Genomic DNA, 144,179 nt, shown 5'->3' on the forward strand with positions numbered 1-144,179 from the left:
AGCATTGAAGTAAGGAGCCCTAGTGGCATAATAGTTAAGCGCTTGGCTGCGAACCCACAGGTTCGGGATTAAAAACCACCCAGTTACTCCGTAGAAGAAATACGTGGCTATTTGCTTCCATGAAGTTTAGAGCCTGAAAAATCCTATGGGGCTGTTCTACTCTGTCATATTGCGCTGCTATGAGTGAGAATCAACTCATCAGCGCCCAATAACATATGATTCTAGGTCAGGAGGTGGAAGGAATGGTGGTGGCATTCTCTGTTCCCAGTAAGCAGTGATTCTTTGTAGTAGTCCATCTGTATTTCCAGCTTCTGGGTCAGCAGTTTGCTTTGTGACTTCAGATCTCTGATAGAGCTAAGAAGAGTTGTTGCTTTTCAGGTTTTTCTTGTTCTGAGCATAGAAGGGACATCCAAGCTCCATTTATACTAGAATGGAAACTGGAAATTCCCATCTGGTGTTTTTACAGTGATTTTGAAATGAGAGGAGCTAAAAATACATAGAAAAAAGAAACAAACAAAATAAATCAAAACAAAACCCACAAATACCTCTCCCAGCCTGTGTAGATTGGCTGTGTGCTGGGTCACTCCTGAAACACTGAAAGAGTGGGAAAACAGTGTAGGTCTTTCTCAGGTAGGTTCTGAAGATAAATTTTGCTCTAGGTATGTGTAGTCTGGTAACTTTCCCCAAACAGGCTGTTGGTTTTTAATGTCCTTGTTTTCCAAGGAAGTACTTCCCAGTTTTGGCTCCCAGGCCGTAGGCAATCTATTGTATGTTTTTGAGAATAATGTTTAGCCTCAACCCTCTATGAGCTGTTAGTTGCTCTTGCAATCTTTCCTTATAAGTGCCTGGCACCCTACTGGCCTGGGTCATAAGTTAGGTAAAAGAGACAAGCTCCTTGCATTAGTCCTTCAGGCATCCCCCAAAGAGATTAGAACAGACACACACAATGATTTCCTGTACTCTAACTGGAGCCAGGAACAGGGTCCCACCCTGGGATTAGAAGCAAGTGCTGCTGCTCTAAGATGACCACTGAGTCGGGGAGGAGATGGGGCAAGGGCAAGCAAAGAGACCACAAAGATTCTTTACCTTTTTGAAGTCATCTTTTCCTTGATTCAGCATTTGCTGTGTTGATGTCAACTGCTGACTGTTTTCAAGATATTCACAGGGTAGCAATACTTTCTAGGTTTTTCTTCCCCCCTTTGGAGGGATAAGAGCGTCATATACCTATCTCACCGTCTTTCTGAACTTTCCCACTTGATTCATTTTAACTTTGCCCTTTGATAGGGCTCTGAATGAGAGACTGGAACTCAGCAGATCAGAATCCAAACATTCCCACCTTCACAGCCAGGATCACTGAGAAGACCCAGCAGAGCTCATCCAACCTCCACAGACTAACCCCCAAGATAAAAGTGACTTTTGTCACTTTTTCATTTTCTTTTTTTGTATTTATTTTTTTCTAGTTAGTATATGTTTTTTCTCATCTTTTTCTCCTTTAATTCCGTTTTTATTTGCATGTTACTAGTTGCTGTTGAGTAGATAACAACTTGCAGCAACCCCAAACGGGTTTTCAATGTTGTGACCTTTCAGAAGCACTTACGAGGACTTACTTTGGAGATGCCACTAGGTACGTTTGAACTACTAACATTTTGGCTAATCTTTCATGGCTTAACAATTTGTGTCACCCAGGGGCCTAGTTTTTTTTTTAATCATCAGTTTTTACCACTTTGAACCCTGTGTTTGGACCCATTGGCCCTAAGCTACGTAAGACTTGACCCAAGTCCAAGATGGTGCAGGGACCTCTTGGCCATTTCTTCTGAGGACCGGACCCATGTGTGAGACTACGAAATGCCTGAATACCTCTGCAAAGGTACCTTCACCAAGGTGAAGTTGGCCAAACCTATCCTCACTGGGAATAAGGTAAGATCATTAGGGAGACCCTGCAACCTCCTCCAGCATTCATGGACTGTCCTGAGAGGTAAAAATTATGAAGGCTTTCAATTATACCTTTTCTTTATTCTGCCCTAGAACTCTTCCAGGGAGAAGAGTATGATGGACTTCCCAGTGGATGTGTGGAGCCTAGGAGTCATCTTGTATTTGTTGGTGAGTGGATCCCTGCCTTTTGGTGGAAATACTTTCATGGAGCTGTGGGAGTGTTTTCTGTGAAATTGCTTGAAGTCATCAAGAATGAGAACACACTCAACATAGTGATGGAATAAGTGAGTGGAGGGGAGGTGTTTCATCATGCAAGGGCTCATGGCAGGATGAGGGCAAAAGGGGCTGAAGCCACCAAATTCTGCCAGATAGTGTCAGCGGTGTAGGACTGTCATAACAAGCGTATGGTTCAGAGGGACCTGAAAACAGGAAACCTGGTATTGGATAAGAAAATGAGCAGCAAACTTTCAGGTCTTGATCTTGGAAATGAATTCAGCCTGGGCAAAAAGCTGTATACCTTCTGTGGCAGTCTCCCTTCCTTTATTCTGCCCTTGAACTCTTCAGGGAGAAAAGCATGACAGACCCCGCACTGGATGTGTTGAGCCTGGGAGTCATCTTGTATTTGTTGGTAGGTGGATCTTTGCCTTTTGTTGGAAATACCTTCATGATGCAATGGCAGGAGGTAGTGAAGGGACTTTCCCTTCCATATGTCTATGCTGTATGAACACCTGTTGAGCAAAATTTTCATTCATGACCCCAATGAGAGAGGTACTTCAGAGGCAATTCTGACACATCCGTGGGTGATGGTGGGTCATGAAGAACAAAAGCTTTATGTGGAGCCACTCCCAGATTTCAGTGACCCCCAGTGGGTTGAGGTGATGTGTGACACATGGCGAGAGATTCAGTGCTTATTGATGACGCCAAAGTATAGTGTTGTGATAGTCACCTCTCTGCTCCTGGGTCATAAAACACCTGAGACAGAGGGCCATAGCAGCCTGCAGTGGATCTTCATCCCATGGTGTACAGTGTACCCTCTTGTGCTAACCCAAGCAGAGGAGGTAGAGCGAGCCTGCCATTCCAACTCTCTTAGTCATCTAGCGCTGCTGTTATAGAAATACCACAAGTGGATGGCTTTAACAAAGAGAAATTAATTTCTTCACAATATAGTAGGCTGAAAGTCCAAATTCAGGGTGTCAGCTCCAGGGGAAGGCTTTCTTTCTCTGTCGGTCTTCTCATCAATTTTCCCCTGATAGAGGAGCATCTCAGGTGCAGGATCACCGGGTCCAAAGGATGCACTTTGCTCCTGTTGCTGCTTTATTGATGGTGTGAGGTCCCCAACTCTCTGCTTGCTTCCCTTTCCTTTTTATCTCTTGACACATAAGAGGTGGTACAGAGCACACCCCAGGGTAACTGCTTTTACACTGGATCAGGGATGTGACCTGGGTATGGGTGGCGTTACCATCCCATCCTAATCCTCTTTACCAGAATATTACAATCCCAGAATGGAGGACGATCACAGGATACAGGAAATCATAACCCAGCTAAAGTGATACACACATTTTGGGGGGGATTTTTTTTTTTATATAATTTAGTCCATGAGGCCTACCTAAGATTCCTCATGCTATTATGCCAAAAAATAAGTGGCCTGAGTAGGACCAGGAGTCAGGGCAGAAGAGGAGCGGCACAACAACACACCTGTCAGCTCTGTATCCATCCTGGAGAGAAAGAAGACCACTCCTGTACCCTGTGTGAACAGGAACGTCTTCACCAGCAAGCAGGAAAGTGGCAATTCCACACCTTCAGTGAAGAACAGGAAATCATAACCCAGCTAAAGTGATAACACACATTTTAGGGGGGATTTTTTTTTTTTTTATAATTTAGTCCATGAGGCCTACCTAAGATTCCTCATGCTATTGTGCCAAAAAATAAGTGGCCTGAGTAGGACCAGGAGTCAGGGCAGAAGAGGAGTAGCACAACAACACACCTGTCAGCTCTGTATCCATCCTGGAGAGAAAGAAGACCACTCCTGTGCCCTGTGTGAACAGGAACGTCTTCACCAGCAAGCAGGAAAGTGGCAATTCCACACCTTCAGTGAAGACCAGCCTTGGCCAGGGCAACATCCACAATGCTTTGGATAGTCTCTCTGATTCAGGATCAGGGGCCTCCATGGCATCTGCTTGTACCTCAGTCTCCCTAGCCCAGTCCTACCTGCAACAGGAATCCAGGACAGACTCGGTGCAACCCAACCAGGACTGTGGAGTGTGCTCCAGGGTGAGCAACAGTGATGTGCTGCAGTTTAGAACATCTTCCCAGTGTGTCTGTGAGGCTTCCTCTTCATCCCACACCATCAGCAGCAGCAGTGGAGCCCAGAGGGAACTGGTTTCCTCCAGGGAGTGTCAAAACTAAGCTCCTTGCATGTAGAGAAGCTGCAAGAGATTGCTGACCAGCCGAGTTTGCCTCAGATTGTGAGCCCAGCCTCTCCCTCTGTCAGCAGCCAGGGATGGCAGGGGGCCACTGAGATTTATTCAGTTTTAATTGCAGAAATATATGTCCTGGTTTGCCAGCTCAGCCTCACATTTTCTACATGAGTATAAGTGGCTAGAAGGAAAAGGAGGAGGTATTGGGAATGATGTAGAAATTGATAATGGGAGTCCATTGATTCAGCTGGAGAATAAATTGGGAAAATGACTCTGGACAGCCTTAAGTGATTGGAACTCAATATTTGAAACGCCCCCGCATCACTTTGGCAAGCTCTTGCTCTTTCTTAAGCTGCACTATATATTTTTCACAATGTAAATCTTGTCAACAATGTCTGCCCTTAGAAGTACTGGCCTATTTTCCTACTAATTATAATGCTCTCTCTCCCTGACCAGTACAAGCCCTTTTACTGAGGCAAAAATGAATCCCACTAACTGAGTGATCAAGGGCAGTGTTCACTAATCAGTGTATGCAAGGAAGACAATGTATGTGGTATAAATTAGGTGGACCAAAGCATCTCTGAAAAAATCAGGAACTACAACTAGCTTGAAAGCTCTTCCCTAATCTAATCTTCTCATACTGTCAAAACGCAAGGTTTTTTTTTTTTTTTTGATAACAGTCAATATTTGTATGTAATTCTGGCCGTGCCCACAGTAGTCAGTCATGGCTGCTGGGGGGTTATAGCAAAGAAATTTCTTATGGAAAATGGATTTAATCCCATGGAGCTATCTAAGCACTCTTCATATGGGAGATTGTAACCAAATTGACAACTGCCTGCATCCAGTGTGTGCTAGGCCTACGAAATCCATTAATACAGAAATATTTGTTGGAAATGTGATGCCTGATGTTACTCTCCTGGGGAATTCTTAAAAAATATAGATACCCCACTGTAGAGGAGACAGAGCTAACCATGAGAATCTGAGAAGCAGAGTCAACTTGGGCAAAATTTATTGGCATGCTACCTCCAAGGCTACTAAAGTTATATAAATGGGTGTGCTAGAAAAATCTCTCCTAGGGTGGAGATGACAGGGCAGGTGGTCTTCCACTGAAAACAATAAACAGGTACAGAAAAGGATCCAATGTATAATAGAATTGATGCCTATTCTTGAAATAGTTAGGCCCGCTTGAAAGTATTCCATGTTGAGTTTCACATGGTCCGGGATCTAATTTCATGGCTAAACTACAGATTTTTTCACAAGGAAGAATATATGGTTGCTACAAAAAAAAAAAAAAAAAATTTTTTTTTTTTTTTTTTTAATCAGCCCAAGTTTGCCTATGACGTTAGCCAGAGCACTGCATAAGATGATCAGTCTAACTCTATTTAGCTTGCTGTGGTAACCTAATTTTAGTACAGAGTCCATAACTGCCCTCTCCTGGCTGGCCTTTTCCTGAAACTCACATGTGACTTTAGTTCCTTAACCACTGACATCTATTAGCAATATCCAGAAGCTAGTCTCACATTAATATGTGCACAATGATGGGCTGAACCCATGACCTATCTGTTGACCCAGGTACTGAAAACAAGGCAGAGAATTCCCAGCTTTTTTGGCGATAAGCCTAATGGGCTCCTGTGCTCCTACTAGGACCCCTGGAATTGTGGTAAGTTACAGAAAGTCACCTGTAGAGGGAGATAGAAAACACAGGCAGTAGAAAGAGCCTAGAGAAAAACCAGTTGCCATCCAGGGTATTCAGACCATGGCAACCCTACGTGTGTCGGAGGGTTTTCAATGGCTGATTCTCAGGGAGATTCTTAGATGTGACACCAAAATGTGAGCAACAAAAGAAAATATAGGTCCGTTGGAATTCAACAAAATGAAAACCGTTTGTGCATCAAAGAGTATTATCAAGAAAGTGAAAACCTACAGAATGGAAGAAAATTTTGGAAACTATCTGGGAAATAAGGGTACAATATCCAAAATATGTATAATATCTATACAGCTCATGACAGTCACCAACAAAAAGGACAAACAACCCAATTTAAAAATGGGCAGAGCTCTTGTTCCCAGATCCTCCCATTTCAATTCCCTTGCCTCCTCCCAGAGGCACCTAAGGTGCTGTGACCCTGGCCCCAGGAGTCACTGCTCTTCTCCTTGCCCACCCTTCGGCCCCGCCCACTGTGCCCCGCCCCACCCCATCCCCTTCGGCCTCCGTGGCCCCTCCCTCCGGGACACACTTAGGCAGCTTCTCAGGAGGAGGTGAGTGTGCCCCGGGACTTGCTCTGGAAGCGGAGCTGCCACTGCCTAGCCGCTCTGCTCCAGGAATGGTGCCTGAGGGCTCCCCGCGATTCAGGTCCGGTAACTCCTGTCCGCTTCTGAATGGTCTCTTCCTTCCCCTGCCCCTCAGTTCCTGTCTAAGGTTGCCTTTTATGCTCAGGGCTCGGAGCTTGTCACAAATATACTGGTTTCACTTGTTTTTCAGGTCTTTGTTGTAAAGAGGGCTGGATAGAAGCATCTTCCTATTCTGCCATCTTGGCTCCACCTCCTAAGGTTTCTTTTTAATTTCTTGATAATGTCTGTTTTTGCCTTAGAACGTGTTTACTTCTTAAAGATTATTTTTACCTGTTTTATTGTTGTGAAATTATACAAACCATTTGCAATTCAGCATCTTCACGTACACAGTTCAGTGACACCAATTACATCAATCATGTTGTGCAACTGTCACCAATATCCATTGCCAAATTTTCTGTCCTATAAACACAAACTCAATGCTTCCTAAACAGTGATGGACAAAATTTGTAACTTGCACATAATCCAATTTTTATCTTGTTGTTTATGCTTTTTCTGTCATATGTCAATACCCATTGCCAAATCCCTGTAATCTCTTCTATTTAAGAACGTTATGACTTTAGTTGTTATCTTTAGTTAGTTCAGTGATCATTTTGAGTTATTTGTATGATGTGAGGTAGAAGTTGAGCTTCCTTCTCTTGCATGTGGAATTCCAGTTTTCTTTGTGCCATTTGTTGAAGAGTGTCTTCTTTTCCCGTTGAATGTTTTTGGCGTCCTTGTTGAAAATGAATTGACCAGATATGATTGGGTTTATTTGTAGAGTTTGAATTCCATTCTGTTGGTCTGTATGTCTATTCACATGCCGATAGCACACAGATTGGATTACTGCAGCTTTACAATTGTTTTGAAGTTGAGAAGTGTGAGTCATGTGACTTTGATCCGTGTGTTTGAAGATTATTTTGGCTATTCAGGGCCTCTAGCAATTCAAGGTGAACTTGAGGTTTGGCTTTTCCGTTAATGTAAAAAAATGCTTTTAGAATTTTCATCGGGCTTACACTGAATCTGTAGATGGATTTGGTAGAATTGCCATTTTGACAATATTAAGTCCTCCATTGCATGAAAACGGTATTCCTTTCCATTTATTTAGGTCTTCTTGAATTTCTTTCAGCAGTATTTTGTAGTTTTCAGTGTATAAGCTTTTGCCTGCTAAGTTCAATTTATTCCTAAGTATTTTCTTTTTTAGATGCTATTGGAAAAAGAGTGATGTTCTAGATTTCCGTTTTAATACGATTGTTTTGTTTTTTTGAGTGTATTTTCCTTGAAATTTGTTCCTTAGTTTTGTAGATTCACATCTATCATCAAATGCTGAAACTTTTCAGTTATCATTTCTTCAGGTATGATTTTTGTCACTTTCTCCCCCTCTTCTCCTTTGCGGGTAGCAGTGCTGGTCATGTGGATTGTGTCTAGCAGATCTCATAGGCTTTGTTTACTTGTTTTTAGTTTTTTTTGCTCTTGAGACTCAGTAATTTCAATACCCCTTTTTTCAAATTTGTTGATAGTTTCTTCTTCTTTCTGAAATGTTTGCATTGTCTAGTAAATTTTTATTTCAGTGGTTGCACTATTGAGCTGCTGAATTTTTGTTGGTTTCTTTGTATACTTTCTATCTCTTTATTAATAGCCTCGTTTTCTTTTATAGTTTTCCTGATTTCCTTTAGATATTTCTCCATGTTTGGTTTTGGCTCTTTAGGCATATTTAAGACAGTCGTTTTGAAGTCTTTGTCTAGTAAGTCTGATGTGTGGACTGGAACGTTTTCTGTCAGTTTATTTTGTTCCTTTGAATGGAACAAATTTTCTTTTTCTTGTATGCGTTGTGATATTTTTTTTAAAGTGGACATTTTAATATTATAAAGTGGTAACCTGGAAATCAGATTATGCACCTTTCCCTTTTAATGTTTTTAAATTAAATTCTTGAAGGTTATTTTACTGTATTTGCTTAGTGACTTTTTGGAATGAATGTATTCTTGTTTATAGGTGGTCACTGAAACATCTGTTGTTTAGCTTGTGTTCAGCTAGAGTTTTCTTTTCACACTTTACGTTTATCACTGCACACTCTTCTTGCTTGCGTGGTTTCTGGGGAGGTCTGATGAATTCTAATCCTTGTTCCTTTATAGGTATACTGTTTTTGTTTCCTCTTGTTTATGTAAGTTTTTCCTCTTTGTGCAATTATCTGCACTTTCAATATCCTATTCCCAGATTTAGATGTTTTAGTATTTATCCTGCTTGGTGTTCTATGGGCTCCTCGATCTGTGATTTGGTGTCTGGCAACAATTTTAGATAATACTGTGCCATTAAAACTTCAAATATTTCCTGTGTTCCTTTTTCTCTTCTGCTTCTGGTATTCTCTCTATGCATATGTTAGACTTTTTGGGATTGTCCCCCATTTCTTATTCTCTTTCACTCTTTTTTCTTTTCAATTTGACAAGTTTCCACTGACAAATCTTCAACCTTACTGATTCTTTGCTTAAACATGTGCAACCTACTGATAAGCCAATCAGTGCCGTTTTTCATTTGTGTTACTGTGTTTTTCATTTCTGATATTTTTTTGAGTATTTCTTTGAGTTTCAGTCTGTTCATTTTCATTACCCTTTTATTGTTGCATGTTGTCCACTTTTTACCCAGAGCCCTTATCATATTATCATAGCTATTTTAATTTCCTGGTCTAATATTTCTAATAAAGGTGCCATATCTGAGCCTTGTCCTGTTGTTTACGCAGTCTGTTCAGTCTGTGTGTGTTTCCACGTTTTTGTCAAGGCTATGCTTGATGAGGACTTCCTGGTGGTGTAGTGGTTAAGTGCTACGGGTGCTAACTAATTGGTTGGGTATTCGAATCCGCTAAGTGCTCCTTGAAATCGCTATTGGGCAGATCTACTCTGTCCCATAGGGTACTATGTGTCGGAATCGACTTGACGGCACTGGGTTTTGTTTTTTTTTTTTGGTATGTTTGATGAGGACTGAAGTTAGGCAGTTTTCCCCCTATGTGGCATGTTAGATGGTGTTTGGTATTTCCCCTTCCTCAAGTCTATTAGGCTCTAAAAATTGGAAGTTGGTTAGGTTGGTTGAAAGGGTGGTAGAACCGTTTCCCTTAAGGGTAGACCGTTGTCAAGAACAAAGTAGTGTTTGCAGTTGGTTACTTTTTTTTTCCAACTGGAATTATGAGAGACTTTTTCTTACAGTTTGACAGTGAAAACCTAGTGAGTCTCCTTTATGAGAAATTCACCGAAGTGTGAAGGAACCATAAGGGTAGGCCCTGTGAAATTTCTCTCTCTCAGTTTCCAGGGATTAGTCAATTAGCATTGAAGTAAGGAGCCCTAGTGGCGTAATAGTTAAGCACATGGCTACTAACCAACAGGGTGTTGATTAAAACCAGCCAGCAACTCCATAGAAGAAAATACTTGGCTGTTTGCTTACATAACGTTTCCAGCCTAGAGAATCCTATGGCGGTGTTCTACTCCGTCACATTGTGCTGCTATGAGTTGGAATCAACTCATCGGCACCTAATAACATATGATTCTAGGTCAGGAGGTGGAAGTAACGGTGGTGGCATTCTCTGTTCCCAGTAAGCAGGGATTCTTTGTAGTAGTGCATGTGTATCTCCAGCTTCTGGGATAGCAGATTGCTCTGTGAGTTCAGATCTGTGACAGACCTAAGAAGAGTTGTTTCTTTTCAGGTTTTTCTTATTGTGAGCATGCAAGGGACATCCAAGTTCCTTTTATAGTGAAATGGAAATTCCCATCTAGTGTTTTTAGAGTGATTTTGAAATGAGAGGAGCTAAAAATACATAGAAAAAAGAAAGAAACAAAAAATCAAAACAAAACCCACAAATACTTCTCCTAGTCTGTGCAGATTGGCTCTGTGCTGGGGCGCTCCTGAAACACTTACAGAGTGAGAAAAAGTGTAGGTCTTTCTCAGGTAGTTTCTGAACAGAAATTTTGCTCTAGGTATTTGTAGCCTGCTAAATTTCCCTAAACACACAGTTGCTTTTGAATATCCTGATTTTCCAAAGAAGTACTTCCCAGTTTTGGCTTTTAGGCCTTAGGCTATCTATCATATGTTTTGAGCATACTGTTTAGCCTCAGCCCTCTATGGGCTGTTAGTTCCCCTTGCAATCTTTCCTTATAAATGCCTGCCACCTTAGCAGCCTGGGTCGTAAGTTAGGTCAAAGAGACAAGGTCCTTGCATTAGTCCTTCAGGCATCCCCCAGAAAGATTAGAAGAGACACACAGAATGATTTTCTGTACTCTAACTGGAGCCAGGAACAGGGTCCCACCCTGGGATCAGAAGCAAGTGCTGCTGCTATAAGATGACCACTGAGTTGGGGAGGAGATGGGGCAAGGGCAAGAAAAGAGACCACAAAGTTGCCTTACCTTTTTAAAGCCATCTTTTCCTTGATTCAGTATTTGCTGTGTTGATGTCAACTGTTGACTCTTTTCAGGATACTCACAGGGTAGCAACACGTCCTAGGTTTCTTTTCCCCGTTTGGTGGGGTGAGAGCTTCATATAACCTATCTCAGCGTCTTGCTGAACTTACCCACTTGATTGATTTTAACATTGCCCTTTGGTAGGGCTCTGAATGAGAGACTGGAACTCAGTAGGCCAGAATCCAAACGTGGCCACTTTCAGAGCCAGGATCACTGACAAGATCCAGCAGAGCTCTTCCAACCTCCACAGACTAACCCCCAAAATAAAACTGATTTTTGTCACTTTTTCATTTTCTTATTTTGTATTTTTTTTCTAGTTTTTATATGCTTTTTCTCATCTTTTTCTCCTTTCATTAAGTTTTTATTTGCATGTTACTAGTTGCTGTTGAGTAGATAACAGTTCGCAGCAACACCAAACGTGCAAAGTAGAACTGTTTCACAGGGTTTTGAAGGTTGTGACCTTTCAGAGTCAGTTACGAGGCCTTACTTTGGAGATGCCACTGGGTGGGTTTGAACTACTAACCTTTTGGCTTGTCATCCAGGGCTTAACAATTTGTGCCACCCAGGGGCCTAGTTTTTATTTAGTTGTCAGTTTTTACCACTTTGAATCCTGTGTTGGGACCCATTGGCCCTAAGCTAAGTAAGACTTGACCCAAGTCCGAGATGATGCAGAGGCCTCTCGGCCATTTCTTCTGAGGAGGAGACCCATGTGTAAGACTACCAAATGCTCGAAAACCTCTGCAAAGGTACCTTCACCAAGGTGAAGTTGGCTAAAGCTCTTCTCACTGGGAATAAGGTGAGATCGTTAGGGAGACCCAGCAACCTCCTGCAGCATCCACAGACTATCCTGAGAGGTTAAAATTATGAAGGCTTTCATTCATAACTTTTCTTTATTCTGCCCTAGAACTCTTCCAGGGAGAAGAGTACGACGGACTTCCCAGTGGATGTGTGGAGCCTGGGAGTCATTTTGTATTTGTTGGTAGGTGGATCCCTGCCTTTTGTTGGAAATACCTTCATGATACTATGGCAGGAGGTAGTGAAGGGACTTTCTCTTCCATATGACTATGCAGTATGAATACCTGCTGAGCAAAATTGTCATTCATGACCCTAGTGAGAGAGGTATTTCAGAGGCAATTCTGACACATCTGTGAATGATGGTGGGTCATGAAGAACAAAAGGTGTATGTGGAGCCACACCCAGATTACAGTGACCATCAGTGGATTGAGGTGATGTGTTACACATGGTGAGAGATTCAGTGCTTATTGATGATGCCAAAGTACAGTGTTGTGATAGTCATCTATTTGCTCCTGGTCGTAAAACACCTGAGACAGAGGGCCATAGCAGCCTGCAGTGGATCTTCATCCCATGGTGTACAGTGTACCCTCTTGTGCTAACCCAAGCAGAGGAGGTAGAGCGAGCCTGCCATTCCAGCTCTCTTAGTCTTCTAGCGCTGCTGTAATAGAAATACCACAAGTGGATGGCTTTAACAAAGAGAAATTAATTTCTTCACAATATAGTAGGCTGAAAGTCCAAATTCAGGGTGTCAGCTCCAGGGGAAGGCTTTCTTTCTCTGTCGGTCTTCTCATCAATTTTCCCCTGATAGAGGAGCATCTCAGGTGCAGGGACACTAGGTCCAAAGCATGAGCTTCGCTCCTGTTGCTGCTTTATTAGGGGTATGAGGTCCCCAACTCTCTGCTTGCTTCCCTTTCCTTTTTATCTCTTGAGACATAAGGGGTGGTACAGACCACACCCCAGGGTAACTGCTTTTACATTGGATGAGGGGTGTGACCTGGGTAAGTATGGCGTTACCATCCCATCCTAATCCTCTTTAACATAAAATTACAATCTCAGAATGGAGGACAGTCACAAGATACAGGGAATCATAACCCAGCTAAAGTGATGCACACTTTTTGGGGGGGACATAATTTAGTCCATGAGGCGTACCTAAAATTCCTCTTGCAATTATGCCAAAAAATATGCGGCCTGAGGAGGACCAGGGGTCAGGGCAGAAGAGCAGAAGCATAAGAACAACCCACCCTGGAGAGAAAGAAGGCCAGTCCTGTGCCCTCTGTGAACAGCAACGTTTTCACAAACAAACACGGAATTGACCATTCCACAAATTAAGTGAAGACCACCTTGGCCAGGGCAACATCCACAATGCTTTGGATAGTCTATCTGATTCAGGATCAGGGGCCTCCATGGCATCTACCTGTACCTCAGTCTCTCCACCCCAGTCCTACATATACCACGAATCCAGGACAGACTCGGTGCAGCCCAACCAGGACTCTGGAGTGTGCTCCAGGGTGAGCAACAGTGACGTGCTGCAGTTTAGAACATCTTCCCAGTGTGTCTGTGAGGCTTCCTCCTCATCCCACACCATGAGCAGCAGTGGTGGAGCTCAGAAGGAACTGGTTTCCTCCAGGGAGAGTGAAAACTAAGCTCTTTGCATGCTGAGAAGCTGCAAGAGATTCCTGACCAGCCGAGTTTGCCTCAGATTGTGAGCCCAGCCTCTCCCTCTGTCAGCAGCCAGGGATGGCAGGGGGCCACTGAGATTTATTCAGTGTTATTTGCAGGATTACATGTCTTGGTTTGCCAGCTCAGCCCCACATATTTCTAACTCACTACAAGTAGTAAGAAGGAAAAGGAGGAGATATTCGGAATGATGAAGAATTTGGTAATGGGGGTCCATCCATTTAGCAGGACAATAAATTGAGAAATGACTCTGGACAGGCTTAAGTGATTGGAACTCAGTATTTGGAACGCCCCCGCATCACTTTGGCAAGCTCTTGCTCTTTCTTAAGCTGCACTACATATTTTTCACAATGTAAATCCTGTCAACCATAGGCCCTTAGAAGTACTGACCTATTTTCCTACTAATTATAATGCTCTCTCTCCCCCACCAGTACAAGCCCTTTTCCTGAGGCAGAAATGAATCCCACTAACTAAGTGATCAAGGGCAGTGGTCACTAATCAGTACATGCAAGGAAGATAAAGTATATGGTATAAATTAGGTGGACCAAAGCATGTCTCAAAAAATCAGGAACTACAACTAGCTTGGAAGTTCTTCCCTAATGTAACCTTCTCACACTGTCAAAACACAAGTTTCTTTTTTTTTTTTTTTTAAATAACACTCAGTATTTTGTATGTCCTATAGGAATTGTAATTGTGGCTGTGCCCCCAGTAATCAGGCATGGCTGCTGGGGGGTTATAGCAAAGCAATTTCTTATGGAAGATGGATTTAATCCCATGGAGCTATCTAAGCACTCTTCACGTGGGAGAGTCTAACCAAATTGACAACTACCTGCTTCCAGTGTGTGCTAGGCCTACCAAAACCATTAATACGGAAATATTTGTTGGAAACTGATACCCAGTGTTAAAAAATATAGACATGTCACTGTACAGGAGACAGAGCCAACCATGAAAAGCTGAGAAGCAAGGTCAATTTGGGCAAAATTTATTGGCATGCCACCTCCAAGGCTACTAAAGTTCTATAAATGGGTGTGCTAGAAAAATTTCTCCTAGGGTGGAGACGATAGGGCAGGTGGTCTCCCTCTGAAAACAATAAACAGGTTCAGAAAAGGATCCAATGTATAATAGAATTGATGCCTATTCTTGAAATACTTAGGCCCACTTGAAAGTCTTCCATGTTGAGTTTCGCATGGCCCAGGATCTAATTTGATGGCTAAACTCCAGATTTTTTCACAAGGAAGAACATATGATGTCATTCCACAACTCGCCTGGTCTTCGGTCATTAGTGTTCAGTCAGTGAATGTATTCTTGAGATGGTCTCTAAATTCAGGTGGGACAAGCTCAAGGTCATACTTTGGCTCTTGTGGACTTGGTCTGATTTTCTTCAGCTTCAAGATGTTTCAGAAATAGACTGGAGGCCTTTCTTTCAAGTCATCTGTGTGTGGAGTTAAACCGACAACTTTCTGGTTTGCTGTTCAGTGCATCCCAAGGGACTCCAGAGAGATCTCGATGGCCGTGTTAGTGAATCAAGTGGCTTTCCCTATTACAAGCTTTCCTTTGTCTGTCTGAACGGATGAATTTGGGAGTGTTTGTTTTGTTTTCATGAATTCTTTGCTTCATGTTTGCTGCAGCGGATCTGTAGGAATCTGAGAGCAAAGACGAGGTGGAAGTGCTTAAACCTGGAGAGGCCAAGCTGTTGTCGCTGAAGTTTACGTGGAGGAACCAGCTCCATGGAGCCCAACGAGATGATGTGGAAGATCTGCCAAGTGTGCGATGCCAACAGCTGCGAGTGGGATGTCTCCCGGGCATATGTGTTGCTGTGCACACGTGACGTGCAGGCCAAGAGGACTTTGTGCAGTGGAGGATGAAGGTATGCACACTGCCTTGATGATTGCTCAACAGGGTTAAGTGAAGTGAATTTCGGGCACCTTTTTTAGGTGGGTTTTCCGAACATTGCCTTCAAAATTACAAAGGAGCTTAAACCTTGGAACTCCTGTTTTCTCTCAGGCAGCTCTGCTGCCCCCATTTTAAAGTGCAAGGTCCCTGGTGATTTTTGAGACAATGCTATTGAAGGCCTCAGAGGTCCCTGAAATTCTCTTCACTTTTACCCCATTGAGCGTCCTCCGAGGCAGGGTGCACACCTCCATCCTCCACTGAGTGAAGTCCTGTTGTCCTGGTGTGCCATTCATACACAGCAGTGTGTATTTGTGGGTGAGATCCCAGTCACAGCCATTGGCATCCAACACTTGACAGATCTCCTGCAGCATCTCGTCGGGCTCCAAGGAACTGGTGATCTTCATCCTCCAGGTAAATTTGAGAGAGCGTGGTTTGGCCTGTTGAGGTTTGATCATTTGTGCAGCCTTGCTGTCCGATGCTTTGTGGTCCTTTTTGTCATATGTAAAACAAAGGCATCTTCTCATGAGCTTAAAGAACCTCCCAGTGGCCCGCTTCCAGCCCTGGCTGCTGACAGAGGAAGAGGCTGGACTCACAGTCTGGGGCAAACTCGGCTGGTCAGGTAACTCATGCACTTCCTCCTCAGAGGAAGAGGCTAGACTCACAGTCTGGGGCAAACTCGGCTGGTCAGGTAACTCATGCACCTGCTCCTCAGTTACGGAGCTTAGTTTTGACATTCCCTGGGTAAAACTGGTTTTCTCCGGGGCCCCGGCACTCTCGTTGATGGTGTAGGCTGAGGAGGAAGGCACAGAAACACACTGGGGTGGTGTGATGGGCTGTGGCACCTCACTGTTTCTCACCTTGGCATACAGATCAGAGTCCTGGTTGGGCTGTGCCCAGGCTGTGGTAGATTGCTGCCGCAGGTGGGCCAGGGCCAGGGAGAATGATGGAGAAGTAGACACCATGGAGGTCCCCATCCCTCCCTCAGATAGAGTGTTCAAAGCATCGCAGATGTAGTAACCATAGGTGGGAATGGTGGGCTCGGTGTAACTACGCTGTTTGGGTTTAGGACAGACGGTAGGGGGCACTTCATGGGATGAAGAAGGAGTGTGGCTATCGGTGCAATGGGCTTCAGCCTGGGGTACCAGGGTGCTGGTGTGGCTGTCAATCTCATATGTGTCGTGACGCAGGATCAGATAGGTGGCGTTCGCATCATTGTAATTGTGGTTCAACAGTGAGTCATGAATGTCTTCCTGCATGTAACCCGTGTTCACCGTCACCTCAGTGTGCCAGTGGTTATCGTAGTCTGGGAGTGGCTGCACATAGAGCTTTTGTTTTTCTTCATGGTTCATCTTCATCCATAGATGTGCTAGGATGTCCTCTAATGTGGCTCTCTTTCTTGGGTCACGAATGAAAATTTTACTGAGCAGGTGTTGACACTGGCTAGACATGTGGAAGGGAACGTGATATTGTCCCTGCAGCACCTGCTCTCGCAGCTTCGTCAAGGTCTTCCCACGAAAAGGCAGAGATCCAGTTACCATGAAGTATAGGATGACTCCCAGGCTCCACACATCCACTGGGGGTCCGTCATACTTTTCTCCCTGAAGGAGTTCTGGGGCAGAATAAGGGGGAGTGCCACAGAAGGTATCCAGCTTGCTCCCTGTGATGAATTCAGTTCCTAAACCAAAGTCTGCAAGTTTGATGTTCATTCGCTTGTCCAATAGTAAGTTTTCTGTTTTCAGATCCCTATGAACAATACCCTTGTCGTGGCAGTACTTCACCGCTGACACTATTTGTTGGAATTTCGTTTGGGCCTCTTTTTCGCTCATGAAGCCATGATTCACTAGGTGGTAAAAGAGGTCCCTTCCACTTGCATACTCCATCACTATATAGAGGGCGTGCTCATTCTCTATGACTTCAAACAGCTTTACAATATTTGGATGATGGAGATCCTTCATAATTTCTATCTCTCTGTATAGTCTGTGGAGGTCGGAGGACATGTGCTGGATCTTGTCAATTATTTTAATGGCTACCTCTTGGCCGGTGATGATGTGCTGGGCCAGCTTGACCTTGGCAGATGCCCCCTTGCCGATGGTTCTGAGGAGGTGGTAGCGTCCCACATGAGTTTCCTCCACAGCAGAGAAGGCTAAGTGGCTCTGCAGCATGTTGGCTATGGTGCGAAGGCGTAGCGGGCTTTGGGATAAGAGGTGCCCTGGTGGTAGGATTAAAAACTTAAAAACCCAAAACCCTGAAAAGTGGTGACTAAAAACTTAATGAAATATGGAAAAAATGAGAAAAAGTTAAAATATAATCCAAAAGGTAAAATGAGAAAAGAGGAAGTAAAATGTTAAAAACTGATAAAAATAAGATAAATTGTATATATAAACAAAACAAGAAATCAATGAGAAAGATTCAAAAAAGGAATAAATAACATGAGGATAAGAAAAAATACAAAATAAAACAATAATAGTAAGACGATAAAAAAATTAACAAGTACATAGAAAAAAAGAAAAATTGAGGATGTAAAGGAAGAATAAAATGAAAAACGAATGAATGCAAATGAGGAAAAACAAAGAGAAAATAAGAATAGCTGGCGAGGAAATAGAAAAACCACAATTTAAAGAGAAAACAAGCCAAGTTTGGTCACGATGTCTCAGGTCACTGAAGGAGCTTCCTGAGCCAGAAAGACCACAAACCTAGGTTTCCAGGGACTTATATAGGGGCTTGGAGTTCCAAAGAATTGGCTCCTTATGAGGTCACCACAAGAAATGGTGGGGTAATTGACTGTGCTTTTTGCTCTCAGGGATTCTTTACTCATTTTTTTTAGAAGAAAAATGTGTGTGTGTGTGTGTGTGTGTGTGTGTGTGTGTGTAGAGCGAGAATTCCACAGAGCTTTTCTTTCCTTTTTATTGATCTTCATGTTATTTTTTTTATTGTGTTCCAAATATACATAATAAAACACGCCATTTCAACAATTTCTACATGTGCATTTGTTACATTGCTTATATTCAAGCTGTGCAAGCATTTCACGGTTTATGTTCCAAATCATTCCACTACCTTTCACATAAACTCAATGATCCTAATCAAAAACTCTTCCTTCCCCCTCCCTGTCACCCCTGGTAACCACTAATATGCTTTGTTTTGTGTATATTTGTCCTATAAGTGAGATCAGAATGCATCTCTCCTTTTCTGACTGACTGACTTTTCTCAGCTTGGTGTTTTCAGGCTTCATCCATGTTGTCGTATGCATCAAGACTTCATTTTCGGGAGTGTGTGTAATATTCCATTGGAAGTCCCTGGCTTGCACCAACAGTTAATTGCTCATCTACTAGTTTGGGGGTTCAAACCCACCCAGAGACTTCTCAGAAGACAGGCCCGGAGATCTGCTTCTGAAAGGTCACAGCCTTGAAAACCTTGTGGAGCAGTTCTACTCCATTGTGTGTACGTACCAAAGTTTGTGTATCCATTCACCTGCTGATGGACATTTTGGCTGTGTTCATCTTTTGCTTCTTGTGAAAAGTGCTGCAGTGAACAGTTGTATATAGATTTCCGCTTGCGTTCCTGCCTTGCATAGTGGCTGTTGTTGTTATTAGATGCTGTCGAGTTGATTCTGACTCATAGCGACCCTAGGTACAACACAACAAAACACTTCTGGGTCCTGCCCCATCATCAGAATTGTTGCTGTGTTTGAGCCCATTGTTGCAGCCACTGTGTCAGTCTGTCTTGTCAAGGTCTTCCTCTTTCTCCCTAACCCTCTACTTCACTAAGTGTCTTAGTTACCTAGTGCTGCTATAACAGCAATACCACAAGTGGATGGCTTTAACAAAGAGAAATTTATTCTCTCCCAGTCTACAAGGCTACAAGTCCAAACTCAGGGTGCCAACTCCCAGGGAATTCTTTCTATCTTTGTTGTTTCTGGGAGAAGGTCCTTGTCATCAATCATTTTCTCCTGGCCTAGGAGCTTCTCAGCACAGTGACCGTAGGTCCAAAGAATGTGCTCTGCTCCTGGCACATCTTTCTTGGTGGCATGAGGTACTTATATCTCTCTGATTACATTTCTCTCCTTTCATCTCTTGGAAAATAAAAGGTGATAGAGGTCACACCCCAGGGAACCTCCCCTTCCATCGGATCTGGGCTGTGACTTTCGTAAACGCGTTTCATCCCTTTCTATTCAATCCATGACATTCCACCTTGTTGTTGTTGTTGCTAGGTGCCATCGAGTCGGTTCTGACTGATAGTGACCCTGTGCACAACAGAGCGAAACACTGCCCGGTCTTGCGCAATCCTTACAATCGTAGTTATGCTGGAGCTTATTGTTGCAGCCACTGTGTCAATCCACGTAATTGAGGGTCTTCCTCTTTTCCGGTGACCCTGTACTCTGCCAAGCATGATGTCCTTCTGCAGGGACTGATTGCTCCTGACAACGTGTCCAAAGTATGTAAGATGCAGTCTCACCATCCTTGCCTCTAAGGAGCATTCTGCTGCACTTCTTCCAAGACAGATTTGTTCGTTCTTTTGGAGGTCCATGGTATATTCAGTATTCTTCGCCAACACCACAATTCAAAGGTGTCAGTTCTACTTTGGTCTCCTTATTCATTGTCCAGCTTTCACATGCGTATGATGTGATTGAAAATACCATGGCTTGGGTCAGGCACATCTTAGTCTTCAGGGTGACATCTTTGTTCTTCAACACTTTGAAGAGGTCCTTTGCAGCAGATTTGCCCAATGCAACGCGTGTTATGATTTCTTGACTGCTGCTTCCATGGGTGTTGATTGTGGATCCAAGTAAAATGAAATCCTTGACAACTTCACTCTTTTCTTCGTTTATCATGGTGGTGCTCACCAGTCCAGTTGTGAGAATTTTTGTTTTCTTTATGTTGAGGTGTAATCCATACTGAAGGCTGTGGTCTTTGATCTTCATCTGTAAGTGCTTCAAGTCCTCTTCACTTTCAGCAAGCAAGGTTGTGTCATCTGCATAATGCTAGTTGTTAATGAGTCTTTCTCCAATCCTGATGCCCCATTCTTCTTCATATAGTCCAGCTTCTCGTATTATTTGCTCAGCATGCAGATTCAATAGGTATGGTGAAAGAATACAACCCTGATGCACACCTTTCTTTACTTTAAACCAATTAGTATCCCCTTGTTCTGTCCAAAGAACTGCCTGTTGATCTATGTAAAGGTTCCTCAAGAGCACAATTAAGCGTTCTGGAATTCCGATTCTTTGCAGTGTTATCCATAGTTTGTTATGATCCACACAGTCGAATGCCTTTGCATAGTCAATAAAACACAGGTACACATCCTTCAGGTATTCTCTGCTTTCAGCCAGGATCCCTCTGACAGCAGCAATAATATCCCTGATTCCACATCCTCTTCTGAAACCTGCCTGAATTTCTGGCAGTTCCCTGTCGACATACTGCTGTAGCCGTTTTTGAACGATCTTCAGCAAAATTTTCCTTGTATGTGATATTAACGATATTCTATAACTTCCACATTCGGTTGGATCACCTTTCTTGGGAATAGGCATAAATATGGATGTCTTCCAGTCAGTTGGCCAGGAAGCTGTCTTCCATATTTCTTGGCATAGACGAGTGAGCACGTCCAGCGCTACATCTGTTTGTTGAAACATCTCAATTGATATTCCATCAATTCCTGGAGCCTCGTTTTTCGCCAGTGCTTTCAGAGCGGCTTGGACTTCTTCCTTCAGTACCATCGGTTCCTGATCATATGCCACCTCTTGAAATGGTTGAATATCAACTAACTCTTTTTGGTATAATGACTCTGTGTATTCCTTCCATCTTCTTTTGATGCTTCCTGCATCGTTTAATATTTTCCCCATGGAATCCTTCACTATTGCAACTCGAGGTTTGAATTTTTTCTTCAATCCTTTCAGCTTGAGAAATGCCGAGCGTGTTCTTCCCTTTTGGTTTTCCATCTGCAGCTCCTTGTACATGTCATTATAATACTTTGTCTTCTCAGCTGCCCTTTGAAATCTTCTGTTCAGTTCTTTTACTTCATCAATTCTTCCTTTTGCTTTAGCTGTTCGACGCTCAAGAGCAAGGTTCAGAGTCTCCTCTGACATCCATCTTGGTCTTTTCTTTCTTTCCTGTCTTTTCAATGACGTCTTGCTTTCTTCATGGATGATGTCCTTGATGTCATTCCACAACTCATCTGGTCTGCGGTCACTAGTGTTCAATGCATCAAACCTATTCTTGAGATGGTCTCTAAATTCAGGTGGGGTATATTCAAAGTCATATTTTGGGTCTTGTGGACTTGCTCTGATTTTCTTCAGTTTCAGCTTGAACTTGCATATGAGCAATGGATGGTCTGTTCCCCAGTCGGCCCCTGGCCTTGTTCTGGCTGATGATATTGAGCTTTTCCATCATCTCTTTCCACAGATGTAGTCAGTTTGATTTCTGTGTGTTCCATCTGGTGAGGTCCATGTGTGTAGTCACTGTATATGTTGGTGAAAGAAGGTATTTGTAATGAAGAAGTCATTGGTCTTGCAAAATTCTGTCATTTGATCTCCAGCACTGTTTCTATCACCAAGGCCATATTTTCCAACTACTGATCCTTCTTCTTTGTTTCCAGCTTTCGCATTCCAACCGGCAGTAATTTTCAATGCATCTTCATTGCATGTTAGATCAATTTCAGACTGTAGCAGCTGATAAAAATCTTCTCTTTCTTCATCTTTGGCCCTAGTGTTTGGTGCGTAAATTTGAATAATAGTCATATTAACTGGTCTTCCTTGTAGGCGTATGGATATTATCCTATCACTGACAGCGTTGTGCTTCAGGATAAATCTTGAAATATTCTTTTTGTTGATGAATGCAACACCATTTCTCTTCGTGTTGTCATTCCCAACATAGTAGACTATATGATTGTCCGATTCAAAATGGCCAATACCAGTGCATTTCAGCTCACTAATGCCTAGGATATCGATGTTTATGCGTTCCATTTCATTTTTGCCAATTTCCAATTTTCCTAGATTCATACTTCATACATTCCAGGTTCCAATTATTAATGGATGTTTGCAGGTGTTTCTTCTCATTTTGAGTCGTGCCACATCAGCAGATGAAGGTCCCAAAAGCTTTATTCCATCCACGTCATTAAGGTCGACTCTACTTTGAGGAGGCAGCTCTTCCCCAGTGATCTTTTGAGTGCCTTCCAACCTGAGGGGCTCATTTTCAGGCAGTATATGAGACAGTGTTCCAGTGCTATTCCTAAGGTTTTCACTGGCTAATGCTTTTCAGAAGTAGACTGCCGGGTCCTTGTTCCTAGTCTGTCTTAGTCTGGAAGCTCAGCTGAAACCTGTCCTCCATGGGCAACCCTGCTGGTATCTGAATACCAGTGGCATAGCTTCCAGCATCACAACAACACAAAAGCCCCTACAGTATGACAAACTGCCAGACACGTGGGGGTTCCAGCTGTAGACCCCCAAAATTCATGTCCTTGCCACATGTAAAACACTTTCACCCCCTTATATCATCCCAAAAGCCTTAACTCCAAGTCCAAATTCTTTCCTGTCGCATAATTTCTCTTCATCTGTGAAATCTAGAAGTTTTTTTGCTTTCAAAGTAGAATAATGGAACAGGCACAGGGTAAACCTTTCTATTAGAAATGGTAGAAATTGGAGGGAACGAGGAGATGGGGTCATCAGCAACAATTTACATTACCTCTCAAGGGTCGAAAATAACCCTCTGTTCTGAGAGACCATCTGGGTAATGGCCCTGCCCTCCAGATACGAAGTGTTGGCTACAATCTCTGAATTCTGGCTGGAGTCCCCTAGGGCTTGAACTTCAGCTCTACCTCCCAGGCCCACGGGAACGGCAACTCTGTTCCATCAGCTTTGGGCAGCCCCATTCTCCTAGTCCATCTGAGTGGCGACTCTATCCACTCGGCCTTAGCAGACCCCATTCTTCTGCCCTTTGAGCATGGCAGCCCTGCCCCCTCAGCTTTGGTCAGTGAATCTGGCCCAATCCTTTAGCAAAATATTACTTTCTTGTGATGTTAGTGACACTGTTGGATAAATTCCACATTCTGTTGGATCACCATTCTTTAGAATGGGCACATATATCTCTTCCAGTTTGTTGGCCAGTTAGCCAACATCCAAATTTCTTGCCATAGATGCGTGAGTACCTCCATTGCTGCATGCATTTGTTGAAACATCTCAACTGGTGCTTAATTCCTAGAGCCGTGTTTTTCACCAGTGTCTTCAGTGTAGCCTATGTTTGAGGCCATTGTTGATGCCACTGTGTCAATCCATCTTGTTGAGGCTCTTCCTCTGTTTTGCTGACCTTGTCCTTTACCAAACATAATATCCAGGAGGATTGGTCCCTCTTGGTAACCCGTCCAAAGTAAGTGAGGCGAAATTTTCCCATCCACCGTCTAAGGAGCATTCTGGCCATACTTCTTGTAAGATCTATTTGTTTATTTCAGCAGTCGATGGTATATTATTCAATATTCTTTGCCAACACTATCATTTAGGTGTCTGTAAAGACTCTAACGATCCCTGGTGGTGCAGTAGTTAAGCACTCAGCTGCTAAGGAAAAAGTCAGTGGTTTGAACCCACCAGCCCCTCCGTGGAATAAAGACGTGGCAGTGTGTTTCCATAAAGATGAAAGCCTCAGAAACCCTGTGGGGCAGTTTTCTGTCTGTAATGTCACTATGAGTTGGAATTGATAGCTATGGGTAAAGACTTTTACTCTGTGAGATTAAGGTGAGAGTAAGAGATGAAGCAAGCTCAGATTTTGGCCAGTCCAAATGGAAGTCCAAAGCCAAGCCACCCCTGCCAAAGCAATGTGTGGGAAAGGAACCCAAGACTGTGTCGAGTTTGGATTTGGGTGAGGATCTGGAGTCTGACCTGAAATTAGATTCTGCAGGCATGGAGGCACAACTACTAGAGTGAGGGCATGTGGAGTTCAATTTATTAATGGAGTATTAGCTCATGCCTGTCTCACAGTGCGTGTAGTGGGTCCCCGAACCCATACTGTAGTGATTTCCCCAGATCCAGAATGCGTAATTGGAATAGTCATGCTCAGCAACTGGCAGAAGCCACATGCTGGCTCCCTGACATGTGGAGCGAGGGATATTATGGTAGGAAAGTCTAAGTAGAAGCCATTAGAACTGCCCCTACCTAGGAATATAGGAAACCAAAAGCAATGCTGCATTCCTGGAGGGATTGGAGAGATTACTGCCACCATCAAGGATTTGAAGAATGCAGGGGTATTGATTCCCACCACATCCGTATTGAACTGGCCTGTTTGTCTCGTGAAAAAACAAATGGATCTTAGAGAATGACAGTGGATTATTGAAAACTTAACCAGGTGGAGACTGCAATTGCAGCTGCTGTTCCAGATGTGGTTTCATTGCCTTAGCAAATTAATATATCTCCTGGTACCTCGTATGGACCTGTTGATGTGTGTAATGCCTTTTTCTCCATACCTGTTTCGAAGGACCTCCAGAAGCCATAAGCCTTCAGCTGGCAAGGCCAGCAGTACACCTTTACTCTTCTGCCTCGGTGGTGTATCAACTCTCCAGTCTCATGTCATTTCAGCCTGAAGGGATCTCATTACCATCAAGCAAGAAGAGAGAGAAGAGGACTGCCTACTTTGGACACAGGGTCCCTGCACTGAGAATCTCCTGGACCCAGGGTAAGATTGATGACAAGGACTTTCCTGGAGAGCCTTCCCTTGGAGCTTGTGCCTGAATTTAGCCTTCTAGCCTCCTAAACTGTGAGAGAATAAATTTCTTTTTGTTAAAGACATTTTCTTGTGGCATTTTTGTTGTAGCAGTGCTAGATATCTATGGCAGAATTCAAAGCCAACCTTCTTTGAGTAGAATATTTACACAGCTACAGGTCTCCTGTTGCTGTATTTATCATCTATCCTTGTTAAAAAGTTGCGGTGCTATTAAATTTTTTTTGCTAAATTTTTAAACACAAATAGAAATGTTAATCTTGGAAATTTGCTGTAATTCCATTGGCATGTATATTTTATTACCACAGCAATTCTGAGACTCAAAATATTTTTTATCGTACTAGCTTTATGTGTAGTATTTGGGGGAAGAATTAAGAGAACAGAGAATTTAGAAATGGGTAATCCAAAGCATGAGATCGCAAACACTGTCATGAACTGGGGTTTGAGTCATAAGACAGAAAAAGAAACAGTGAATGAATATTCACGTTCTCTTCTCCTCCTGCAGGAAGTCTGACATTGGCCTGCATCTTGCCACATCCATCTTGACCTCTCTGTGTGTTCAGTTCTTCACACTCTAACCAGAATATCCTTGCAAAAATAAATCAAATGACTCCCGTGTTTCCAATCCTTTCATGAATTCTCGTTAGTTTTAGGAGAAGTTCCAAATTCTGAATGCAGCCTATTCAGTCTTCCATTATCTGGCGCCTAAAACTTCAGTTATTACTTTCCCTGTTTCACTCTCTGGACTGCAATCATAAGGAAACTGCAAATACCCTGTCATCTCTACTGTTCCATTCATCCTAAATTCTCCCTCTCCAGCCCCGACTGCTAACTAGATTTTACCAATCTTTCAGGTCTCTGATCAAATGTAACTTCTTCAGAAAGTATACTTCGGGGCCATTACTGTTCTTCCTCACGGCATCTGGGATTCTCTTTATACTCCTTCTCACATGTCAATTATTTGTGCAACGATATAGAGGTTTTCAGTGGTATATAGGGCTAACGTGTCTACAGATGCATTGTCATAGGCCCGTTTGTGATCTACACAGCTTGTTGCCTCAGCATTCATTAATCCCTCCTAGCTACCTGCCCACCCAAGTTCTCACATGGCCATTCTTATCTTGTCACATGGTCTCTCGACAGTTGTAGCCTCCACCCTCCCTGAGGACTCCAAATGCATATCTCTAGACAGGATCACTCCAGATTGTTAGATTCTCCACATGGAAGTTTAATAGATACATCAAGTTTGACATGTTCAAAATCCTAATCCTTGTTTTTATTGTTAGATCTCATTGAGTCAATTGTGACTCATAGCGATCCTGTGTACAACAGAGTGAAACACTGCCTGGTCCTGCACCATCCTCACAATCATTGTTATGCCGGAGCCCATTGTTGCAGCCACTGCGTCAATCCATCTCGTTGGGGGTCTTCCACTTTTTCGATGACCCTCTTGTTGACCAAGGTTGATATCTTTCTCCAGGGACTGATCCCTCATGATAACATGTCAAAAGAAAGTGAGACCAAACCTGGACATTATTTCTTGGAATGAGCATTCTGGCTGTACTTGTTCCAAGACAGATTTGTTTGTTCCACCAGTAATCATGGCATATTCAATATTCTTTGCTGATACCGTAATTCAAAGTTATCAATTGTTTGGTCTTCCGTAGGCATTGTCCAGCTCTCTCATGCATGTGAGGTACTTGAAAACAGCATGGCTTGGTAAGATGCACCTTAGTTGTTAAAGTGATAGCTTTGCCTTTTAACACTTTAAAGAGGTCTTTTGCAGTAGGTTTGCCCGATGCAATACGTCATCTGATTTTTTTTTAATTTTTTTTTGTGCTTTAAGTGAAAGTTTAGAAATCAAGTCAGTGTCTCATACAAAAATTTATACATACTTTGCTGTATACTCCTAATTGCTCTCCTACTAAAACAACACACTCCTTTCCTCCATTCTCTCTTTTCGTGTCCATTCAGCCAGCTTCTGACCCCCTCTGCCCTCCCATCTCCCCTGCATACAGGAGATGCCAACATAGTCTCATGTGTCCTCTTGATCCGAGAAGCTTCTTCACCAGTATCATTTTCCATCCCATATTCCAGTCTAATCCCTGTCTGAAGAGTTGGCTTTGAGAATGGTTCCTGTTTTGGGCTAATAGAAGGTCTGGGGACTGTAGCCTCTGGGGTCCTTCTAGTCCCATTCTGACAATTAAGTCTGGTCTTTTTATGAGAATTAGGGGTCTGCATCCCACTGCTCTCCTGATCTCTCAGGGCTTCTTTGTTGTGTTCCCTGTCAGAGGAGTCATCGGTTGTGGGCAGGCACCATCTAGTTCTTCTGGTCTCAGGCTGGTGTAGTCTCTGGTTTGTGTGGTCTTTTCTGTCTCTTAGGCTCATAGTTACCTTGTGTCTTTGGTGTTCTTCATTCTTCCTTGCTCCAGGTGGATTGAGACCAGTTGATGCATGTTAGATGGCTACTTGCCAGCGTTTAAGACCCCAGAGGCCACTCTCCAAAGTGGGATGCAGAATGCTTTCTTAATAGGTTTATTATGGCAATTGACTTCGATGTCTCCTGAAACCATTGTGTCCAAACCCCTGCCCGTGCTACACTGGCCTTTGAAGCATTCAGTTTAATCAGGGAACTAATTTGCTTTTGGATTAGTGCAGTTGTGTTGACCTTTCCTGTATTGTGTGTTGTCTTTCCCTTCACCAAAAAAAAAAAAAAAACTTATCTACTATCTAATTAGTGAAAACCCCTTTCCCTCCCGCCCTCCATCCACCCTCTTATAACCATCAAAGAATATTTTCTCCTCTGTTTAAACTATTTCTCCAGCTCTTATACTAGTGGTCTTACACAATATATGTACTTTTGCATCTAATTTCACTCAGCATAATGTCTTTCAGATTTTTCCATGTTATAAAAAGTTTCATGGATTCATCATTGTTCTTTATTGATGTGTTGTGTTCCATTGCGCAAATATACCATAATTTATTTATCCATTTACCCTTTGATGGCCACCTTGGTTGCGTCCAACTTTTTGCTGTTGTAAACAGAGCTGCAGTGAACATGGGTGTGCATATATATGTCGTGTAAAGGCTCTTATTTCTCAAGGATGTATTCCAAGGAGTGGGATTGCTGGATCGTATGGTAGTTCGATTTCTAGTTTTTTAAGGAAGCACGAAATCAATTTCCAAAGTGGTTGTACCATTTTACATTCCCACCAGCAGTGTATAGGTGTTCCATTCATTCCACAACCTCTCCAATATTTATTCCTATGTGTTTTTTGGATTAAAGCCTGCCTTGCTGGAGTGAGATGGAATCGCGTTGTAGTTTTGATTTGCATTTCTCTAATGGCTAATGATCATGAGTATTTCCTCATGTGTCTGTTAGCTACCTGAATGCCTTCTTTAGTGAAGTGCCTGTTCATATCCTTTGCCCATTTTTAATTGGATTATTTGTCTTTTTGTAGTTGAGTTTTTGTAGTATCATGTAGATTTTACAGATGAGGTGCTGATCGGAAATGCCATAGGTAAAAACTTTTTCCCAGTCTGTAGGTAATCTTTTTACTCTTTGGTGAAGTCTTTGGATGAGCATAGGTTTTTGTTTTTTAAGAGCTTCCACCAATCTAGTTTTTCTCCTGCATTGTTAGTAATGTTTAGTATACTGTTTATGCTATGTATTAGGGCTCCTAATGTTGTCCCTGTTTTTTCTTCCATGATCTTTATCGTTTTAGATTTTATATTTAGTTCTTTGGTCCATTTTGAGCTTGTTTTTATGCATGGTGTGAGGCATGGGCCTTGTTTCATTGCTTTGCAGATGGATATCCAGTTATGCCAGCACCGTGTGTTAAAAAGATTGTCTTTTCCCATTGAACTGACTTTGGGCCTTCGTCAAATATCAGGTGCTCATATGTGGATGGATTTATGTCTAGATTCTCAATTCTGTTCTGCTTGTCTATGTATGTGTTTTTGTACCAGTACCAGGCTGTTTTGACTACTGTGGCGGTATAATAGGTTCTAAAATCAGGTAGAGTGAGGTCTCCCACTTTGTTCTTGTTTTTCAGTAATGCCTTACTTATCCGGGGTCTCTTTCCCTTCCTTATGAAGTTGGTGAGTTGTTTCTCCATCTCATTAAAAAATATCATTGGAATTTGGATCGGAATTGCATTGTATCTATAGATGACTTTTGGTAGAATAGACATTTTCACAATGTTAAGTCTTCCTATCTGTGAGCAAGGTATGTTTTTCCACTTATGTAGGTGTCTTTTGGTTTCTTGCAGTAGTGTCTTGTAGTTTTCTTTGTATAGGTTTTTGCATTCTGGTAAGATTTATTCCTAAGTTATTTTATCTTCATGGGGGCTGATGTAAATGGTATTGATTTGGTGATTTCATCTTCAGTGTTCTTTTTTTTTTTGGTGTAGAGGATTCCAACTGATTTTTGTATCTTTATCTTGTGTCTTGATACTCTGCTGAACTCTTCTATTAGTTTCAGTAGTTTTTTTGAGGATTCTTTAGCTTTTTCTGTATATAAGGTCATGTCATCTGCAAATAGAGGTACTTTTACTTCTTTACCAACCTGGATGCACTTTATTTTTTTATCTAGCCTAACTGCTCTGGCTAGGATCTCCAGCACAATGTTGAATAGGAGTGGTGATAAGGGGCATCCTTGTCTGGTTCCCTTTCTCAAGGGGAATGGTTTCAGAATCTCTCTGTTTAGGATGATGTTGGCTATTGGCTTTGTATAAGTGCCCTTTATTGTTTTGAGGAATTTTCCTTCTATTCCTATTTTGCTGAGTGATTTTATTATGAATGAGTGTTGAACTTTGTCAAATGCCTTTTCTGCATCAATTGATAAAATCATGTAGTTCATTTATTTTGTTTTATTTATATGAGGAATTATATTAATTGTTTTTCTAATGTTGAACCATCCCTGCATAAGTGTTATGAATCCCACTTGGTCATGGTGAATTATTTTTTTGATATGTGTTGTTGAATTCTGTTGGCGAGAATTTTGTTGAGGATTTTTGCATCTAAGTTCATGAGGGATATAAGTCTGTAATTTTCTTTTCTTGTGGTGTCTTTACCTGGTTTTGGTGTCAGGGATATGTTGGCTTCATAGACTGAGTTTGGGAGTATTCTTTCTTTTTCTATGCTCTGAAATACCTTCAGTAGTAGTGGTGTTACTCCTTCTCTGAAAATCTGGTAGAACTCTGTAGTGAAGCCGTCAAGGTCAGGGTTTTTTTTTTTGTTGGGATTTTGATTTCCTTTTCAGTATCTTCTTTTGTTATGAGTCTATTTAGTTGTTCTAGTTCTGTTTGTGGTAGTTTAGGTAGGTAGTGTGTTTCTAGGAATTCCCAGATTTCCTCTAGGTTTTCAAATTTGTTAGAGTACAATTTTTCATAGTAATCTGATATGATTCCTTTAATTTCACTTGGGTCTGTTATGATATCGCCCATCTCATTTCTTACTTGGTTTATTTGTTTCCTTTCGTCAGTCTGGCCAATGATTTATCAATTTTTTAATTTTTTTTCAGAGAACCAGCTTTTGGTCTTGTTAGCTCTTTCAATTGTTTTTCTGTTCTCTAATTCATTTAATTTTGCTCTAATTTTTATTATTTGCTTTCTTCTGGTGCCTGAGGGTTTGCTTCTTTCTATTTGTTCAAGTTGTAGGAATAATTCTTTGATTTTGGCCGTTTCTTCTGTTTGGATACATGCATTTCTTGATATAAATTGACCTCTGAGTACTGGTTGCCCTGTGTCCCAACAGTTCTGATAGGAAGTATTTTCACTGTGATTGGATTCTATGAATTTCTTTATTGCCTCCTTAATGTCTCCTATAACCCAGTCTTTTTTGAGCCTGGTATTGTTCAGTTTCCAAGTATTTGATTTTTTTTATCCTGGTTTTTCTGTTACTGATTTCTACTTTTTTGGTCTTATGGTTACAGAAGATGTTTTGTAATATTTTGATGTTTTGGATTCTGCAAAGGCTTGCTTTATGACCTAATATGTGGTCTCTTCTAGAAAATGTTCCATGTGCACTAGGAAAAAAAGTATACTTGGTTGCTCGTGGGTAGAGTGTTCTGTATATGTCTATGAGGTTGAGTTGGTTGTTTGTGGCATTTATTGTCTTTATTGAGCTTCTTACTGGATGTCCTGTCCATCACCGAAAATGGTGTGTTGAAGTCTTGTACTACAATTGTGGAGCTGTCTATCTCACTTTTCAATACTGTTAGGGCTTTTTTTATGTATCTTGCAGCCCTGTCATTGGGTGCATAAATATTTAATATGTTTATATCTTCCTGGTATATTGTCCCTTTAATCATTATGTAGTGTCTTTCTTTATCCTTTGTGGTGAATTTAACTTTAAAGTCTATTTTGTCAGAAATTAGTATTGCCACTCCTTCTCATTTTTGCTTGTTTTTCACTTGATATATTTTTTTCCATCCTTTGAGCTTGAGCTTGTGTCTCGAAGTCTAAGGTGTGTCTCTTGTAGGCAGCACATAGCTGCATTATGTTTTTTTGAATCAAATTTGCAACTCTTTGTGTCTTTATTGGTGCATTTAGTCCATTTACATTCAGTGTAATTATAGATAGGTGTGAGTTTAGTGTTGTCATTTTGATGCCTTTTTTTGTGTGTTGTTAACAGTTTCATATATCCACTTTCTTTTTTGTGCTGAGAAGTTTTTCTTTGTAAATTGTGTGTTCTGTTTTTCAGTGTACTTGATTTTGTTTTTGCTGAGTCTTTATGTTTATCTTGGTTTTTATTTTGAAATATGGGATTGTTAGTCTTCTTTGTGCTTACCTTAATATTTACCCCTGTTTTTCTAAGTATAAACCTAACTCATATCTCCCTGTATTGCCTTGATTTCCTTTCCATTTAGGAGATCTGTGCCTACTTTATTTAGTCTCTCTTTATTGATTATTGTCATCTTTCATGTAATGACATCAGCGATTCCTTGTTTTGAGCTTTTTTTTAATCTTATTTTTGTGATTTCCCTATCTGAGTTGATATTGGGATTCTCTGTTCTGTGTCCTAGTGTTGTGTTGATTTCTGATATTATTGATTTTCTAAGCAGAGAATTCCCTTTAATATTTCTTGTAGTTTTGGTTTGGTTTTTGCAAATTCCCTAAGCTTGTGTTTATCTGTAAATGACTTAATTTTGCCTTCCTATTTCAGAGTCAGTTTTGCTGGATATGTGATTCTTAACTGGCAGTTTATCTCCTTCAATGCTCAATATATGTCATCCCATTGCCTTCTTGCCTTCATGGTTTCTGCCAAGTAATCTGAACTTATTGATTCTCCTTTGTAGGTGACTTTTTGCATATCCCTGGCTGCTCTTAAAATTTTCTCTTTATCTTTGGTTTGGCAAGTTTGAGGATAATATGTCTTGGTGACTTTCTTTTGAGGTCTACATTGTATGGGGTTTGATGAATATCTTGAATAGATATCCTTTCTCCTTTCATGATGTCAGCGACATTTTCTACCAACAAATCTTCAGCTATTCTATCTGTATATTCAGTTATCCATCTCTGTTCTGGTATTCCAATCACTAGCAAGTTATTCTTCTTGATAGAGTCCCACATGATTCTTAGGGTTTCTTCATTTTTTTTAATTCTTTTATCTGATTTTTCTTCAAATATCTTGGTGCCCAGTGACTTATCATCCATCTCCACAATTCTGCCTTCCAGTTCCTCAATTCTGCTGGTCTGACTTCCTACTGAGTTGTCTAATTCTGTAATTTTATTGTTAATCTTTTGGATTTCTGAATGGTGTCTCTCTGTGGATTCTTGCAGCTTATTAGATTTTTCATTATGTTCTTGAAGAATCTTTTTAATTTCTTCAACTGCCTTATCTGTGTGTTTCTTTGCTTTTTCTGTACATTGCCTGATTTCATTCCAGATGTCATTCCTGATGTCTTGAAGTGTTCAGTTTATTAATCTTTTGTATTCTATATCTTGCAATTCCAGAAATACATCTTCTTCTAGGAGAGACCTTTATTGTGTGTTTTGGGAGCTGTAGAAGTAATCATGGTCTGCTTCTTTATGTGATCTGATATCAACTGCTGTCACAAGCCATCTATAAGTTACTGTAATAATTGATATTATGTTTGCTCACTGTGTCCTATCTTTTTTTTGTTTTGTTTTAATATACCCAGGTAGGCTACTAGAGTGTGCCAACTTGATTATTGGAGCCTTTAAAGCACTAATGTCCTGTTACCAGATGGTTAGAGCTGTTACCAGGTATAAGAGCCTATGAATCCATTCGCTATTCTTGGACAGAATCAGTTCAGGTGTCCTGATAGTCGGTCACCTACTGTGTGGTATAGGCTCTCACCTACTGTCTTAGAGGAGTAGTGGTGATGGTTGTATGCACTGGCTTCTGGTAGCGGCAGGGGGTCACACTCTGAGGTGGGCAGGGTGGTGACAGCCTTCCCCCAAGTGTCATTGAACAAGGAGCCTCTCTGTTCTCTAGAGTGCTGTGGTGCATGGGCTCTGCAGGTGTACCTTAGGCACCCAGTGCTTATACCTGTAAAGACTCGTAGGCACCACTATCCTCAGAGCCCTTTCACGGGTGGCTAGGTGGCGTGGGTAGAACCTTAGCCCTCAGGTTCCTGCCGTGGGTAGGTTAGGGCTCTGTGTAATAGGTAGAGTGGTGTCAGACCTCCAAAACCTGCCTCTCCACTGTGTTGCTGAAACAATTACAGTGAGACCTCCAACAGATTGGCCTTTGCATTATAATAGCCACCTGGTTCCATGCAGGGGTGAAAGCCAAAGTCTATGGATCGCTTATGCCTGGACTGGAGCCACTTCTGCTCTGGGCTTCCAGTTTAGGGGAGTCAGGTAAGTATTTTTCCCCTGTTTGTGAATTTGCTCCTTCTCCCAGGCCAGAAGAATGGGTCAGAGAGAGTGTGCTGCAAGTTCTGTCTCAGGCCCAGGGAATTCAAATGTTATTGAAGCTGGCTGGGGCAGGGGGATGAGGGAACAGATAGATAGGATAGAGAACTTTCAGAAGAAGGAGCTATTAGATCCATGTGGTAAATTAAACAAAATCACATATCTAGTGTTAGAGCTCTGTTTTATCTCAGATTCCAGAGGCGTGTGGAGCCTGTGTGCATTGGCTGGGTCTCTGCCGAGATTACCCTGGGGGTTAGGGCTGCGTCCTGTGTTTGCCTTCTTTCTGTGAAGCAGCTTTGTCCCAAACCCCACCACCAGATCTGTGGCCGTCACACAAGGGGCTTGGGGTGCTGGCCCTTTGCCTTTTTTTCCACTGAAGTAGCCACTTCCTAAACTCCACAGGTAGGTCCGCTGAAGGCACACCACAGGGTCAGGAATGCGCCTCTTTTGTTTGCCTTCGTTTGGTGATTTTGCCACGTCTCAGGAAGCTACCATCAGCCCCACTGCCTTCGCACCAAAGAATAGCACCAAGGAATCGGAGCTGAGGTGCTGAGCGGGCTCAGCAACTTGTCGCTGCTTCTGCATGGCCTCTAGCTCCACTGTGACTCAGGTCGATTCCTTAGTTCCGTGTTTGATGCTCAGGGTTTGTAGATTGTCACATATGTAATGGATTCACCTGTTTTTTCAGGTCTTTGTTGCAAGAGGGTTCAGTGGAAACTTCTGACTAGTTAGCCATCTTCGCCCTTTCCTTTTCATTTTTTACCATTTCCAGTTTTCCTGGATTCATACGTGGTACATTTCACATTCTGGTTATTAATGGATATTTGCAGCCCCATGTGTCTGTCAGTTTGTTGTATTGTGGGGGCTTGTGTGTTGCTGTGATTCTGGAAGCTATGCCACTGGTATTTGGATGTGAGCAGTGTCACCCATGGTGGATAGGTTTCAGCTGATCTTCCAGGCTAAGACAGACTAGGAAGAAGGACCAGGCGGTCTACTTCTGAAAAGACCTCCCCAGTGAAAACCTTATGAATAGCAGTGAAACCTTGTCTGATACAGTGCTGGAAGATGAGCCCCCCAAGTTTGAAGGCAGTCAAAAGTCATTCCAGGGGTTCGGTAGTATATTTGAGAGGGCAGAAGAAAGAATCAACAAACTTAAAGAAAGGTCAATTGAGATTATCCAGTCAGAGAAGCAGAAGATGAAAAGAATGGGGGGAAAAAATCAAAGAACAAAACCAAAAAAAAAAAAAAAAAAAAAAAAAAACAGCCTAAAAGACCTGTGGGATAACATCAAGTGTACCAATATACACATAATGGGAGTACCAGAGGGAAAGGAGAGAAAGGGGCCAGAAGAATATTTGAAGGAATAATGGTTGAAAAGTTTCCAGATTGGATGTTGTTGTTGTTAGGTGCCGTCAAGTCTGTTCCGACTCATAGCGACCCTATGCGCTGCCTGGTCCTTTGCCATCCTTACAATCGTTGTTGTGCTTGAGCCCATTGTTGCAGCCAGTGTGTCAATCCACCTCGTTGAGGGTCTTCCTCTTTTCCGCTGACCCTGTACTTTGCCAAGCATGACATCCTTCCCCAGAGACTGATCCCTCTTGACAACATGTCCAAAGTATGTAAGACGCAGTCTCACCATCCTTGCTTCCAAGGAGCATTCTGGCTGTACTTTGTCCAAGACAGACTTTTTCGTTCTTGTGGCAGTCCATGGTATATTCAATATTCTTCGCCAACACCACAATTCAAAGGCATCAGTTCTTCTTTGAAGAAGAATTGCATGTGAAAGCTGAAAAATGATTTAATGAAAGACATAAATCTACATCCAAGAAGCTCAATGAACTGTAAGCAGGATAAACTCAAAGAGATCCACGTAGAGACATGTTACAGACAAATCTGTTGAAAGAAAAAGACAAACGGAATTTTGAAAACAACAAGAGAGGAGGGTGTCATCACATAGATGGGCTTCTCAATCAGATAACAGTCACTTTCTCATTAGAAACTGTGGAGGCCAAAAGTCAGTGGGATAGAGTCCATAAAGTATTGACAGTAAAAAAAAAAAGAAGTGAGATAAGAAAAACTATTTCTTTAAAAATGAAGAAGTTAAGAAATTTTCAGATTAATGGAAACTGAGGGAGTTAATCACCAGTACAACTAACCTACAAGAAATGCTAAAGGGGGTCTCCCAAGATAAACTGAAAAGACATTAGACAGTAACTAGAAGCCATTTGAAGAAATAAAGAAAAATGTTAAAGTAGCTACATAGGTAAATATTAAAGGTATTATTGCATATTTGATTTTAAGTACTCTTTTTTCTTAGATTTTTTTTCCATATATAATATAAAGAACAAATGCATAAGTCAATAATTGTAAAGGTAAGTTCATAGGCACACAATGTAAAAAGACCTAGTTTGTGACTATAACAGCATAATGGGGGGCAGTATGGCACTGAAAAGGAGTAGAGTTTTTTTTCGCTATTGAAATTAAGTCAGTATTAATTCAAACTTGATTTCTATAAAGTTAATATGTTAATTGAAATTCCTAGGTTAATGACTAAGGGAGAACTAAGATATATACAGAATAAGAAATGAGATGGGAATCAAATTGGTACACTGGGGAAAAAATGATGAAACAGAACTGAAAGCAGTACTGGAGGAACTGAGGAACAAAAAAGATTTAAGACGTAGAAAATAGATAGTAAGATGACTGATAAGTCCTTTCTTATCAGTAAATTATTTTAAATATAATTTGAATAAACTCTATAACAAAAACACATATTACTGAATCTTTAAAAACATCTTGATCCAGCTGGATGCTCTTTACAAGAAACTCACATTAGAGGGGGTGTTGCATGGTTTAAAATTAGTTAAGGTGTGCGTCAGGGTTGTATCCTTTCACTACACTTACTTAATCTGTATAAAACATTTGTCTTCTGGTTTTATAAGTATTCTTTTAGCAATGAACATAAATGCTAAGTGTCTTAGGCTGGGTTCTCTAGAGAAGCAAAACCAGTGGCGTGTCTAAATATATATAGCTAGAGAGAGAGAGAGGTTTATATGAAGGAAATGGCTCACGCGTTGTAGAGGCTGGAAACTCCCAAGTAAGGCTGAAGGCTTCTTCTGACTCACAGAGTTGGCAAATCCAAGATCCAGACCACAGAGACTGATGAACTCAAGGTCAGCAAGTGTCATGGATTGAATTGTATCCCTCCAAAATATCTGTCAACTTGGCTAGGTCATGATTCCCAGTATTGTACGATTTTCCACCATTTGGTCATCTGATGTGATATCCCTATGTGTTGGCAATCCTATCTCTCTGATGCTGATGAGATGGAATTAACAGCCTTTATGTAAACTCAATGTAGAAGATGAGATTGTGTCTTAAGCCAATCTATTTTGAGACATAAAAAAGAAAAGCCAGCAGAGAGACAAGGGGACCTCACACTACCAAGAAAGCAGTGCCGAGAGCAGAGCCTATCCTTTGGACCTGAGGTTCCTGTACAGAGAAACTCCTAGACCAAGGGAAGATTAATGACAAGGACCTCCCTCCAGAGCTGACTGACAGAGAAAGCCTTTCCCTGGAGCTGACGCCCTAAATTTGGACTTGTAGCCTACTAAACTGTGAGAGAATAAATTTCCTTAAAGCCATGCACTTGTGATATTTTTGTTAGAGCAGTACTGAATAACTAAGATAGCAGGCAAGCTGCTAGCTCAAGTCCCAAGAAAGAACTGGAGGTCAGATGAACAGAAGCCAGCTGCAATATCCAGAGCAAGCAAACTAGTGAGCCTTACTAGAAAGCCCACCTATACTGGATGCAGGCACAACCCCAAGGAAATTTCCTTTCAGCTGATTGGCTACTCATAGCAGATCCCATCATGGAGGTGATCACATTATAGCAGGTCTCATCATGAAGATGATTTCATCATTATACAACTGCCAAATTACATCATAACTGATAATCCACTGAGAATCATGGCCCAGCCAAGTTGACACACAGTCTTAATAATCACACTAAGTGACCCACTTTGTCATGAATGCTAGGGTGGTCATTACCAGAAAATAATTGATTTCAGAGGCTTTGACAAATATGATGTGCCGTAAATATATAGCATTATTTATTTTGACACGTATTTATATACTGCTTCTTTCTCCAAAAGTCTGTGAACTGGTTTTTGAAAAAAAGCAATTGTTTGTCTTTTCTGTGGCTTATTGGCATTGGTCGTTGAGCACTGGGGCTAGCATTTTGAGAAAGATGTCATTAATATGAATGTGAGAGAAAACCACAGACAATTAAAATAATTTTTATGTTGCCGTTGGTCTCATAGCCTTCCTGTGAATCAATCACATGTGACTTAAGACTGTGTTTGAACCAACTTCTCACTTTGTGCATTGTAAAGAACACTCATCACAAAATTCAGATAAAAGGTAAAAAGGAATTATGTGGTAGTACAAGAATCTCAGTGCTATTTTTACAGCAAACATTATATGTACTTACCATGAGCCAAGTGTCAATACCTTGTAGCTGAAGACCGTCAGGAACACACCTGTAGCTAAATCATAGAAGACAGAGCCCATTAGGAGTGGCAGGGGTGGTGGAGTGAAAGTGAGAGAGGGTAAGCAAAAGTTACAAAGCAAAGACTATGTCTTGTACATTTAGCAGGGTGGGAAAGGCAAGGAGCAGAGCATTTGTATAGGCTTGATGTTTTGTAATGGCGCTGGTTGTGGGAAGAAAGCAATATGCAATAGGTTGGGGGCAGATTATGTAAGGTCTTGAATGTGAAGCTAAGGCATTAATCTTGTAGGAAGAGACATCGAACATTACTGAAGGGAGTTAGAAAAAATTGCAAGAACTAGTAACAGAATCGCATCTAATTCTGACTTGCCTAACAGGGCATGAAGTGCACAAAGCTAAGGTTTAGTACGGTGCCTTTCATATCATTTTGGTCAGAAGCCACAGTAAGAATACATCCTATGCCGAAACCCAGTATACAGTACTGATGCACACATACACACACAACTGAAACTTAAGATAAACAAGACTTTGCCTTATCATGTGTGCAACATTATTTTCTACTCCACTCCACTCCACCTGCTTCTGCTTTACTTCACTTGATTGTACTTCATGCTTGTGTATCCTCATTATTTTTTTCTATCTACAAAGGAATCGCCAAAAGTTTGAAAAATAGTGTTTTACAAAGATAAATTAGTGAGGAAAGTGAACCGCAGGGTACAAAATAGGGGTAGGATGGTACTTATTAGGTGATAGCATTGTTCATTTACTAATAAACTCCTTAATTCTTTCCTTCAACCAAATTTGATGAAGTATGTATTACGTACCAGGCATGGAGATACAAAGATTCCCAAGATTTAGTGATGCCCTCGGAAGGCTTGTGGCTAGTGGTAGAGACAGGTAGCCAATTCAGTGTGGCAAGTGCTTTAATAGAGATTTGAGAAAAAGTTCCCAGTACAGATCTCGCAACCTCAGGAAAATGTTGTTGTTAGGCGCCATCCAGTCAGGTCCTACTTATAGCAACGCTATGTACAACTGTATGAAACACTGCCTGGTCCTGCCTTGTCCTCACAAATGTTGTGTTTGAGACCGTTGTTGCTGCCACAGTGTCAATCCGCTTCATCGAGTGTCTTCCTCTTTTTCACTGACCCTCTATTTTACCAGGTTCAAGTAATCAAAAGTTTCATTTTACTTTGATCCACAATTAACACCAATGGAAACAGTAGTCTGGAAAACAAATGATGCATTGCCCTGGGCAAGCTTGCTGCAGGAGACCTCTTTAAAGTGTTAAAAAGCAAAGATGTCACCTTGAAGACTAAGGTAGAGGGTCAGTGAAAAAGAGGAAGACTCTCAACAACATGGATTGACACATTGGCTGCAACAACGGGCTTGAGCATAACAATGATTATGAGAATGGCGAGGGACAGGGCAGTATCTCATGCTGTTGTACATAGAGTCCGTATGACTCAGTGGCACCTAACAACAACAACAACAACTCTACCAAGCATGATATCCTTTTCCAGAATCTGATCCCTCCAAAGTATGTGAGATGAAATTTTGCCATCCCAGCATCCTAGGAGCTTTCTGATTGTATTTCTTCCAAGACAGACTTGTTCATTCTTCTGGAAGGCCATGGTATATAGTCAGCGCTCTTCACCAACACCGTAATTCAAAGGCATCAATTCTTCTTTGATCTTCTTTATTCCTTGTCCAGCTTTCACAGGCAGGTGCGTCTATTGAAAATACCATGGCTTAGGTCAGACGCACTTCAGTTTTCAAAGTGACATCTTTACTTTTTAACAGTTTCAAGAATACTTTTGCAGCAGATTTACCCAATGCAATATGTTCTTTGATTTCCTAACTGCTGCTTCCATGGTTGTTTATTGAGGATCCAAATAAAATGAAATCCTTGCCAACTTCAATATTTTCTCCATTTGTGATGATATTGCATATTGGTCCAGTTGTGAGGAGTTCCATTTTTTTCATGTTGAAGTGCAATCCATACCGAAGGCTGTGGTCTTTGATCTTCATCAGTAAGTGCTTCAAGTCCTCTTCACTTTCGGCAAGCAAGGCTGTGTCATCTGTGTAATGCAGGTTGTTCAGGAGTCTTCCTCCGATGCTGATACCATATTTTTCTTCATATAGTTCAGCTTCTCGGGTTATATAGATTGATTGAGTATGATGAAAGGCTACAACGCAGATTCGCACAATAATGAAACACTGCCCTGTCCTGCATCACCCTCAGAATCCTTGCATGCTTGAGCCCACGTTTGCAGACACTGTATCGGTCCATCTCATTGAGGATCTTCCTCTCTTTGTTTCTTATGTCTCATTAATTCTCAGGTCAATTAATCTGACGTTGACTGTGAGACAAAGTAGAAGTCAACCTCTGAGTAGAATATTTACATTTGTAAGCCCCCTGCAAGTCTATTTATCATTTTTTTTGCATGTTAAAATTTTTTTGATGGTATTGCTTTTTAGTATTAAGGGTTCTAAGTACTGGTAAAAAAATGATGTTTGAAGTTTTGTATAATTCCATTGTCACATGTATTTTATTGCTACAGTAACTCTAGAGTGCAGACTTATTTTTTATTGTAGTAGCATTGTGTGTAGAAATGGAGGGAATGTACTGAACGAAATGAGAATTCAGAAACGAATAATCCATAGAAGTGATATCAAACTTTGCCATGAAGCTGGGGTTTCAATAAGTTATGTAACAGAAAAAGTAAAAAAGGAATGTATATCCACACTCCCTTTCCCTCGTGCAATCATTCTCACAGTGGCTGCATTTCTTCCCAGCCAAATCCTATACTTCTGTGCTTTTTTGTACAGATGGTGGAGATGCTGAGCAATCAGCAGGGAAGCCTATGTTATATGGAAAATGGGAAGAATGATTAAGAGAGAGTATAAAAGAGTCAGAGAAGAGAGAGAGAATGAATCTGGGTTTGGAAGAGACTATTTGGAGTTGGAAGTCAAGATAAGATGGAAGCTTCTGGTAGCAGCTTTGGTACATGAGGATTTCGAGAAGGCTAAAGGTAAGAAAAAATATTTTAAGAAGTTCTGCTCTTCATATGGAATGTTCTTCCACTTTGGGCATTAATCTATAGTTTCTTCTAGAAATCTTATGCTATTTGAAATATTTCTTCCAACTTTATCACTTTAAGACAGAAATTTTTTTTTTTTTTTGCTTCCAGCAATTAACTTAGTAAGTCTCATTTATATCCAAATCTTTTCTTTTCTCACTGATTTTGATGCTGCTTTTACAATATAATTATTATTGTTGTTGTTAGGTGCCCACGAGTCCATTCAGACTCATACTGACCCTCTGTAGGACAGAATGAATATAATAGCATCTGACTGTACTGGATTTGCTTGTGATCATTCTGCTGCATGGATATATCTATTTAGATTGAGCCAGTTTCACACTGGCTAAGCAAAGCTTCATGGTGCATGTAATAAAGAGGAGACCAAACCTTTTCTCTTCATTCTTGTTTGTAAAAAAAAAAACGAAAAAAACCCAGTGCCCTCGAGTTGATTCCAACTCATAGCGACCCTATAGGATTATCTTGCCCAATTATTCTTGTGGCAAACATGGCTAAGTTTTTAAAGTAGAACACTGGTTTAGTTTGGGATTGCAATATACCCAGCTAAAAACCTCAGTCTAGGGGTTGCCATGCCTATTAGTTTCCTATTGCTGCTATAAAAAATTACCATAAACTAGTGACCTAAACCAACATAAATTTATTATCTTTAAGTTCTGGAAGACAGATGTCCAAAATGAGTCCCACTGAGCTAAAAATCAAGACGTCTGCCTTCCTTTCTGGAGGTTCTAAGGAAAAATCTGTTTTTAGGTTTTCATCAGTGGTCCTTATGATGTGCCGTACATGAGATGTCATATTCTTGGGTGGGGAAATTCTCTTTCAGGACAGCTGGGTCCATTGGCAGTGAGGGAATCTGCATCTGGTGCCAAAGCTGAACCCATGGGACCGAACTGGCAGTAAAGTTTTCTTTCTTTATGGTCCCATGGCCTCCAAGGAGTGGAGTCCTGGAGAATGGAGTAACAATTAAACAATGTATTTTTTGAGAACTTCTGAGAAATCTGCCTCTGAGCCCCCAAAGCTTTAAATTCTCCCTCTGCTGCTCAACTGCAACACACCGGCCACAGGCTAAGATCCCCCTCATTTGTAGTCCTCCGCTGAAAGGTCCATCCACTCCTGAGACCCAGCACTGGAAACCACCTCCCTGCCTAGCCTGTACCCGTTGTTCAAAGGAGAAAGGGCCAGTGTAGCCCGGTCTGTGGGGTGATGCCATGGAGAAGCCAGAGAACTCCAGGGAGTTCTGTGGGCATGGGTTCTGTGGGAATGGATTTCAGGGGAAGGAAAGCTTTTATGAACCATGTCTTCTGGGGAACAGTCAGGGTGATGACATAGTGAAATGGTATTGATTCAAATTCTATACCGTCCAGGTCCCTACTCTGAAGGGGCTTCTCACAGCCCATTCTCTCTGGTTCCCTTTCCTTCTTGCTTCCATCTCAGAGAACAATCTGCTCTTTGAGCAGAAATATTTACTCTCCCCTCAGGCTGTTCAGCTCTCAGGATTCTGCTCTGGTTCAACCTTAGCACCTCCTCTTATTTGTCAAGCACTGACTACAGGAGGCAGCGCTGCTGAGTGAGGAAGGCCCTGACTTGGAATCAGACAAGGGTGAGTTCTAATTCAGCCCTTTCCACATAGTAGCTGATGGACTGTATAAATACTCTTTACATACTAGGAACCTGCTTCTTCATCAGCACAACAGTGAGTACAAGGACCTCAGAGGAAGCTCGTGGTATGACAGATACAATGTGTCAATGTCTAGAATCTATTGTCTAGTGTCATTTGAAAAACACCATTTATTTATCATTCACATGATACGTTCCAACAAGAATTTTTAGAAAGTCTACACAATTACATAAGACAAAGGAAAATGTTTTAAACGTATAGAAGAAGAGAAACATTGGGTCAAAAGAAAAGAAAGGAAACATAAAATGAAGGGAGAAATGACAAAGTAAACAAAATTCATATCATAATATCTCACACAGGTGCCAACATTAGGTGCCTGATTTGGCTGTGTATATTCCAGTGAAGACAAAAGACTGTGTTTGTAGTGTTAGCGTAAGATTTGGCTATTTAAATGGAAAAACTCAATTAAAAGTACTTTAAACACAAAAGGAGTTTATTTTCTCTTCCATAAAAGAAGGGTCCAACATAATAGCTCCAGGTTAACATGAATGCAAGCGCTAGTCTATATTTCTGCTCTGCCATTCACAATGTGTGGTTTTTGTAGATATGATGGCTTCTAGATTCCAGTTGTCATGTACAAACTGGGGGTAAGAAGAAGACGGAAAAGGGGAAATGTTTCTAAAGAGCATTGCAATATTCCCATCCCAAACCTTCCCTTCTATACCACTGACTACCCATAATTACAAGTGGAAGTGTGGTACTTCAGCAAGGCATATGTAACCAGTTGTCACCTGTTCAATTATCTTTTCTCTGTAGGGTTTTCAATGGTTGTGACCTTTCAGATGTAGATGGACAGCCTTTCTTCTGAAGAGAATCCGAGTGGATTCAAACCGCCAACTTTTTGTTTAGTAGCCTAGGTCTCAACTGTTTGTACCACCCAAGGCATATCTAACCAACTCCCTATAAAATTGGGTTTCTGTTAGTAAAAAAGAGAATATGTATGTTGGGTAGGGAATCTATGCTACAACCATCAGTTATAAGATTCACAGTATCCATAACATTAAAACATACTAATTCTGTAATGGAAGCATGACCCTGCCTCCTAAAAAAAAAAAAATGTGTCCCTGATTCTCATAGAAACATTACACTGTATAATATAATATAATGAGCAATGTCTTCAGCCAATTCCCTACAAGTAATCCAATCATGAATTTGAATATTCCTGAAATGATTCTTAGTGGAGGCTAAAGGCATCACAGACAGTAACTGTCACTGTAGGGAAAAAGGGAGGAGACAGGGACATTATATCCTGGCCCAGGTAGTCACGTGTTCTGAAGCAGTAACCTTGATGGGGCTAAACAGCAATATCCAGATGACGGGCAAGAATATCCTGACTCCCTAGGAGTGCAGACTGAGAGATGCCCTGCAGTCACTCTGTTATTACTCTGAGTTTCATGGCTTTAATTAACCAGTTGTTATGAATCCTTTGATCTCCAAACCAAATGATTGCAATGGCCAGTACTTTGTATTTCCTGGGGAGTTTTGAATATTTTATGCACTAGTCTTATATGAATTGGATAAGAAAAAAATAATCTCTATCCCCCACTTATATAATGACAACAGATCATTGATGGGTGGCCACATGTGGAAGTGGGAGATGCCCCAAGAGATCTGCAGTGAAACCCATCAGGTAGCTTTCTGTTTGTCTCTCCACCTGCAGTGATTCCCCTGTTTCTTGGATCTACCCTCAGTGGCTAGAAGAGACGTCGTAGGGATGCTCATGGGATGTCCCGGGGAGCCTGGATATGCTCGGGTGGAACCTCCATGTCTCTGAGTGAAGGCAACAGGATTTCAATGAGTCTTGAACCAATGCATGCCTCCTTCCCTTTGAGTGTGGAGAAACTCCAGCTAAGAGGTTCAGGCAGCGTTTCTCTGGGGCATTCTGCAAAGTAGAGGTCCAGACTTAAAGAAATGTTCTTTCTAAGGTAAAGACTCCCTGTGGTTGTGGATTCAAATGTTGGCCCAGATTTATACTTTGGGAACTAAATGAGCAAGCAAAATTCCTATCTGTTTAGGTTCTTTTGCTCCCTGTAAGCTAAATCCGTCTGAGACGTTAGGAACACTAGAAAAATACTATTTGATGAGCAGGAATAGTATTTCAAGTGCTGAAGCCCTAGAAACAGCGGATACTAGCCTGTTCCCTTTGTCTGCAGCTCGCCACTCCCAGGTTGGGAATGAACTCACTTGTGCCTCCCATAGACATCACTCTGGTCCAGATAAGCATGCCTGGTCCACCTCATACCCTTCTGTTCTCCCCAAAAGCAGCCAGGGAGGAAAGTAACCTTGTAGGATGCAATCCAGAAAAGCTTAAAGAGACAAATAACTGCTGTGCCTAGACCATGTATTCTCAAGGGGGGTGATACCACCACCTAGGTGATAGAAATAGGTTCTTGGGAGTGTGAAAACATATGAGACATTACAATGGTTTGTGGCCTTCTAAAGGGCCACAGTACCTAAACAGGCATACACTATATTTGTGGAATTAAAATTGCAAGAGGTTGTAGGTTGGTGATTAAGAGGGAAAATGCCTCTAAAGGCTCATTAGGGGGCAAGAATGAAAGAAAATTTGTGAAATGCTGGACCAAAAGTATGGAGGGAGGTATTTGTTGAGCAGTAACTCCCAAAAACGTCCTTGGGCGGTACAAAAGGTTTGCACTCGACTACACCCAATGGATCCTGGCTGAAACCATAGAATACCAGAGAGATGTTTACTTGTGTTTTATTGACTATGCTAAGGCATTCGACTGTGTGGATCATAATAAATTATGGATGACTTTGCAGAGAATAGGAATTCCGGAACACTTAATTGTGCTCATGAGGAATCTATACATGGAAAGGGAGGCAGTTGTTTGAACAGAATAAGGGGATACTGAATGGTTTAAAGTCAGGAAAGGTGTGCGTCAGGGTTGTATCCCTTCACTATACCTATACAATATGTGTGCTGAGCATATAATCTGAAAAACTGGACTCGATGAAGAGGAATGGGGCATCAGGATTGGAGGAAGAGTCATTAACAATCTGCATTATACGGATGACACAACCTTGCTTGCTAAAAGTGAAGAGGACTTGAAGCACTTATTAATGAAGATCAAAGACCACAGCCTTCAGTAGGATTACATGTCAACATAAAAAAAACAAAAATCCTCAAAACTGAAGCAATGAGTAACATCATACCAAATGGAGAAAAGACTGAGTTTGTCAAGGATTTCACTTTACTTGGGTGCATAATAAACACCCATGGAAGCAGCAGTGAAGAAATCAAGAGACACATTGCATTGGAAAATCTGCTGCAAAACACGTCTTTAAAGTGTTGAAAAATGAAGATGTCACCTTGAGGGCTAACGTGTGCCTGACCCAAGCCATGTTGTTTTCAATTGCCTCGTATGCATGGGAAAGCTGGACAAGGAATAAGGAAGACAGAAGAATGGAGGCCTTGAAATTGTGGTTTTGGTGAAGAATATTGAATATACCATGGACTGCTGAAAGAATGAACAAATCTGTCTTGGAAGAATTACAACCAGAATGCTCTTTAGAAGCAAGGATGCCGAGACTACATCTCATATACTTTGGACTTGGTATCAGGCGGGATCAGTCCCTGGAGAAGGACATCATGCTTGGTAAAGCAGAAGGTCATCAAAAAAGAGGAAGACCTTCAACGAGATGGAGTGACACGGTGGCTGCAACAATGAGCTCAAGCGTAGTAACTATTTCGAGGATAGCACAGGGTCGGGCACTGTTTCGTTCTCTTACGCATAGGGTCACTATGAGTTGAATCCAACTTGATGGCACATAACAACGATAACAACTAACCTAAAGTTTGATGGTTTGAACCCTCCTAGCACAGCATGGAAGAAAGGCCTGGTGATCTGCTTTCATAATAGAAAACTCTATGGAGGAATTCTACTCTATAAGAAACACATAGGGTCACCATGAGTGAGAATCGGCTCATGGCAGAGGGCTTTGGTTTAACTCTCAGAAGACAAGAAGAATGCAAAGAGAGAGGAAAGCCCATTCTTTTAGGGTGGGGTTGTTCCATTCATGCATTTCATGTTTTCTTAACTCCTATTCTGTGTTTTTCTCATCCACAATTTCAGTGAAGGGCTTTGTGTCCTGATCAGCTGGAACCACAGTGTTTTTTTTTTTTTTAATTTTGTTAGCAAGAGCTAGCTTCTCCTCTTTATTTTATTCCCTCATTTTTCATAAGTGCGATCTCGTGTGTTCATGACTTCATTTATGAGTCCATTTCTTCATTCAACAAATATTCACTGTAAGCAAATACTATCTGTACATGAAGTATAATAAAACTTCCTATTTCATAGGTTTGTGAGGAAGATGAAATGACATAATGCATGAAAAGATGCAGTGTCTTTCATACCAGGAACATAGCTCTCAATGAGTAGAATAGAGTTGTCAAATACTGAGTATCCCTAATATGCCAGACCCTGTTTCTATTTTTTTAGTATTCTGATTCAAATGTCCTTTCCTACCTGATCAGTGCAGCACATATGAAATCTAATGATTTTAGTTCATTTAATTGCTATCCAAACACACAACTGAAAAATTAGTCATTACTTTAAATAACTTTTCAGTTGATACCCACCATTTTACAGTTATAAATCATCATCTGCAAGAGATCATTTTGCCTTTCCAACATTAAGACTCTAATTTATTTTTCTTGTGTTATTGCATAGTATGAAACTCCAGACTACTGTACTGGATAGTGGCCATATCATGCATCCTTATATTCTTTACAATTTTAGTGGGAATTTCTATGTCGTGTGCCATAGAGACTCCCAGCAAGGACCTTGTTTGGAGGTAAGTCTTTGTTGATTAGTCAGTTATTTCCTAGACTATGGATGTGCTCTACTTTTCTTTAAGTCAATTATGGTTAGTTATATTTCCCTAAAAGAAAAGAACTATCTTGAGGTTTTCAGAATTTTTCCCATTGAGACAGACATGATTACATGTTCTCCACGTGCATAATCACAGCCACTATCTCAAAACTAATTCCCTGCATTCTGACTTCTCATATTAGTTTTCAGATTACACTCGTCCGAAGTTTGCTTTTGCCAAAGAGTACCTCTTGGAGTTATCAAATCTATAGCTTTCTTGTTTTAATTTCATTAGTTATCCTTTTATCTTTATTATTTACTATTTCCTGATTTTGGAAGTTTATTTTGATATATTTCATTGTACTTTTTCTAACTAGTTTTTAGTTACTTTTTAAAGTTTGTGTTTATGTGCCTGTACAAAAATTCAGATCTTAAACAAAATACCCTAAAACAAGATAGGAAGTCCTGGTGGTGCAGTGGTTAAAGTGCTTGACTGTTAATCAAAAGGTTGGCAGTTTGAACCAACCAGCCGCTCCATGGGAGAAAGATGCAGAAATCTGCTTCTATAAAGATTTACAACCTTGAAAACCCTATAGGAGGGTTCTACACTCTACAGCAGGGTCACTATGAGTCCAATTCAATTTGACAGCAATAGGTATATTTTTCAGTTGAATTTCTTGAAATATTTTCTCATAATTAACTTCAGTAGAATTACGTAAAGTTTGTGTAAAAATTGATATAAAACAAACAACCAAACCCATTGTCATCGAGTGGATTCTGACTCATACTGACAGTATAGGTCAGAATAGAACTTCCGCATAGGGTTTCCAAAGCTGTAACCTTTAGAGGACTAGACTGCTGTATTTTTCTGCTGCACAGCAAACAGCCAAAATTTTGTGTAGCAGCGAAGTGCAGTGCGATACCTACCAAAAGATTGTTCTTGTTGTTATTAGATGCCTTTAGTCGATTTCAGCTCATACCGACCCTGTGTACAACCGAAGGAAACACTGTCTGATCCTTCGCCATCCTCACAATCATTGCTATATTTGAGCCTATTGTTAATGTACTGTTGTAACCACTTTTGAATAATCTACAGGAAAATTTTACCTGTGTGTCATATTTATGATATTGTTGGATAATTTCTGCATTTTATCTGGCCTCCTTTCTTTGGAATGGGTGCAAATATGGACCTCTTCCCATAGATTGGTCAGGTTGCTGCCTTCCAAATTTCTTCGCATAGATGAGCGAGCACTTCCAGTGCTACATCCATTTGTTGAAATATCTCAATTGGTATTGCATAAATCTCTGAAGCCTTCTTTTTGGCCAATGCCTTCAGTGTGGTTCGAACCTCTTCTTTCAGTACCATGGGTTCTTGATCACATGCTGCCTCCTGAATGGTTGAAGGTCGACCAGTTCTTTTTGATACAGTGACTGTGTATTCCCTCCGTCTTCTTTTGATGCTTCGTGCATTGCTCAATATTTTCTCCTTCAAATCCTTCAATATTGCAACTTGAGGCTTGACTTTTTTCTTCAGTTCTTTCAGCTTGAGAAATGGCAAGCATGTTTTTCTGTTTTGATTTTCTAAATGCAGGTCTTTGCACATTTCATTATAATATTTTACTGTGTCTTCTCAAGCTGCTGTCTGAAATATTCTGTTCAACTCTTTTACTTTATCATTTCTGTCTTTCGCTTTAGCTACTCTACATTCAAGAGCAACTTTTAGAGTCTCTTCTGACATCCACTTTGGTCTTTTCTTTCCTGTCTTTTTAATGATCTCTTGCTTTCTTCATGTATGATGTCTTTGAAGTCATTCCAGAATTCATCTAGTCTCTGGTCATTAGTGTTCAATGCATCAAATCTATTCTTGAGTTGATCTCTAAATTTAGGCGAGATATCAAGATTGTACTTTAGCTCTTATGGACTTGTTCAGATTTTCTTCAACTTCAACTTGAGCTTGTATCTGAGCAATTGATTGTTGCAGAGTAGGTCCCTGACCTTGTTCTGACTGAGGATACTGAGTTTTTCTGTTGCACGGGGTTTTGAGTTCTTTCCACAGATGTAGTCAATTTGATTCCTGTGTATTCTATCCAGTGAGGTCCACGTGTGTAGCCACCATTTATGTGGTTGAGAAAAGGTATTTGCAATGAATAATTCCTTGGTCTTGCAAAATCCTATCGTTTGAACTCTGAAATCATTTTTATCACCAAGCCATATTTTCCAACTACCCATCCTTCTTTGTTTCCAACTTTTTCGCATTCCAATTGCCAGTAACTATCAATGCATTTTGATTGCATGTTCAATCAATTTCAAACTCAGAAGTTGGTAAAAATCTTCAATTTCTTCATCTTTGGCCTTTGTGGTTGGTGTGTAAATCTGCATAATAGTTGTGTATTAGCTAGCCTTTCTTGTAGGCGTATGGAAAATATCCTATCACTGGCAGCATTGTACTTCAAGATAGTTCCTGAGATATTCTTTTTGATGATGAATGCTACATCATTCCTCTTCAATTTGTCATTTTCGGCATTGTAGACCATATGATTATCTGATTCAAGATGGCCAATACCAATCCATTTCAGCTCACTGTATTCTAGGATATTGATATTTATGAGTTCCATTTCCTTTTTTTTTTTAAATAACTTTTATTAAGCTTCAGGTGAACGTTTACAAATCCAATCAGTCTGTCACATATAAGTTTACATACATCTCACTCCCTACTCCCACTTACTCTCCCCCTCTTGAGTCAGCCCTTTCAGTCTCTCCTTTCTTGACAATTTTGCCTGCTTCCCTCTCTCTCTATCCTCCCATCCCCCCTCCAGACAAGAGTTGCCAACACAGTCTCAAGTGTCCACCTGATATAAATAGCTCACTCTTCATCAGCGTCTCTCTCCCACCCGCTGACCAGTCCCTTTCATTTCTGATGAGTTGTCTTCGGGGATGGTTCCTGTCCTGTGTCAACAGAAGGTCTGGGGAGCATGGCCGCCGGGATTCCTCCAGTCTCAGTCAGACCATTAAGTTTGGTCTTTTTATCAGAATTTGGGGTCTGCATCCCACCGATCTGCTCCCTCAGGGGTCCTCTGCTGTGCTCCCTGTCAGGGCAGTCATCGATTGTGGCCGGGCACCAACTAGTTCTTCTGGTCTCAGGATGATGTAGGTCTCTGGTTCATGTGGCCCTTTCTGTCCCTTGGGCTCTTAGTTGTCGTGTGGCCTTGGTGTTCTTCATTTTCCTTTGCTCCAGGTGGGTTGAGACCAATTGCTGCATCTTAGATGGCCGCTTGTTAGCATTTAAGACCCCAGACGCCACATTTCAAAGTGGGATGCAGAATGATTTCATAATAGAATTATTTTGCCAATTGACTTAGAAGTCCCTGCAAACCATGTTCCCCAGACCCCCGCGCTTGCTCCGCTGAGCTTTGAAGCATTCACTCTATCCCGGAAACTTCTTTGCTTTTGGTCCAGTCCAATTGAGCTGACCTTCCATGTATTGAGTGTTGTCTTTCCCTTCACCTAAAGCAGTTCTTATCTACTGATTAATCAATAAAAAACCCTCTCCCACCCTCCCTCCCTCCCCCCCTCGTAACCACAAAAGTATGTGTTCTTCTCAGGTTTACTATTTCTCAAGATCTTATAATAGTGGTCTTATACAATATTTGTCCTTTTGCCTCTGACTAATTTCGCTCAGCATAATGCCTTCCAGGTTCCTCCATGTTATGAAATGTTTCACAGCTTCGTCACTGTTCTTTATCGATGCGTAGTATTCCATTGTGTGAATATACCACAATTTATTTACCCATTCATCCGTTGATGGACACCTTAGTTGCTTCCAACTTTTTGCTATTGTAAACAGAGCTGCAATAAACATGGGTGTGCATATATCTGTTTGTATGAAGGCTCTTGTATCTCTAGGGTATATTCCTAGGAGTGGGATTTCTGGGTTGTATGGTAGTTCTATTTCTAACTCTTTAAGATAACGCCAGATAGATTTCCAAAGTGGTTGTACCATTTTACATTCCCACCAGCAGTGTATGAGAGTTCCAGTATCTCCGCAGCCTCTCCAACATTTATTATTTTGTGTTTTTTGGATTAATGCCAGCCTCGCTGGTGTGAGATGGAATCTCATCGTAGTTTTAATTTGCATTTCTCCATGGCTAATGCTCAAGAGCATTTTCTCATGTATCTGTTGGCTGCCTGAATATCTTCTTTAGTGAAATGTGTGTTCATATCCTTTGCCCACTTCTTGATTGGGTTGTTTGTCTTTTTGTGGTTGAGTTTTGACAGAATCATGTAGATTTTAGAGATCAGGCGCTGGTCGGAGATGTCATAGCTGAATATTCTTTCCCAGTCTGTAGGTGTTCTTTTTACTCTTTTGGTGAAGTCTTTAGATGAGCATAGGTGTTTGATTTTTAGGAGCTCCCAGTTATCGGGTTTCTCTTCATCATTTTTGGTAACGTTTTGTATTCTGTTTATATCTTGTATTAGGGCTCCTAGGGTTGTCCCAATTTTTTCTTCCATGATCTTTATCGTTTTAGTCTTTATGTTTAGGTCTTTGATCCACTTGGAGTTAGTTTTTGTGCATGGTGTGAGGTATGGGTCCTGTTTCATTCTTTTGCAAATGGATATCCAGTTATGCCAGCACCATTTGTTAAAAAGGCTATCTTTTCCCCAATTAATTGACACTGGTCCTTTCTCAAATATCAGCTGCTCATACGTGGATGGATGTATGTCTGGGTTCTCAATTCTGTTCCATTGGTCTATGTGTCTGTTGTTGTACCAATACCAGGCTGTTTTGACTACTGTGGCTGTATAATAGGTTCTGAAGTCAGGTAAGGTGAGGCCTCCCACTTTCTTCTTCTTTTTCAGGAGTGCTTTGCTTATCCGGGGCTTCTTTCCCTTCCATATGAAATTGGTGATTTGTTTCTCTATCCCCTTAAAATATGACATTGGAATTTGGATCGGAAGTGCGTTAAATGTATAGATGGCTTTTGGTAGAATAGACATTTTTACTATGTTAAGTCTTCCTATCCATGAGCAAAGTATGTTTTTCCACTTAAGTATGTCCTTTTGAATTTTTTGTAGTGGAGCTTTGTAGTTTTCTTTGTATAGGTCTTTTACATCCTTGGTAAGATTTCTTCCTAAGTATCTTATCTTCTTGGGGGCTACTGTGAATGGTATTGATTTGGTTATTTCCTCTTCGGTGTTCTTTTTGTTGATGTAGAGGAATCCAAGTGATTTTTATATGTTTATTTTATAACCTGAGACTCTGCCAAACTCTTCTATTAGTTTCAGTAGTTTTCTGGAGGATTCCTTAGGGTTTTCTGTGTATATAATCATGTCATCTGCAAATAGTGATAACTTTACTTCTTCCTTGCCAATCCGGATACCTTTTATTTCTTTGTCTAGCCTAATTGCTCTGGCTAAGACTTCCAACACGATGTTGAATAAGAGCGGTGATAAAGGGCATCCTTGTCTGGTTCCCGTTCTCAAGGGAAATGCTTTCAGGTTCTCTCCATTTAGAGTGATATTGACTGTTGGCTTTGCATAGATGCCCTTTATTATGTTGAGGAATTTTCCTTCAATTCCTATTTTGGTAAGAGTTTTTCTCATGAATGGGTGTTGGACTTTGTCAAATGCCTTTTCTGCATCAATTGATAAGATCATGTGGTTTTTGTCTTTTATTTGATTTATGTGGTGGATTACATTAATGGTTTTTCTGATATTAAACCACCCTTGCATACCTGGTATAAATCCCACTTGATCAGGGTGAATTATTTTTTTGATGTGTTGTTGGATTCTATTGGCTAGTATTTTGTTGAGGATTTTTGCATAAATGTTCATGAGGGATATAGGTCTATAATTTTCTTTTTTTGTAATGTCTTTACCTGGTTTTGGTATCAGGGAGATGGTAGCTTCATAGAATGAGTTGGGTAGTATTCCGTCATTTTCTATGCTTTGGAATACCTTTAGTAGTAGTGGTGTTAACTCTTCTCTGAAGGTTTGGTAGAACTCTGCAGTGAAGCCATCCGGGCCAGGGCTTTTTTTTGTTGGGAGTTTTTTGATTACCGTTTCAATCTCTTTTTTTGTTATGGGTCTATTTAGTTGTTCTACTTCTGAATGTGTTAGTTTAGGTAGGTAGTGTTTTTCCAGGAATTCATCCATTTCTTCTAGGTTTTCAAATTTGTTAGAGTACAATTTTTCATAATAATCTGAAATGATTCTTTTAATTTCATTTGGTTCTGTTGTGATGTGGTCCTTCTCATTTCTTATTTGGGTTATTTGTTTCCTTTCCTGTATTTCTTTAGTCAGTCTAGCCAATGGTTTATCAATTTTGTTAATTTTTTCAAAGAACCAGCTTTGGCTTTGTTAATTCTTTCAATTATTTTTCTGTTCTCTAATTCATTTAGTTCAGCTCTAATTTTTATTATTTGTTTTCTTCTGGTGCCTGATGGATTCTTTTGTTGCTCACTTTCTATTTGCTCAAGTTTTAGGGACAGTTCTCTGATTTTGCCTCTTTCTTCTTTTTGTATGTGTGCATTTATTGGTATAAATTGGCCTCTGAGCACTGCTTTTGCTGTGTCCCAGAGGTTTTGATAGGAAGTATTTTCATTCTCGTTGCTTTCTATGAATTTCCTTATTCCCTCCTTGATGTCTTCTATAACCAAGTCTTTTTTCAGGAGGGTATTGTTCATTTTCCAAGTATTTGATTTCTTTTCCCTAGTTTTTCTGTTATTGATCTCTAGTTTTATTGCCTTGTGGTCTGAGAAGATGCTTTGTAATATTTCGATGTTTTGGACTCTGCAAAGGTTTGTTTTATGACCTAATATGTGGTCTATTCTAGAGAATGTTCCATGTGCGCTAGAAAAAAAAGTATATTTTGCAGCAGTTGGGTGGAGAGTTCTGTATAAGTCAATGAGGTCCAGTTGGTTGATTGTTGTAATTAGATCTTCCGTGTCTCTGTTGAGCTTCTTACTGGATGTCCTGTCCTTCTCCGAAAGTGGTGTGTTGAAGTCTCCTACTATAATTGTGGAGGTATCTATCTCGCTTTTCAATTCTGTTAAAATTTGATTTATGTATCTTGCAGCCCTGTCATTGGGTGCATAAATATTTAATAGGGTTATGTCTTCCTGATCAATTGTCCCTTTTATCATTATATAGTGTCCTTCTTTATCCTTTGTGGTAGATTTAAGTCTAAAGTCTATTTTGTCAGAAATTAATATTGCTACTCCTCTTCTTTTTTGCTTATTGTTTGCTTGATATACCTTTTTCCATCCTTTGAGTTTTAGTTTGTTTGCGTCTCTAAGTCTAAGGTGTGTCTCTTGTAGGCAGCATATAGATGGATCGTGTTTCTTTATCCAGTCTGTGACTCTCTGTCTCTTTATTGGTGCATTTAGTCCACTTACATTCAGGGTAATTATAGATAAATAAGTTTTTAGTGCTGTCATTTTGATGCCTTTTTATGTGTGTTGTTGACAATTTCATTTTTCCACATACTTTTTTGTGCTGAGGCGTTTTTCTTATTAAATTGTGAGATCCTCATTTTCATAGTGCTTGACTTTATGTTAGTTGAGTCGTTACGTTTTTCTTGGTTTTTATCTTGAGTTATAGAGTTGTTATACCTTTTTGTGGTTACCTTATTATTTACCCCTATTTTTCTAAGTAAAAACCTAACTTGTATTGTTCTATATCGCCTTGTATCACTCTCCATATGGCAGTTCAATGCCTCCTGTATTTAGTCCCTCTTTTTGAGTATTGTGATGTTTTACGTATTGACTTCCATGATTCCCTGTTATGTGTATTTTTTTTTTTAATTAATCTTAATTTGTTTGTTTCTGTGATTTCCCTATTTGAGTTGATATCAGGACGTTCTGTTTTGTGACCTTGTGTTGTGCTGATATCTGATATTATTGGTTCTCTGACCAAACAATATCCTTTAGTATTTCTTGTAGCTTTGGTTTGGTTTTTGCAAATTCTCTAAACTTGTGTTTGTCTGTAAATATCTTAATTTCGCCTTCACATTTCAGAAAGAGTTTTGCTGGATATATGATCCTTGGCTGGCAGTTTTTCTCCTTCAGTGTTCTGTATATGTCGTCCCATTCCCTTCTTGCCTGCATGGTTTCTGCTGAGTAGTGAGAACATATTCTTATTGATTCTCCCTTGAAGGAAACCTTTCTTTTCTCCCTGGCTGCTTTTAAAATTTTCTGTTTATCTTTGGTTTTGGTGAGTTTGATGATAATATGTCTTAGTGTTTTTCTTTTTGTATGAATTTTAAATGGGGTTCGATGAGCATCTTGGATAGCTATCCTTTCGTCTTTCATGATGTCAGGGAAGTTTTGTGTCAGGAGTTCTTCAACTATTTTCTCTGTGTTTTCTGTCCCCCCTCCCTGTTCTGGGACTCCAATCACCCGCAGGTTATCCTTCTTGATAGAGTCCCACATAATTCTTAGAGTTTCTTCATTTTTTTTAATTCTTTTATCTGATTTTTTTCAGCTATGTTGGTGTCGATTCCCTGGTCCTCCAGATGTCCCAGTCTGCATTCTAATTGCTCGAGTCTGCTCCTCTGACTTCCTAGTGCGTTGTCTAATTCTGTTATTTTATTGTTAATCTTTTGGATTTCTACATGTTGTCTCTCTATGGATTCTTGCAACTTATTAATTTTTCCAGTATGTTCTTGAATAATCTTTTTGAGTTCTTCAACAGTTTTATCAGTGTATTCCTTGGCTTTTTCTGCAGATATCCTAATTTCATTTGTGATATCATTAAGCATTCTGTAAATTAGTTTTTTATATTCTGTATCTGATAATTCCAAGATTGTATCTTCATTTGGGAAAGGTTTTGATTCTTTTGTTTGGGGGTTTGGAGAAGCTGTCACGGTCTGCTTCTTTAAGTGGTTTGATATGGATTGTTGTCTCCGAGCCATCACTGGGAAACTAGTTTTTCCAGAAAATCCGCTAAAAAAAAATGCAGTCAGATCCCTATCAGAGTTCTCCCTCTGGCTCAGGCTATTCAGATGTTAATAGGAGAGTAGCACCTCAGAATATAGCCAGAGTTGCTTGTCTTGCTTGGAATGACTATTATATCTGAGATTCCCACGGGCGTGTCGCCTATGTGTGCTGGCTGTGTGGAGATTGCCCCCGGGGGGTCTGGCCCGCTGGAGTCACGGTCAGATCCTCCGCTTCCAGCCCCACGCCCAGCGTCAAGGCTCCCCTACTGGGACGGTGCACTCTCGACTCCAAGATCAGTCGCTGCCTCCCGGGGACTTCTCGTCCCTCCAGCCGCGTAGCCGTGCCGCCTCCGAGAACCAGTTGGGCCTCCTCCCGGGGTTAGTTCAGATGGGTGGAGCAGGTCCCCGTGCTTGTGCCGTGACCGAGTGTCCCGGCTTGGACGCTGTTCTCCCCGCTCCAATACCAGTTGCTGCCTCCCGGGGACTTCTACCGGCTGCATCCCACGCCACCCGCGCGACCCGGCTGGTCCCCTTCCCGGGGTTAGTTCAGGGGGGTGGAGCAACTCTCCGTGTTTATGGCGTACCTGCGTCCAGTCCAAATCTCTGCGGGATGGTTCCCCGGCTCAGATGCTGCTCTTTCTGCTCCAAGACCAGTCACTGCCTCCCGGGGACTTCTCCTACCGGCTGCGTCCCACGCAGCCCGTGGAACCGGCTGGTCCCCCTCTTGGGGTTAGTTCAGGGGGGTGGAGCACGTCTCTGTGCTTGTGCCGTACCTGACTGGTACGCTGGCTCCAGGCTCTGGAAACAATCACTGCTTCCCCGTATTAGTTCGCTCTCCGTCTCTAAATCTGTGTTTGTTGTTCAGGGTTCGTAGATTGTTATGTATGTGATCGATTCACTTGTTTTTCCGTGTCTTTGTTGTAAGAGGGATCCGAGGTAGCGTCTGCCTAGTCCGCCATCTTGGCTCCGCCCCCCATTTCCTTTTTGAGAACTTCCAATTTTCCTAGATTCATACTTCATGCGTTCCACTTTCAAATTATTAATGGGTATTTTCAGCTGTTTCTTCTCATTTTGAGTCCTGCTGCATCAGCAAATGAAGATCCCAAAAGCTTGTTAAAAATGTAGTTCCTGATCCTACAAGTCTGGGTGGGTCTGGGGTACAGCATTCTTGAGAAGTTCCCAGGTGATACTGATCCTGCTTGTCCTTGAGAGGGCACATTTTGAGTCTGTGTTTAGGTTTGCAGATAGGAGAGGCAGCAAATGATACAATGTGACTGTGTAGAACTCACTCCCCAACTGAATTGAAGTAGACAAAGGTAGTACTTCATTAATTCCTCCACTTCCAATGAAAGACAACATTTCTGTGTTCTTGGTTTGCTGAAAATTGAATGGTTCCTTGCTTCTGTCCTGGTAGGTATTTCATCCACATGGAATCAGTAAATCAAACATGTGTTTCAGAATTTATTCTTTTCAGATTTTTAGCCAAGTTAGAGATTCAGCTCATTCTCTTTGGGCTGTTTCCGTCCACATGCCCGGTTACCTTCACTGGGAACCTGCTCATCATCCTGGCCATCAGCTCTAACTCCCATATTACCATTTGTTGATTTTGACCATTTTTTAAAGACACTCTTTCATCAGTACTACCTTCAAAATGCACATTATAGTTGGAGCACCTAACCTGGCCCTTTACCTGTTTTGGTAAATAAAGTTTTATTGGAACTCAGCCATGCACATTGGTGTACGTGTTATCCATGGCTGCTTTCCTGCTGGAAAAGCAGAGCTGTGTCATTGTCACAGAGAACACCTGTCCTGCAGAGCATGACATATTTACCACCTGGGCCTTGACTAGAAAATGTTTCCAAATCTTTGAATTAAAGAATTCTCATCTCTTCTATTCTAAACTTACTTTGTCAGGCATCTCGGGACACCACCAAAATTCTATAGTAGTAACATGAAATTCTATACTACCCATTGCTGTCTAGTTGATTCCAATTCAGAGTAGAACTGCCCCATAGAATTTCCAAGGAACACTTGGTGGATTCAAGCTGCCGACCTTTTGCTTACCAGCCATAGGTCTTAACCACTATGCGACCAGGGTTTCCAAAACTAGCAAGATGAAATTCTATAGTAGTAACCGGGCAGTGTTTTGTTCTGTTGTACATAAAGTCACTGTGAGTCAGAATAGTCTCGATGCCACCTAACAACATCAACAATAACATGAAATTCCATACAATACTGCATTCTCACAATTACTATATGAGATTAGAGTTTGTACTTTTTTTTCTGTATGTTTTTGTTGTTGTTAGGTGCCATCAGGTTGGTTCTGACTCACAGCGACCCTATGTACAACTGAAGAAATCAATGCCGGATCCTGCACTATCCTCACAATCATTGTTATGCTTGAGCCTGTTGTTGTAGCCACTGTGTCAATCTATGTCACTGAGGTCTTCCTCTTTTTTGCTGACCTTCTACTTTACTGAGCATGATGTCCTTCTCCTGGGACTGATCCCAGCTGATAACATGTCCAAAGTATGTGACACGTTGTCTCACCATCCTTGCTTCTAAGGAGCATTCTGGTTGTACTTCTTCCAAGACAGCTTTGTTCATTGTTTTAGCAATCCATGGTATATTCAATGTACTTCACCAACACCTCAGTTCAAAGATATCAATTCTTGATGGTAAATCAAACAAGAAATTGTACTTTTCCAAAAGACCTAAATAGAAAATACCATGGAGGCTGCTGCCTTGTCTTCTTAAATCTTAATATCTCCTCTGCCTAAAAAAATCTCTGAAACAGAAGAAAAGTGAAAGAAATTTTTGTTGAATGAATAAATTTAAATTAGCTTAAATCTTAGGTGATGTCATATTGTCTCAAAGATTTAAAATTATATGTCTAGCCTGGAGTTTCCAGAATGCGTATCTCCAAACAAGATCACTCCAAATTCATGGATTCTCCACATGAAAGTTTAATAGATATATCAAGTTTGACATGTCAAAAATCCTAATCTTTGTTGTTATTGTTAGGTGTCATTGAGTCGGCTCTGACTCATGGCAATCTGATGTACAACAGAAGAAAACACTGCCCAGTGCTGTATAATCCTCACAGTCACTGCTATGCTGGATCCCGTTGTCGCATCCACTGTGTTAATCCATTTTATTGAGCAACTTCCTCTTTTTTGAAAACCCTCTAGTTTTCCAAGCATGACTGCCTTCACCAGGGACTGATCCCTCCTGATAACATGTCAAAAGTACCAATACAAAGTCTTGGCATTATCTCTTCTAATGAGCATTCTGGCTGCACTTCTTCCAAGACAGAATTGTTCATTCCACTGAAAATCATGGTACATTCAATATTATTTGCCAATCCCATAATTCAGAGGCATCAGTTCTTCAGTCTTATGTGTTTTCCAGCTCTCACATGCCTATGAGGTGACTAAAAACAGCATGACTCGGTAAGGTGCACCTTAGTCCTTAAACTGGCATCTTTGCTTTTTAGCACTTTATAGAAGATTTTTATCAGCTGCTGCAGTCTGAAATTGATCGAACATGTAATCAAGATGCATTGATAATTACTGGTGATTGGAATGCAAAAGTTGGAAACAAAGAAGAAGGATCAGTAGTTGGATAATATGGCCTTGGTGATAGAAACAGTGCCAGAGATCGAACGATAGAATTTTCAAGACCAATGACTTCTTCAATGCAAATACCTTCTTTCACCAATATAAACAGCGACTATACACATGGACCTTACCAGACGGAACACACAGAAATCAAATTGACTACATCTACGGACAGAGATGTCGGAAGAGCTCAATATCATCAATCAGAACAAGGCCAGGGGCAGACTGTGGAACAGACCATCAACTGCTCATCTGCAAGTTCAAGCTGAAACTGAAGAAAATCTGAGCAAATCCCTGAGAGCCAAAATATGCCCTTGAGTATATCTCACCTGAATTTAGAGACCATCTGAAGGATGGATTTGATGCCTTGAGCATTGGTGACCGAAGACCAGACAAGTTGTGGAATGATATGAAGGACATCATCCATGACAAAAGCAAGAGGTCATTGGAAAGACAGGAAAGAAAGAAAAGACCAAGATGGAACTCAGAGGCGGCTCTGAAACTTGCTCTCAGATGTCAAGGAGCTAAATCAAAAGGAAGAATTGATGAAGTAAAAGAGCTGAACAGAAGATTTCAAAGGTTGTCTCAAGAAGACAAAGTAAAGTATTATAATGACATGTGCAAAGAGCTGGAGATGGAAAACCAAAAGGGAAGAACATGCTCGGCATTTCTCAAGCCAAAAGAACTCAAGAAAAACTTGAAGACTCGAGTTGCAATAGTGAAGGATTCCATGGGGAAAATACTAAATGATGCAGGAAGCATCAAAAGAAGATGGAAGAAATACAGACAGTCATCATACGAAAAAGAATTAGTCGATGTTCATCCATTTCGAGAGGTAGCCTATGATCAGGAACCGATGGTACTGAAGGAAGAAGTCCAAGCTGCTCTGAAGGCATTGGTGAAAAACAAGGCTCCAGGAATTGGTGCAACATCAATTGAGATGTTTCAAGAAATGGATGGAGTGCTGGCGGCACTCACTCGTCTATGCCAAGGAATATGGAAGACAGCTTCCTGGCCAACTGACTGGTAGAGATCCATATTTATGCCTATTCCCAAGAAAGGTGATCCAACTGAATGTGGAAATTATACAAGAATATCATTAATATCACACGCGAGCAAAATTTTGCTGAAGCTCATTCAAAAACGGCTGCAGCAGTATATCGACAGGGAACTGCCAGAAATTCAGGCCGGTTTCAGAAGAGGACGTGGAACTAGGGATATCACTGCTGATGTCAGATGGATCCTGGCTGAAAGCAGAGAATACCAGAAGGATGTTTACCTGTTTTATTGACTATGCAAAGGCATTAGACTGTGTGGATCATAACAAATTATGGACAACATTGAGAAGAATGGGAATCCCAGAACACTTGAATGTGCTCATGAAGAAACTTTACATAGATTAAGAGGCAGTTGTTCAGACAGAACAAGGGGTTACTGATTGGTTTAAAGGCAGGAAAGGTGTGTGTCAGGGTTGTATTCTTTCACCATACCTATTCAGTCTGTATGCTGAGCACATAGTCTGAGAAGCTAGACTATATGAAGAAGAACAGGACATCAGGATTGGAGGAAGACTCATTAACAACCTGTGTTATGCAGATGACACAACCTTGCTTGCCAAAAGTGAAAAGGACTTGAAGCACTTACTAATGAAGATCAGAGACCACAGCCTTCAGTATGGATTACACCTCAACATAAAACAAAAATCCTCACAACTGGACCAATGAGCAACACCATGATAAGCGGAGAAAAGCTTGAAGTTGTCAAGGATTTCATTTTACTTGGCTTCACAATCAACAGCCATGGAAGCAGCAGTCAAGAAATCAAAAGACGCATTGCACTGGGTAAATCTGATGTCAAGGACCTCTTGAAAGTTTTGAAGAACAAAGATGTCACCTTGAAAACTAAGGTGTGCCTGACCCAAGCCATGGTATTTTCAATCGCATCATATGCTTGTGAAAGCTGTACAATGAATAAGGAAGACTGAATAAGAATTAACACCTTTGAATTGTGGTGTTGGTGAAGAATAGTGAATATACCATGGACTGCCAAAAGAATGAACAAATCTGTCTTGGAAGAAGTACAACCAGAATGCTCCCTAGAAGCAAGGATTTCAAGACTGCATCTTACATACTTTGGACATGTTGTCAGGAGGTATCAGTCCCTGGAGAAGGACATCATGCTTGGTAAAGTACACGGTCAGCGGAAAAGAGGAAGACCCTCAATAAGGTGGATTGACACAGTGGCTGCAACGGTGAGCTCAAGCATAACAACATTTGTAAGGGTGCTGCAGGACTGGGCAGTTTTTTGTTCTGTTGTGCATAAGGTCACTATGAATCGGAACCAACTTGAGGGCATCTAACAAAAACAACAACAAGGGTTTAGAAAAAAAAAGACGTGCTTACTATTTGACTTCCAGCTCCCATAAAAACTAGATCATGTTTTGTGATACACACACACCTTTCCAAAATGGTTTCTAAAGATGAGTGTGCACTGCTTACTTGGGTCCCTAGGAGAGAACATCTTACATTTTTCCATGCATTGATGCACCTCCCACTTATGTTGTTGTTCTTAGGTGCCATCGAGTATGTTCCCACCCAAAACGACCATATGCAAAACAGAATGAAACACTGCCCAGTCCTTGCTATGCTTGGGCGCATTGTTGTAGCCACTCTGTCAAACCACTTCTTTCTTGGGCTTCCTCTTTTTTTTTTTTTTTTTTTGCTTACGCTGTACTTTACCAAGCATGCTGTCCTTCCCTAGGGACTGGTACCTCATGATAATATGGCCAAAGTATGTGAGATGTAGTCTCGCCATCCTTGCTTTTAAGGAGCATTCTGGCTGTAGTTCTTCTGAGGCAGATTTGTTCCTTCTTTTGGCAGTCCATGGTATATATATTTGGTATTCTTTGCCAAGGCCACAGTTCAGAGGTATCAGTTCTTCCTCAGTCGTCCTTATTCATCGTCCACCTTTTGCATGCGTATGAGGAAACTGAAAACACCATGGCTTGGGTCAGGCACGCCTAAGTCCCTAAAGTGGTATCTTTGCTTTTAACACTTTAAAGAGGTCTTTTGCAGCCCATTTTCCCAATGCAATGCATCTTGATTTCTTGACTGCTGCTTCTGTGGGTGTTGATTGTGGATCCAAGTAAAATGAAATCCTTGACAACCTCAACCTTTTCTCCATTTACCACGATGTTGTTTATTGGTCCAGCTGTGAGGATTTTGTTTTCTTTCCGTTGAGGTGTAATCCATATTGAAGGCTGTGGTCTTTGATCTTCATCAGTAAGGGTTTCAAGTCCTATTTACTTTCAGCAAGCAGAGTTGTGTCATCTGGATTATGCAGGTTGTTAATGAGACTTCCTCCAATCCTAATGCTCTATTCTTCTTCCTGTAGTCCAGCTTCTGGTATTATTTGCTCAGCATAGAGATTGAATAGGTATGGTGAAAGGATACAACCCTATCACACACCTTTCCTGACTTTAAACCATGAAGTATCCCCTTGTCCTGTTTGAATGACTGCCTCTTGATCTAATACAGGCTCTTCATAAGCAGTTAAGTGTTCTGGAATTCCCATTCTTCCAAATATTAGCCATAATTTGTTATGGTCCACACAGTTGAATGCCTTTGTGCAGTCTATAAAACACAGGTAGAAATCTTTCTGGTATTCTCTGCTTTCAGGGAGGACCCATCTGACATCAGCAATAATATCCCGTTTATAGGATCTCAGAGACAGAATCTGTCTAGATGAAAGTTATACCATTGAGGTAAATCCCACCTTGATTCAGTTCCAAAGTTCTGCAAACCTCAGTTGGTTGCTTGAATCATTATTGATTTGATGCCACCTAACAAGAACAAAACAATGCTTTTGAAATAAAATTGTTATAAATGCTGAAGATATTTATTTAGGTCTTGATAATAAGGTGTCAATTTAATTTTTCATAATGGTAGTTATGGATCTTAAATATCTTCTTCGTTGTTGTTACCCGTATGGTGAATTGCAGGTGAAATTGTTCACTACAGATTGGTGAACAAACACAGTTAAGCCCATGAGTACCTTGGTTACTGTAAGTCTGTGCATGCTGTGCTTACTGGTTATACTGTATATATTTATATATACTGGATATATGGTATATCTGTGGTATTAAAACCTAATATTTGATATTGATTTGATATTGACTGTTGTCTCCAAACTATTAATAAGTTATTCTATTATTTTATGGTTGCTTACTGTGTCCTAGCTTTTTGCTTTGTTTTTGATCTACCAAAATAGGCTGGTCATGTGAGCTAATTTGATTATTGGCGCCTTTGAAGGTCACATCGTGTCACCAGGTGGTTAGAACTATTATTAGGTATAAGAGCCCAGGAGTTAATTTACCTTTCCTGTATGGATTCAGCTCAGGTGTCCAGGTAGTCAGTCGCGAAGTGTGTGGTTCATGCTCTCACGTACAGACCTAGATGGGCAGGTTTTATTTCAGTAGGCACAGGCACCTGGCTGCAGTGTGGGGTCATGCACTAAGCAAGATAGGGGGCTGACAGCTGCTTCTGAGTGTGTGGGAGGAAAGCGTGTCCCTCTTCCCTAGAGCACGTAGGTGGGCGGGTTTTGTAGCTGGACTGTGGGTACCCAATGCTGTTGGCATAAGGACTGGAAGGAACAACTTATTCCTGGACCGTTGTCACAGGAGGCTAGGTGGTGTGTGTAGAGCCACTAGTCCTCAGGCCCCTGATGTGGGTAGGTGAGGACCATTCTTTTTTTTTTTTTAAATAATTTTTATGGTGCTTTAAGTGAAAATTTACAAATCAAGTCAGTCTCTCACACAAAAACCCATATACACCTTGCTACACACTCCCAGTTACTGTCTCCCTACTAAGACAGCCTGCTCTCTCCCTCCACTCTCTCTTTTCGTGTCCTTTTCACCAGCTTCTAACCCCCTCCACCCTCTTAGCTCCCCTCCAGGCAGGAGATGCCAACATAGTCTCAAGTGGAGGACCATTCTTAATGTCACAGATCTGCCACCCCACTTTATAGCTGATACAGCTGAAAATAGGCTTCAGGTATATACCCAGTTGTACTGTGGTAATGAAGGCCTATGCTGTTAAAATAGCTCATAGAAGACTGCTGAAGTGAAAGGAATTCAAAGTCCGTGTATCCCTTATGCCTGTGCCTAGGCAAAGGGACCGTGCTTTCCTTGAGTTCCGGGCTTAGGGGAGCTGGCAGATCATTTTTTTCATGTTAATTTGTTTCCTTTCCATAGATGGGAGAATGGCTCAGGACGCACGATGGGTCCTACTTCTGGCCCAGGGGAGTTGGCAATCACCAGCAGAGCATGGAGAGTACAGGTAAATGGGAGAGAAGTTGTTCCCAAAGGGGGTGTTTTTTGAGCCATGTGGTACGTTGGACTCATATACTTATCTTTTGCCTATTGGGTATCGCTTTTCACTGGCTCTGAAGGCTTGAGTAAACTCTCCACTGCTCAGTCTCTCCCGATGTGGAAAATGTGTCCCAAGGACCACTGCTTGCCTCACTGCACATGCCAGGTGATCCAGCTTGCAGGGTGCCAGTTCTGACCAGGTCAGGTCTGGCAACTCCTCATTGCTTCTGAGATGTCTCTCCCACCGCCTGCCACTCAGTCCAGTTCCTCAAGTTTACCTTTGATGTTCAGGGCTTCTGTTGTTGTTGTTAGGTGCCGTTGAGTTGGTTCCGACTCATAGCGACCCTGTGCACAACAGAACGAAACACTGCCCGGTCCTGCACCATCCTTACAATCGTTGTTATGCTGGAGCTCGTTGCAGCCACTGTGTCAATCCACCTTGTTGAGGGTCTTCCTCTTTCCTCTGACCCTGTACTCTGCCAAGCATGATGTCCTTCTCCAGGGACTGATACCTCCTGACAACATGTCCAAAGTATGTAAGATGCAGTCTCGCCATCCTTGCCTCTAAGGAGCATTCTGGCTGTACTTCTTCCAAGACAGATTTGTTTGTACTTTTGGTGGTCCATGGTATATTCACTATCCTTCACCAACACCACAATTCAAAGGTGTTAATTCTTATTCAGTCTTCCTTATTCATTGTCCAGCTTTCACATGCATATGATGTGATTGAAAATACCCCCATGGCTTGGGTCAGGTGCACCTTAGTCTTCAGGGTGACATCTTTGCTCTTCAACACTTTGAAGAGGTCCTTTGCATCAGATTTACCCAATGCAATGCGTCTTTTGATTTCTTGACTGCTGCTTCCGTGGGTGTTGATTGTGGATCCAAGTAAAATGAAATCCTTGACAACTTCAATCTTTTCTCCGTTTATCATGATGTTGCTCATTGGCCCAGTTGTGAGGATTTTTGTTTTCTTTATGTTGAGGTGTAATCCATACTGAAGGCTGTGGTCTCTGCTCTTCATTAGTAAGTGCTTCAAGTCCTCTTCACTTTCAGCAAGCAAGTTTGTGTCATCTGCATAACGCAGGTTGTTAATGAGTCTTTCTCCAATCCTGATGCTCTGTTCTTCTTCATATAGTCCAGCTTCTTGGATTATTTGTTCAGCATACAGATTAAATAGGTATGGTGAAAGGATACAACCCTGATGCACACCTTTCCTGACTTTAAACCGGTCAGTATCTCCTTGTTCTGTCCAAACACCTGCCTCTTGATCTATGTAAAGGTTCCTCATGAGCACAATTAAATGTTCTGGGATCCCCATTCTTCGCAGTGTTATCCATAGTTTGTTATGATCCACACAGTCGAATATCTTTGCATAGTCAGTAATACACAGGTAAACATCCTTCTGGTATTCTCTGCTTTCAGCCAGTATCCATCTGACATCAAAAATGATATCCCTGGTTCCACATCCTCTTCTGAAACCGGCCTGAATTTCTGGCAGTTCCCTGTTGACATACTGCTGTAGCCGTTTTTGAATGATCTTCAGCAAAATTTTGCTTGTATGTGATATTAACGATATTGTTCTATAACTTCCACATTCGGTTGGATCACCTTTCTTGGGAATAGGCATAAATATGGATCTTTCCAGTCAGTTGGCCAGGAGGCTGTCTTCCGTATTTCTTGGCATAGACAAGTAAGCACGTCCAGTGCTGCATTTGTTTGTTGAAACATCTCAATTGATATTCCATCAATTCCCACAGTACGACAAACTGACAGACACATGGGGGCAGGGCTTCTAGATTGTCATATATAATCAATTCACTTGTTTTTGTTAGGTCTTTGGTGTAAGAGGGACCACAGGAAGTGTCTAACTACTCTGCCATCTTGGCCCCATCTCTAGATCATGTCTTAAGCCAATCTCTTTTGAAATATAAAAGAGAGAATGTAGCAGATAGGCAGGGGGACCTCATACCACCAAGAAAGCAGTGCCAGGAACAGAGCGCATACTTTAGATCTGGGGCTCTGTGCGGAGAAGCTTCTTGACCATAGAATGATTGATGGCAAGGGCCTTCCTCCAGAGCAGACAGAGACAAAAAGCCTTCCCCTGGAGCTGATGCCCTAGATTTGTACTTGTAGCCTACTAAACTGTGAGAAAATAACGTTCTCTTTGTTAAAACCACCGACTTGTGGTATTTCTGTCAGAGGAGCACTAGATGACTAAGGGAAACCCTGGTGGCCTAGTGGGGAAAAGCTATGGCTGCTAACCAAAAGGTTGGCAGTTCAAATCCACTAGGGGCTCCTTGGAAACTTTATGGGGCAGCTCTACTGTATCCTAAAGGGTCGTCATGAGCCAGAATCAACTCAACAGCAGTGGGTTTTGGTTTTAGTTAGATGACTAAGACAATTGCCCATAGGAAGAATCGGGTTCATATATGCTATAGTTATGTGTGTGTGTCTGTGCGTGTTTTAATCTGGGTTTAATTATTCATGAAACATTAGAGTGAGTACACTGAATGATTTAATGGATTGACTTTTTAAGTTTATATTTGATTATCCTCCATAAACCCAAAAAAAAAAAAAACCAAAACAAACAAACCCATTGCCATCAATTCCCATTCATAGCAGCCCTACAGGACAGAGTAGAACTAACCCATAGAGTTTTCAAGGAGCACCTGGTGGATTTGAATTGCCGACCTTTTGGTTAGCAGGTGTAGCTCTTAACCACTACACCATCAAGGCCTCCCCCATAGACCATAAAAAATCTTAATTATTAATGGTCTAAGTCCTTATTATGTTTAGATACAATGTAAACACAAGAGGTTACAGATTTCAGCCATCTCTTTATAGATAGCATTCCCTTTCCCTCTTTTTTCTTCTCTCTTTTTTTTTTTTTTTGTAATTTGTCTTTCAAGAAATCATCATTGTTTTGTTTAGCTTCTGAAAGCAATAACAATGATTTCATCTAATCTTTCCACAGTTCATCAATCCTGGGCAATTTTACAGATAATTCTTCAAGAAATTATACTTTGTACCTTTAAGATTTGAATAATAGTTGTATTAATTGATCTTCTTCGAGCTAGGAACGTGAAGATGTTATTGTTGTTGTTGTTAGCTGCTATTGCATTGGCTCCAGGTCATCGCAACTTAATCTATAGCAGAACAAAATCTTCCCTAGTGCTATACGATATACATGATCTTTGATATGTTTGAGACCATTGTTGAGAGTAATGTGTCAGTCCATCTCAGGGAGGCTTATCCTTGTTTTTACTGACCCTCTACTTTACCAACTATGATGTTCTTTTCTAGCAATTGGTCTTTCCTAATGGCATGCCTAAAGTAATTGAGCCTAAGTCTCACCCTCCTCCCTTCTAAGGAACATTCTGGTTGTATTTCTTCTAAGATGGATTTGTTTGTTTTTCAGGCAGTCTGTGATATATTCAATGTTCTTTGGCAAAACCACAATTAAAAAACAAAAATGAAAATAGCCCCAGCAAAATATCACTATACTCCCCAAACCGGGCATCGTGGGGTTCAGGTGGAGGTGGGATCCCAAACAGGCCACAGAGTCACTAAGGAGACTTTTCCCAGAAGAAATGTAAGAGGTGATGGGGCTGAAGCAGCAAGCCATGGCAGAAAACACAAAGATATGATTGTTCTCAAATGTCTAGACAACAATTTGGTATATGACAGAATCTAGAGGATCTGCATAGGTTAAAAAAAAAAGGGTCTTGATGAGTACCCAAGTAGCCTAAACTATAGAGCAGCACTTGGTTGGTAGCACACTGGAGTCAAACTCTGTAGGGGGAAAATGGTGGTCCATTGCACAGCTTTCACTGGAGGCTTAGTTGCATGAGTTGGAATAGAGTGGCCTGTGGGTAGCCTTTCTCCAGTTGAAGGGCAGGAGTAAGGCATTCTGCTTAGCTCATTTTCAGTCTCTAAAAATATTGGTGAAGTGAAGAAGGAGAACAAGGAGGATGACCTAAAGACCAGGAGGAGGAATACACTTCACTCAGGAATAAATTATTTTCACCTCTGCAATGCCACATCACTCAGACAAACCTAGAATGTTTTGAGTTATTATGTAGTTCACAGCATTGCTACCAAAGCAGTGTCCATCACCACTTCAAGTAATTAGAGAAGCTACCATTTAAGGACATGCGGGTCAACTTTGGTGGACTCAGTAATGCCCTTAATGGGAAATGTCCCACTGAAAGTAAGCCTTGTTGAGACATGGCCAGGCTGGCATGCTTAGGACAAGTAGATAAAGATGAGACTTAGAGGAGGACATCTTTTGATCTCTTTGACCTGATTAATCCAGAAACTTGGTCAGGTTTTTTCTGTTGCCCACCAACTGTCTCTCTCTCTCTCTGCTTGTTTCTCCTGAATAATTCCTTCCTGTACAACCTGTTTTCTCTCAGTAATGGCTCGTAATCCATCGATTACTCCCATCTTAGATTTGCCATCACATCAAGGCTTTCATGAACGAGTCCCAGTCCATCATTCATTCATTCAACAATGTTTCTTGATCACTGTTTTGGACACTAAGAGCCCTCATAGGGCAGTGATTAAGCAGTCAGCTTCCAAAGGAAAGGTAGGTGGTTCAAAGCCACCAGCTGCTCCATAGGAGAAAGATGTGGCAGCCTGCTTCCGTAAAGATTTATGGTTTTGGAAACCCTGTGGGGCATTTCTACTCTGTCCTACAGGGTCACTAGGAGTTGAAATCTACTTAAATATGGTAGGGTTGTGTGTGTGTGTGTGTGTGTGTGTGTGTTGGACACCATGGTTATAGTGGTGATCTGGACACAGAACTGGTTCTAGCTTTTTTCGGAAACCAGAGTTCAGTGGAAGAGACTAATAATGAATGAAGTAAGATCCTCTTCTGTAGAAACAGGCACTATGGTGGTAAGAAACAGCATCCACTGGCATTTGCCAAAGACAACCTGTGATGTAAGACCATATTTATAAAGATAACTTGGTCTGATCATGAAAGAACTTAGTTTCATGGGGAAAATAAGCAGATAATCAAATCAATTCAGTACAGTATGATCGGTGATGTAATATCTGATGTTTTGAATAACGAGATGATAGAGCGCATGATTTTGCCTGGAATGGTGGTGTAGGCTTTAATGGAAATGCCACAAGTGAATGTTCTCAAAGAACAGAAACTTATTTTCTCACAGTTTAGGATGCTAGAAGTCTGAACTTAGGGCGTGAGCTCTAGAGGAAGGCTCTCTCTCTGTTGGTTCTAGGGGAAGATCCTTGTCTCTTTCAGCATCTGCCCCTGAATTCCTGAGTTCCTTGATGATCTTCACATGGTAGCTATTTTTCTCCCATTAATGCTTCCTTCTCTATGTGGCCCCTTATAACTCAGAAGTGATTGAATTTTGGACATACCCTACATCCAAATGGTCTCATTAACATACAAGGAAAACTTTATTTACAAACAGGATTACATCCAAAAGATACAGGGGTTAGGAATCCAAGAGGTATTTTGGGAAGGAGGGAAGAGGAATAATTCAGTGAATGATAGATGAAGCCAGGGAAGTCTACAAAAATAAGGAGTCATTTGATCTGAGTTTTGAAGGAAGGTAGGAGTATTTATAGGCTTACAGAAGAAAAAATGTTACTCAAAGCAAATTAAATGATGACATGTGTCTGTATACACTGGTGCTTGCAAAACCACCTGAAATCATCTAAAAATGAGCTTTGATCCCAGCTCAGCCACTTCTGACACCCTCTGAGGACATACAGTGTTGAACAATAAACAGTTGTGCTCTTACAGGAGCCTATAGAATAAAAATGGGCAAAAATCCGCCATGGCTTTGAAACAATGACACATTTCAACTAGAAATCGATGTGCCCCATTGTAAATCTGGATGTACCATGAGAAGAATTTAATGAGCTGCATTGTCTGTTATAAGCATCTTCTGGAGACACTTTCCTTGAAATATAGGCTGTTCTTCCTTCTCTGCATCAGGCTTCCAGACTTGGAGTGCCAAAGAAAGAGTATTCACATAAAGAAACCGAGGGGAGGGAAAGTGGCATGAAAAGAGGAAAGAGATGTGGGTCAAGAGTAGGGTTCCTCTTAGTTGGGACATGTTAAACCAAGTAAAAAAAAATGAGGACATGGTGCCAGAATTATCAGGGAGCCCAGGTCAGTGGGCACAGCACTTGTCACCAGACTGAGGAAGAGGTAGGTCAATTTGGTGCAAGGGGCTGCCTCTGTTCTTCCCTGGGACATATGCTGCTGCACTGTAATCATGACACCCCTTTCTGCCAGGAGGGTATGTGGACCTGTGAGTGTTGCTCTGACATGGTGGTGAGTGCTTTCTGTGGATGCACAGGTCATCACCATCAATGGTTTATGCCAAAGCATCAGATGCAATTACGCTACAAGGCCAGTTGCTGATTAAAACACTGACTCCTTCTAACCCTGACAAATCCCTCAGAGATGTGTTCTGTCACAATCACCCCAGCTCCTTGCAGGGACATGCAGAGATTTGCAGAACCATCTGTCTCAGGATGAGGTGGTCCACAAAGCCTTGTTGACCATAGAACCTGATGGAATCCTAGAGGTTAAAGGAAAAGGAGAGTCACAAAACATGTTTTTCACGTTGTTTTTCACCAGGTGTGTGTGTGGGGTACAGGTGCAGAGCCTCAGGGCAGGGTTATCCCCAGAGCTCCTGAAGGGGACTGAGTGAAGCAGGGAAAAGAAGGGGAGTTGAAGCTGCTGTGATCATTGTGTCAGGAGGGTGAAGTCTCAGCACCATGAAGCCCGTAGAAATCTCCCCTTTCTGTTCATAGCTTCTTCTAGCTATGCCCTTCTTCTGGGCCTCAGCCTGGCACATGTCTCCCTGTATTTCCACAGGATGAGGGAGGGACTATAGTGGGCTTATCCTGTGCCTACACAGGAAGAAATCTTCCCAGCCGAGGAATGAGTCTACTATCACCCCCAGCTCCTTGATCTCCTGGGCTCCCTTTAGAAAGAGGGCTGTGTCTTTAAGCAGGACAGACCCTGCCATGTCGTTCTCTCTGGTGTATCTGATCCGATTTCTGCTGCATTTACCCACTGTATGTAGTCTGGATTATGCTGAGTGTTTTAGTTTCCCTAAGGCCAGTGTCTATAGTGATAGGGACCTGGTGCTGGGGGGGTTTTTCCCCCTCTGCCTTTGGCAGGAGGACCAGAAATACATCGACTCTCTTTTTGGCTCGGGCCAAAAAACGAATGGAGATGTCCTCAGTAAGTTCATTGCTGTATGTGTGAGTGTGTACATGAGAGTGTGTGTGTAGGTGTATGTGATTGTGTGTTTCTCTTTCATCCCCCTGAGAGTTCTCTACCATAAGCACAAGAACTGCAGAAATACAAATTAATGAATTCTGAATGTTCCATCCCTTCTTTGTCCTTCTCCTTCCTTCCTTTTCCCATTTTCTTCCTACCCTCTTCAAGACAGAAGGGAGAAATTTATATCTGTCATAGCACAGTCCCCATTCACACTATTTCCATCAGCCTGAACCACGGTTATTTACTGAAGGGTTTGGACTGAAGTCTTTAATTTTTATGAACTCCAACATACTACCTTGTTTTCTTTTGTGCGTTGTGCTTTCCTGCGGTACCAAGAAGTCCAGAGTCACATGCTTTCTTCATGTAGTTTTATAGTTTAGGTTGTGGTTTCTGCTTTATTATAAATTTTGAGTTAATATTTACGTGTATGTACTGCAAGGTGTGGATCAAAGGTATTCTTGTCACATATAAATATTCAACTGTTGCAGCACCATACTGAAAAGACAATTTTTTCTCCCTTGATGCATCAGAAATAAGTTGTGTGGGTCTATTCTGGAATTTTTAATGTATTCCATTGGTCTGTATGTGTTTATGAGAATATCACATGATCTTGATTATTCTGTTTTTATGACTAGACTTGAAATTGGGTAGCAGTATTCCTCCTAATTTAATGTTCTTTTCAGCATCTCCTTGATTTTTGCTCCTTTCTATTTCTGTATGAACTTTAGAATGAACTTGTTGATTTACAAACACAGGTCTGCTGGGATTCTAACTGGGATTTCACACAGTTCAGAAATTGTTTGGGGGAATATTGACATCTTAATAATTTTGAGCCTTCCCAAACAGGAGCACAGTGTATTTCCCCACTTATTTAGATCTCTTTTAATTTCTTTCAGCAAAACTTTGTACTCTCTCATGTACATGTCTTGCACGTCTTTTGCCAGTTTCATCCCTAAATATATTCTATGCTTATGATATTGTAAATGGTGTTTTAAAATTTTATTTTATAATTGCTCTTCACTAGAAATATAATTGATTTTTCTATGTTGCGCTTATGTCCTACAACCTTGGTAAACTCACTAATTTGGCAGTGTTTTTCAGATTCCATCAGATTTTCTACAAAGGTGATTATGTCATCTGTAGATAAACAGCTGTATTTTGCATCCCTTTCATTTATTTTTCCTTCCTTATTGCACTTGTATTGCACTTTCTGGAGCCAACAGCAGATGTGGCATTCAGGAGGTGAGAACGGACATCCTTGTCTTTTTTTTTAAGTTAGGAGGAAAGCATTTGATCTTTCTACATTAAGTATTATGTAAGTGGTAGTTTTTTTGTTTTTTGTTTTTTTTTTGTAGATGTCCTTTATCAAGTTTTTATCAAGTAGATTTTGTTTATCCTGGTACAGACTACCAGGAAACTCTGGTGGCATAGTTCTTAAGAGCTATGGCTGCTAACCCAAAGGTCAGCAGTTCAAATCCACCACATGCTCCTTGGAAATTCTATGGGGCAGTTCTACTGTGTCCTACAGGTTCGCTGTGAGTTGGAATTGACTGGAAGGCAACGAGTTTGGTTTGGCTTTTATCAAGTTGAGGAAGTTCCTTCTATTCTCACTTCACTGAGAGTTTTCCTATGGAATCCATATGAGATTTCCTAAAAGGCTTTTGGTGCATCTATTGAGATGATCAAGTGATTTTTCATTTTTGACATTGCTTAAAGGGAGAGTTTTGATAATTGACTTTCAAATGCTATATGACTTGTGAATGCTTGGTGGAAAATGCCATTGGCCTATAATGTACTATCCTTTTCAAACATCATGGGATTCAGTCTCTTGAAAAATTCAATGAGAATTTGGGAATGCATGTTTACTGGAGATTTTTATTTGTAATTTTCTTTTCTTGTAATGTTTTATCTGGTTTGGTATCAGGGTAATGTTAGTTTAGCCAAATGACTGGGAAATAAGAGATTTTGTGGAACTGGTTTTAGCTCTACTTTAAATATGTGCCAGATTTCACACAAAAAACAATTATAGACTTTCTATCTTTCTTCCAAGACTGAATTTTGAAATAAATATTATTTATCATAAGTTTTTTTTTTTTTCTTTTTAATACCAAATTGGAATCCATTAGCTCACATATTACACGGAATGACTGCATGTAGATTTGTAAGCTTGTGGGACAAAAAGCATTCATTTTCTTACTGCTCTTGTCCAAATTGGTGTGAAGGCTATTTGGGTCCTCCACTTTATTTTCTGGTATAAATTTTATAAATTACTCTGCATGTATTCTAAAGCTTATTGAATGCCACTCAGAACGAAATATTTAACTGGGGCTTTGCGTTTTATGTAGACAATTAACTTACAAATTTAACTTCTTTAATGTCTATGAGATCTTCAGGTTTTCCATGAGCCTTGTGCTGGGTTAGGAAATTCCACATCTAACAGATTAAATTCAGCAAAAAATGAATTAAACAAGTTAACTTTAAAGCTGTCATGAAATCTTATAAATGTCTAAATAGCAAAAAAAAAAAATCACTGTCTTATAAAAAATTGAGAAGAAATAAGCAAAAATTTTAAATAAAAAATTTAATCGACCTCTTCTATAGTAGGACAGTTCAAATAGGAGAAATGAAGTCCTGATACATGCTACCACATGGGTAAACCTTGAAAGCATTATTCTGAGTGAAATAAGTCATTCACAAAAGGAGAAGTAATGTATGATCTCACGTATATGAAATATCTAGGAAAGGTATGTAGATACAGACCAGAGTTTATTAGTCACTACTAGAGGTGGAAGGAGGAGGAAATACGGAGTCATTGCTTAGGGGGCACTGAGCTTCTGTTAAGGGTGATGGAAAAACTGAAACTAGGTAGTGCTGATGGCGACACGACATCATGATGAACATAATGTACATGTAAAAAAGGTTAAAATGTAAAATATTTTGCTTCATACATACTTCGAAAACCAAATAAAACCCATTGCTGTCGCGTAGATTCCGACTCATAGCAACCCTATAGGACAGAGTAGAACTGCTCTATAGGGCTTCCAAGGAGTGGCTGGTGGATTAAAACTGTTGACCTTTTGGTTAGTAGCCATAGGTTTTATGCACTGCGCCACCAGGACTTATATATGCATATACTTAACCAAAAAACTAAACCCTCTACCGTCGAGTTGATTCCGAATCATAGCAACCCTACAGGACAGAGTAGAACTGCCCCATATGGTTTCAAGGAGCGCCTGGGGAATTCAAACTGCCGACCTTTAGGTTAACAGCTGTAGCTCTTAGCCACTTTGTCACCAGCGTTTCTATATGTATACTTACCATCATTTAAAAAACTAATAATATGAGTGCTCTAAATAGCATAATTAGTGTGGTTGATCTTTTTGACATGTATGTCATATATCCTCTATATAATATGTATGAATTCTTGTTTCAAGAGTACATGGCACAGCAACAAAATCTGGCCATATGTTTAGACAACAGAAGAAAGCCTCAAAAATCAAAAGTAGAAATAATTCAAGCAAATTACCTCGGTAAAACATAATAATGTAAATTTTAAAGAGGATAGATCACCAAAATTTAGGAACCTTTTAAAAATACCTCCTGAATCTTTGTAAAATAATTAGTTCGAAAAACTGCACAGAAAATTGCAATATTGGTAGCATTTAAAAACACCTAAAGCACTGATTTAAGGAAATATTTGGCGAAAAATAATGTACCACTTAAAGGAATTAGTAAAAAAACTAAATCAAACTTATACTTGTAGAAACTAGAAAAAAGAGCAAAAGAAAAGACAATTAGGACTAAAGAGAAAAGAAAACATTAATTTTTTAGGAAATAAAAAAATCTTAGAGCTATTAAAAACTCTAAGAGCTTATATGTTTGGCTACCAAATTAACGGGGGGAGAAGAAGCCTAAAATATATAATGAGAAATTATACAGGAGAAATAAAAGCAGGTGGAGAAATAACTATAAATTTAAAGAAAACTTGCAGGGAGCATTTTGCTAAAGCCCTTGGAAATAAACTTGAAAACCTGAATGATCTGCTTATTTTTCAAGGACAATATCATTTATCAAAGCTGGCGCCCTAAAAGTTGACATATTAATGAGCACAGAAGATACTTGAGAAAGCTCCTTAAAAATGCCTCAGGTGACAGACTGAGCCCAGCACAACTAGATGGTGCTCAGCTACTGCCACTGACTGCTCTGATAGAGATCACAATAGAGAGTCCTGCACAGAGCTGGGGAAAAATGTTGAAAGAAATTCTAACTCACAAAAAAAGAGCAGACTTATTGGTCTGATGGAGACTGGAGAAACCCCCAGAGTATGGCTCCCAGAGAACCTTTTAACTCAGTACTGAAGTCACTCTTGAGGTTCACCCTTCAGCCAGAGATTAGACAGGCTCATAAAAAAAAGAAAAGAAGTGTAGCTGAACCACGTATATGAGACTAAATGAGTGCACCAGCCCAGGAACAAGGGCAAGAAAGAAGGAGAGGAAAGGAAATCTGGATGAATGGAAATGGGGAATCCAAGGTCAAGAAGAGAAAGTGGTGATACGTCATGGGGTTGCCAACCAAGGTCACAAAACAACGTGTATATTAAATGTGTAATGAGAACTAATTTGTTCTGTGAGGCTTCATTTAAAACACAATAAAAAAATAAAATGCCTCAGGTGAAAATGACAAAAGAGAGTAATCCTACTAAATGTTCGAAAACAAATTGTACTGGTGTAATTGAAACTGGTCCAAGGCTTTATAAAAAGGCATGATTACCATTTGAGACAGCTTGTTGCACTGTGGGGGCTTTTGTGTTGCTGTGATGCTGGAAGCTATGCCACCGGTATTGAAATACCAGCAGGGCCACCCATGGTGGACACGTTTCAGCGGAGATTCCGGAATAAGACAGAATAGGAAGAAGATCCCAGCAGTCTATTTCCAAAAAGAATTAGCCAGTGAAAACCTTATGAATAGCACTGGAAAACTGTATGATATACTGCCAGAAGATGAGCCCCTCAGGTTGGAAGGCACTCAAAATACGACTGGGGAAGAGCTGCCTCCTCACCCTAGAGTTGACCTTAATGATGTGGCTGGAGGCAAGCTTTTAGGACCTTCATTTGCTGATGTGGCATGACGCAAAATGAGAAGAAACAGCTGCAAATGTCCATTAATATTTGGAACCTAGAAGTACGAAGTATGAATTTAGGAAAATTGAAAATCATCAGAAATGAAATGGAATGCCTAAACATTGGTATCCTAGGCATTAGTGAGCTGAAGTGGCCTGGTACTGGTCATTTAGAATCAGACAATCATATGGTCTACTATGCAGGGAACAATGACTTGAAGAGAAATGGCATTACATTCATCGTCAAAAAGAACATTTCAGAATCTATCCTGTAGTACAATGCTGTCAGTGATAGGATAATATTCACACACCTACAAGGAAGACCAGTTAATATGACTATTATTCAAATTTACGCACCAACCACTAAGGCGAAAGATGAAGAAATTGAAGATTTTTACCAGCTTTTGCAGTCTGAAATTGAATGAACATGCAATCAGGATGCACTGATAATTACTGGTGATTGGAATGCGAAAGCTGGAAACAAAGAAGAAGGATAGGTAGCTGGAAAATATGGTCTTGTTGATAGAAACAATGCTGGACATCACATAATTGAATTTAACAAGACCGCGACTTCATTGCACATACCTTTTTTCACCAGCATAAATGGCAACTATACACTTGGACCTCACCAGATAGAATACACAGGAATCAAATAGACTGTATCTATGGGAAGACAATGGAAAAGCTCAATATCATCAATCAGAAAAAGGCAAGGGGCTGACTTCGGATCAGACCATCAATTACTCATACGCAAGTTCAAGCTGAAACTGAAGGAAATTAGAACAAGTCCACGACAGCCGAAGTACGATCTTCAGTATATCACACCTGAATTTAGAGCCATCGTGAATAGATTTGATGCGTTGAACACTAATAACTGAAGACCAGACAAGTTGTGGAATGACATCAAGGACATCATACATGAAAAGCAAGAGGCCATTAAAAAGACAGGAGAGAAAGAAAAAATCTAAATGGATGACAGAAGAGACTCTGAAACTTGGTCTTGAACGCCAAGTAGCTAAAGCAAAAGGAAGAAATGATGAAGTAAAAGAGCTGAACGAAAGATTTCAAAGCACGGATCAAGAAGACAAAGTATTATGATGACATGTGCAAAGAGCTGGAGATAGAAAACCAAAAGGGAAGAACGTGCTCAGGATTTCTAGGGCTGAAAGAACTGAAGAAAGAATTCAAGCCTCCTATTTTTTTTTTTATTGCAATACTGAAGGATTCTATGGGAAAATATTAAATGACACAAGAAGCATCAAAAGAAGATAGAAGGATTACACAGAATCAGTGTAGGAAAAAGAATTGATCAACTTTGAATCATTTCAGGAGGTAACATTTGATCAGGAACCAATGTCACTGAAGGAAGAAATCCAAATTGCACTGAAGGCATTGACGAAAAACAAGCAGCGCTGGAAGTGCTCACTCTCCTATGCCAAGACATTTGGAAGACAGGTACCCAGCCAACTGACTGGAACAGATCCATATTTATGCCTATTCCCAAGAAAAGTGATCCAACTGAATGTGGAAATTATGGAACAATATCATTAATATCACATGCAGACAAAGTTTTGTGGAAGATTATTCAAAAGCAGCTGCAGCAGTGTGTCAACGGGGAACTGCCAGAAATTCGATTCAGATTTAGAAGAGGACATGGGTCCTGCTGAAAGCAGAGAATACCAGAAATATGTTTACCTGTTTTTTATTGACAACAGAAAGGTATTCGACTGTGGATTATAACAAATTATGGATAACGTTGCAGAGGATGGGAATTATGGAACACTTAACTGTTGTCATGATGAATCTGCACATTGATCAAGAGGCAAGTGTTCAAACAGAACAAGGGGATAGTGCATGGTTTAAAGTCAAGAAAGGTGAGCTTCAGGGTTGCATCCTTTTATCATACATATTCAGCCTGTATGGTGAGCAAATAATCTGAGAAACTGGAATACATGAAGAAGAACAAAGGGTCAGCAGTTCGAATCTCCGAGGTGCTCCTTATATATCAAGAATGGAGGAAGGCTCATTAATAGTTTAAAGTCAGGAAAGGTGAACATCAGGACTGTATCCTTTTACCATACCTATCCAATCTGTATGCTGAGTAAATACTCTGAGAAGCTGGACTATATGATGAAGAATGGAGCATCAGGAATGGAGGAAGATTCATTAACAATCTGCATTATGCAGATGACACAACCTTGCTTGCTGAAAGTGAAGAGGACTTGAAGTACTTACTGGTAAAGATCAAGGACCACAGCCTTCAGTATGGATTACACTTCAACAAAAAGACAACAAAAATCCTCACAACTGGACCAAAAAGCAGCTTCATGTTAAACAGGGAAAAGATTCAGGTTGTCAAGGATTTCATTTTACTTGGATCCACAACCAACACCCGTGGAAATAGCATTGAAGAAATTGAAAGATGGATTGCGATGGGCAAATCTGCTGCAAAAGACCTCTTTAAAGTGTTGAGAAGCAAAGATGTCACCTCGAGGCCTAAAGTGTGCCTGACCCAAGCCATGGTTTTTCAATCTTCTCGTATGCATTTGAAAGCTGGACAATGCATACCAAAAACAAAACAAAAAAAAACAACCCTGGTGCCGTCGAGTCGATTCCGACTCATAGCGACCCTATAGGACAGAGTAGAACTGCCCCATAGAGTTTCCAGGGAGCACCTCGTAGATTCGAACTGCTGACCCTTTGTTTAAAGCCACAGCTCTTAACCACTATGCCACCAGGTTTTCCGGACAATGCATAAGAAAGACTAAAGAAGAATTGATACCTTGAATTGTGGTGTTGGAGAAGAATATCGGCTATTCCATGGGCTGCAAAAGAAGGAACAAATCTATCTTGGAAGAGGTACAACCAGAATGCTCCTTAGAAGCAAGGATGGCGAGACTACATTTCACATACTTTGGGCACATTGTCAGGAGGGATCAGTCCCTCGTGAAGGACATCATGCTTGATAAAGTAGAGGGTCAGTCAAAAAGAGGAAGATGGTTAGTGAGATGGATTGACACAGTGGCTGCAACAATGGGCTCAAGCAAAGCAATGATTATGAGGTTGCACAGGACTAAGCAGTGTTTCATTCTGTTGTGCATAGGGCTGGTATGAGTTGGAATCCGCTGGACAGCATCTAACAACAACAACCATTTGACTTCCAGCTCCAGTAAACCTAAGTTATGTTTTGTGATATACCCAAGCCTTTCCAAAAGGGTTTATGAAGGTAAGTGTGCACGACTTACTCAGGTCCCTAGCAGAGAACATCTTGCATTTTTCCATGCATTGAGGCACCTCCCATTTAAGTTGTTAGGTGTAGTCGAGTCAGTTCTGGCCCACAGCTACTGCATCTACTACAGAATGAAACACTGCCTGGTGCTGTGCCATCCTCACCATTGTTGCTATGCTTGGGCCCATTGTTGTAGCCACTGTGTCCGGTCCATCTCCTTGAGGGTCTTCCTCTTTTTCCCTGACCCGCTTCTACCAAACATCATGTCCTTCTCTGGGAACTGCTCCCTTCTGACAACGTGTTCAAAGTGTGTGAGACTGTAGTCTCAGCATCCTTGATTCTAAGGAGCATTCTGGTTGTACTTCTTCTTCCAAGACAGATTTGTTCACTATTTTGGCAGTCCATGGTATATTCAATATTCTTCACCAAAACCGCAATTCAAAGGCATCAATTCTTCTTTGGGCTTCCTTAGTCATTGTCCAGTTCTCACATGCATATGAGAAGACTGAAAGCACCGTGGCTGGGATCAGGTGCACCTTAGTCCTCAAGGTGACATCTTTGCTCTTCAATACATCTTTTGACTTCTTGACTGCTGCTTCCACAGCTGCTGGTTTTGGATCCAAGTAACATGAAATCCTTGACAACCTTAATCTTTTCTCTGTTTATCGTGATGCTGCTTATTGGTCCAGTTGTGAGGATTTTTTTTTTTTTTAATTTTGAGGCGTAATCCGTACTGAAGACTGTGGTCTTTGATCTCCATCAATAAGTGCTTCAAGTCCTCTTCACTTTCAGCAAGCAAGGTTGTGTCATCTGCATAATGCAGGTTGTTAGTGAGTCTTTCTCTAATCCTGATGCCTCATTCTTCTTCATATAGTCCATCTTCTCAGATTATTTGCTCAGCATACAGGTTAAATAGGTGTGGTTAAAGGATACAACCTTGACGCACACCTTTCGTGACTTTAAACCATGCAGTATACCCTCGTTCTTTTTGAACAACTGCCTCTTGCTTCTTGTACAGCTTTCTCATGAGCACAATTAAGTGTTCTGGAATTCTTATTCTCTGCAACGGTATCCATAATTTGTTATGATCCACACACTTGAGTGAATTAGCATAGGCAATAAAACCCAGGTAAACATATTTCCTGTATTCTCTTCTACCAGTCAGGATCCACCCGACATCAGCAATAATATTCCGTTGATAGGACCTCAGTAAAATAATCTGCTTGGATGAAAGCTATACCATTGAGGTAAATCCTACCTCAATTCTGCCCCAAAGCCCTGCAAATCTCAGTTAGTTGCTTGGCTCATCACTGACTTGATTCCACCTAGGAACAACAAAACAAGTCTTTTGAAATAAAATTATTAGGGATGCTAAGGAAATTTATTTAGGTCTTGATTATAATTTGTCAATTTAATTTTTTATAATTGTAACTACTGATCCTAAATATTTTCTCTGTTCTTTGGTCATAAACTTCTTTGTTTTTGTTGTTGTTAGGTGCTGTCCAGTTGGTTCCGACTCATAGCGACCCTATGCACAATTGAAATGCTGCCTGGTCCCGAGCCATCCATAAAATCGTTGTTATACTTAAGCTCATAGTTGCAGCCACTGTGTCAGTCCACCTCGTTGAGGGTCTTCCTCTTTTCTGCTGACCGTGTACTCTCCCAAGCATGATGTCCTTCTCCAGGGACTGATACCTCCTGACAACATGTCCAAAATATGAAAGACACAGCCTTGCCATCCTTGCTTCTAAGGAGCATTCTGGTTGTACTTACTCTAAGACAGATTTGTTCATTCTTTTGACAGTCCATGGTATATTCACTATTCTTCACCACCGCCACAATTCAAAGGCATCAATTCTTCAGTCTTCCTTATTCATTGTCCAGCTTCCACATGCATGTGATGTGATTGAAAATACCATGGCTTGGATCAGGCGTACCTTAGTCTTCAAGGTGACATCTTTGCTCTTCAACATTTTAAAGAGGTCCTTTACATCAGATTTACCCAATGCAATGCGTCTTTTGACTTCTTGACTGCTGCTTCCATGGCTTTTGATTGTGGAGCCGAGTAAAATGAAATCCTTGACAACTTAGATCTTTTCTCCATTTATCATGATGTTGCTCATTGGTCCAGTTGTGAGGATTTTTGTTTTCTTTATGTTGAGGTGTAATCCATACTGAAGGCTGTGGTCTTTGATCTTCATTAGTAAGTGCTTCAAGTTCTCTTCACTTTCAGCAAGCAGAGTTGTGTCATCTGCATAACGCAGGTTGTTAATGAAAAAAAAAATGAGTCTCCCTCTAATTCTGAAGCCCTATTCTTCTTCATATGGTCCAGCTTCTCAGATTATTTGCTCAGCATACAGATGGAATAGGTATGGTGAAAGGATACAACGCTGATGCACACCTTTCCTGACTTTAAACCAATCAGTATCCACTTGTTCTGTCCGAACAACTGCCTCTTGATCTATGTAAAGGTTCCTCATGAGCACAATCAAGTGTTCTGGAATTCCCATTCTTCACGATGTTATCCATAATTTATTACGGTCCACACAGCCTAATGCCTTTGCATAGTAAATAAAATAACAGGTAAACATCCTTCTGGTATTCTCTGCTTTCAGCCAGAATCCACCTGACATCAGCAATGATATCCCTGGTGCCACATCCTCTTCTGAAACCGGCCTGAATTTTTGGCAGTTCTCTGTCGATATACTGCTGTAGCCGTTTTTGAATGATCTTCAGCAAAATTTTGCTTGCGTTTGATATTAATGATATTGTTCTGTAACTTCCACATTCGGTTGGATCACCTTTCTTGGGAATAGGCATAAATATGGATCTCTTCAAGTCAGTTGGCCAGGAAGCTGTCTTCCATATTTCTTGGCATAGACAAGAGAGCACCTCCAGCGCTACATCTGTTTGTTGAAACATCTCAATTGATATTCCATCAATTCCTGGAGCCTTGTTTTTTGCCAGTGCCTTCAGAGCAGCTTGGACTTCTTCCTTCAGTACCATCGGTTCCTGATCATATGCTGCCTCTTGAAATTGTTGAACATCGACTAATTTTTTTTTGATATAATGAATCTGTGTATTCCTTCCATCTTCTTTTGATGCCTCCTGCATTGTTTAATATTTTCCCTATAGAACCCTTCACTATTGCAACTCAAGGGTTGAATTTTTTCTTCAGTTCTTTCAGCTAGAGAAATGCTGCGTGTGTTCTTCCCTTTTGGTTTTGCATCTCAAGCTCTTTGCACGTGTCATTATACTTCACTTTGTCTTCTCGAGACCCCCTTTGAAATCTTCTGTTCATTTCTTTTACTTCATCAATTCAAGAATAAGTTTCAGAGTCTCCTCTGACGTCCATCTTGGTGTTTTCTTTCTTTTCAATGACCTGTTGATTTCTTCAAGGATAATGTCCTTGATGTTATTCCACAACTCATCTGGTCTTCAGTCACTAGTGTTCAGTGCGTTGAATCTATTCTTGAGATGGTCTCTAAATTCAGGTGGGTTATATTGAAGGTCATATTTTGACTTTCGTGGACTTGCTCCGGTTTTCTTCAGTTTCAGCTTGACCTTGCACATGAGCTACTGATGGTCTGTTCTACAGTTGGCCCCTGGCCTTGTCCTGACTGATGATATTGACCTTTCCATCATCTCTTTCCAAAGATGTAGTCAGTCTGATTCCTGTATGTTCCATCTGGTGAGGTCCATGTGCATAGTCACCATTTATGTTGGTGAAAGAAGGTATTTGCAATGAAGAAGTCGTTGGTCTTGCAAAATTCTATCATTTGGTCTCCGGCATTGTGTCTTTCACCAAGGCCATATTTTCCAATTACCGATCCTTCTTCTTTGTTTCCTACTTTTGCAATCCAATCACCAGTAATTATCAATGCATCTTGATTGCATATTTGATCAATTTCAGACTGCAGCAGCTGATAAAAATCTTCTGTTTCTTCATCTTTGGTCCTAGTGGTTGGTGCATAAATGTGAATAATAATTGTATTAACTGATCTTCCTTGTAGGCCTGTGGATATTATCCTATCACTGACTGTGTTGTACTTCAGGATAGATCTTGAAATGTTCTTTTTGGCAATGAATGCAACAGCATTCCTGTTCAAATTGGCATTCCCAGCACAGTAGACTATATGATTGTCCAGTTCAGAATGGCCGGCCAATACCAGTCCATTTCAGCTCACTAATGCCTAGGATATTGATATTTTTGCATTCCATTTCATTTTTGCCAATTTCCAATTTTCCTAGATTCTTACTTCGTACATTCCAGGTTCTGATTACTAATGGATTTTTGCAGCTGTTTCTTCTCATTTTGAGTCGTGCCACATCAGCAAATGAACATCTGAAAGCTTGACTCCATCCATGTCATTAAGGTCGACTCTACTTTGAGGAGGCAGCTCTTCCCCAGCCATCTTTGAGTGCCTTCCAACCCGGGGGGCTCATCTTCCAGCACTTTATCAGACAATGCTCCACTGCTTTTCATAAGGTTTTCACTGGCTAATGCTTTTCAGAAGTAGACTGCTGGGTCCTTCTTCCTAGTCTGTCTTAGTCTGGAAGCTCAGCTGAAACCTGTCCTCCATGGGTGACCCTGCTGGTATCTCAATACCGATGGCATAGCTTCCAGCATCACAGCAACACGCAATCCGCCACAGTACGACAAACTGATAAAAAAGACATTGAAATCCAGGTGAAATTGTTCACTACAGTTTAGTAAGTAAACCCAGCTAAATGCATGTGTACCTTGCTTTCTGTAAGCCCGTGCTTACTGGTCATGCTGTATGTACTTATATATACTGGATATGCATTATATCTAGGGTATAAAAACTTAATTGAGAGTGAGATTAGAAAAAATTCTAGAAGATGTCTCCTTGTGGTGCAATAAAGGAACTAAAGAAACAAAGGAGAAAAACAGAGTTCTAAAATATTATTTTTCCTTGGCTTGGCTTAAAGTTACTCCTGAATAATTATGACTTGATCATTCTCCCTTATGATGTCCACTCTTTTTAGGTTGTTCCCAAAAAACTACCAGTTTGTTCTGGTCTTTCACTTTGCCATTGAGGAGATCAACAAGAACCCCTACCTGCTCCCCAACCTGTCCTTGGGTTTTGACCTCTACAGTGCCATTCCCAGGGACCACAGAACCTTAGAGAGTGCCCTGTTTTGGCTCTCGGGAGGGAGGCAGATTCTCCCTAATCACAACTGCCGGAGACAGAGCAAATCTGTCGCTAGCATTATGGAAAGCAAATCAGCATCCTCTGCAGAGGTTGGAACACTGCTGGAGCTCTACAAAAGCCCACAGGTCGGTGGATTGTGAGCTCTGGGAACATAAGATCAGGTTGTGTCAATGGCATTCCCTGCTGTCTAATCAAGGGAAAGGAGGAAGGAGGGTTTATGTATTCCTTGACTGTTGTGCACAAATTCCAATGAATTCTGAGGATTGTGAGCTTATAGCTTGTGCCATGAAGGAGGATGAAGGAAGGGGAAGGAGCAGTGCTGTGTATCCTTTGAAGCTCAGCCCAGATTACAGCTCAGGACCAATACATCCACGCCAACTTCTGGAAATATAATCTGCTCACCTTCAACAGATAGCTGTGTGCCTTGTCGAAAATGCCCCAGGCAGGGAACTTCCCCAACCAGGATAAAACCCTTCTCAGGGGACAGACAGAGGCCAATAAATAATTGATGTGGGGGTAAGGCCTGGCCCTGTAGTCTGAATATGGTATATTAATAAAGTCCCCAACAATCAGTTGAGATGCAGATGCAGCTGTCTTATGGTTCAGCTTCTCCCTCTGTCCAATCCTGCTTTTCTCATGTGCCCAGAGGTGTGTCTCCTGAGGGCACTCCCATAAACTTTCCACATGCCACTCTCCATATCAAAGTCCCTTTCCAGGGAACCTGATCTAAGACAAGCAGCAGTCAGAAAGAATTAAGGCCAAAATAAGATTTAAAAAAAAAACCCATTGCTGTCGAGTCACTTCCAACTCATAGCGACCCTACAGCACAGAGTAGAACTGCCCCACGGGGTTTCCAAGGAGCAGCTGGTAGATTTGAACTGCAGCACTTTTGGTTAACAACCATGTTCTTAACCACTGTGCCACCAGGGCTCCAAAATAAGAGCCTTACGTTATGAGAATTCTGTGATGGAAAAATCATATTTCGAGACTCAGAGTTTATAATTGTGCTCCTCAGGATAATCTACAGTATGCTGAGGTATTAAGTTAAATCCAAAATATCAAGGGTGTAACAGGAAATATTTATTATCAGGGTTCATATCCAACATTGATCGCTAGGGAGATGGGCCTCAGTTACTAAGCCACAGGCTTAAAGCTGGTGGAAACACTACCATCGTGCAGGTGCACCAGCTGATATTAGTGTCTTCTTCTGTTGACCTGCAGGAGATGACGAGCACACGGAGATCTTCCACATCATCTTTTATGCTTTAGCCTGAAAGTCACACCAGGGGTTACACATCATGTCCTGAAAGCAGGGTGGCTGGAATATATGGTCTTCTGTTTGAACAGAATGAGAAAAGAATTGTGGAGGGTCCAATGCAGTTTCTTATTTTTCTTCAGCAGATATTCCATTAATTCCCCCTTCCACAGAGAGAATTCTCTCACTCCCTCTCTAATGAAGACCACTGAAATCCCATGCAACTCAGATTCATGACCTTTCTTTGTTTCATATTCAGGTCACATATGGTCCTTTTGATCCTATTCTGAGTGACAAAGACCGGTTCCCATCACTGTATCCGATGGCCTCCAAGGACGGCTTTCTGGTCCATGGAATGATCCAGTTATTGATGCATTTTGGCTGGACGTGGGTGGGGCTTTTTGTCTCTGAAGATATGAAAGGGGAGCAGTTCCCCAGGACCTGGAAGCAGAGATAGTAAAGGAAAGTATCTGTGTGGCCTTTGTAGAAAAAGTCTCTGAGATCAGGAGACTACACGAAGTCAGTACGTTGATGTTGAGAGACAGGATCAGGGATTCATTAGCAAATGTGTATATACTGTATGGTGATGCTGAGAGTATCAAATTTATAAGCTATTTCACAGAAACTTATTTAATCTCTGGAAAGGTATGGATCATGGAAGAAAACTGGCATAATCTTTTGCATGACATCTATGGAAGCCTCTTATTTTCACATTGGGAGAAGGCAATCCCTGGCTTCAGACACTTTATCAAGGGAGTGAACCCATCCAGGTATCCAGAAGACTTTTACCTCAGGAAAATCTGGCTTCAAATATTTAATTGTTTGATTGTCGGGACATAATGTGGAGAAATCGAGAACTGCCCACCAAACGCTTCCTTAGAGTCGGTGCCAGTCTCTATGGGCATGATGAACTTGTCTGATTCTAGCTATCCTGTCTATAATGCTGTATATACTGTGGCCCAAGCCCTCCATGAAATGCTTCTGATTAACACAGAAATGGGATCTACAGGAAATGCAGAGGGACCTACGCTCCTCCCCTGGCAGGTACATCTCCTCCAGAGGCAGGATTTGTATTGTTCACCTAATGGCATTGGTGGTATTCTATTGAGGCACAGCAGCATGACCAGGCTTGTGACTCATGGTCAATAGGATCAGGCAAAATGAATGAAAGATTGTTCCCAGTGGATATACTGATAAGTGCAATTTTTGAGTATCAACTTGGAAAACCCTGGTCATGGGGTGTGGGGAGAAGTTCAGTTAAAGACCATGCAATAAGAAATGGTTATCAGAAAAGTTTCTTAAGGCCTAATATGTAAGATATGACCCAACCACAACTCATGCGAATTCACAGGTAGGTAAAAATGGGTCAAGTCTTTATTTCTCCCTGGGATACATACATTCCCCTTCCTTGGTATTCTAAAATGTCTTTGGGAAATGTTCTTTTTTTTTAGCCATACCTGGTGACACTCTGACAAGTGCTTTATTTATTTTTTCTTACCAAACCTGCGACATCATGGGAGCGGGGGTTATAGTCCCAATTTGACATATGAAAACCCACACAATACATGTAAGATTCTGGGATTACCTAGGATGAAAATGGATTTGTTGGGATGTTAAAATCTTCATTTACACCAGTTCTAATGAAGCCGCAAGCAGACTTTTTTGGTCAGGGTTGAATCAAAGCAAACATGTAAGCCAACCTCTAGATGGTGTCATGATTGGATTTGATTAGGCCTCCATTATTCTGGAGCCCTGGTGGCATTCTCCCTTGAGCCAATGGGATGGTGGGCACACACAAAAAAATCAGCAACTACCATAACAAAATCCTGAGGGTAGAGAGGTGGGGAAAGAAGAATTAATTGGTAGGTGTGAGCCCTCCATCTCTAATTTGAATGCAATCCTGTTTTAAAATTATGCCTCACCTCTAGCTTCATCCATTTATAAGGAATATCCAATTTACAAACAGCATTGGGGACAATATATTCTTGGATGAGAAAAAAAACTCTATGACACGGTATGATATTGGAAACCCTGTGAATTTTACTGGTGATTTTAGCCTGCTGATTAAAGTCGGAGAGTTTATCTTCAATAATCCACACGATCAAGAGTTAGTCATCAACAAAGAGATGATAGAATGGCCTGTTGGATTCAAAGAGGTATGACATCATCTCAAAATTGGACGTATACATTGTAGCTTTATCTGAACAGAGCCATGAGAGGCGATTGAGTTGGCACCCTGTTAACCCAGGGCTAAATTTATGATATTACTTTCACATATTATACGGCTGCACCTCTGGGAAGAGTAAGTTTATATGTGTAATTGTTTGATTGTTTTTAATTTGGGTTCGATTAGCCGTTAAGTATTGGAATGCATACACTGAAGGGAGGTAATGGACCTACTTTTTAAATTTTATACTTGGGTATCCTCCATATATCACAGAAGAGTCTTAATCATGCATGCTCCAATCCCTATGTTTAGATGCACTGTAAACACAGATAGAGTCTGGATTTCAGCGATCTCTTTATAGATTTCATCCTCATTCTTTTTTCTATCGGTAATTTGTGTATCGAGAAGTCATCATTGTTTTGTTTATCTTCTGAAAGCACTGCCCGTCATTTCATCCAACTTACTACAGTTTATCAATCTTGGGCAGTTTTGTGGATGTTTGTACAGAAGTGATACTTCCACTTTTAAGGTTTCATTAAATGCCCGACAAAGGGGTACTATACCTGAACTCATGAACTCAGATTTGGATTAACCCCAATATCTGGTCCATAACATCCACTCATTGTTCTTTGCTGGTACACTTCAATTTATTTATGTAGGTACCTCTAGTAGGAAGTCTATTTATCACGTTGTTAAATTCTTCCATGTAATACCTAAACTCTTATATCCAGTCAAGTATGGGGGCATGGTAAAATTATCCTTGGACATACAAGGCCTCAGAATCCTTATGATACAGTGACCTACACTGAAAGGACTTTAAGATAAAAAAAAGGAGAGAAACATTCAGGGGATGTTTCAGGTGATGTATGAGATAAAAGTCACCAGCTACTTCGGTAAAATTTTGATTGTATGTGTAACCAGTTAAAGAAAGAGGAAAAATATTATTGGTAATTTATATTTAGAGATCTAGGTAATATCAACAGGATGGAGCTGGAAAAGTGCCAGAAAGTGTAATAGAAGATCCAATTTCTTGCTTATTAGTGGACAAGCTGCTAATAATGTGCAAAGTAATAACCAATGCATCCTTGTTTCTCTGCAGACTCCTCAGTCTGTGTGTAGCCAGAGCTGTGGTCCAGGATCCAGGAAAATTCCAGAAGAAGAAAGGCCATTCTGTTGCTTTATTTGTACAATTTGCCTAGAGACAGAGACTTCATATCAGACAGGTATGAATGTTTATGACTGCCCTCTAATAACCCCAGCCCTCGCGCCATTCTCTCCATGAAAAGGACAGGAAGGGGAAGTTGCAGTGGGGTCCTAGGCCATGATTGTCTTCTGTTTTTTCTTTCACTCATTCATTTACCATATTTACTTTTATACCTAATATTGCTACGACATTATGGGAAAGGAGTAGATCTTTTGCACACTATTGGAACTAAATTGGTGTTAATTCAGAATAGATTGTTATAAAGTTAAGATGATAACGTAAGCTCTAAGGTCACTACTAAGGAATACACTAAAATATACGCTGAAAAAATACACAAGAGGTAATCTAAATACTTGCAAGATAAAAATCAATTAATCATAATTATGTATACATGTTTTTTGTATATATGTAATTATAAAATACATGCAGAAAAATACACAAGAGGGAATCAAAATAGTACACAAGAAAAAAATATATGAATCATTAAAAAAGACCATCATGCGGGAATTCTGGAACAAAAAAGGTATACGATAAGTAGAAAACAAAAAGCAGAAGTCTTCTTTTATCAATAATTACCTTCCATATAAATTGATTAAACTCTCCAATTAAAAGGCAGTGATTGGCCTAATGGATTGAAAAGAAAAAAGTAAATGATCAAATACTGCATATAAGAAACTCACATACAGTGAGTTATAAAGACACACATACGGTGAAAGTGACAGGATGGAACATTGATATTCCATGCAAATATTAGCCAAAAGAGGGCTGGAGCTGCTATGCTAATACCAGACAATGTGGACTTTGAGCAAAAAATCATTACAACAAAGAAGGACATTATATATTCATGAAAAGGTCAATATGTCAAAGGATACACCCCTTATTATTAAAACAGAAAAGAAATATAAGAAGGCATTGTCGTTTGCTTCTGCAATATCCATCCTTCATACCTTCCCACCAAATCCCAAAGAATGTTCTGGTATCTATCTCTGTACCCCTTAGCACAGTTGTTAGGCATTTGTCTGCTAAGCAAAGGGCGGGAAGTTTGAATTCACCAGCCACTACCTGGAAACCTTATGGGGAAGTTCTACTCTGTCCTATAGGTTTGCTGTGTGTAGGAATTGACTTTACTGAAACAGGGTTTTTTACCCCATAGCTTATGAATCTTGTGCGAAGTTAAACCAAAGTTCAGAACTAGTTATAGCCCCTACTGGTCAATGTGAATTCCCAGCACCTTAACCTGTGTCTTAGACTGGGTTCGCTAGAGAAGAAGAACCAATAAGGTGTATAAATATATGCATTTATATCAAGAAAATGGCTCACACGGTTGTAGAGGCTGGGACATCCCAAGTCTGTGGTTCAAGATAGAGGATTCTCCTGATGCACATAGCCACAGAGACTGGCGAACCCAAGATCAGCAGGTCAGAGAGCACGGCTCACACTCACAGGCTGTGAAAACTGATGAATCCCAAGACCAGCAGGCAAGACCACAGGAAAGCTGCTACCTCAAGTCCCAAGAATCTAAGGTCAGATGAACAGGAGATGAACGTCTGCCGGATCCAGAATGAGTAAAAGCCCACAAGTCTTGCCAGAATATCCACTTATATTCAATGCAGGCCACACGCCTGAGGAAACTCCCTTTCAACTGATTGGTTACTCACAGAAGATCCCATCATGGAGATGATCCCATAATATCAAGTCTCATCATGGAAGTCATCACAGCATCACAGGACTCTCAAACCACTGAGAATCATGGCCCAGTCAAGTCAACACACAGCCTTAACCATCACAGCCAGTAACTGATTTAGAAAAAAAAGGGGGGAGGAGGGAACCTTTATGGTTAGAAACATCAAGAAGAACAGTGCTAAATTGTTTTGGGAAAGATAATCCTCACACTTCAGAGAGCTACATGAATCTTCTTTCTGTCTCAATCTGAGTGAGAATAAGGAAACTTTTAGACTTGATTATTCCATGAAAATACTGTCAACTATGGCAGTACAGGGCCAATCATCAAGAATACACTGGGGACAGCAGAGGAAATGGTTGTGACAATCTTAGTGCTTAACAATATAATAGACCTTTTTTGTACCATTAGCTGAAGATTCAGTTTGACTGGGTTTTTTCTTACCTGCAGCTGAAAGCATTCTCCCTGGATCAGGAATAAACCTAAAAACCCACTGCCACCGAGTCGATTCTGACTCATAGTGACCCTATGGGACAGAGTAGAACTGTCCCATAGAGTTTCCAAGGACTGCCTGGCAGATTCGAACTGCCAACATTTTGGTTAGCAGCGGTAGCACTTAACTATTGCGCCACCAGGGTTTCTGGGTCAGGAATACAGAATCTTAATCTGGTGTGTCTGAGTATTAATCTGAGGAGGTCAGTGTGCACAAAGAAGGCAAATGTAAACTTGGTAAAATGAAGAGCTTTTGAAACTGAAATGCCGAATCTTTGCTTTTTCTCCAGATGCACAGCAATGTGTCTAGTGTCCAGCCCATGAGTACCCAAACAGTGAGAGAAATCACTGCCTCCCAAAGGTTGTGACTTTCCTGTCCTTTGAAGATTCACTGGGGGTGACTCTGGCCTGCATTGCCTTGTGCTTCTCTGTTGTCACAGCTGCGGTTCTGTGGGTCTTTGTGAAGCACCGAGACACTCCCATAGTCAAGGCCAACAACCACGCTCTTAGCTACATGCTGCTTCTCTCCCTCCTCCTGGCTTCCTCTGCTCCTTACTCTTCATTGGCTGTCCCAACACAGCCACCTGCCTTCTCCGACACATCACATTTGGAGTTGTGTTCACTGTGGCTGTTTCTACTGTTTTGGCCAAAACTCTTACTGTGATTCTGGCATTGAAGGCCATGAAACCCAGAAGAACCATGAGGTGGTTGCTGGTTTCAGGGGCTTCTAACTCTGTGGTTGCCATCTGCTCTCTGATCCGAGTGATTATCTGTGGTATCTGGCTGGGTACCTCTCCCCCTTTCATTGACATAGACACACACTCTGAGCCCAGACACCTCATCGTTGAGTGCAATAAGGGCTCAGTCACTGCCTTCTACTGTGTCCTGGGATACCTGGGATCCTTGGCCATGGGGACTTTTTCCTTGGCTTACGGGGCCAGGAACCTGCCTGATACCTTCAGTGAAGCCAAGTGTCTGACATTCAGCATGCTGATGTTCTGCAGTGTTTGGGTCACCTTCCTTCCTGTCTACCACAGCACCAAGGGGAAGGCCATGGTGGCCATGGAGATCTTCTCCATCTTGACCTCTAGTTTGGGGCTACTAGGTTGCATCTTTGCCCCAAAGTGCTACATTATTCTAATAAAGCCTGATAAGAATGCTTTGAAAGAACTAAGGGACAAAATAGATTTCAGGGGAAAGATGTGGTCTAAGAATTTCTCTCACTAGTGCCTATCTGGTTTTTAGGCTACCGAACAATAAACCAGGTGATTTTGCATCCAGATGTTAGAAAATAGTTGAAACTGCTTTACTTCTTTACTTTGGAACAAGTTCTACCTCCTTTAGTTCTGGAATTCTTGTGTACAACATTTCTCAGCCAGCCTTCATGATCACAAATGTGAATGTTATCTCAGATTAATGGTTATCCAGAAAATGTTGTTTGTGCATTAATTACTACACTTCCTTTAGTCAACTGAGAGTCGCTGTAAACAATCATGTTTTTTGGAAAATATTTAAGTTGTACTGCGGCTTTCTATTCTATTCTCTTCTGAACCCTTTGTTGTTGTTTTTAGGTGCTGTTGAGTTGGTTCTGACTCACGGAGACCCTAGGGACAACAGAATGAAACACTGCCTGGTCTTGCACAATCTTCATGACCATTGTTATGCTTGAGCCCGTTGTTGCCACCACTGTGTCAATCCATCTCACTGAGGGTCTTTCTCTTTTTTGGTGATCCTCTGCTTTACCAAGAGTGATGAACTTCTCCAGTGTCTGGTCCCTTCTGATAACATGTCCACAGTATGTGAGATGAAGTCTAGACATCCTTGTTTCTAAGAAGTAATCTGGCTGTGCTTTTTCCAAGACAGATTTGTTTGTTCTTCTGGCAGTCCACTGCATATTCAGTATTCTTAGCCAACTCCATAATACAAAGGCATCAATTTTTTTTTTCCATCTTCCTTATTCATTGTCCATCTTTCATAGGCATATGAGGCAACTGGAAACACCATGGCTTGGGTCAGGCACACTTGACCCCTTTAGAGATTTTAAATGTTAACTGTAGGTTTATAATATATTTAGTATATTCCTGAATTCAAGAGGTAATTAGTTTACATGTCTTTCACAAATGTATCATTTATTATCCATAAACTTGTTATTACAAGATTTTTGCCCCACTGTTTTAAATGGTATCTTTATCACGTACTGAATTCTCACATATATGTGGATCGGTTTCTTACCTACATGATTTCTTCCTTCTATTGATAGATTTTTGTGTTTGTGCTTATTTTTCGTCCAAATACCAGACTTGATGGAACGGTTTTATCATTGAGGTAGAGTTATTATAACATGCAATGAACCATTTTGATGTTAAATCAAAATCAGTGTCAGTTAATGAACCCACAATGTTCTGTAACCACCACCTACTTCTAGAACCTGATTATCACTCCAGAACAATACACATTGCCCGTTAAGAGGTTACTCCCAATTCTTCCCTTCTCCTAGGCCTTGGCAACCATCAATCTTCTGTGTGTTTCTATGGATTTGTCCATTCTAGATATTCCATACAAGCATTTTTGTGGAGGTGGAGCCAAGATGGCAGAATAGACAGACACTTCCATCGAGCCCTCTTTACAACAAAGAGCTGAAAAAACAAGTGAAACTAAGACAGGGAGCAAAGGCCCTGAGATCAGAGGGCGCCTGTTTGAAAAATAGCAAAGAGATTGGTGTGGTTAGAGGAGAAGCAAATCCAAGAGAAAGAGACTATATTATAAGAGAGGTAATAGGGGGTTGAGTGTGGAACCTAGAGACTTACTAAGACAAGGAACAGAGGGCCCCCAAAATCTGCAAACAAAATAACAAGAAATGGGCCAAGGCACAGAAACAAAGCCATTCCTCAGAACAATGGGGCAGGGTGTCTAAAAATACCTTTTAAAGTTGCCTTTCATAAGCAGTTGGAGAAAACCAGGCCCAGGGACATGCACAGAACATCCACCTGACCGCTGTGTAACCCCTTCCACCGGGGCAATGAGGGGCTGCAGGCCCAGCCAGGGAATTGTATCCGGGGAGCAAGAGACTGTGCGGGCGTGACACCCAATAATAAGTCCTGCTACGAATCCCACAGGCCTCCAGGACAGGAGCCATCTTAGAAAGCTGCTGCGCATACCTTAGTTAACATATCCCCACCTATGCCTATGAATAAACATGAATCTTTTCCCGCCCAAGAACTTCTAAAAATGTGGGCCTTTGTTTTGTTCTGTGAGATGAGGGTAAGTATTGCTCTAGGCCCTCCTTGTCTCCGCTTCCAAGCCTCTTCAATAAAGCTATGCTCATGTGGAAAACTATGTGCGTTACCTGCTCATTCTTGACCAGTAACAGGCAAGAACCTTATTCCAGTAACAAAACGAGTATATTTATGACAAGCTAGGAGCCCTGAACATCAAAGGCAAGCTTAGAAAATGAACTGAGGGGCAGGGGAAGGAAGAGACGGTTCAGAAGCGGAGAGGAGTTACCGAATCACTGGGAGTCCTCAGGCAGCATTTCCTGGAGCGGCAGCAGTTTCCCCAGGGAGAAGCAGCCACCCACACACCCAACTCACACCTCTGGAACCAGAGCAGAATGGTGCTCTCAGCAAAAGCTAAGAACTTGTGAATATTTTCCCACACTCCCCCACCCCCTGCAGCCCCCTTACAAGCTGGCTTCAGTGGCTGACTTCCCTGGGCCTGAGATGGGCCCTGTTCAGTGCCTAGAGCCATCCTCCCAGCCATGGAGAAGGATTAAATTAGCACTGGGGGAAAAGACAATTTGCCAGCTCTACTATCCGGGGGAGCTGAGGACAGAAGTGGATCCTGTCCTGGCATAAACAGTCTGTGGACTTTGAGTACCTTTCCCCTCGGCATGGCTTTTGTGCACCTATTTCAGGAGAATAAGCCCTTGTTGGCAGACTGCAACCCTTTCAGCTGTGTGGCGGAGAGGTTGGTGTTTGATGTTTGAGACTGCTTTGCCTATTAAACACGGTCTTCACCTTCCCATATCAGGGGCCTAAGGACTGGTAGCTCCACTCAGTCACCCAGCCACCTGTGACAGGGGTCCAAGGATAACTGGTACCTCCCAAGTCCTTACAATCAAAAACATTGGGTGCCTGTGGTCCACCTGCAGAACCCACCCACCTGTATGCTGTATGGATCAGGGGACACACCTTCCTCAGAGACACGTGGGGGATGATTCTCAGTCCCCTGCCTTTTTCAGAGTGTGACCTCTGCAGCAACCAGATACCGGTACCTACACCAATTACCCCTGCCCTTCTAAGACTATAGGACAAAGCCTGTACCACACACTTGATGATCAGCTAACTGAAAAATTGAGCTGAATTCATGCAAGAAAAATGAATGGACTTCTAGACTGATATACCTGATAATAGCTCTAGCCATTTGGGGACAGGACATCAGAGCTCTAAAGGTGAAAATAATCAAGCCAGCTCACTCAAGCAACCCATTTGGGCATATCAAAACAAAACAAAGCATGAAGCTACAACACAGTAAGCAAACATAAAATAAACTAAAACAATAACTTGTAGATGGCTCGGAGACAACAGTCAATATCAACTCACATAAAGAAACAGACCATGACCACCTCAACAAGCTCTGAAAACAAAGAATCCAGGGATCTTTTAGATGAAAGTGCCTTCCTGGAATTTCCAGAGGCAGAGTACAAAAGATTAATATACAGAACCCTTCAAGACATCAGGAAGGAAATGAGGCAATACACAGAAGAAGCCAAGAAACGCAGATAAAGCAATTGAAGAAATTAAAAAGATTATTCAGCAACACAATGAAAAATTTAATAAGTTGGAAAAATCCATAGACAGACAGCAATCAGAAATTCAGAAAATTCAGAGAAGCAGATTGGAGCAAGTGGAAGGCAGAATTTCTGAACTTGAAGATAAAGCACTTGGCACTGATATATCTGAAGAAAAATCAGATGAAAGAATTAAAAAAAATGAAGAAACCTTAAGAATCATGTGGGACTCTATCAAGAGAAATAACCTACAAGTGATTGGAGTACCAGAACAGGAAGGACAGCAGAAAATACAGAGAGAATTGTTGAAGATTCCTTGCCAGAAAACTTCCCTGATATCGTGAAAGACGAGAAGATATCTATCCGAGACGCTCATCGAACTCCACATAAGGTAGATCTTAAAAGAAAATCACCAAGACATATTATAATCAAACTTGCCAAAACCAAAGATAAAGAGAGAATTTTAAGAGCAGCTAGGGATAAACGAAAAGTCACCTACAAAGGAGAGCCAATAAGAATAAGCTCGGACTACTCGGCTGAAACCATGCAGGCAAGAAGGCAATGGGATGACATATTGAAAACATTGCAGGAATTGAATTGCCAGTCAAAAATCATATATCCAGCAAAACTGTCTCTCAAATAGCAAGGTGAAATTAGGACATTTCCAGATAAACAGAAGTTTAGGGAATTTGTAAAAGCCAAACCGAAACTACAAGAAATACCAAAGGGAGTTCTTTGGTTAGAATATCAACAATATCAGGTATCAACTCAAGACTAGAACACTGGGCAGAGCAACCAGAAGTCAACCCAGACAAGGAAATCAAAAAAATAATTCAAGATTAAATAATACTCAAAACAGGGTAACAACGATGTTATTATGTAAAAGAAGGCAACATTAAAAGATCTTCCATATGGAGAAGACGATACAGCAATACAAAGAAATAAAAGTGAGTTATAAATTTAGAAAATAGGGGTAAATAATAAGGTAACCACAAAGGAGACAAACTATCCTACACATGAAAATGAAATAGAAGAAAAAAATACAGACTCAGCAGAAACAAAGTCAATAACAATGAAAATGAAGAAAGGACAATATATAAAGCTAATCTACTTAGCTCATAAAATTAAGCGGGAAAAAGAAACTGTTAATGACATGCAAAAAAAGACATCAAAATGATAGCACTAAATTCACACCTATCCGTACTTGCGCTGAATGTAAATGGACTAAATGCACCAATAAAGAGACAAGAGAGTGGCAGAATGGATTAAAATACATGATCTGTCTATGTGCTGCCTCCAAGAGACACACGTAGACTTAAAGACACAAACTAAAACTCAAAGGATGAAAAGAAAAAAAAAAATACATCAAGCAAACAACAATGAAAAAAAGAGCAGGAGTGGCAATATTTAATTTCTGACAAAATAGACTTTAAAGTTAAATCCGTCATAAAGGAGAAGGAAGGACACTATATAATGATTAAAGGGACTATATAGCAAGAAGATATAATCATATTAAATATTTATGCACTCAATGACAGGACTGCAAGGTACATAAGACAAACTCTATCAGCATTGAAAAGTGAGATAGACAGCTCCACAATAATAGTAGGAGACTTCAACACACCACTCTCAGTGAAGGACAGGACATCCAGAAAGAAGCTGAATAAAGACACAGAAGATCTAAATGCCATAATCAACCAACATGACCTCATAGACATATACAGAACAGTCCACCCAACAGCTGCAAAGTATACTTTCTTTTCTAGTGCACATGCGACAGTATGTAGAATAGATCACATATTAAGTCATAAAAGAACCCTTAGCAGAATCCAAAACATTGAAATATTACAAAGCATCTTCTCTGACCATAAGGCCATAAAAGTGGAAACAATAACAGAAAAACCAGGGAAAAGAAATCAAACACTTTGAAACTGAACAATACCCTGCTCAAAATAGACTGGATGGTAGAAGACATGAAGGATGGAATAAAGAAATTCATAGATGCCAGTGAGAACAAAAACACTTCCTCTCAGAACCTTCAGAACACAGCGAAAGCAGTGCACAGAGGTCAATTTGTATCAATAAATGCACATATCCAAGAAGAAGAAAGGGCCAAAATCAAAGAATTATCCCTACAACTTGAACAAATAGAAAGAGAGCAACAAAAAAAAACCCTCAGGCACCAGAAGAAAACAAATAATAAAAATTAGGGCAGAGCTAAATGAAATAGAAAACAGAAAAACAATTGAAAGAATTAACAAGACCAAAAGCTGGTTCTTTGAAAAAATCAACAAAATTGATAAACCATTGGCCAAACTGACAAAAGAAAAACAAGAGATGAAGCAAATAACCCAAATGAGAAGTGAGATGGGCGATATTACAACAGATCCAACTGAAATTAAAAGAATCATATCAGATTACTATGAGAAATTGTACCCTAACAAATTTGAAAACCTAGAATAAATGGATCATTTCCTAGAAACACACTACCTACCTAAACTAACACAAACAGAAGTAGAACAACTAAATAGACCCATAACAAAAGAAGAGATTGAAAAGGTAACCAAAAAACTCCCAACAAAAAAAAAGCCCTGGCCTAGACCACTTCACTGCAGAGTTATACCAGACATTCAGACAAGAGTTGACACCACTACTACTAAATAAAGGTATTTCAGGGCGTAGAAAACGACGGAATACTACCAAACTCATTGTGTGAAGCCAGCGTATCCCTGATACCAAAACCAGGTAAAGACACCACAAGAAAAGAAAATTATAGACCTATATCCCTCATGAATGTAGATGCAAAAATCCTCGACAAAATTCTAGTCAATAGAATTCAACAACATATCAAAAAAATAATTCACCATGACCAAGCGGGAGTCTCACCAGGTATGCAGGGATAGTTCAACATTAGAAAAACAATTAATGTAATCCACCACATATATGAAACAAAAGACAAGAATGACATGATTTTATCAATCGATGTAGAAAAGGCATTTGACAAAGTTGAACACCCATTCATGATAAAAACTCTCAGCAAAATTGGAATAGAAGGAAAATTCCTCAACATAATAAAGGGCATCTATACAAAGCCAACATCATCCGAAATGTAGAGAGCCTGAAAGCATTCCCCTTAAGAACAGGAACCAGACAGGGATGCCCTTTAGCACCGCTCTTATTCAACATTGTGCTGGAAGTCCTAGCCAGAGCAATTAGGCTAGACAAAGAAATAAAGGGCATCCAGATTGGCAGGAATAAGTAAAATTATCTCTATTTGCAGATGACATGATGTTAGACGCAGAAAACCCTAAGGAATCCTCCAGAAAACTATTGAAACTAATAGAAGAGTTCAGCAGACTATTGGGATACAAGATAAACATACAAAAATCAGTTGGATTCCTCTACACCAACAAAAAGAACATCGAAGAGGAAAAAACCTAATCAATACCATTTGCTGTAGCCCCGAAGAAGATAAAATACTTAGGAATAAACCTTACCAGATTGTAAAAGACTTATACAAAGAAAACTACAATATACTTCTGCAAGAAACCAAGAGACCTGCATAAGTTGAAAAACACACCTTGCTCATGGATAGGAAGATTTAACATTATAAAAATATCTATTCTACCAAAAGTGATCTATGTATTTAATGCAATTCCGATTCAAATTCCAAAGACATTCTGTAATGAGATGGAAAAACAAATCACCAACTTCATATGAAAGGGAAAGAGGCCCTGGATAAGTAAAGTATTACTGAAAAAGAAGAACAAAGTGGAGGCCTCACTACCTGATTTTAGAACCTATTATACCGCCACAGTAGTCAAAACAGCCTGGTACTGGTGCAACAACAGATACATAGACCAATGGAACAGAACTGGGAATCCAGACATAAATCCATCCACATATGAGCAGTTGATATTTGACAAAGGCCCCAAAACAGTTAAATGGAGAAAAGACAGTCTTTTTTTTTAAATAATTTTTATTGTGCTTTAAGTGAAAGTTTACAAATCAAGTCAGTCTGTCACATATAAGCTTATATACGCCTTACTCCATACTCCCACTTACTCTCCCCCTGAGTCAGCCCTCTCCCTCCTTCCAGTCTCTCCTTTCATGACGGTTTTGCCAGTTTCTAACCCTCTCTACCCTCCTATTTCCCCTCCAGACAGGAGATGCCAACACAGTCTCATGCGTCCACCTGATACAAGTAGCTCACTCTTCATCAGCATCTCTCTCCAACCCATTGTCCAGTCCCTTCCATGTCTGATGAGTTGTCTTCAGGAATGGTTCCTGTCCTGGGCCAACAGAAGGTTTCGGGACCGTGACCGCCGGGATTCTTCTAGTTTCAGTCAGACCATTAAGTCTGGTCTTTTTATGAGAATTTGGGGTCTGCATCCCACTGATCTGCTGCTCCCTCAGGGGTTCTCTGTTGTGCTCCCTGTCAGGGCAGTCATCGGTTGTGGCTGGGCACCATCTAGTTCTTCTGGTCTCAGGATGATGTAAGTCTCTGGCTCATGTGGCCCCGTCTAAGACAGTCTTTTTAACAAATGGTGCTGGCATACCTGGATATCCATCTGCAAAAAAATGAAACAAGACCCATACCTCACTCCATGCACAAAAACTAACTCAAAATGGATCAATGACCTAAATATAAAATTTAAAATGATAAAGATCATGGAAGAAAAAATAGGGACAACGTTAGGAGCCCTAATACATGGCATGAACAGTATACAAAACATTACTTACAATGCAGAAGAAAAACTAGATAGCTGGGAGCTCTTAAGAATCAAACACTTAGGCTCATGAAAAGACTTCACCAAAAGAATGCAGATTACCTACAGACTGGGAAAAAGTTTTTAGCTATGACATTTCTGGTTAGTGCCTGATCTCTAAAATGTACATGATACTGCAAAAACTCAATTGCAAAAAGACAAATAACCCAATTTAAAAATGGGCAAAAGATATGAATAGACACTTCACTAAAGAAGACATTCAGGTAGCTAACAGATACACGGGAAATGCTCACGATCATTAGCCATTAGAGAAATGCAAATCAAAACTACAGTGAGATTCCACCTCACTCCAACAAGGCAGGCATTAATCCAAAAAACACAAAACAATAAACGTTGAAGAGGCTGTGGAGAGATTGGAACACTTATACACGGCTGGTGGGAATGCAAAATTGTACAAGCCCTTTGGAAATCGATTTGGCGCTTCCTTAAAAAGCCAGAAATAGAACTACCATACGATCCAGCAATCCCACTCCTTGGAATATATCCTAGAGAAATAAGAGCCTTTTCATGAACAGATACATGCACACCCATGGTCATTGCAGCACTGTTTACAATAGGAAAAAGGTGGAAGCAACCAAGGTGCCCGTCAACGGATGAATGGATAAATAAATTATGGTACATTCACACAATGGAATACTAGGCATCGATAAAGAACAGTGATGATACTGTCAAACATTACACAACATGGAGGAATCTGGAAGGCATTACGCTGAGTGAAATTAGTCATTTGCGAAAGGAAAAATATTGCATAAGGCCAATATTATAAGAAGTCGAGAAACAGTTTAAACAGAGAAGAAAATATTCTTTGAAGGGTACGAAATGGGGGAGGGCGGGAGGGTGGGAGAGGGATAGTCACTAATTAGTAGATAAGAACTACTTTAGGTGAGGGGAAAGATAACACACAATACAGGCGAAGGCAGCACAACTGGACCAAACCAAAAGCAAAGAAGTTTACTGAATAAGCTGAATGCTTTGAAGGCCAGTGCAGTGTGGGCAGGGTTTGGGGACCATGGTTTCAGGAGACATCTAAGTCAATTGGCAGAATAAAATCTATTAAGAAAACAACAGAATGAAACACTGCCTGGTCTTGAGCCATCCTTACAATCTTTGTTATGCTTAAGCTCATTGTTGCAGCCATTGTGTCAATCCACCTCATTGAAGGTCTTCCTCTTTTCTGCTGACCCTGTACTTTGCCAAGCATGACATCCGTCTCCAGGGACCGATCCCTCCTGACAACATTTCCGAAGTATTTAAGATGCAGTTTCACTATCCTTGCTGCTAAGGAGCATCCTGGCTCTAATTCTTCCAAGACAGATTTCTTCATTCTTTGGCAGTCCATGGTGTATTCAATATTCTTCACCAACACCATAATTCAAAGGCGTAAATTCTTCTTCAGTTTTCCTTATTCATTGTCCAGCTTTCACATGCATATGATGCGATTGAAAATACCACGGCTTGGGTCAGGCACTCCTTAGTCTTCAAGGTGATATCTTTACTTTTCAACATTTTGAAAAGGCCCTTTGCAGCAGATTTGCCCAATGCAATGCATCTTTTGATTTCCTGACTGCTGCTTCCATAGCTGTTGATTGTGGATCCAAGTAAAATGAAATCCTTGACAACTTCAATCTTTTCTCTGTTTATCATAATGTTGCTCGTTGGTCCAGGTGTGAGGATTTTTGTTTTCTTTACGTTTAGGTGCAATCCATACTGAAGGCTGTGGTCTTTGATCTTCATTAGTAAGTGCTTCAAGTCCTTTTCACTTTCAGCAAGGAAGGTTGTGTCATCTGCATAATGCAGCTTGTTAATGAGTCTTCCTCCAATCCTGATGCCCTGTTCTTCTTCATATAGTCTAGCTTCTCAGATTATTTGCTCAGCATACAGATTGAAGAGGTATGGTGAAAGAATACAGCCCTGACCCACAACTTTCTTGACTTTAAACAAATCAATATCCCTTGGACGACTTCTTTCAGTAGCATCGGTTCCTGATCATATGCTACCTCTTGAAATGGTTGAAAGTTGACTAATTCTTTCTGGTATAATGACTCTGTGTATTCTTTCCATCTTCTTTTGATGCTTCCCCTGTCATTTAATATTTTCCGCATAGAATCCTTCACTATTGCAACACAAGGCTTGAATTTTTTTCTTCAGTTCTTTCAGCTTGAGAAATGCAGAGGAATGTTCTTCCCGTTTACTTTTCTATCTCTAGCTCTTTGCACACATCATTATAATACTTTTTCTTCTCGAGCTGCCCTTTGAAATCTTCTGTTCAGTTCTTTTACTTCATCATTTCTTCCTTTTGCTTTAGCTGCTCAACGTTCATGAGCAAGTTTCAGAGCCTCCTCTGACATCCATCTTGGTCTTTTCTTTCTTTCCTGTCTTTTCAATGACCTCTCGCTTTCTTCATGTATGATGTCCTTGATGTCATGCTACAACTCATCTGGTCTCCGGTTACTAGTGTTCAACGTGTCAAATCTATTCTTGAGGTGTTCTCTAAATTCAGGTGGGATATGCTGAAGTTCTGTCAGTTTGTCATACTGTAGGGCCTTGCATGCTGCTGTGATGCTGGAAAGTATGCCACTAGTATTCAGGTTCCAGCAGAATCACCCATAGAAGACAGGTTTGAGCTGAGCTTCCAGACTAAGACAGACTAGGAAGAAGGGTCCAGCAGTCTGCTTCTGAAAAGAATTAGCCAGTGAAAACCTTAAGAATAGCAGCGGAACATTGTCTGATATACTGCTGGAAGATGAGTCCCCCAGGCTGGAAGACACTCAAAAGGAGACTAGGGAAGAGCTGCTTCCTCAAAGTAGAGTCGACCTTAACGATGTGGATGGAGTTAAGCTTTCGGGACCTTCATTTGCTGATGTGGTATGACTCAAAACGAGAAGACAGCTGCAAACATCCATTAAAAATTGGGGCCTGGAATGTATGAAGTATGAATCTAGGAAAATTTGAAATCTTCAAAAATGAAATGGAATGCATAAACATTGATATCCTAGGCGTTAGTGAGCTGAAATGGACTGGTATTGGCCATTTTGAATTGGACAATCATACAGTCCACTATGCTGGGAATGACAACTTGAAGAGGGATGGTGTTGCATTCATCGTCAAAAAGAAAATTACAAGATCTACCCTGAAGTACAACGCTGTCAGTGATAGGGTAATATACATACACCTACAAGGAAGACCAATTAATATGACTATTATTCAAATCTACAGTCCAACCACTAAGGCCAAACAGGAAGAAATTGAAGATTTTTGTCAGCTGCTGCAGTCTGAATTTGATCAAACATGCAATCAGGATGACAATTACTGGTGATTGGAATGCGAAAGTTGGAAGCAAAGAAAAAAGGTTGGTAGCTGGTAAATATGGACTTGCTGATAGAAAAATGCCAGAGATCGAAGGATAGAATTTTACAAGATCAATGACTTCTGCATTGCAAATACCTTCTTTCACCAACATAAACAGCTACTATACACATGGACCTCGCCAGATGGAACACACAGGAATCAAATCGACTACATCTGTGGAAAGAGACAATGGAAAAACTCAATATCATCGGTCAGAACAAAGCCAGGGGGCCGACTGTGGAACAGACCGTCAATTGCTCATATGTAAGTTCAAGCTGAAACTGAAGAAAATTAGAGCAAGTCTACAAGAGCCAAAATATAACCTTGAGTGTATCCCACCTGATTTTAGACACCATCTCAAGAATAGATTTGACATGTTGAACACTAGTGATATTAAAGTTCTGTTTGGGGGAAAATAATATAATTGCTCTGAGAGCCTTAGACTGACCATGTAGAGTGTATTTTCTGTTGGGAAGTTAATTCCTATACCTACTACAAGCACTTAATACAATGCCTGGCACATTATACTCAAAAAAAATTTAACTGGGACCATTGTCTTCTATATGTTGCCACAATTAATAAAAAATAAAAAACCAAAGCAGTTGCTGCAGAGCCAATTCTGACTCATAGTGACCCTACAGAACAGAGTAGAATTGCCCCAAAGGGTTTCCAAGGAGCAGCTGGTGGATATGAACTGTCGGCCTTTTGGTTAGTAGCCAAGATCTTAACAACTGTGCCACCAGGACTTCAAATTGATAAGGCTTATTTATTCCTTGCTCTCACATATTTTCACTACTTTCCTCAGCAGTTTTATTAGTTTACCAGTATTGTAATATCTATTAACAGGTTTGAAAATCAAAGGAATGATTACCGAGTAGGCAGGGTAGAGCTGGCAATCTTTTTTGGAGCTGTATTTGCTTTGATTCTTATTCATTGATTTTTTTTCTTTTTTTTTTTTTAATTTTTATTGTGCTTTAAGTGAAAGTTTACAAATCAAGTCAGTCTCACACAAAAACTTGTATACACCTTGCTAAAAAAAAAAAAACACCTTGCTACATACTCCCAATTGCTCTCCTGCAAATGAGACAGCCTGCTCCCTCCCTCCACTCTCTTTTTTGTGTCCACTTTTCCAACTTCTAACTCCATCTACCCTCTCATCTCCCCTCCAGGCAGGAGATGCCAACGTAGTGTCCACCTGATCCAGGAAGCTCACTCCTCACCAGCATCACTCTCCTACACATTGTCCAGTCTAATCTCTGTCTGAAGAGTTGGCTTTGGGAATGGTTCCTGTCCTGAGCCAAAAGAAAGTCTGGGGTCCATGACAACCAGGGTCCTTCTAGTCTCAGTCAGACCATTAATTCTGGTCTTATGAGAATTTGAGATCTGCATTCCACTGGTCTCCTGCTCCATCAGGGGTTCTCTGTTGAGTTCCCTGTCAGGGCAGTCACTGGTTGTAGCTGGGCACCATCTAGTTCTTCTGGTCTCAGGGTGATGTAGTCTCTGGTTTATGTGGCCCTTTCTGTCTCTTGGGCTCATAATTGCCTTGTGTTCTTGGTGTTCTTCATTCTCCTTTGCTCTAGGTGGGTTGAGACCAATTGATGCATCTTAGATGGCCGCTTACTAGCATTTAAGACCCCAGACGCCACTCTCCATGCATGGGATGCAGAATGTTTTCTTAATAGATTTTATTATGCCAATTGACTTAGATGTCCCCTGAAACCATTGTCCCCAAACCCCTGCCACTGTTACACTGGCCTTTGAAGCATTCCGTTTATTCAGGAAACTTCTTTCTTTTGGTAAGAAGCAGGGCCATCAGTCAGAAACATCTCTGTGGCGTTGGCATGACAACAAAGCATATCTTGTGGTCTTCTTTGATGGTGGTGGTGGGATTGTGTTCAGCATCAAAACTGGAGCCAGCTCCTCACCAGGCACACCAGGTGTATTGTAGTGTAAAACTGTCTCCATTTATGCCCATAAAACACTTGCAGAGATGAGTCACGTGAGGCATTGTTCATACTGCTAGTTTCCATACCTCACCCAAGACCTACTGACTTTTATATATAGGAAACATCTGAAGGATTAATATTCAAAATAATTACTTATTTGAGATTTTGATGTGTGCTGAAGTTTGAGAAACATGACTTTAACATTAGAAGAAGATGAGGGAATGTATTTAGAATCTAGAATATGAAAGAATCTGGAAAGTGAAATCTTTTCATTTTTACTCATTAAAATATCATATGAAAAGTAGTGTATGGAATGTATCTGTAGTCCTTAAAGAATAGTAATCTAATCCAAATTCATATACCTCTGACCTGGGTGTCTTAGCTAACTGGTGCTGCTATAGCAGAAATACCACAGGTGGATGGCTTTAACAAGCAGATATTTATTCTCTCACTGACTAGGAGGCTAAAAAACAGGAATTCAGGACACTTGAGACTATGTTGGCGTCTCCGGCCTGGAGGGGAGATGAGAGGGTGGAGGGGGTTAGAAGCTGACGAAATGGACACTAAAAGAGCGAGTGGAGAGAGAGAGGGGGCTGTTCCTTTAGGGGGAGTAATCGGGAGTGTTTAGCAAGGTGTATGTGGGTTTTTGTGTGAGAGACTGACTTTATTTGTAAACTTTCACTTAAAGCACAATAAAAACTATATTAAAAAAAAAGTTGGGCAATGAACAAAGACCGAAGAAGAATTGATGCCTTTGAATTATGGTGTTGGTGAAGAATACTGAATATGCTATGAACTGCCGGTAGTACAAACAAATCTGTCTCAGAACAGCCAGAATACTCCTTACAAGTGAGGATGGCTAGAGTTCATCTCATGTACTTTGGACATGTTATCTGGAGAGAACGTTACCTGGAGAAGGACATCATGCTTGGTAAAGTAGAGGGTCAGCGAAAAACAGGAATGCCCTCGTTGAGATGGATTAACTCAGTTGCTGCAACAAAGGGCTCAAACGGAATTGATTGTGAGGATGGCTCAGGACTGGGCAGTATTTCGTTCTACTATACACAGGATAGTTCTACTATGCAAGGGAGAAACTTGATGCCACCTCACAACAACACACACTAAGAACTCCCAAATTTATATCTCCAGAAAGGAACACTCCTCTGGATTGAAGACTTGTGTAGTTATCTGTCCACTTGATATCTCTATGTGGCTGCCTAAGAGGCACCTCAAACTAAACATATTCCAAAATACAGCCCTGATAATGAGACTATTAGCCCATGGTCACAATGGTTGTCAACTCCATTCTTTTAGGTGCTGAGCAGTTTTCTCCACTGATCATTATCTTTGATTTCTCTCTTTTTCTTATACCCTCTGCCCACCCCTTCAGGAAACTATGTTGTCTATCCAATGCAAATATATTCAGAATCCCATCAGATTTCGCCACCTTCACTGTTAATCACCATGATCCAAGGCACCATCATTGTGTTGTTGTTGCTGTTACCATCATTTTAGGATTACTAAAAAAAAAAGACAATCTCTGTACCTGGTCATTCTTCATCTTCCCTTTCCATTTGGTGAAGTTTCTATAATCTGCCCAACACTATGTCTTTGATCTCATCTTTTCTATTCTCCCAGCACTTATTCCATTACAACCTCTGCTGGCCTCTATGATTTGATTATTTTTGATGTTGTTGATTCTGTTTGCATTGTTTTTCTTCATGGTTATTTAAATTAAAACTTACATATTTCATTTGAATGGCAAGGTTATTTTCCCCTCTCTCTTTTGCAATTATGTGCTCCCTTTTTCTTGTCCTACAGGTTCACCAATCACCACTCCTCCAATCCTGAATTCCATTTCCTGACTCCCCAACTTGGTAGTACTGAGAGTATCACAAATTCAGCCACCATGACAGCTGGTAACTTGAGCTATTTCCTCCATGGAGGCTTTTCTGAAACTTGCAGCTGTTATATGCACCACTTTATGTTTGAGTATTTTGTTGTTGTTTGTTTTTCTTTTTTATACTACCTAGAAAACTTAACTTGTATTTTTTTATGCTTCAGGTGTTTCTGTGGAACCTGGAAAAGTTTATGTATTTATTTTTTTGAGGCCGGCTGTATCTTGTTCTATTTTATCTCTTATTTCATGCATTTGAAGCGAATGGAGTTAAGATGGCAAAGGGTAACATCACAATGCCGTCTTGTCTCAAGCTGGGTTTTTAAATAATATATGTAGAAAATTATAGGTTAAAAATTTATATAGAAATGGATGTGCTAAAATAAATTGATGAACACATGAAAATAGTGAGTTCATTAAAGGTAAAGGTATTTGAGTGAATACTAAATTGGAGCACCATCTTCACCTCTTAAATAATGGCTGTTATCTATCTAAATCTACTGAGATTATGGATAAACTGCATACTAGTGCCTATACTGTGAATTCTCATAACTGCATTAAAAATCAGGAGCCAAAATATCAACCTCTTTCCACTAATGTGAATAAAATTTTACATAGAAACTACTGTCATGATATTGGATACTCTGGCTACAGAACCCTAAAAAAAGAAGTAACAAGTCTATCTATAGTTATAACAGTCAGAATTGATCACAGAGACTAGCTTAGAATATTTCTATGTAAAATATACAGAGCGAAGATTAAGGTTCAAGGGACATTGAATGACTTTTAGAAAGAAACAGCACTGAGTATTTGTATTTTACAGTATCTTAGCTATATTTGTAAGTATCATATCCATATACGTAAATGATATCTTCACACCTAAAATAGGAGTCAGGCTTTCTAATGTCTTTGGAAAGACAGAGATGCTTTCAGCTGTAATTAGAAAAAGAAGACTGAAACACAATTAGAGAAGGATAATGCATTCACATGTACAAGGTATGTGACATGGAGGTGAACAGGAACAGGTGAAGAGGGGCGAATGGCATGTAGCTGCCTTTACAGGGTCACGAAATCAACCATCATGAATTTCGCTTTTTGAAGTCTTTGTCTTTAAGGATTCACACTGCCCTGGGATCAGAATGACACTAAAAGTGAGTGATTAATGAGGAGCTTTTTTGGCTATCTATCTCCCAGAGAGACAGAGAACGCAAATAGTATGCCTATGACCACCTCACTCAACAGCCCTCCCCCAGTCAGGAAGCAGTTCCCCTGAGACTCCGCCCACAGTTGATCCTCATATGGAGAAGCCTTGTCCCTCACTTGTCCCTCCGCCTTTCCTGAGGACACATCTTCTACATTCAGGGAAGATGTCAAGCGTCATTCCTCAGTGATACCAGCCAGGTAACCTGTGGTTCCTTAGTTAATGTTTAAAAATGAAAACAGGTGTTTCACTACAGGTTCATCCAGGGGAAGCTGTGAAGAGAGTACATGCATGAAATGATTTGAACCAAGTCTGCCAATAACTCATACCTAACCGTCTTCCATCTCCCTTACATGTTTCCTTATATCTTTGTACCAATATCAGGGAACTTTTATTCTACCAGTCTTTTAATTGTCTTTACAATGGCATGGACCATTTTCCTCCTGAGCAGAAATCTGCCCCTTCTTATACAGCATGACTTTAAAAATTCTCTATCATTTACTTGCATTCTTGTGATGGTGAAGGATGAGGGTTATCAGCTTCCCCTTAAGTTTCCATTCCTGGTTCTTAACACAAATTTTTAGTATCTCTGTGGCCTGGTACTAGTCTCTGGAGGAAGAGGTAGAGCCTGAGGCAAACTCTTCAGGCTGCCTCCGTAGTCTACTTGTTTCTCTTTAAAATTACCAAACCTTTAAAATGATCGTAACAGCACAGATGTTGTTGTTATGTGCCATTGAGTTAGTTCTGACTCATAGTGACCCTATAGGACAGAGTAGAACAGCTCCATAGAGTTTCCAAGGAGAAGCTGGTGGATTCAAACTGCCGACATTTGGGTTAGCGACCAAGGTCTTAACCACAGCACAACCAGGGCTCCAACAGCACAGATAGTGTAATTAAAAAAAAAAAAAAGTACAGCACCTTACCCTTTCCTTATTAAATAAATGTTTACACCAGGCTACATCAGCTTCTGGTCTTTTTTTAAAATTAAATGAGTAAATAATGGGCATACAGAAGACACCCCCTCTGTATTTCCCACCATTCCTCTCTTACCTTTCCCCCAGATGGCATTTGTTTCTGGTGCTGCTGCTTTTGGTCTAGGGGTCATACATTTGATTGTCTTGTCACACCATTTTTTCCATCAGATACACCAACAACATAGAAACTAGAAACCAAACGAGTGCTTCCAAATTCCTTCTCTTGGGACTAACAGAGGATCTGGAACTGCACTTCCTCTTCTTTATCCTGTTTTTGTCCATATACCTGGTCACTGTCTTTGGAAACCTGCTTATCATCCTGGCTGTTGGGTCTGACTCCCATCTCCACACTCCCATGTACTTCTTTCTTTCCAATCTCTCCTTCACTGACATCTGTTTCAGCACAACCATGATCCCAAAGATGTTGGTGAACCTCAAAGCACAGAATCAGAGCAACACTTATGGAGGCTGCCTCACCCAGGTCTGCTTTGTCCTGGTTTTTGCTGCTTCAGAAAATTTTCTTCTTGCAGCAATGGCTTATGACTGCTATGTGGCCATTTGTCACCCACTGAGGTACACGGACATCATGAACCCCTGCCTTTGTGGCCTGCTCACTCTACTCTCTCTGTTTATTAGCACTGTGGATGCCCTGATCCACAGCCTGTTGGTGTTGCGCCTGTCTTTCTGTATAGACCCGGAAATCCCCTACTTCTTCTGTGAAGTTATTCAGGTCATCAAGGTTGCGTGCTCTGATACCCTCATCAATAACGTCTTCATATATTTTGCAGCTAGCATGTTGGGTGGCATTCCTCTGTTTGGAATTATTTTCTCTTATACCCAAATTGTGTCCTCCATTTTGAAAATGCCATCAGCTGGTGGAAAGTATAAAGCTTTTTCTACCTGTGGATCTCACCTGTCAGTTGTTTTCTTATTTCATGGGACAGCTTTTGGTGCATGTATTAGTGCTGCATTTATCCACTCATCCAGAAAGACTGCAATTGTTTCAGCGATGTACACTATGGTCACTCCCATGATGAACCCCTTCATCTATAGCCTGAGAAACAGATTCTTTCATACTCCAGGACATGAAGGGATCCTTGAGGAGACTGGTCAGGAGCATATCTGCTTTTCATTGATTATATTACCTCATTTGGACTTGGGTTTTTAGATTTTGTCAAAGTAAAAGAATGCTCATGAGGTGGGATACTTGACTCTTCCATCTCTGTGTTTTTCTAAAAGGACTAGACAACATAATGGCTAAATGCAATTCGATTTGGTGTTTAAGCCTGACTTTGCTTCTTGTGTACTGTGTGATGCTTGACAAATAATTTCAACTCTCTAAACTTGGTTTCTTTAGTCAGGGTCTATAGAATCAGAGCCTGAGCCAGGGTTCTTTATTAACTGCTTTGGGGGGAACATTCTTAGAATTTAAAAAGCAGGAAAGGGTGGATAGGGTAAGTAAAGAATGTAGGCAAATCTGTACGCATAGCTAGAGACTAGCTTCAGCCTGATCCCGTGAATAGAGCCATGAGAATGGAAACCCAGTTAATCCCAATGACAGTCAAGGGAGCTGAATTTTCATGTGTCAATATAGTTCTTACCAATACACGTCACTGGTAAACTATATGTGTTTTAAGATAACATCGGCATCCAGCATGCTCCATTTTATTGTCTATTGTTGCTGTTCATTTTATATGCTGCTAAGTTAGCCATCAACTCATGACACAACAGGATCATACCATTATTATCCATAGTGTCTTTTTTGGCCGATTTTTTATGAGCAGATTACAAGGCCTTTCTTCCTTGTTTATCTGAGTTGGAAGCTTTGCTGAAAAATTTTCAGCATCACTGCAACACACAAGTCTCCAGTGACAATGCCTGAGGTGCACTGGCCAAAAATCAAGCATGGATCTTTCACATGGAAGGCGAGAATTCTACCACTGAACCACCGCTGTTCCCCTTCATAATCTATAAAATTGGCATAATTAGATTATCTCAGTGGTTTCTAATGATTGTGATATAATTAAACCTTATCAGTGAGGAAGCCATCAGTTGTAATTAGAAAATATAAACACTGACTTTAAGATGCTCCCACAATAAAGAGCATTATCTTTCATTACAAAGACTTCAGAGTTAAGAAATGTACTGGAACATTACAGTAGGGATTCATTCATTCCGCTTGAGTTGGTTTCACCTAGCAATGGTTCCCCTCATGGTGACAAATGGCTGCAACAGTCAGATGTCATACCCAGACGTGATACTCAGGGCCACAAAACTGAACATTTGTCCCTGAACCTGTTGTTGATAGTAGATCTATTGTTAATAGACCTTTCCATACAGAAGATGTCTCCTCCCATCTCATTACTGAGAATAGCATCATATATCCCTTCTTAATCAAATTTCTGTTTGGGGAACAAATAATTACTATGAGATCCTTAGCCTGTTGGAAGGATAACCCCTATAACTGTTACAAGCATTTAATACAATGCCTGGCATAGAACATTCAATAAAATTTAACTAAGACACGTGTGTTCCATATGTTGCCATTATTTATAAGGCTTGTTTCTTGCTCTCACATATTTCTACACCTTACCTCAGAAGTTTTGTTGGTTTACATTTATCATAATATCTATCAGCAGCTTTTACTTGTCTTAGTAATATAATCAAATGATAAATTATTGAATAGGCAGGGAAAAGGGCAGTAATGTTTCTGAAACCTTATTTGCTTTGATTCCTTCTCATTGATGTATTGATAAGAGTGTATGGAAGCTTTTAGTTTTCTCCTTACTTACCTTATTTTGCAATTTTTCTTTGTCATCTCTAGTGGAGTCATTGTTTGATATAGTAGAGCCAATACAAAGAAATACAGTTGAGTAAAATTAATTAAATCATTGAAGTCATAGTGGGCTGGCCATACTATTAGGGATCTCATATAAAACTTTTTAAAGTGTATTTGTGAGGAAAAGTTTTTTTGTGGAGATGGACTTTATTTTGAGGAAGACATTTTGTATAAAATAGGACAGTGGAAAAGGAGAGTTGGTAGGCTTAGGGACTTTAATAGTAGAAGAATATGGGAGAACGTATTTAGAACCTGGAATGTGAAAGAATCTGGACATCGAAATATGTCCAATTTTATTTATTAAAATACAATATGTAAAACAGTGTGTAAAACATATCTATAGTTCTTTAAGAATAGTAATATAATGAAAACTCATATGCCTGTGACCTTGTTTAAAAAATAAAGCAATGACGTCACCATAGAAACCATTTGAAAGGTCTCCCTGTGTTATTGCCTTCTACCCTCCTGGTGGCAAACACTATCTTGAATTCTGTATTTATCATTTTCTTTGATGTTCTTCAATTTGTTGAATCTTTTTATTATGGACTGAATTACATCCTCCAGAAAGTCCTAATTCCCTAGTACCTTTGAAGGGGATCTTGTTCAGAAATAGGTTCTTCAAAGCTGTTATCAGTTAAGGTAACATGAGGTCATAATGGAATAGAGTGGGTTCAAATCCGATAAGTGGTATCCTTATAAAAGAGACAGAGACAGAGGGAGGATGGTCATCTGAACACAGAGGAAGAGTTGTGGTGTAGCTGCAAGCCAAAGAATGCCTGGGGATACCAGAAACTGTGAGAAACAAGAAAGAATCTTTCCCTAGAGCCTTCAGAAAGACAATAGCCTGCTAACACCATGAATTCAGACCTCCAACCTCCAGAACTGTGACACAACAATTTTTCCATATTTTAAGCAACCTACTTTGTGGTACCTTTTTATGCGCTCTAGGAAGCTAATAAACATGTGAAATTGGCAGTATTAGATCACATTTTCTTTATAAAACTGGCAATGAATTAACGATTATTTTTAATCACCTCTATGTATATCCCTATCCAGTTTACAAATTTGTCTCTTTTTAAACTTGTTAATAGATAAATCTTAATGTATGAATTTTGTATCCTGATTATGCTTTTTGAAATTCAATCGTGTTGCTGGGTGTAGCAGTAATTCATTGACAAACAATGCTGTTTTTTTTTTACATCATGTATGGTGACATTACATAACAGGTATCTTTTCTAATGCAGATGTTTTGTCGTTAGGTGCCATCAAGTCAGTTCTGACTCATAGTGGCTCTATGTACAAAAGAACGAAACACTGCCTGGTCCTGTGCCATCCTCACAATCATTGTTACGCTTAAGCCCATTGTTGTAGCCACTGTGTCAATCCATCTAATTGAGGGTCTTCCCCTTTTTTGCTGATCCTCTACTTTACCGAGCATGATGTCCTTTTCCAGAGACTGATCCCTCTAGACAACATGTCCAAAGTATGTGAGATGTAGTCTCACCATTCTTGCTTCTAAAGAGCATTCTGGTTGTACTTCTTCCAAGACAGATTTGTTCGTTCTTTTGGCAGTTCCTGGTATATCCAACACTCTTCTCCAACACCACAATTTAAAGGTGTCAGTTCTTCTTTGGTCTTCTTTATTCATTGTCCAGCTTTCACATGCATAGGAGGTGATTGAAAACACCATGGATTGGGTCAGGCACAACTTAGTCTACAAGGTGAAATCTTTGCTGTTCAAAACATTAAAGAGATCTTTTGCAGCTGATTTGCCCAATGCAATGTGTCTTTTGATTTCTTGACAGCTGCTTCCATGGGTCTTGATTGCGGATCCAAGTAAAATGAAATCCTTGATAACCTCAGTTTTTTCCCTGTTTATCATTATGTTCCTTATTGGTCCAGTTGTGAGGATTTTTTCTTTCTTTGTATTGAGATGTAATCCATACTGAAGGTTGTGGTCTTTGAACTTGATCAGTAAGTACTTCAAGTCCTCTTCACTTTCTGCAAGCAAAGGTTGTGTCATCTGCATAACGCAGGTTGTTAAGGAGTCTTCCTCCAATTCTGATGCCTCCATCTTCTTGATACAGTCTTCTCAAATTATTTGCTCAGCATACAGATTGAATAAGTATGGTGAAAGGATGCAACCCTGAAGCACACCTTTCCTGACTTTAAACCACAGTGTCCCCTTGTTCTGCTCAAAGGACTGTCTCTTGATCTACATACAGGTTCCTCATGAGCAAAATCAAGTGTTCTGGAATTTCCATTCTTCTAGATGTTATCCATAATTTGTTATGATTGACAAAGTTGAATGCCTTTGCATAGTCAATAGAACACCAAGCTGAACCGAAGGCATTGGTGAAAAACAAAGTTCCACAAATTGACAGGATACCAAATGAGATGTTTCAACAAATGAATGCAACACTGGAAGCGCTCACTTGTCTATGCCAAGGAATTTGGAAGACAGGCAGCTACCTGGCCAAACAACTGGAAGAGATCATATTTGTGCCCATTCCAAAGAAAGGTAATTCAGCAGAATTATCAACAGACCACAGCCTTCAGTATGGATTACATCTCAACATAAAACAAAAATCCTCACAACTGGACCAATAAGCAACATCACGACAAACAGAAAATACTGAATCTGTCAAGGATCTCATTTTACTTGGATCCACAATCAACACCTATGGAAGCAACAGTCAAGAAATCAAAAAATGCATTGCATTGGTCAAATCTGCTGCAAAGGACCTCTTTAAAGTGTTGAAAAGCAAAGCTTTCACCTTGAAGACTAAGGTGCACCTGACCCATGCCATGGTATTTTCAATTGCATCATACGCATCTGAAAGCTAGACGATGGATAAGGAAGACTGAAGAAGAATTGATGTCTCTGAATTGTGGTGTTGGTGAAAAATATCGAATATGCCAGGGACTGCCAAAAGAACAAAAAAATCTGTCTTGGAAGAAGTACAATCAGAATGCTCCTTAGAAGCAAGGATGGCGAGGCTGTGTCTTACATACTTTGGACATGTTGTCAGGAGGGATCAGTCCCCGGCGAAGGTCTTCATGCTTGGTTAAGTACAGGGTCAGTGAAAAACAGGAAGACCCTCAACAAGATGGACTGACACAGTGGCTCCAACAATGGGCTCGAGCATAACAACAAATGTGAGCAAGGTGAAGGATCAGGCCATGTTTTGTTCTATGGTACATAGGGTTGCTGTGAGTTGGAACCAACTTGACAGTACCTAACAACAACATATTTTATTTATATATATATATATATATATATATAATGGTTGTCTTAGTTATCTAGTTCTGCTATAACAGTACTACCACAAGTGGATGGCTTTAACAAAGAGAAATTTATTTCCTCACAGTAACCCAGTAACCCAACCCAGTGCCGTAAAGTAGGCTAAAAGTCCAAATTCAGGGTGTTAGTCCCAGGGGAAAACTTTCTCTCTCTCTTGGCTTGGAGAAAAGTCCTTCTCATCAATCTTCCCATGGTCTAGGAGCTTCTCCTTGCAGGAACCCTGCATCCAAAGAATGCACTCTGCTCACGGCACTGCTTTTTTGGTGGTATAAGGTCCCCCTGTCTCTCTGCTTGCATCTCTTTTTTATATCCCAAAAGAAACTGGCTCAAGATACAATCCAATCCTGTGGATTGAGCCCTGCTTTGTCAACACAACTGCTGCTCCTCCACCCTGATTAACATCATAAAGGCAGGATTTATAACACAGAGAAAATCACATAAGTTGACAAAATGGCGGACAATCACACAATACTGGGAATCATGGCCCAGCCAAACGGATACACACATTTTTGTGGGGCACAGTTCAGTCTATAACAAGTGTCATGTCATTTGTGAATAGATGTAGTGTTTCTTTTCTTTTCCAATTTGGATGTCTCCTATTGTCTTGGTCTTTACAGATTTGCATTGCCGTGGGATCAGAATGACAACAAAAGTGTTTGGTTAATGAGGAGCTTTGGCTATTGAGCCCCCAGGGACATAAAAAAAAAAAAAAATTTTTTTTTTTTTTTTACATACAGACTGCAAATAGTCTGCTGTGACCACTTCACTCAACAGCCCTCCCAGAGTCAGGAAGCAGGCAAACCTGAGACTCTGCCCACAAATGATGCTACTTACTCTGAGACCTCATGCCTCATTTAGCTCCTTTGCCTTTCCTGAGGACATATCTTCCAACTTCACCAGCCAGGGCAGGTGTGATCATTCCTCAGTGCTGTCACCAGGTAACTAAAAATGGCTTAGCTAATGTCTGGAAATAAGGACAGGTATTTTAATACAGATTCATCCAGGTGAAGATGTGAATAGAGTATATGCATAAAATGATTGGAACCAAGTAACCCATAGAACTTCTGCCTGTCTGCCAGAAATATTCTGACATTTTTCCTTGCGTCTTAGCATCAATGTTCAAGCAACTCTCATTCCATTAGCCTCCTTCTCTCTGTAAGGGCAGGGGTCATGTTCTTCCTGAGCAAACAGGATGACTATAACAGAATTGTCTGACATTTACCTGCATTCTTGTGGGGGAGGGGACTGCTTCACTTTACCTTTCCATCTCCGGTTCTTAACACACTTTCATATTAACTCTGTTGTCTGCCTCTGAACTATGATGAAGGAGTTGGAGGCCCAGACAGACACATTAGGCTACTTCCCTATCTGTTTGTTTTTGTAAAATTACCTAATATATAAAAGATCATGCCAGCAGATTGTGCAAAAACAGAACAAAAACCATGGCTGCAATTTTGCCCCTTTCCAGAATTCTCTGCTGTATCAACATCTGTTTATTTTTGAAGTAACAAAGTATGCATAATGAAGACATCCCATTTGTTTTACTCTTTATTCCTTTTGTTCTTTCCCAAGATGATTTTTGCCTCTGGTGATGCAGCATCTGCTGTTCCAGGAACCATGCATTTTACTGTCTTATCATATCTTTTCCATCATTCATCAACAATATGGAACCCAGAAATAAAACAGATATTTCCAAATTCCTTCTCCTGGCACTGATAGAGGATCTAGAACTGCAGCCCCTCCTCTTTAGCCAGTTCTTGTCCCTGTATGTGATGGCTGTCCTGGGAAACCTACTCATTGTCCTGGCTGTCACCTTTGACTCCTACCTCCACACCCCCATGTATTTCTTTCTTGCCAATCTGTCCTTCACTGACATCTGTTTCAGCACAGCCATGATCGCAAAGATGCTGGTGAACCTCCAAACATAGAATCAGAGCATCACTTATGCAGGCTGCCTCACCCAGCTCTGCTTTGTCCTGATTTTTGGTGCTTTGGAAAATTTTCTCCTGGGAGTAATGGCCTATGACCGCTATATGGCAATTTGTCACCCACTGAGATACACAGTCATCATGAACATTCACCTCTGTGGCCTGCTGTTTCTACTTTCCTTGTTCATTAGCATCATGAATGCCCTGTCCCACAGTCTGATGGTGTTGCAACTGTCCTTCGGCCCAGATCCGGAAATTCCTTACTTTTTTTGTGAAGTTCGTCAGGTCATTGAGGTTGCCTGTTCTGATGCCCTCCTCAATAACATCTTCTCATATTTTGCAGCTACCATATTATGTGGTGTTCCTCTCTCTGGGATCATTTTCTCTTCTATGCAAATTGCTTCCTCCATTTTGAGAATGCCATCAGCAGGTGGCAAGTATAAAGCTTTCTCCACCTGTGGGTCTCACCTCTCAGTTGTTTCCTTGTTTTATGGGACGGGCTTAGGCACGTATGTTAGTGCTGCATTTACACACTCTTCCAGGAAGACTGCAGTAGCTTCAGTGACGTACACTGTGGTCACTCCCATGATGAACCCCTTTGTCTATAGCCTGAGAAACAGGGATGTGAAGGGGGCTTTGAGAAAAATTTTCAGGAGCATAACTGCTTTTCAGTGATTATCTTACCTACCTACTTTCAGCTTGGATTTCTAGATGGCATCAAAGAGAAAAGAATGCAAGTGAGGCAGAATGCCTGAGTCTCCCATTACCACGTTCTTTTAAAATGACAACACAACATAATGGCTAAGTGCAATTCAACTTAGGTTTGAAATTTGACTTTATTCTTTGTGTAGCTCTGTGTTGTTTGACAAATTATTTTAATTCTCTAAGCTGAGTCTCTTTGGGCAAGTTCCATAGAAACGGAGCCTGAGGCAGGGTTGATTTATTTCTGTGGCACAGTCTCAGAATAAAGAAAGGAGGAGACGGTAGAACGGTAGGGAAAGGATGCAGACAAGGCTGTGGGAAAAGCTAGAGACTAGCTTCAGCCTGATGCCATGGATTGAGTCATGTGAATGGAAATCAGGCTTAATCCCACTGCGAGACGAGAGCTGACCCTTTATACCCAAATTTAGATATTAGTATGACATTTTTTTTTTTTTTATGACATGTCATTGGTTAAACATGTGTGTCCGGGTAACGTTAGCATCCACCATACTCAGTTTAATCATTTATTTTTGTACTGGGTGTTGTTGCTAGCTGCCATCACTTTGGCACTTGACTCATGGCAGCCCCATCCATAATGGGTAGAATCATTGTGATCCACAGGGTCTCACTGGCTGATTTTTTTTGGAGAAGATAGCCAGGGCTTTCTTCCTAGTTAACCTTAATGTGGAAGAGCCACTGAAACCTAGTCAGCATCATAACTATGCTCAATGCTCCATGGACAGACAGGTTGTGGTGGCACATGAGGTTTATTGACCAAAAATCGAAACTGGGTCTCTCGATAGAAGGTGAGAGTGCTACCACTGAACCACAATTTCCCCTACATAATGTATAAAATTGGCATATTTGGATTATCTCAGCAGCTTCAGATGACTGTGATAATTGAATCTTATTAGAAGGCTTTGCTTCTAATAAGAAAATATGAACCTTGACTGTAAAATACATAAACAATAGAGTTAACTTTCATTATAAGAACTTCAGAGATAGAGAATGCAAAAAAAAAAATTTTTTTTTATTCTTCCATGAGGTGGCTTCAACAAGGTACCTTCATCCTAGGAATGGTTACCCTCGTGGCCAGGAATGGCTGCCACAGACTTAGGCATCATATCCAGTTATAATGCTCAGTCACACAAGGTCACTGTTTCTCCCTGAACCTGTTGTTAATTGTCATTTTTAGGTGCTTTCGAGTAGGTTCCAGCTCAAATCAATCCTATATACAACAGAATGAAACACTGCCCAGTCTTGCACCTTTCTCACAATCTTTGCTACGGTTTAGCCATCTTTAAACCTACTGTGTTAATCCAACTTATTCCTCTCTTTTACTCACTGCCTACTTTGCCAAGCATGAAGTCCTTCTCCAATGACTGGTTACTCCTGATAACATGTCCAAAGTACGTCAGACAAAGTCTCTCCATACTTTCTTCTAGGAGGCATTCTGAGTGTGCCTCCTCCAACACAGATTTGTTTGTTCTTCTGGCAGTCCATGGTATAACCACTATTCTTCCCCAGCACCATAAATCAAAGGCATCAACTCTTCCTTGGTCTTCCTTATTCATTTTCCAGCTTTTGCATGCATATGAGGAGATTGAAAATGCCATGGCTTAGGTCTGGTGCACCTAAACCCACAGAGTGACATCCTTGTTTTTTAACACTTTAAAGAGGTCTTTTGCAGGAGATTTCCTGATCGCCGCTTCCACGGGCATTGATTGTGGATCCAACTAAAACGAAATCCTTGGCAAATTCCATCCTTCCTCTGTTTATCATGATGTTTCTTATTGGTCCAGTTGTGAGGAGTTTGTTTTCTTTATGTTGACATGCAATCCATACTGAAGGCTGTGGTCTTTGATCTTCATCAGTGCTTCAAGTCCTTTTTGCTTTCAGCAAGCAAGGTTGTGTCATCTATATGTTGCAGGTTGAGTTTTCCTCCATTCCTGATGTAACATTCTTCTTAATATAGTCCAGCTTCTTGGATTATTTGCTCGGCATACAGATTGAATAAGTATGGTGAAAGAGTACAGCCTTGATCCACATCTTTCCTGATTTTAAACCACACAGCATGCCATTGTTCTGTCTGAATGACTGCCTTTTGGATTATGTACAGATTCTCTCCACATGAGCACCATTAATTGTTCTGAAAATCCCATTCTTCTCAATGTTATCCATAATTTGTTATGATCCACACAATTGAATTCCTTTGCATAGTCAATAAAACAAAGGTAAACATCTTCCTGGCATTCTATACTTTCAGCCAAGATCCATCTGACATCAGCAATGAGATCCCTTGTTGCATGACCTCTTCTAAATGGGGCTTGAATTACTGAGAGTTCCCTGTGGAGGTATTACTGCAACTGCTTTTGAATTATCTTCAGCAAAATTTTACTAGCGGGTGATACTAATGATATTGTTTGGTAATTTCCACATTCTGTTGGATCATCTTTCTTTGGAATGGGCACAAATATGGATCTCTTCCAGTCAGTTGGTCAGGTAGCTGTCTTCCAAATTTCTTGGCATAGACAAGTAAGCACCTTCACCAGTGCACCCCTTTGTTGAAACATCTCAGCTGGTATTCTGTCAACTCCTGGAGCCTTGTTTGCCTCCAATGCCTTCAGTGTACCTTGAACTTTTCCCTTCAAGGCCAATTGTGCTTTAGGATATGGTACCTCCTGAAATGTATGAATGTCAAGCAATTCTTTTTGGTACACTGACTGCGTGTATCCTTTCTATCTTCTTTTAATGTTTCCTGGGACCTTCAATATTTTGACTATAGAATCCTTAAAATTGAATTTTTTCTTCAGTTTTTTCAGCTTGAGAAATGCCAAGATATGCTGAGAAATTGTTTTTGGTTTTCTAAGTCCAGATCTTTACACATTTCATTATAGTAGTTTGCTTTATCTTCTCAACCCCCCTTTGAAATCTTCTGTTCAGCTCTTTTACTTCATCATTTCTTCCATTTACTTTAGCTGCTCTAACTTCAGAAACAAGTTTCAGAGTCTCTTCTGACATCCATTTTGGCCTCCTCTTTTTTTCTTGTCTTTTTAATGTCCTTTTGTTTTCTTCATGTGTGATATCCTTGACGATATTCCACAATTTGTCTGGTCTTTGGTCATAAGTGTTCAATGTGTCAAATCTATTCTTGAGATGGTCTCTAAATTCAGGTGGGATATACTGAAGACTGTATTTTGCCTCTCATGGACTTGCTCTAATTTTCTACACCTTCAACTTGATCTTGTTATGAACAACTGATGGTCTATTCCACAGTCATCCCCTGGCCTTGTTCTGACTGATGATGTTGAGCTTTTCCATCTTCTCTTTCCACAGATGTAGTCGATTTGATTCCTGTGTATTTCATCTGGTGATGTCCACGTGTATGGTAGCCATTTATGTTGTTGAAAAAAGGCATTTGCAGTGAATAAGTCATTGGTCTTGCAAAATTCTATCATATGATCTCTGGCATTGTTTCTATCGCCAAGCCATATTTTCCAACTACCAATCTTTTCTCTTTGTTTCCAACTTTTGCATTCCAATCACCATTAATAGTCAATGCATCTTTATTGCATGTTTGATCAATTTTAGACTACAGAAATTGGTAAAGATCTTCAATTTCTTCATCTTTGGGATTAATGATTGGTGTGTAAACATGAATAAGAGCTGTATTAACTGATCTCCCTTGTACATTTATGGATATTATCCTGTCACTGACAGCATTGTACTTCGGAATAGATCTTGAAATTTTTTTTTTTTTTTTTGAAAAATGCAACACCATTCTTCGTCATTTTCTCATTCCCAGTATGGTGTATCATATGAAAGTCCTATTCAAAATGACCAATATCAGTCCAGTTTAGCTCACTAATACCTAGTGAGCTAGTGACCACAGCTTTCAGTATGGATTACATTTCAGCATAAAGAAAACAAAAATCCTCACTACTGGATCAATAAGCAACATCATGATAAAGGGAGAAAAGATTGAAGTTGTCAAGGATTTCATTTTACTTGGATCCAAAGTCAACACCCATGGAAGCAGCAGTCAAGAAATCAAAAGATGCATCGCGTTAGGCAAATTGGCTGCAAAATACCTCTTTGAAGTATTGAAAAGCAAAGATGTCACCTTGAAGACTAAGGAGTACCTGACCCAAGCCATGGTATTTTCATTCACCTCATATGTGTTCGAAAGCTGGACAATGAATGAAGGAGACAAGAACTGATCACATTGAACTACGGCATTGGTGAAGAATACTGAATATACCATGGACTGCCAAAAGAACAAACAAGTCTGTTTTGGAAGAAGTACAGCCAGAATGCCCCTTAGAAGCAGGGATGCGACGACTACATCTCACATACTTTGAATGTGTTACCAGGAGTGATCAGTCCCTGGATAACTACATCATGCTTGGTAAAGTGTAGGGTCAGCAACCTGATGGATTGACACAGTGGCTAAACAATGGGCTCCAGCATAACAATGATTGTGAGGATGGTGCAGGACCAGTCCGTGTTTCTTACTGTTGTACATGGGGTTACTATGAGCCGGAACCAACTCGAGGGCACCTAACAACAATAATACCTAGGATATCGATCTTTATGCATTTCTTTTTTGATTACTTCCAATTTTCCTATGTTCATACATCATGTGTTCCAAGTTCTGATTATTAATGGATGTTTGCAGATATTTCTTCTCATTTTGGGTTGTGCCACATGAGCAAATGAAGGTCCTGAAAATTTGAGTCTTTTAAGATTGACTCTAATTTGAGGAGGCAACTCTTCCCTAGTCATATTTTGAGTGTCTTTGAACCTGAGGGGTTCAGCTTCTGGCACTATATCAGACAATGTTCCACTGCTATTCATAAGGTTTTCACTTGCCAGTTTTTTCAGAAGTAGATAACCAGGTCCTTTTTCCTAGTCTGTTTTTGTCTGGAAGCTCCCCTAAACTTGTTCACCATGAGTGACCCCGCTGCTATTTGAAATACGAATGGCATAGCTTCCAGCATCAAAGTAACACAGAAGCCAACCACAGGATGACAAACTGACAGATGAGTGGTGTCTTTTGCTAATAGAGGGTCACTATGAGTCAGAATTGATTTGATCGCAATAGAATTTTTTAATTAATATATCCTTTCCATGGAGTCATACAGAAAATACTCATCCCATTTCATCACAAATAATAGGTTCATATATTCCTTCCTAATGAAATTTCTGGTATTGTGAAAAATAATTACTATAAGAGTCTTAGACTGACTACTTAGAGTATATTTTCTGTGGAGAAGTCAACCCTGCTAACCACTACAAGTACTTAATACAATGTTTGGTGCATAATATACAATAAAATTTAACCAGGGTCATTGTGTTCTATATCTTGTCATCATTTGTAAAACTTGTAATTTTTTGCTTTCCTATATTTCTACCCTTTGTTTCAGCAGTTTTATTGGTTTACCTTTGTCATAATATGTATCACCAGCTTTTACTAGTCTTAGTAATATAATCAGTAGGCAAGGTTGGTAATCTTTCAGTCACCTTATTTGTCTGATTCCTTTTCACTGATTTACTGATAAGAAAGTGTCTGGACACAATAGAATTTCCCAGATAGAATGGGAGAAAAATATAGAACAAAACTCAAGTTCACGAAAAAAAGATCAGACTTACTGGACTGACAGAGACTGTAGGAACCCTTGTGATAATTGCCCTAAGTCATCCTTTTAATCTGCAACTGAAGTCACTTCCAGAGGTCACCTTTAAGTCAAACAATAGATTGGCCTATAAAATGAACAATAATATTCATGAGGAAAGTGCTTCTTGGAACAATCAACTATAAGAGACCAAATGGGCAACATTTGCCCAAAAGCAAGATAAGAAGGCAAGGAGAGGCAGGGAAACTGGAGGAATGGAAATGGGGAAGCACGGTAGAAATAAGGGAATGCTGACACACTGTGAGGATAGCAGCCAGGGTCACAGAACAATTTGTGTATAAACTGTTGGAAGGAAAACTATTTGCTGTGTACAATAAATTGCTTGGAAAAAAAAGTTTGTCTTAGTTATCTAGTGTTGCTATAACAGAAATATCACAAGTGGATGGTTTTAACAAACAAATAATTTTCTCAAAATTTAGGAGGCTGGAAGTCTGAATTCAGATGCTGGCTATAAGGGAAAGCTTTCTCTCTCTGTCATCTCTGTATCAACATCCTTGTCTTTTCCGCTTGTTTCCTGGTTCCTTGGAGATCTCCATGTGGATTGGCATCAATCTTTGCCAATCTCTGCTCTACTTGCTTGTTTAATCTCCATATTTCAAAAGAGATTGACTCAAAATATTCCCTACACTAATCCTGCCTCATTAGCATAACAAAGACAATCCATTCCCAAAAGGGACTATAACCACAATCATAACCCAATGCCTTTTTGTCAATTCTGACTAATACAGATGCCATAGGACAGGATAGAACTGCTCCACAGGGTTTCCGAGGAAAGGCTGCTGGATATGAAATGCTGATCTTTTGGTTAGGAGCAGACCTCCTAACCACTGTGCCACCAGGGCTCCAACCACAGGCATGGAGGTGAGGATTTTCAAGACATATTTGTGGGGGACATGATTCAATCATAACAGAGGGTATATGGGTTTTTTGTTTGTTTACTTTTCCCCTTATTCAATTTATCTTACTTTTTTTCTTTGTAATTTCTGGTCATATTCACACAGAGAAATACAATGAAGTAAAGTGAATTGAGTCAGTGAGGTTTTAAGGGGAAGGCTCCACTGTAACAATTCTCATATATAATTTTTAATGTGAATTCATTAGGGTAAAAATTTATCTGTGGCAATGGACTTTATTTTGAGGAAGATGTGTTCAGTATAAAACACGATGGGAGAAAAGCAAAGTTGGCAGGACTAGGGAGGTCATCTTTCCACAAGTAAAAACAAAAGCAGGCCATGCAGTCAGAATCATCTCTATGGTGTTGGGGTGACAACTATGTAGGTCTTGGAGGACCATCAGTAGAGTTTCTGGAAAGCCTTCTGGCCTGGTCATCACTAATGGTGGTGCTACGATTGTATTCAGCATCACACTGGGAAGATGGCCTCTAACCTGGCACACCAAGTGTCTTCTCATGCAGAACTGCCTCCATTTATGTCCCCAGAGCACCTGTAAAGATAAGTCACCTAAGGCCTTTATTCATACTGATGGTTTGTTTCCATAATTCACCTCAGAACTAGTGACTTGGATCTCTGGGGAGATACCCAAAAGATAACAACAACAACCAAAAACAAAACAAAACAAAACCAAAGCCATCATCATTGAGTTGATTCTGACTCATAGGGACCCTACAGGATGGGGTAGAACAGCCCATAGAGTTTTCCAGGACTGCCTGGTGGGTTCAAACTGCTGACCTTTTGGTTAGCAGCCATAGCACTTAACCACTACTCCACCAGGGTTTCCTTGAAAGAAATGCATTCTAAAAAGCACTTTGTGAGGTTTTAAGGCATGATGAAGTCTGAGAAGCGTGACTTTAATTTTTCTTTTTTTGTTTGTACTTTAAATAAAGGCTAACAGAACAAACTAGCTTCGCATTAAATAGTTAGTACACTTATTATTTTTTGATGTTGGTTAACAAAACCATGACAAGTCAACATTCTCTTTTCTTGACCTTGGGTTCCCTATTACCAGCTGTCCTGTCCCCTCCTGCCTTCTAGTCCTTCCCCCTGGGCTGGTGTGCCCCTTCAGTCTCATTTTGTTTTATGGGCCTGTCTAATCTTTGGATGAAGGGTGAACTTCAAGAGTGACTTCATTACTAAGCTAAAAGGGTGTCCCAAGGCCATACTCTCAAGGTTTCTCCAGTCTCTGTCAGGCCAGTAAGCTCGGTCTTTTTTTGTGTGTGACTTGGAATTTTGTTCTACATTTTTCTCTAGCTCTGTCCAGGACCCTCTATTGTGATTCCTGTCAGAGCAGTCAGTGGTGGTAGCCAGGCATCACCTAGTTGTACTGGACTCAGTCTGGTGGAAGCTGTGGTAGTTGTGATCCATCAGTCTTTTACACTAATCTTTCCCGTGTGTCTTTAGTTTTCTTCATTCTCCCTTTCTCCCATGGGGTGAGACCAGTGGAGTATCTTAGATGGCAACTCACAGGCTTTTAAGATTCCAGACACTACTCGCTAAAGTAGAATGTAGAACATTGTCTTTATAAACTGTTATGTCAATTGAGCTAGAAGGTTCCTGAAACCATGGTCCCCACAGCACTCAGCTCAGCAATTTGGTCCCTCAGGGAGTTTGGATGTGTCTATGGAGCTTGTTTCCATGGCCTTGCTTTATACAAGCTGTGATGACTACTCCAGTATTGTGTACTGCCTTACCCTTTACCAAAGTTATCACTTATCTATTGTCCGTTTAGTGTTTTTCCATCCCCACCCATCCCTTCCCTCATAATCATCAAAGATTGTTTTTGTGTGTGTGTGTGTAAACCTTTCCATGAATTTTTATAGTAATTTTTATAGTAGTGGCTGCACACAAATATTTGGCCATTTGTAATTGACCTATTTTACTTGGCATGATGCCTTCCAGATTCATCCGTGTTGTGAGATGATTTGCAGATTCATCATTGTTCTTTATCATTGCAATTAAAAAGAAAAGAAAGAAAGAAAAGACCAAAATGGATGTCAGAAGAAACTCTGAAACCTGCTCTTGAATGTCGAGTAGCTAAGCAAAAGGAAGAATGATGAAGTAAAAGAGTTGAACAGAAGATTTCAAAGGGCAGCTCAAGAAGACAAAGTAAGGTATTATAATGACATGAACAAAGACTTGGATATAGACAACAAAAGGCAAGAACACGCTCTGCATTTCTCAAACTGAAAGAACTGAAGAAACAATTCATGTCTTGAGTTGCAATACTGAAGGATTCTATGGGGAAAATATTAAATGAGTCAGGAAGCACAAAAAGAAGATGGAAGGAATACACATTCAACCATTTCAGGAGGTACTGTATGAGCAGGAACCAATGGTACTGAAGGAAGAAGTCCAAGCTACACTGAAGACACTGACAAAAAAACAAGGCTCCAGGAATTCACAGAATACCAGTTGAGATGTTTCAAAAAACAGATGCAGCGCTGGAAGTACTCACTCATTTATGCCAAGAAATTTGGAAGACAGCTACGTGGTCAACCACTGGAAGAGATCTATATTTATGCCTATTCCCCAGAAAAGTGACCCCACCTAATGCAGAAATTATTGAACAATACCATTAATATCACACGCAAGTAAAATTTTGCTGAAGATCATTGAAAAGCGGCACAGAAGCATATCAACAGGGAACTGCCAGAAATTTAAGATGAATTCAGAAGAGGATGCAGAACCAGGGATATCACTGCTGATGTTGATAGATCCTGGCTGAAAGCAGACAATACCCGAAAGATGTTTACCTGTGTTTCATTGACTACGCTAAGGCATTCGACTGTGTGGATCATAACAAATTATGGATAACATTGTGAAGAATGAGAATTCCAGAACACTTAATCGTGCTCATGAGGAACCTGTACATAGATCAAAAGGCAATCATTCGAATAGAACAAGGGGATGCTGCATGGTTAAAAGTCAGGAAATGTGTTCTTCAGGGTTGTATCATTTCACCATACTTATTCAACCTGTATACTGAGCAAATAGTCCAAGAAGTTGGACTATATGAAGAAGAACAGGGCATCAGGATTGGAGGAATACTTATTAACAACCTGCGTTATACAGGTGACACAACCTTGCTTGCTGAAAGTGAAGAGGACTTGAAGTACTTACTGATCAAGATCAAAGACCACAGCCTTCGGTATGGACATAAAGAAAACAAAAATCCTCATAACTGGACCAATAAGCAACATTGTGATAAACAGAGAAAAGACTGATGTTGTCAAGAATTTCATTTTACTTGGATCCACAATCCCAACCCATGGAAGCAGCAGTCAAGAAATCAAAAGACACATTGCATTGGCCAAATCTGCTACAAGGACCTCTGTAAAGTGCTGAAAAGCAAAGACATCACCTTGAAGACTAAGGTGCGCCTGACCCATGCCATGGTATTTTCAACTGTATCATGTGCATGCAAAAGCCGGACAATGAGTAAGGAAGACCAAAGAAAAATTGGTGCCTTTGGGTTGTGGTGTTGGAGAAGATTATTGACCACACCATGGACTGCCAAAAGAATGAAGAAATCTGTCTTGAAAGAAGTACAACCAGAATGCTCCTTAGAAGCAAGGATAGCTAGAATAAGTCTCACATACTTTAGACATGTTGTCAGGATGGATCAATCCCTGGAGAAGGACATCATGCTTGGTAAAGTAAAAGGTCAGTGAAAAGGGGAAGGGCTTTAGTGAGAGGGATTGATACAGTGGCTGCAACAATGGGCTTAAGCGTAACAATGATTGTGAGGATGACACAGGATGTTGCACATAGGGTCGCTATGAGTTGAAACTGACTACTTGGCACCTAAGAATAACAACAATGGCTAGTATTCTCAAGAGTTTCCTCTTGTGTCTCTTAGCTGTTAGAATGTCTTCTTTACCGAATTGTCTGTTCATTTCCTCAGCCCACTTTTTAATTGGATTATTTGTCTTTTGGTTGTAGAGGTGTTGAATTTTCCTGTTGATTTTAGAGATTAAACCTTTGTCAGATTTGTAACAGCCAAAATTTTTTTCCCACTCCATAGGTTCTGTTTTTACACTTTTTGTGAAGTCTTTTGATGAGCATAGGCGTTTAATTTTTAGAAGATCCCAGTTATCTAGCTTATCTTCTGGAGTTTGTGTGCTGTTAGTAATGGTTTGTATCATGTTAATGCCATGTATTAGGGTCTCTAGTGTTGGTTCTATTTTTTCTTCTTTGATCTCTATAGTTTTTTTTTATATATATATTTAGGTCTTTGATCCATTCTGAATGTTCTTATGTATAGCGTGGGGTGTGGGTCCTGTTTCAAGTTTTTGCAGATGGACGTCCAGTTTTACTAGCACCGTTTGTTAAAAAGAGTGTCTTTTCCACATTTGATGGACTTTGGGCACTTGTCAAAGATCAGGTGACTGTAACTGGATGGATTTGCATCTGGATTCTCAATTCTTTTCCATTGATCAATGTATCTCTCATGGTACCAGTACCAAGGCTGTTTTGATTACCGTGGCTGTATAGTAGGTTCTGAGGTCAAGTGGTTTGAGTCTTCCTACTTTATTCATCTTCTTCAATAGTGTTTTACTTATCCAGGGCTTCTTCTCTTTCCATATAAAGCTAATCATTAGTTTTTCTATCTCTTTAAAGAAAGCTGTTGGTATTTGGACAGGGATTACATTGTATTTATAAATCGCTTTGGGTATAATTGTCATTTTCACAATGTTGAGTCTCCCTATCCATGAGAATGGTATCCTTTTCCATTTATATAGATCTCTTTTGGTTTCTGGCAGTAGTGTTTTGAAGTTTTCTTTGCATAAGTCTTCCCTGGTTAAGTTTATTCCTAAGGTTTTTTTTGTTTTGTTTTGTTAGGGACTATTATAAATGGTATTGTTTTTCTGACTTCCTTTTCATTGTTCTCTTTATTTATGTATAGGAATTCAGCTGATTTTTTGTGTTTAACTTGTGTCCTGCTACTCTCCAGAATCTTTTTATTAGTTCCTGTAGTTTTCTCATGGAGTCTTTTGGGCTTTCTATGTATCATATCATCTGCAAATACGGACAGTTTACCTTCCTCATTACCAATTTGGATGCACTGTATTCCTTTTTCTTGCCTTATTGCTCTAGTTAGAACTTCCAGGACAATGTTAAATAGGAGTTGTGATAAAGGGCAGCCTTGTCTTTTTCCTGTTCTCGAGGGGAATGTTTTCAGCCTCTCTCCATTAAGAAAGATGTTGGCTGTTGGTTTTGTATGGATGCCCTTTATTATGTTGAGGAGTTTCCCTTCTATGCCTATTTTACTAAGAATTTTTTTATCAGGAATGGGTGTTGGAATTTGTTGAATGCCTTTTCTGCATCAATTGAGATGATCATGTGATTTTTTTCCTTTATTTATGTGGTGGATTATGATGACGGATTTTCTAATGTTGAACCATCCTTGCCTACCTGGTATGAATCCTACTTGGTAGTGGTGTGTTGTTTTTTTTTGATATGACGCTGAATTCTATTGGCTAGAATTTTGTTGAGAATTTTTGCGTCTGTATTCTTGAGAGATATTGGTCTGTAGTTTTCTTTGCCTGGTTTAGGTATCAGGGTTATGCTGGCTTCAAAGAATGAATTTGGAAGTATCCCTTCCTTTTCTATGTTCTGAAATAGTTTGAGTAGTACTGGTGCAAGCCCTTTCCTGAATGTTTGGTAGAATTCTCCAGTGAAACCATGTGGGCCAGGGTTTTGTTGTTGTTGTTGGGAATTTTTTTTTTTAATTACCTTTTCAATTTCATCTCTTGTTGTGGGTTTGTTCAGATTTTCAACTTCAGTTTGTGTTACTTTGGGTAGGTAGTGTGTTCCTAGAAGTTTGTCCATTTCCTCTAGGTTTTCAAGTTTGTTCAATATAGTTTTTCATAATACTCTGTTATGATCTTTTTTATCTCAGTTGAGTCTGTTATAATGTCCCCCATTCCATTTCTTATGTGGATTATTTGTGCCCTTTCTTGTTTCTCTTTTGTCAGTTTGGTCAGTGGTTTGTCGATTTTGTTGATCCTTTCAAAAAACCAACATTTGGTTTTGTTGATTCTTTCTATTGTTTGTCTTTTGTCTATTGCATTTATTTCTGCTTGATCTTTATTATTTCCTTTCTTCTGGTGGCTGTAGCATTCTTTCGGTGATCTCTTTCAATTAGTTCAAATTGTGTAGTTAATGTTTTGATTTTGTCCCTTCTTCTTTTTTGATGTGTGCATCTATTGCTATAAATGACCTCTGAGCACTGCCTTTGTTGTGTCCCAAACGTTTTGGAATGATGTGTTGTCATTCTTATTTGATTCTAGGAATTTTTTTATTCCATCTCTGATTTCTTCTATTACCCAGTGGTTTTTAAGCAGGGTGTTATTCAGTTTCCATGTAATCAATTTTTTTTTCCCTTCCTCTTCCTGTTGTTAATTTCTACTTTGATGATATTGTAGCCAGAGAAGAGACTTTGTATTATCTCAGTGTTTTGGATTTTGCTGAGGGTTGCTCTGTGGCCTAAGATGTGGTCTATTCTGGAGAACGTTCCATGTGTGTTGGAAAAGATTGTGTACTTTGCAGCTGTTGGATGGAGTGTTCTGTACATGTCTATGAGGTCAAGTTGGCTGATTGTGGCCTTTAGATCTTCCATATCTTTACTGAGTTTCTTTCTAGATGTTCTGTTGTTTAGTGAGAGTGTTGTACTGAAGTCCTACCATTATTGTGGAACTGTCAATTTCTCTTTTCAGGGCTGCTAGAGTTTGTTTTATATCATTGAGTGTGTAGATATTTATTATGGTTATGTGTTCATGATGGATCATCCCTTTAATCATTATATAGTGCCCTTCTTTGCCTTTTATGGTGGACTTTGTTTTTTTTTTTTTTTTTAAGCCTTTTATCTGAGATTAGTATTGCCACTCCTCTTTTTTGGTTGCTGTTTGCTTGATACATTTTTTTCCATACTTTGATTTTTAATAAATTTACATTTTGTTCCTAAGGTGTGCTCTTCTAGACATCACATTTATGCATCCTTTTCTATCCATTCTGTCACTCTCTGTCTCTTTATGGGTGCATTTAGACCATTTTCATTCAGTGTAATTATTGATAGATGTGACTTTATTGCTGTCATTTTGTAGTGTTTTTTCGTTTGTTTGTTTTTGTGGTGCAGACATTTTCTTTGTTTATCTTACTGTCCTGTGCTGAATTCCCTTCATCGATTTTTTCTTTCTTTACAGATTTGTTTTTACTGAGATTTTATGTTTTTCTTCCTTATTTCGATGAGTTGATTTGTTAACTTTCTTTGTGTTTACCTTGAAATTTACCTTTATCTTCCCAGGTTTTAATCAGTCTATTATTACTTGGTATCATCATGTCTTCCTCTGCATTAGAAAGTTCTATACCTCTTCTGTTTATGCCCTCTTTTGTTGTTCTGATGTAGTCATTTACAGATTAACTTCTCTTGTTCCCTGTTGTAAATTTTTTGGTTTTGAATAGTCCTTGAGAGTTCATTTCCTAGGTTGGTATCTGGCTGGTGTGATATTGCATCCTAGATTCAGGCTGTAGTATGATGTTTTTTATTCTCAAACTGAAGGACTCCCTTTAATAATTCTTGTAAGTTCAGTTTGGACTTACATATTCCCTTAATTTCTGTTTATCTTGAAATGTCCTAATTTTACCATCATATTTGAATGAGAGTTTTGCAGGGTATATTATTCTTGGTTGGCAATTTTTTTTCATTCAAGGTTTTATATATGTTATCCCATTTCCTTCTTGCCTGCATGGTTTCTGCTGAGTAATCAGAATTTAGTCTCATTGTTTCCCCCTTGTATGTGACTTTTGTTTTTCTCGAGTTGCTCTCAGGATTCTTACTGTGTCTTTGGTTTTAGTGAATGTAATTATGATATATGCATTGGTGTTTTTTGGGGGGGGGGGTGGGTGTATCCCATATGGGGTTGGTTGAGCTTCTTGGATGGTCACCTTTTCATCATTCATGATATTAGGAAAGTTTTCTGTCAGCAACTCTTCAATGATCATCTGTGTGTTTTTCATTTTCTCCCCCTATTCTGGAACTCCGATCATGAGTAAAATTTTTGCTTTTGATTGTATCCCACATAATTCTCAGGATTTCTTAATTTTTCTTTGTTTTTTTTTTCTGATTTTTCCCTAAATAAAGTAATACCGAAGTATTTGTCTTCAATTTCACTGATCTTTTCTTCCTTTGTTTCAAATCTGATCCTCAGACCTTCATGACACTGTCCATTTCTGAAATCTTATTCTTTATTTTTGGATTTCTATTTATTGTTTTTTTTTATGATTTCTAGTTTTGAATTTATTTTGACATTTTGTTGCTGTTATTTTCCTGAATTCTTCCATTTTTTGTCTGTACTTTCTGTGGATTTGTCTATTTTTTCCTCATTTTTGTCTGCTTTTTGCTTCAACTCCTGGATAGCTCTGCATATTAGAGATTTGAATTCCCTATTAAGTAGTTCCAGTTCCTTTTCTTCTCCTGGAAAGTCATTTTGTGTTTTATTTTGGAATCCTACTGGAACCATCCTGTCCTTTTTTTAATATGTTTTGATATTGCCTGCTGCCTTCAGGACATTCATTATTTTCTTTGTTTATTGATTGCAGATGTGTTTGTTTCATCCTGCTTTTTTATTTTATTTGGTTACATCTGAGCAGGCAGGCTGTGCATTCTTTGTTGTTTGCTTATCTGTGGGCTCAATACTTTTCACCCTCTCGTCCAATGGGCAGCACCGGTCACTCAGCTATGGCACAGCAGGGCAGATCTAGCAGAAGGGGAGGGGCTGGGATGGGTTGTTTATGGCATGTACTGGGCCAACAGGGCAGGTTGGGAGTCAGTGCAGGGCAGGCTCTGGTAGGCTGTGCCTATGCTGCTTAGGAGTGTGATGTTCATTGCCTAGTGTAGTTAAGCAGGAAGGAGAAGGGAGGTTGTGGTATGTGAAGCTAAGATGGGTATGAGAAAGAAGAGATAGAGGAGAGAGAAACAGGAGCCAAAAAGAAAAAAAAAAAAAAAAGTGCTCAGAGAATTTGCCATTGGAGTGGAGAGATGAGAAACCAAGAAAAACAAAAAGGAAAAGAGAAAAAATAAATACATTTTTTAAAAAATGCCTCCAGGGATCCCAGTGACGTCGGTGTACAGACTGAGGCAGTGGCTCCAAAGCCATGCAGTACAGCCTGGCTAAAAGGGATGTAGACAGCACACAGCAACAGTAATTCAGGAAACAGGAACAGAAGGTAAGTAGAAAGAGACAAGAAACTGATAAATGAAGAAAAACAAACAGAAAAAAGAAAAGCCTCCAGGGACCCCACCAGCATGACATCACAGACCTGGGAAGGGGCTCCCAAGCTGCAAAAAGAAAAAGGAAACAAACAAAGAGTACAAAAAAAAAAAAAAAAGAAGTACCCAGGGATCCCACCAGCATGGTAGCACGGATGGGGGAAGCAGTTCCGCAGCCAAGTGGTGCTTTACAGCCTGTCAGGAAGAAGGAAAGACGGTACACAGAACCAAGTGTTTGAAAGAAAGGAGGGGGAGGAGGTGACAGGCAGGGACGGAATGAAAAGAAGCCCCCCTCAAAAAAAAGAAAAGCAACACAAGCAACAACAAAATGGCACAGAAGGAGCCAGCCTATGTGGGCGGGGTGAATCCAAGTGGCAGGGAGCCAGCGCCTTCCGGCCAGCCTGGCAAACTGGGCCTGCTGGGAAGCAGCAGGGGCCAAGTAGGGGGAAGAAGGATGGGGGACGAGGAAGAGTATATTGCTGGCTACTGGTTGTTTTGTCTCCTGCTGGAAGCTCTGTGAAGCTGCTTTCTGGTACTCCCTGTCTGTCAATCCCCAACAGGCATCCCAGATGCTGAATCCATGCTGCTTTAGTTGACATGGGACCTCTGTTTGTATCTCTCCTTAGTCTCTGTTCTCTGTCAGTTTCTTATTCCCTTCAGGAATACTAGAAACTGGGAGAGCTGAAAAAGGATCTTCCCTTAGAGCCTTCAAAAACAGCATAGCCCTGCTGACAACCTTAGTTCAGACTTTGAGCCTCCAGAACGTTGAGACAAAAGACTTTTCTCATTTTAAGCCACCCATTTTGTGGTACTTTGTTATTAAAAAAAAAATTACCGTTGAGTCGATTCTAACTCACAGCAACCCTATAGGACAGAGTAGAACTGCCACATAGAGTTTCCAAGGAGCTCCTGGTGGATTCGAACTGCTGACGTTTTGGTTAGCAGCCATAGCACTTAGCCACTATGCCACCAGGGTTTCCAATATGTATAATATTAATATAAACTATTTTTTTAACCTAAGCATGGTGTCAGTCTTCCTGACAATGTTTTAGGATAGGGATGACTTTGAATGCACCTGCAGAAAGAAAGGAGCTTGTCCATGTGTGCAAAGGGCCTGAAAAGAGAGTGAGCAGAGAGAATTAGAGCATAGGAGATGGCATAATCCTGGCCTCAGGGTGTGGGCATCAGCCAGCACAAAAGTTTTCCTTCCCTGAGCCTTGCTCCTTAGGGATTTGTCTTGCTCTAAGATTATAATTACAGCAAAAACTCTTACTAATGAGGGATTTTGGATATTGAACTCTCAAAGGCCACAAAGACTACAAAGAATCCTCCTGTGACCACCCTACTAAACAGCCCTACCCAGGTTCATTGGCTGAGCACCTGAGCCAAGGGACCATCACTTCAGCACATTTCTGATCATTGTACTATTCCATTAATGCTTTTTTTTTTTTTTGTAATTTTATCATGGGAAAATATATTTAACAAAACATTTGCCATTGAAACCAAATTTAAATGTACAATTCAGAAACAATTATTACATTCATTTAGTTGTATAAAAGTCACCACTATCTATTTCCTAATGTTTTTTATTACCCAAAAGAGAAATCACATTTTATTTATTCATTCATGTGTTGATGAGCACTTGGGTTGTTTATACCATTTGGTTATTGTAAATAATGCTACAATCAATATTGATGTAAAGAAACTGTCTGAGTTGTTGCCTACAAGTCATGTATTGAATTGTGTCCCCCAAAAATACGTGTCAACTTGGTTAGGCCATGATTCCCAATATTGTGTGGTTGTCCTTCATTTTGTGATTTTCCTATGTGTTATAAATCATAATCTCTGCGTGTGGTTAAAGAGGATTAGGGTGGAAGTAAAACACTTGCTCAGGTCACATCCCTGATCAAATGTAAAGTCAGTTTCCCTGGGGTGCGGCCTGCACCACCTTTTATCTTACAAGAGATAAAAGGAAAGGGAAGCAAGTAGAGAGTTGAGGGACTTGTACCACCAAGAAAGCAGTGCTGGGAGCAGAGAGTGTACTTTGGACCTGAGGTTCCTGCACAGAGAAGCTCCTAGTCCAGGGAAATGTTGACAAGAAGGACTTTCTTCCAGGGCCGACAGAGTGGGAAAGCCTCCCCTTGAAGCTGATGCCCTAAATTTGGACTTGTAGTCTACTAGACTGTGAGAGAATAAAAATCTCTATTAAAGCCACCCACTTGTGATATTTCTGTTATAGTGGCACTGAATGACTAAGACAATGGGAGTAGGATTTCTGAGTCATATGGTAATTCTATGTTTAACTTCTTGAAGAAACTTGTGTTTTCCAGAAATTTACACTATTTTACATTCCCACCAGCAATGGATGGGCATTTCAATTTCTCAAGAGCCTCATCAAAACTTATTATTTTTCACTTTTCTAGTAGTAGTCACCCCTGGGGCTGTAAGGGGGTATCTTACAGTGGGTTTGATTTGTATTTTCCCAATAACTAATGATGTTGAACATCTTTCCAAGGCTTATTGACCATTTGTATATCTTCTTTGGAGAAATGTCTATTCAAGTTTTTGCTCGTTTTTAAATGGGGTTGTTTGTCCTTTTGTCATTGAGTTTTGGAAGTTTTTTTCTGTATTCTGAATATTAAATCCTTATCAGATATGTGGTACCCAAATACTCTCTCCCATTCTGTAGGTTGCCCCTTCCTTTTATTGATAATGTCCACTGATGCACAAAAGTTTTAAATTAATTTTTTAATTAAAACATAATTCATATACTACAAAATTTTTCCTTTTAAGATGTGCAATTCAGTGGGTTTTAGTACATTCACAAAGTTCTTCATCAATCACCGTTATCTAATTTCAAAACACTTTCATTACCCCCAAAACTAAATTCTGTACTAATTAGCAAAAAAAAAAAAAACCGTTGCCATCAAGTCAATTCCAACTCATAGTGACCCTACAGGACAGAATAGAACTGCTCCCTAGGGTTTCCAAGGAGTGCCTGGTGGATTCAAACTGCCAACGTTTTGGTTAGCAGCAGTAGGTCTTAACCACTACAGCCATCAGGGTTTCCTACTAATTAGCAGTCACTGCATAATTCTCTAAACCCCTAGTTCTTGAAAACGACTAATCTGATTTGTGCATCTATGGATTTGCCTGCTCTAGATATTTCATATACATGAAATCATAAAACGTATGGCCTTTTTTTTCTCTGGTTTCTCTCATTTAGTATAATGTATTCACGGTTCATCCATACTGGAGCAGGTATCATAACTTTATCCCTTTTTTTCCTTAATAATATTCAGTTGTATAGCTACACTACATTTTATTTATTCATTCATGGATTGATGGGCATTTGAGCTGTAACCATTGTGTTGCTGTTCTGACTAATGCTGATATGAACATTTGAGTACAAGTTTTTGTGTAGACATAGCCTTTCAGTTACCTTGAGTATAAACCTAGGAGGGGTGTTGCTTAGCCACAAATGAACTATGTTTAACATTCTGAGGAACTGCCAAACTGACAAAGTGGCTGCACAATTTTCATTCCCACCAGCAATGTATGAGAGTTCTAATTTCCCCACATTCTCTCCAACATTTGTTATTATTATTTTTTTTTTGTATAGCCATCTTAGTTGGAGTGACATGTTATCTCATAGTGTTTCTTTAAATAAAAAAATTATTGCAGTAAAATATTTTTTAAAAAGTTTGCCATTTAGCTATCACCAACATTATTCATTTCCAAAAGTTATGCATCAACCCAAAGAGAAATTCAGTAACCCTTTTGCAATGACTCCTATTTCCTCACTCTTATTCCCCCCACATTTTCTGGAAACCACTAATAAGCTTTGCTCTCTATGCATTTGTGTAACTAGGTACTTCAGATAAGTAGGATTATAAAATATTTCCCTTTTGTGTCCATCTTATTTTACTCAGAATAAAGTTTTCAAGGTTCGTTCATGTTCTAGCATGTGTCAAAGCTTCATTTCTCTTTATGGCTGAATAATATTCCATGGATGAATATACAAAATATTGCTAATTTATTCACCTGCCGATGGACACATGGCTTGTTTCCACCTTTGGCTGCTGTAAATAATGCTATAATAAATATCCGGGTACAAATATCTGTTTGAGTCCCTGCTTTCAACTCTCTTGGCTATATAACTACAAATGAAATTATTGGGCCATATCATATTTTTTTTATTATGATATTTCTATATTTAACTTTTTGATGAACCGTCAAACTGTTTTCCACAGGGGCTGCACATTTTACCTTTCCACCAACAGTGTATGAAAACAAAACAAAACCATTGTCGCCGAGTCGATTCCAATTCCTAGTGACCCTATAGGACAGGGTAGAATTGCCCCATAGAATTTCCCAGGAATAACTGGTGAATTCAAATGGCTGAACTTTGGATTAGCAGCCCAGTTCTTAACTACTGCATCACAGGGCTCTAACAATGTATGAGGGTTCCAGTTTCTCCACATCCTTGACAACATTTGTTAGTTTTCATTTTTCTGATATTAGCCACCCTAGTTTTTTTTTTTTAGTGGTAGTGAACTGGTATCTCATCATGGTTTTGATTTGCATTTCCCTAAAGACTGATAGCATTGCTGATGTTAGATGGATTCCAGCTGAAAGGAAAGAATGCCAGAAAGATGTTTACTGTGTTTTGTTGATTATGCAAAGGGATTTGACAGTGTGGATCATAACAAATTATGGATAGCATTGCAAAGAAAAGAAATTCCAGCATACTTAGTCATGCTCATGAGGAGACTACTTAGACCAAGAAGCAAGTGTTTGAACGGAGCAAGCGGATACTGCATGGTTTATTTAAGAAAGGTGTGCATCAGAATTGTATCCTTTCAGCATGCTTATTCTATCTGTATGCTGAGCAAATACTCTGTGAAGCTGGACAGTACAAAGAAGAACATGACATCAGAATTGGAGGAAGACTCATTAACAACCTACATGCAAATGATGAAACGCGGCTTGCTGAAAGTGAGGAGGACTTGAAGCACTTACTGAAGAAGATCAAAGATCACAGCTTTCACTATGGATTACACCTCAACATAAAGAAAACCAAAATCCTCACAACTGGACTAACAAGCAACATTAGGTTAAATGGAGAAAATACTGAAGTTGTCAATTATTTCATTTTACTTGGATACACAATCAACACCCGTGGAAGTAGCAGTCAAGAAATCAAGCGATGCTTTGCATTGGGCAAATCAGCTGCAAAAGACCTCATTAAAGTGTTAAAAAGCAAAGATGTCACTTTAAGGGCTAAGGTGAGCCTGACCCAAGCCATGGTGTTTTCAGCCTCCTCATACGCATACGCATGTGAAGGTTGGACAATGAATAAAGAAGATCAAAAAAGAATTGATGCCTTTGAATTATGTTGTTGGCAAAGTATATTGAGTATACCATGCACTGCCAGAACAAACAAATCTGTCTCAGAAGGATGCTCATTAGAAGCGAGAATGGTGAGACTAGGTCTCAACAAAATGGGTTGACACAGGGGCAGCAAAACTGGGCTCAAGCACAACAGTTGTGAGGATGACACAGGATCGGGCAGTGTTTCTTCCTGTTGCACATGGGGTCACCATGAGACAGAACCAGCTTGATGGCACCTAACAGTAACAACACAGTAATAGCCATTCCCAGTGAGCATGAGGGGGTATCTCGTTGTGGTTTTGATTTGTATTTCCCTAACTACTAACGATGTTAAGCATCTTTCCATGGCTTACTGGCCATTTGTGTATCTTCTTTGGAGAAATGTCTATTCAAGATTTTGTTCATTTTTAAATTGTGTCGTTTGTTTTTTTCATTGCATTATAGAGGTTTTTTCTGATTCTGAACATTAAACCCCTATCAGATATATGGTAGCCAAATGCATTCTCCTACTTCGTAGGCTGCCCCTTCTTTTTCCTGATAAAATCCATTGATGCACAAAAGCTTTAAATTTATTTTCATTTTTAATAACATTTTCATTAAAATATAATTCACTTACCGTGAAATTTATCCTTTTAAAATGTCCAATTTGGTGGTTTTTAGTACATTGACAAAGGTGTTCTTTGATCACCATTATCTAATTCCAGAACATTTTAATCACCCCCAAAACTAAATCCTATATAATTAAGTCACTGCACATTTCTCTGAACCGTCAGTTCCTGAAAACCACTAATCCGATTTCTATATCATATGGCCTTTTCTTAGATCTTATTTCTTTCGTTGATTGTAGTGTATTGAAGATTCATCCATGCTGCAGAATGTGTCATAACTTCATTCCGTATTTGCTGAGTAATAGTCCAGTGTGTCGCTGCACCACATGTTGTCATTCGTAGGTTGATGGACATCTGAGTTGTTTCCACTGCTTTGCTGTTAGGACTCATGGTGCTACGGACATTTTAGCACAACCTTTGTATAGACACAGTTTTTCATTCACCTGGAGTGTAAACTTGGAGAGGAATTGCTGAGCCATAAACTAACTTTATGTTTAACATTTTGAGAAATTCAAACTGTTTGACAAAGTGGCTGCACAATTTTCCCTCCCACCAACGGCCTATGAGAGTTCCCATTTCTCCACATTCTCTCTAATATTTGGTATTATCTGTTTTTATTTCCTTATTTATTCATTGATTTTTTGTATAGCCATCCTCACAGCAGTGAAGTGGTATTTCATTGTGTGTGTGTTGTTTTCCTTTTTTAAATTTTATTGTGGTAAAATATATATAACAAAAAGTTTGCCGCTTAACTAGTTTTAAATGTGCAATTCAGTGAGATTAACTACATTTACTATGTTGTGCTACCATCGACACTATTCATTTCAAAAAGCT

At 40.3% G+C, this 144,179-nt stretch overlaps 3 protein-coding genes and 1 long non-coding RNA gene across 4 annotated transcripts; 3 read left to right on the plus strand and 1 right to left on the minus strand.

Moving 5' to 3' along the window:
* Positions 1-15,182: 15,182 nt before the first annotated feature.
* LOC126070883 (serine/threonine-protein kinase MARK2-like) lies at positions 15,183-17,640 on the minus strand. Its single transcript, XM_049875220.1, has 2 exons — positions 15,691-17,640; positions 15,183-15,461 (listed from the first exon to the last, which is right to left on the minus strand). The coding sequence occupies exons 1-2, from the start codon at positions 17,638-17,640 to the stop codon at positions 15,183-15,185; spliced, it is 2,229 nt and encodes a 742-aa protein (XP_049731177.1).
* Positions 17,641-41,476: 23,836 nt separating this feature from the next.
* On the plus strand, positions 41,477-66,060 carry LOC126074096 (uncharacterized). The gene is made up of 3 exons (XR_007516904.1): positions 41,477-41,597; positions 43,142-43,263; positions 65,980-66,060. It is a non-coding gene; the product is annotated as an uncharacterized LOC126074096 (long non-coding RNA).
* Positions 66,061-86,500: 20,440 nt separating this feature from the next.
* Positions 86,501-94,929, plus strand: LOC126070884 (vomeronasal type-2 receptor 116-like). The gene is given in 7 exon segments (XM_049875221.1): positions 86,501-86,505; positions 86,737-87,028; positions 88,418-88,614; positions 90,215-90,314; positions 91,425-91,548; positions 93,993-94,238; positions 94,241-94,929. Coding segments are annotated over 7 exon segments (1,653 nt in total).
* Positions 94,930-113,056: 18,127 nt separating this feature from the next.
* On the plus strand, positions 113,057-113,815 carry LOC126070886 (putative gustatory receptor clone PTE03). The gene has a single exon (XM_049875223.1). It carries the CDS (start codon positions 113,057-113,059, stop codon positions 113,813-113,815), a length of 759 nt encoding a protein of 252 aa, XP_049731180.1.
* Positions 113,816-144,179: the final 30,364 nt, after the last annotated feature.

This window comes from Elephas maximus, chromosome 3 (genome assembly GCF_024166365.1).
Source record: "Elephas maximus indicus isolate mEleMax1 chromosome 3, mEleMax1 primary haplotype, whole genome shotgun sequence".
Lineage (NCBI taxonomy): Eukaryota > Metazoa > Chordata > Mammalia > Proboscidea > Elephantidae > Elephas > Elephas maximus.

Coding starts and splice junctions, on each gene's coding strand:
- LOC126070883 (XM_049875220.1), bottom strand. CDS start 17,640: ATGCTGCAGAGCCACTTAGCCTTCTCTGCTGTGGAGGAAACTCATGTG. Junction 15,462..15,690: donor CTCGGAGGACGCTCAATGGG/GTAAAAGTGAAG, acceptor TCATCAAGGCAG/TGTGCATACCTTCATCCTCC.
- LOC126070886 (XM_049875223.1), top strand. CDS start 113,057: ATGATCCCAAAGATGTTGGTGAACCTCAAAGCACAGAATCAGAGCAAC.